Consider the following 144,179-nt stretch of genomic DNA (forward strand, 5'->3'; position numbering starts at 1 on the left):
AGTACACACAGAGCCCTAATAATCCACATATGTTATAGCTGCTGCTGTTCCTCTTTCTGTAAACCATAAAGCATCCTATAAACAACTTTTGTCATATACCTTGGACTGGATTTTTTTTGTAAAGCCCTCGAAAAAGAGAGAACCAAAGAGACATTGTGCCTGAGTGTATGTCCAATGTTGGCAGGTATCTATCACATATTTACAATGAAAAACCTTAATCAAGAGATATGGAAAGAAAGATGGTATATTATGAACATGTATTTACAATGAAATCCCTTTAAATAATGGATATGAAATGATGTAAAGAATATGAACAAAACAAACAAAAATTACTCTTTTGTGATACTAACAAATAATGGACCCTTTTACTGAAGGCACAAAAACACCTGATGCAGAATAAAGAGGGTTGAATGAAGAGGTTTGCTAATGCTAACACTCACCCTCATTTGAACTGTTTGCATTCCATTTAAATCTGGTTTATCTCATTATTTCTAAAATAGATATCTCCACAAATGTGTTTCATCAATAGTAATGTCAAATTAAGTGCCGTTACAAAGTGCTCAGATCTCAGGTCAGAGAGAGGAATAGTTTACCTTTTGAAAACTTTTCTCACGCTCATGTTGTTACAAACCCATGTGCCATTCATTCTTTCTGAATTGTTAAGTTTCTTTTGCGCTTTTGCGCTTTTCCATTATAACGAATGAGAATTGCAGCATTTGTCACATCCTGTGCTCTGCAGAAGACAGAAAATCATATAGTTTTGGAATGACACAAGGGTGAGTAAATGATGACAGAATTTGGGTGAACTAACCCTTTAAGCCATGCATTGGGACGGTTATAGTCATACTTCATTGATTAAACACCATTCATTTTATTTCAGTTGCCTGTTAGATGTCTCACCTGCCATTTCATAGTAAACATGTATATTTTCCTACAGTGCAACTAATACATTTTTTTGGTTTATTGGTCCCTGAAACTGTAGGCTGACTGTGGTTGCTGTGAGAGAGAGAGTGAGGGCGAGAGCGAGAGCGGGAGCGGGAGAGAGAGAGAGAGAGAGAGAGAGAGAGAGAGAGAGAGAGAGAGATATCTCTTTTAATCAAATTGGAGGTCTTGGCTGCTTACCCTCGCAGACTTAAGGATATAGCCCTGGTTAATTGCTAATTAGTTAGTGTAATCCAAATGGGAATTAATCAAATAATCACTGACAGAGGTGCTGAAGTTAATATTATTTGTCATTTTTTCAATAAATACCATTAATAATGTATTATCCTATGAGATCTATATTTGAGATTAAGTGCTTTTGGGAGAGGAGTTTTATTATCAAAGTTGAAACCCAAGGTCAATAAATGATAACAAGAACATAAAACATCTATTCATTTAAAAGATTTTTTACATTTTTTAATTTAATTAAATCTTGCTCCTTTTTTCGGTCTTCCTTTCAAAGTCAGCATAATGGATAATAATTACCCCCAATAAACAAATGAATAAATAAACAAAAAAAAGCCTGGAGAAACATGCCATATAAAGTGTCAGTTTAAAAGTGCCATACCAGGGTATAGGTCACTTTGCCTGTTGAATGACTCAGCTGTCAGCAACAGGCTCCCAAAAGCCAATTAATGGACTAAACAAATTGACCTCAGGGCAGAAGAACAGAATACATAAACCTTTGCTGCCAACAGACACTTTATGCTCTTGCTTTGATACAAGTGACAAGGTAACCTCTGATAAGGAAATGCTATTAATAATTCATCAGAGATGAGAGATGTACAGAACTATGTCTCTTTAATCTCCAACACAGATCTATGCATTTTTCCACAAACCCTGGTAAATCTATTTTCTCTTGCACCCCTTGCACTATTTATGCCATCCTGCTCAGCACAGCAGTACAGCTCAGCAGCTGTCAAACACGGCTGACTATTCCAAGGTTCCCCCGGGAGATTCTTCTGTTTCATTTTTATCTTTTTCTTTCCTCTATTCCTTTATTTTTCACATGAGGAGTGCTATTGAAATGTAAATGTGGTTGCAGTCTCAGTAATATGGAAGAGGGAAACTGCTTTTGACAGGTTTGTAGAAAATCAGCACATTTTATCCTCCTAAAACACACATTCCCACCTAACAAATTAATGCGATGACCAATGATTTGATAATTTGGGAGTACAAACAGAGATTCTCTCTCAGGCTTAATAAGGACTCTAGTTAAGGTTACACTATTGATATGAACGATGAATACACAGAGTATTTCAATTACTGACAAATGATAAGCCCACTGGACCTTTTTCACTGAGAACAACAATGCTCCAAATGATATCTCTTAATGTTATCTTATGTATGTATTGTATTCTCAGGCTCTTTTTACTCTTTCTGGCTCACTGTACAAAAACATTTAAACAGCTTGTCCTCAAACCCTGACAAACTTGGCTCTGTTTTACAAACTGCAGCCATAACCCAACTTGCTCACTAGAGTTGCTCTTCTGGTTTATCAGGCAGTAAAAGAGACCTGTACTGTGTATCCACACAGTCCGATAGATTACAGCTTTTGCTGTGCTGACACACCCTTCCAGTAGTCAAGGATGTCATGCAAGTCCTCCCCCTTGGCAAACTGGACCTTTTTACGCAAGGCGTTTCCAGCTGTTACGTAACACGACTCCTCACGTGGACCCTTTCTGTGGGGACGGAAGCGCTCCCAGATGCGCAAGGTGTTCTCGGTGGAGTACTCTGGACTCGAGGAGTAGCCAGAGTAATTGTGGTGACGTGGAGAGAGCTGAGAGTAGGACGCAGCGTCTCTCTTGGTGCGTGACAGAGGCTTGAGAAAAGAGACCCTTTGGGCCGGGGAGTCATGAGAGCCCTCGTAGTATAGGGCAGGGACTGAGTGACGATGCTCTGCACAGTGGTAGTCTGGGTGCACCTCCAGGTGTTGCTGAAGGCCCATCCCATCTACAGTACCACCGTCAATGCTACAGCCACCTCCTCCACCACTACCTACTAAAGGGAGCCTCTCCTGGGGCTCACCACACCCCAACGGGCTGCCCTTGTCTGAATAATGGCAGGGATCTGGGCTGCGGGGTTCCGGAACATCTAGGCTGTAAACACGACCCCCTTTTCCACTGGAAGGGCGGCAGTGCCTCTTGGAAGAGGAGATGAGGACAGCAGCATCTGCACTCATCTGTCTTTGAATAGGCCTCACTGCAGTAGCTGGGGGTGGTGGACGATATGGTGGGGACACAAAGCCACCACCTGTGATCCCAGGCCTCTCAGACAGAGGAGCAGAGAAGGGAAGAGGAGGTGGGGGAGGGATTTTTGGGGAAGGCAGGACTTGGCATGTATCACTGATACTAGAAGAGATGGGAATCAGTCCTCTGGTCAGGGAGGAGGTAGATGTAGGTGGAGGTGAGGTGGGACCACTTGCTGTGGTGGAAACAGAAGAAGCTGCAATAGAATCCAGCTTGAGGGCATCAATACAGTTGTTAATTATCTGGTTGACCTTGTCAACTTCCATAGCAATGGTTGAAATCTCGGACGCTGATCCCCGGCCATCATCATCTGAATCATCACCCAAGTCACTTCCATCATCCCCCCTGAGGTCTTCCTCCCGAACACCATGCATCATAGCTCCATCTCTCCCCCTTTCATCTCCTCCAATAGAGGTCCTAATATCCATATAGTTGCCCTTACTGGCCATGGCCTCAGAGAAAGCAGTTGCCATCTTCTCTACTTGAGGGATGGAGGAAAGACGTGAGGAACTAGTGTTGGCAGAACCATGGCCAAGCATGGCAGAGCTGGACGAGGAGGACATGGGTAGTTTGCCATGGTGATGCTGATGGTGGCTCTGCTCATGGAGTTTCTGGACAGCTGTGGGGTCATTTGCAACTGCTGCTGCCACCTCTGGTCCATATCGCATTTCCAGAATGGTTTTCTTCACACAGATGGATTTTTCTTTCTCTTCATTTCTGCGACGTCTTCGTAAGCAGTAATAGACAAACCCAAGGACAATGAGCATTCCAAAGAGACAGCCAACAATGGTCATGATGTAGTGGGTGGTCGTGGAGGGTGGAGGCATCAAGTCATCTGGATTTGGTGCTCGGGTAGAAAAGTATAAACAAGTGTGGTTGTAGCGCTGAGAGTTGCGTATAGATGCCACACAGAAGGTATAGTTGGTGTTTGCTTTGAGCTTGTTAAGGGTGATCATTTCCTTTTTTTTCTTCAAGTTCATCACATCTGACACAAAGCTCTGATTGTACTGCACCAGGATGTACATTTTGCTGTATGGCTTTGGAATCTGGATCAGAAGGGATGCAGAGGAAAGAGACACATGTTGTAGTTTGATGCTGGGACTAAATGCATTGTCAGATGAGGAGGAAGTTGTGGGCTGATGGTATGGTCCAATGTGCTCAAACATTTCAGGTCCCGCGCCTGAAGAATCAGGATCAGGTGGCAGAGATGTCATCCCAGGAATCAGCACCCCATCCCGGCACACAGAGGAAAGGATGTTGCGAGCACTCCGTCCATGCCCGGCAACAGGACTCAGCAACGGATAACCAAACAACTCCCGTGGGGTCTCGCACTGAAGTCGATCATAGGTGTGTGTGACATTGTTGAAGACCTCTAACCAGCTGAGGAAACTGTAGAGCTCACATCCGCAGTGGAAAGGGTTTCCTGCAAGCTCACATCCCATGAGCCTGCCCAACCCAGTGAAAGTGGATGGGTCCAGCCGGGCAAGCTTGTTTGATGACAGATCCAGGTTGCTGAGGCTGGGGCACTCCCAGAAAGCATTAGTGGCAATGACTTCTATGAGATTATGCTGCAAGAAAAGACATTGCATCCGTCCCAAACCTCGCAACATGCCTTCTGTCAGGTTAGTTAACTTGTTATATCCAAGTTGCAGGACCTGTAAATTTGCTTGGCTTGCAAAAGCACCATCTTCGATGTACGAGATCTCATTCTTGGTGAGGTTGAGGTCGGTCAGGTTGGTAAAGCGACTCAAGGAAGTGAAAAAAATAGCTTTGATCTTGTTCTCATTAAGCCTCAAGTCATGTACTGTATTGTTGATGTGCTGTGGGATTGTTTCGTATGGTGGCTGGTTCTGGCTGCAGATGGCCAACCACACATAACCTTTATCCCCCTCGATCAGCCAGCAGTCACCTCTGACCAATGCTGGTGGGCATAAGAGAAGGAAAAAGGGAAGGAAGAGAAGAGTGGTACAGGAAGGAAAAAGGGCAGTCAACAAACTCTTCATGATTGGAGTGGAGAGGAAGGGGTGTTTTAAAAAATAAAGGGAAACAAGGTTGAATTCTTCTATAAGTTTGTTATTGAGAGTACAGAAAATATCTTTCACATTTGCAAAAAAAGGATCTCCTTTTGGGCTGTCAAAGCTGTTGGCTTGTCATGGTTTCTAACAGAGTCCCCATATTTGCTCATATCCGGTATAGCTGAGTTAGTGCCTGATACATTTTCAAAATTGATCTTTAGTTGAAGGACAGCTGCTGGAGTCTTCACTGATGAATCTGTCAAATGAAACAAAGACAATACATATGAGCTTAATTTAACAGGAAAATATCAAGGTTTCTCAAAATGTAAAAATAAAAACAATTGATTACAAACAAAGATATGCACACATATTTTATTTAATTTTATGTAAAATATAAAACAAAAATATAAAATTTCACAGATTATACAAACACACATTTTTTTGAAAACAAAATTTTAATTATCACAGCATTATAACAAGCATTTTATAAAATATAACTACATTTTTAATAGAACACATTTGGTTATTAGTCACTATAAAACTGAATATGTAGCCACTACAAACATACGAGTCATAAAACATGACACAATAACATTCCCTAATGGATTCTGCATAATAATGGAAGCCAAATCTATGTATGCCTTAAATCAAACATTTAATTGGTCCATATATTCATGGCTGCCAATGATGAGATGGCACACGAGCTGGTACAAGCTGGCATAAATGAATGAATTTGTGGATGTGCATAGTGGTTGCTGTAAACTCCTGTATAAAATCAGGGGGGAAAAAAACTAAATTAAACCAGGAAAACCCACTGCAATTTGGACTATTTCCAAACAAATCATTCATTAGCTGCAAGAACAAATAGTGCCCTACCCTTGGATTTCATTGTCTTAATCATTAAAATGGTAGTAAATGAGCCATACACTGACTTTCCAGAATAGGGATCATTTATCTCACCCTGCCACCTGTCTTTCAGGCCTCCATATAGACAGCGAGGGGCGACTGTGATATGACAAACATCATTAATCAACAAGCCATACAAGGTTTCCTGTTTCTGAACAGCATTCCAGGGCCACTGTATGCCAGAGAGGAAAATATCTATAGAAATAGGGGATTAAAAGGCTTTTGCATTGTGCCAGGCGCCATCCTCCTCTGAACACAATGGGAAATGGAACACATTTTAAAGCTGCACAGACTCAGATCTGCTGCTCAATACAGATGAGTCTTAGCTTTTATTCTTATGTTCTCGCCTTGAGCATCATCAGTAAACACTCAAGAGACAGTTACAAGAATGTGATTTAATTCTGGGAATTATAACAAAACAACAATCTGACAAAACAACAATCTACAGTGAAATCTAGGTTGTAAAAAAGTTTGCAGCAAATCCTGTAACCATGCTATCACCACTATGAAGACCAAGGTTGTTAAACCAGTCTTTGACACAGATAAAATTCCCACTTTTTTCTCCGACATCTTGCTCTTTCTGTATTTCCTCTTTGTCTTTGCACCCATTGTTTCCCATCATTCTGTTGTATTTATATTCAGTCTCTCAATTAATCATACAAAAGCTTATTTTTAATACAAATATTTGCCAATCTAGAATGAAACGTGTCCTGAGAGTTATTAGAGATGCTACCGTTTTTAGATCACTACCATTTCCCACACTGCAAAATATTTATGAAACAAGAACAATGACAATTTTAATGAAACCTGCAATCAAAAAACAGTCCTAACAAAGGCTCCCAGGCAGCATTTGCAGTCTGATCATGCCTCTATATCTTGATGCCCCTCCACCTTTTCTCACTTGTTCCTCTCTTTCTCACCCTCTATTCCTTCCTCAGCCCACCAGAGATGTGATCTGGTTTGGTGCTCCACATAGTGAGGCCCAAAGGAAGCTTTAATTAGGGCTGGGGCTAAGGAAAGGAGGTGCATCCCAATGAGAGCGCAGTCTGTATGCGTGAAAGAGAGGCTAAAATAAATTAAGAATTATAACACAACCCCAGTTGGATAGAAATTGTTTGTTTATTTTGCTACTCAATACCTTTACACCATGAGATATTGATTGATTGCACACAAAGTGTTTGCTCTCCTGCTTTCATTAATTTTGTACAGTCGTCAGAGCAACAGACAGATTGACACCTGATCTAAAAGTGCTCTCGTTAGAAGTGCCAATTACTGATTAATGTCTCTCCAAAACAATTACCTAATTAGTTATGATGATATCTAAATGACATCTATGCACACAGAGAGGGTCTAAATTTAAACAAAGGTAAGTCAATTTTATATTGACAGTGTTTAAGTTAAATAAGTCAATTTTTTCATCTTAGTCTTTCCATCTGCCAGCCTATTCTTTAAGTAAATCCAAACAGGGCCTGAGTGGGAGGTTTGCTTCATGGAAGTGTAAAAAGTCTCATTTCAGATTGGTGTGTGGTATGTGCCATGGTTTCATGTAATACTGCGAGATATACAAACACACAAGAGCCTTTGATAATATATGTACTGTGTAGGCGCAAAACAACACACACCTTGCCATGGTTTCGCTTTGTGTGGTGGTGAGGGCTAAATCTGAAATCCCCAGAGCATACATAAAGCAAGCATACATTACAGACTCGTATGGAGACAAACTAGCAGTCACGCTATATGTTTCAGCTGTGTTTAACTTTTCCCAAGGATCAGGTGCAAATATCTTCTTTTTGGTATATGAGAAATGTAGGATAAGAAATATGAGGAGGAGAGAAGTAAAGAAAACAAGAGCATATTTAAAGATTTGGCAATGGTTTTAGTGTTGGTGGGAGAATATTTATAGATGACTTCTGAAGGTTCGAGAAGGGGTTTGACACTTGTAACTCTGCTTGAGCCCTGACTAGAACAGCACTGAGACCAGCTGTTATACGGACCAGGACATAACCATGGTCTCATTGTCTCTACTGACAGGTAACTGGGACAGTGTTGACACTGATGCAAAGGAGCAGGCTGGCAATGCTTTCCCTTCCCTCTAGGAGGAAATGTCAGGCAGTGTGAGGTGATGTGAGCTAGTATGAGGCAATGTGAGAAGTTTTGAGAAGTAATATGAGTCGATTTGGAGCAGCGTGTGACATGGTGTGAGGCGGTCTGAAGCAATGTGAGGTGATACAGGTAGTTAATGTGAGGTTGAATATTTACATGCACTTTCAAGAGTTAGTTTTCGGTCAGACTAAAACAATAATTCATCCTGTAATAAAATGTCATGTAAATGTTTAAGTCAGACTTTTGCAGACAAAACAGATCTAGGTAATACATTCGTATCTCAGAATCATACAGAACGTATTGTCATTTAAACTACATTTGGCCTTACTGTAGTGCACTTTTTATAGACAGGTGATGCACAACAAAGAAAAACTGTCCAAACTAGATTTTTAAATATGTGATAAATATGTTCCGACTTATTGTACAACTTTTTTTTTTTAAATGAATTAAATGAAATATATTTCAGTTAAACCTTTATCTATATACATATAAAAATATTACAAAATGTATCTTTTTAAATATTTTTTTGGAAAAATTAATACTTTTAATATACAGCAAGAACAGTGATTTCTATTTCTATCATTAAAGAACCCTGAAAACGTGTCACGGTTTATAAAAATAATAAGCAGCACAACTGTTTTCAACATTGGCAATAATCAGAAATGTTTCTTGAGCTGCAAATCAGCAAATTAGCTTGATTTCTGAAGGATCATGAGACACTGAAAACTGTAGTAATGATGTTGAATAAATTACAAAATTTTAAGATTACAATTGTACTGTTTTCACTGTATTTTTGCACAGCCGTGATGAGTATAAGAGTCTCTTTACAAAAACATTAAAATTTTTGATAACATTTTATTTTACAGTGTCATTGTTACATACAGTATGCAGGCTACTATAGTAATACCAATAAATTATGCATAATTACATGAAACTTACACTAAACCAAACCCTATAGTTACTTAGTATTACTCAGTACTTAAATGTATAATTACAGTGTAATAAAAACCCTTTAAAATAAAGTGTAACCAATTTTAAACGTTTGAATGGAATTGTATGTTCATGAAAATATACTTTTAAAAATATAATCTAAAATCTATATTAGGAATGTATTTTTGCACATAAACATCTGGGGCCCTATCTTGCACCCAGCGCAATTGACTTTGTACACCGACGCATGTATCATTCCTATTTTGCACCCGCGCACAGCGGACTTTTCCCTCCACAGACGCACGTCGGTTAACTAAGAAATACACTTGCGCTCCCGGGGGCGGTTCAGCGCAAAGAGGAGGCGTGTTCCGGTGCAAACGTTCCCTCATGCTATTTTGCAGGTTTAGAAAACAATTCCGCCACTAACCGAAAAAAACTAGTTTAAAATCGCATGTTATTCATATGCTATTTTAAGGGCGCATGCTTGGCCATAATCAATGTAGCGTGTGCTCAACGCGTGTGCTCAACGCTTTGATTCTCTCATCTACACAGAAGCAGCCGTTTTCATTTTTGCAAATCATACATTATTATGATAGATAGATAGATAGATAGATAGATAGATAGATAGATAGATAGATAGATAGATAGATAGATAGATAGACAGTTTATTATAAAAGCATACATCTAGCTTATACATTTACCCAAATTATCATACGCCTGTTTAACCGAAGCTAATTTGGGTGTGTTTCTCCATCCCCAACGTCACTTCTCTGTGTTTTACGGCCCTGACGAGAACGTCGGTCTCCTCGGCTGTGAACCGCTCCTCGCGTGCGTCTGGCAAATCCGCCGTTATAATAGGAATCCGCTTTAGAACAAGCGCGCCTGCTCTTAAAGGGAATGTGAGATGACGCTCTGATTGGTTTATTTCACGTTACGCCCAAACCACACCTATGAATAATGAAGCTACTTCAGACCAACCCATTTTAGATTTACGTTGGGCGCAAGATTCATTTATCCCGCCGGTATAATAGCAACAGCGCCCAAGACCCGCCCACAAAGTTACTTGCGTTTCACGCTTGATTGCGTTTCAGAACGTTAAAATAGGGCCCCTGTTGTGAAACTAATAAAAGGATGTTTGAAGCAATGTGAAGCAATGTGGCTCGATACAAGCCTGTTTGATGCAATGTGAGGTGATGTGAAGCAGTTTGAGCAGTAGTATGAGGCAGTATGAAGCAAGGTGATGTGAAGAGGTCTGAAGCAACGTGAGGCAGAGTACCATGATGTGAGACAGTCTGAATCAATCAATGTGAAGCATGTAAGGTGATCTGAGACTATGTGGCTTGATTCATCAGGTTTGCTTGCCTGTGATGAGGCAGAGCTCAGCCAATATAGTTTAACATCTGCAGCAGGAGCAATGCCAAGCCTCTAACAAACCCACAGGGATCATATGTTTGTGTACCACACACCTGCTGCCGCAGCCTCACACAACATAACTGTACTTATTGCAGGGCTTTAGAGATGTCTATACACATGCACAGACTGTTTAGTAAGTGGGGATGATTAGAAGTCATTATGTTATTGGCACCTGTATGAGAGAGTAACAATATGTATGAAAAAGTGACTAGTCATGAGGATTTAGTTAATGAAAAAGCTATGCGTGTTTGCACGTGTAGAAACGATTATTGTGAGCTGATTATGATTAGTCTGTGCAAGTGTACATGTGTGAGTGGGGTAAGATGTGTCAGTGGGTAGAGACCTGCACTCCTGCGGGATTACTGCGGGACCCGACGTAACAGACTGTGGCGCGGGACAAGATTTGATGGGCGATGTCGGTGCGGGTGGTAAGATACTCATGTGTGTGCAGGTTGCAGGAGAATGAAATGATTCGCAGGACTCACTTAAAATAGAAAATCTAAAAATAAAATATCTAAAAACAAATAAATTGTTATTCATCTTTTCACAAAAGCAACAAGAACAACTAAAAACATTAATTTTGTGGGTGGGAGCAGGGAGAAGGTAACATTTATGTTTGCGGGAGCTGGACAGAATTCCGGTGGAGTGGAAAATCCATAGTGGGTACATTTGAAAATTTATTTGCCAGATGTAAAAATATACAATATGAGATACATTTTGAAATATTTTCTAAAAAATATTTTTAAATAGGTGGAATGAACTACAAAGCCAAGATTTTAAATGATTTGTCAAAAGACTCACTGTGCAGTATTAAATAAAATATTAAAATAAATAAAAACATTTTCCCCAACATATTAGCTGTGGAGTAGTGTGCTAGATGCTGTGGGGAAGGCTGTGCCAGTGGCTCAAATAATGGTAATAATGAGCTTTGCCTTTTAATACAGGAAAAAAAAATGATTACAAATACTATAAAAAATGAAAAACAAAAAAATCAGCAGCACTGTAATGGGATTATGTGTGTGTTTTTTGTGTTTTTTTTGTGTGTTACCCCTTGATATGGGGCAAGTTGTGTCACTGGACGACTTCCAAATTTTCCTATGACTCTTTGTTATAGACCGCTTTCAACTGAAATGAAAGGCAACATCTTGAAACATTATTAGGTGTATTAGTTTTACATCTAATTTCTTCTTGCCTAGAGCACAACTTGAGTAAATGTTTACCCACACTCCCCTAATCTGAGAAAGACAAGATTAGAAGACCCTGAGGCTGACTGCCACCCAGCGACTACAAGTCTTTCAATTAATGCTCGTACTTTTCCCAGAGACAAAATGAAGCACAGATTGAGAAACAGCTGAAGAAAGTGAGACCGAGTGAGAAAAGCTGGCCAGCCTCTGATCTGTAAGTGTGGTTCAGACTGTGTGAATGAACTTCATCCTTCCCATGGGGAGTGTTTTTTTCCGGTCAAGACTTAAAGTGCTAACAGGCAACACTCTGGTAAACACGATCCTTTTCTTCGGCTTTGTCAATGGCACATCTACAACTGCAAATGCTCTCTCTCTCTCTTACACACACACACACACACACACACACACACACACACACACACACACACACACACACACATACAGTATATAGTATACACAAGGCCACCCTGCAGTAAGAAGTGAGGCACGGTGCTGTTCTACCCAGCAGGGAGGTCTGTACTCCCTTCTCTAATTAGAGCAAATTGATAACTATGCATTGTGATTTCGTCCGGTCCACTGCACAATGTTTAATGTTTGGCCCCTAGGTTTTAGTGCGTGTGTGCGTATACATGTGTGTTCATGAAAGCATGAGTAGTTTCTTTTTGAAATCCTGGCCCACACACAGTAGTTTGAAAGGTTTTATCATTTAAATTTAAATTGAGGGTACTCTGTCTGATTCTTTAATTTGAACTTTGCTCAAAAATAAACTAGCTCAAATAGCATAGCATGGTGTTAGCCACATTGAGGCCATGGGTTTGATTCCCAGGTATTAACTGATAAAATGTATACTTTAAATACAACATGAGTTTCTTTGGATAAATTTGTCTGCCACAAACATGTAAATTTGATGCCAAACTATAGGAAAAAAAAATAAATAATAATAATAAAAAATAGATAGATATATTTTTATCTTCTATAATTAAAGTGCAACAGTAACTGCCCACTTTTTCAGCAGTCTTGGTTCTAAGAGTATTTTCCCCTTTCATTTTTCTTCTCCATAGGGATTTAAAAAAAATCTTCAATATACAGTTTCAAGCTATAATCCAACAGGTCTATAAATCACTTATAACAATACATCTTTTATGAGGGAATGAATAACAAGCCCATGAAGGTTTGTGAATGACATGATCAAATAAAAATACGATGGTACAAAATAAAACTACTGATAGAGTTAATACTGGCCAGTAAACTGGATTTATTTTGATGAAATACTATATAATTTTCAAAAAATGACTATATAATACTATATAATTATACTATATAATTATTATAAAAGGTATAGAAATACTAGTATATTAGTAAATAAATACTATATAATTTTCAAAGACTAATAATCAAAAACGCTACCACTATAAATAAGCAATAAACAACACCATTTCTTTGGCCATGTCTCATCTTGCCTAGGGCGCCACGAGAGGCCTCTCTGCCACTGGTGCTTCCTCAAAAGAAAGAAAAAAAGAAAAGAAAATATCACACCCCTAGCTGAAATGAGGTAACACATTCTGCATTTGATCATCTGTGACTGCAGTCGACAACCATGGCTAACCAAGCAGACTGATGCCTAACACACACACAAAAACAGTGCGCACCGCACAGGCAGCGCTGACGCAGCTGAGCAACAAACTATGCCTATCTTCAGCAGAGAGGGGCTGTTCATGGGACGGCTGCCCATTCTGTTGAGACAGCCCCTTCTGTAGAGAGGTTTGGCCTAGCGGGGGAATCCAGACGCCAGGGATCAGACCGGGCCATCACTCACTGCCCCACGGGAGAGAAGGAACTGAGCAGATAACGGAAAGAAATTAGGTCTGCACGTCCCATCATGCCTTGCTAAAGGATGGAGCTGTGTGACCCAGTTCCCAGCGTCTCAGGTGTCCACAGAGAGAGACGAGGAATGTCCCAAATCCGCATTTAACCACACCACAGAGTATTTAACATACATTCCTGCCCTTCACATACACTTGATGACACATATGCTGTTCACTTCTGCCCTGTAACTTCACTGTCTAACACACAGCAAACTGCACTTCACACACTAACTCATGACTGTCAGCTCTTAAACTTTGCATTTTCTGTCCGCAGGGCAGTATTTAACTATTTTCATGGAACTGATATAATCCAGAAACACTGTACTCATATTGAAGTAGTTTGTCTTACATAATTCATCCCGCAGGGTAAGACTGACGGCAATTCTTTTTACATTGCAAAATTCACAAACCTTTTTCCACTGTGAGCTGCTACTGAATAACAGCACACATTTAATGGAGATTTCACTAAAAATCCCTGGCTTGAAAGTCATGGCCTAGGAGTCCGGTGCTAATATGGGTGCTGCGGGTTCAACACACATCATTTGCATACAGTTGACCCCATCATTTCTCTGTTGTATCTATCCATAAAAGTGGAAGAAGAACAAAAATAACATTCAAAAAGCAAGTGTTGTTTAGAGTCTGTGTCTGTGGTCTGCCTCAGCAGTCTAACATCGCTCGTCAACGCCAAAGTAATGGAGATGGTCAATCAAATCAAAGAAGGCAGAGAAGCAGTGGATGAACTCCAGTGCAATGCTTCAGTTTTAACAGTGAAAGAGTGCAAGGTAGAAGTAGGTAAACTTTACATTTTTGACAACTGTTTAACGACAAAAATGTTAAATGAACAACAATAGATTTCAGTCATGGTTCGGAGTGAAAGGATGCATATTTTAAATAAAAATATAATTTGCAAATAGTTTTAAATGCATTACAATAAATTCTGCTTATGTTACGACTACCAGTCCTTTTTTTACTCAAGAATTTTTAAAAAAGAAAAAGAAAAAAAGATGTCCTCCCTAATGCTCAAGACATGGTTATGGCAACAGTAATTACTTTCAAGTGATTTGTTACAAAAGTGCAAATCAAATATGCAAGACCCAGAAGCTCGAACGTATGTGTGATGCGCTAGAACAGGCCTGTTTGGCCCTGCCCCAAATGGCATACTTCATGTGCATTTTAGGTCTTGTAGATTTACAATGGCTGCCATGTGCAAGTGTCCATTAAGTCCACAAGACGGTATGTGTCCCATTTGTCATTTAAGGTTTGAGAAGGGTGCTCGAGAGCGCGCACTTTGCAGCTGAGTTGCGGCCTCAATGCTCACTTTTGCAGAGCCTGCAAGCCCACGAGCTCCGCAGCAAACTCCTATCTGACAGTCAAAGCGGCGTTACGTCACGAAAGTGTGGACTCGAGGATTTTGAGGGCTTAGGGTTCCATTTGGGACCACCACCTCCTGCATGACACCTGCATGCTAGCTGACATAAAATAAAGCAGTGGTTCTCAATTCCAGTCCTCGGGACCCCTTGCTCTGCACATTTTGTATGCCTCTCTTATCTGACACACTCAGTTCAGTTCATGGAGTCTCTCCTAATGAGCTGATGATCTGGTTCAGGTGTGTTAAATAAGGGAGACATACAAAATGTGCAGAGCAGCGGGTCCCGAGGACTGGAATTGAGAACCACTGAAATAAAGGATCGGGCTTAGGATAGCCGATACTGATCATTAAAAAAAAAAAAGCATAATCGGCCCCGATACCAATCCTTGAGATTGGCTCTAGACATACAAAAAATATAATATCGGTTACTTCAATTCTACTTTATTATTCTTGTGAGTTATTTGATCTTTCAGTTATTTACTGTAAGTGGATTTTCATGCTTTTACTGAAGTGATAATTAGGTATACAATGTGAGGAAGGCATTGCTATGACTTGCAATAAATCTAGCTATTGTATCGCAACTGCATTACTTTACGGCCTGATTATCAGTAATGAGACTTATGTTCATTAAATAAAGAATTAACAACAGTTCATATACTCTTCATAAACATACTATTGCTGATGTCAGGCATGGAAATCACAGTCTTCAGTAATCTGACTCCAGGCTTTCATTGTCAATATTGATCGCTCTACTGCGTCAAACTGTGCTCATTCCAGCGAATTCTTCCTGTTAATCACAAAAATAACAGATTATTTTGGCCGCATAACACAGCCTTTTCTGTATAAAGAAAAACAAGAAGCACATGGAGGCGCTGCTCATGCTGGCAAACTCATCTTCTCACTCTCTCTAATTTTATGTTCCAGCATTTCTATTGTCAGTGTTATGGCAACACTGCAGTGATATCACAAAACTCTGACTGAATGTTCATAAATGTGAAGCTGAACAAATGAAAGGGAGAAAGGCAGAAATTATTCCCTCGACAGTGACGATGATAAGGTATTCTTAATAAGCAGCCCTCTACTTCATAAATTGTTTAAATAGTAATTAGGAAAAACGCATAGTAAAACCTTTAAGCAATGAAAAATAGATTAAGAAACATTAGCAGAAAAAAATCATATAGAATATGGACTTTTATTACAACTACCAATATGTTTAGATACATTACAGAGTGCTGTTTAATCTGTTAAAGGGATAGTTCATGCAAAACATTTTTTTATTTTTTTTACTTACCCTCATGTGGTCCCAAAAATGACTTTATTTCTTCCATGGAACACAACAGAGGAAATTTTGTAAGATGTTCAAGCTGCTCTTTTCCATACAATGAAAATGGAGAAAGATCAGGGACAAGAGTGGTTCCAATTCACTTTCATTTGATGGACATGAGCAGCTTGGCCAGTCTTTCCACAGAAGAAATTAAATCATATGGGTTTGGAACAAGTAAATTATGGCATTTAGGTAAACTATCCCTTTAACTTCTGTAGTTAGCAGAAAACCCATGCGTAAAGTCGACACAGTGAGAAGAACAAGAATACTTCCAGGTATAACCGCTGAGAGCAGCTGCCTGTGCGCATATGTACATTCCACAAGAGTGTACGTGGCGTTTTCTCATAGATATGCTTGTGTTTTTCTGAGGTTGCCTACTATCACGATTTTCTATGTGTGTGTGCTGATATCTATAACTGTGTGTACCTGCGTGGTCGTATTGGCTTGTCTTGTTAGCCATGGAGAGGTATGATGGTATGACAGCAGTCTGAGGCTCTGCAACAGGAAAGGAGACTATATGTCACTGTCAGAGAACAGGACAGCCTCGTTGCTCTTCGTGCGGCCCTGCCAGCCAAACAACCTATCGATACCTTTACAAACCTCACGTTAGAGGCTCTTTATCAGACTAAAAGATCGTAGCATGCATGTTAATGTATCGCACCGTAATGCACCAGTGCACAATGCTGATGCTTTTAAATAGTTCCACATACATGGCACTACATGGATAATTACATATCACATTGCCTTTAAAGGGAGGCTTGTCTTGTAAGTGAATATCCTGTAATTAGAAGAACCTATGTAAAATGTTTCACATAAAGCACTTGCATTGATATTAGAACCATGAATTATAAAGCAAAACACAGAGGCCTTGTTCTTTCTCCAAGGCTTATTTTTATAATTTTCTCAGAAGTCTCAGATGTAGCACCATCTATTTATCCTACTATTAAATGTATTGTATATTACTACAATTAGTCAAATTCAATACTGTAACAATGTCAAAACTCAGTGCATAATTAATTTGCATAGTGTTATTTTAATATTATTTATGTACTATTATAGTATTTATTAATATTAATATTTTGAATTTGCTTTTATTTTTGAATTTTCAGTTTTCATTTTGGTTTAAGTTTTAGTCATTTTGTTGTCATTAAAATTTTTGTGATTTGTTTCTATTTCTATTTAGTTTTAATTTATTTTTATTTCAGTTTAATTTCAATTTAAACTTATTTCAGTTAGTTATTTTATATTGCATATAAATCATTTTAAAAGTGTCATCAGAGCTCAGTTGGTGATACTATTTGAACAGAGGAGATCGTTTACAGATTGAGAAGTACTAAAAAGGCACTGATGATAAGGATTTCTGTGTGGCTTCATCCATTTGGGTCATATTGATTCCTAAAAGAGCCCAAAGGCTCATAGCTGATTAAATTCACAGAAAAGTGCTGTGAAAATCTATTATTTTAATAACAGCTCTCTCTCCTGGTGCACTGTTACACATGCTCAAAGTGGACTTAGTCCCTGCAGAAAGGGCCATTTAGACAGACAGGTTAAAAAAGCAATATCTTTTAAAAGTCATAATGTTCGAGAGAATTAATGGAAAGAAGCTGAGAAGTTGTGTGAGAGAGAGAGAGAGAGAGAGAGAGAGAGAGAGAGAGAGAGAGAGATTCCATTATCATTCTTTACGATTATTATTGTTCATTCTTGCTTTTTTCATTATTTACTGTTCTTCAATCTATTGTCTGCAGCTAATCTGTTTCAGCTTCAAAATACAAATTGAATTGTGGGAGGGAGAGAGAGAGAGAAAGAGAGAGAGAGAGAGAGAGAGAGAGAGAGAGAGAGAGAGAGAGAGAGAGAGAGAGAGAGAGAGAGAGAGAGAGAAAAGACTTTGAATGATATGAAAGAAGATAGAATCTCCTCCCATCACCCTTTCCTTCACTAAGTGATTACTGACCAAGAATGCTAATGAGGAATGAAATGGTGAGTCACCACACTCCTCTACTGAAGCACACAAATATGAGACAGCACGCACACTCACTAATACACTCACACACTGGGATTGCTGACAGGTTCCCATACACTGCTGAAACATTGGGAAAGCAATGAGGAAATATGTCATTTGTCATGATTCGAGTCTGTTTGGTCGCTTGTACTGCAGTGCGGCCAAACCAAAATATATACAGTATATGTGATTTGCGATTGCAGTAATATTATACCATTCAAAAGTTCGGGGTTATTTTAAATTGTAATAATATTTCACAATATTACTATTTTCAGTTTTTATATATTTAAAAAAATATATATTTATGTGATGGCAAAGCTGAATTTTCAGTATCATTACTCCAGTCTTCAGTGTCACATGATCCTTCAAAAATCATTCTAATATGATGATTCGCTGCTCAAGTAACATTTATTATTATCAAGGTTGAAAACAGTTGTCCTGCTTAATATTTTTCTCAGCATTCTTTGATGAATATAAAGTTTAAAAGAACTGCATTTATTTGATAAATGTTTTGTAACAATGTAAACGTCCTCTTTGTCACTTTTGATTAATGTATGTAAAATATCCTTGCTGAATAAAAGTAATGATTTCTTTCAGGGCTGCTCGATTATGGCAAAAATCATAATCTTGATTATTTTGGTCAATATTGTACACAATTATTTAACCAATATTATAAATGCAAACACTTTTTTTTTGCCAGCATTTTTCATGAGCTGAACTCAAAGATCTAAGACTTTTTCTATGTACACAAAAGGCCTATTACTCTCAAATATTGTTCACAAATCTGTCTAAATCTGTGTTAGTGAGCACTTCTCCTTTCCCGAGATAATCCATCCACCTCACAGGTGTGGCATATCAAGATGCTGATTAGACAGCATGATTATTGCACAGGTGTGGCTTAGGCTGGCCACAATAAAAGGCCACTCTAAATGTGCAGTCCACTCAAGGGGGTCCCAATACAGTAAAAAAAAACAAAAAACAAAAAGGTTGTTGATTGTGGCCTGTGGAATGTTGGTCCACTCCTCTTCAATGGCCGTGCTAGTTGCGAATATTGCCAGAACCTGGAACAGATGAGCTTCCCTGAGACGGTTTCTGAAAGTTTGACCAGAAATTCTTTGGTTATGCAAACCGATTGTTGCAAGAGTTGTCTGGGGGGCTGGTCTCAGATGATCTTGGAGGTGAAGATGCTGGATGTGGAGGTCCTGGGCTGGTGTGGTTACACGTGGTCTGCAGTTGTGAGGCCGGTTGGATGTACTGCCAAATTCTCAACATTCAATTCACGGGGAACAGCTCTGGTGGACATTCCTGCAGTCAGCATGAATGAATGTGTTTGGGATGCTCTGGATCGGTGTATACGACAGCGTGTTCCAGGTCCTGCCAATGTCCAGCAACTTTGCACAGCCATTGAAAGGAAGTGGACCAACAGTAAAACTGCACATTTTAGAGTGGCCTTTTATTGTGGCCAGCCTAAGGCACACCTGTGCAATAATCATGCTGTCTAATCAGCATCTTGATATGCCACACCTGTGAGGTGGATGGATTATCTCGGCAAAGGAGAAGTGCTCACTAACACAGATTTAGGCAGATTTGTGAACAATATTTGAGAGAAATAGGCCTTTTGTGTACATAGAAAAAGTCTTAGATCTTTGAGTTCAGCTCATGAAAAACGGGTGCAAAAGCAAAAGTGTTGCGTTAATAATTTTGTTCAGTGTGATTAGGAGTGGGCGATATGAATATTTTTTGCTTTAAAATTCCAAAATAGCGCTATGGGCCTATATATAAAGTACATTTTGCTGGAAATAAGGTTGCTATAATATCACAATTTTAAATACCAGTGAAATTCCAACGCATTCTCATTCTTGGCGCTCTCATCCTTGGCGCTCTCTTGGCGGAAGCGTCATAATACTGACGCTTTTGACATTTCGTCTACATCGAACGCACATGGCACCCTTTAGCGTCAATATGAGACGCACAGAGCTTTGTTCGGTTATGGATAGGTTTAGGTCTAGTGTAGGGTTAGGGTTAGACCGCTAGGAGGCGCCTTCTGGCCCATTTCTATCTGCGTCTCATATTGACGCTAAAGGGTGCCATGTGCGTTCGATGTAGACGAAATGTCAAGAGCGTCAATATATGACGCCCTAGGATGAGAACGGGCTGGAAATTCACAATTCTTGATTCCAATTTCAACACCACAGCTAATACTAGACTATCTAATGTATGTAAAAAAAAAACAATTATTAAAGAGAACAAAAGAATAAAAAAATTCAATAAAAACAAAGAAAATAGGACAAATATAGAAAAAAGATACAAATGAAATAAACAATGCTTTAAGTTTTTCATGAAAGTCAATAACAGTGAAGTATTCAGGCACACACCTCAAGTCCAACGTTTACCTCACTTGTTCGTATTTGTGTCCCAAAACCATTATGCACTAATTCTATGCTATATGGTCAACCGTAGTGTATGAACTTTATAAGGTTATTTTGAACTTGAATTTATTGCTTATCATTAATGGCTGCTCTGCTGTAGAAATGAAGCATAATCAAATTATTTGTCTCCGGAACATAATCTAGGTGTAAAATACAGTTTTTAACACCTCCTACATTTCTTTCTCTCTGCGTCTGCATCTTAATAACCCCCTTTCTATTCTTCCCATGTCTTCATCCATTTCCCCTCTTCCATTCTTTCTCTCCTCTCTACCCCTTGAGGCACACGGCATTCTCTTATAATGATGCCTCTTCTTAATTCTCTGTTCCGTGGTGCATCAGAAAGGCACTGTTCCAGAGGGAGAGCTGAGCGATGTGCTCTGACTTTGATAGATCGTCGGCTATTAGTGGGTGGGTCCCAGCATGCTATCCGCCTCCATGACACGCAAACACACACACACACACACACACACACACACACACACACACACACACACACACACACACACACACGCTGCTACCTGCCACGGAGGACCAAGCCAAAAGCACACAAGCACAGTGGGGGAATACCTCACTAATCTGTCTGCCACGCATCCCTATCCAACTGAGTGTGCACTGAGTGAATATACACTGAGACTGATAGCAAAGCACAATGACTAACGGCCTATTGAAATTGTATGATGACATTCACTGATGGAAAAAGAGCATGCCATAACTGAAACCAAACACTCACTTTGCTATGCCAAGTGAGCAATGATGTTTTGACTGATTTATTTGGTTATTTTTGTCCTTCAAATTCAATATTTAAGGGAGTATACACAGACAACATTACTGCAAAAAAAATAAAATAAAAAATTATCAGGACCCTGACGTGAAGCTTATAAATTTCCAAATGGACATGAGTTGAAATTATTATTTTATGATGCATTACATTTTATCATGAGAAGAAACACAGAGTGACATGAGAGACAAGAAACACAGGAAGTCAATTACTTGGGATGACGGTCAGCTATACAGTCATTGTGCAAGAGATTATGTACAGTCAGTCGGTCACTACTGTTCTGTGCACTACTGAAGAATAGCACTACTAAAGAATATATATAAGATATGTATATATATAAGATATATATATATAAGATATATATATATATATATATATATATATATATATATATATATATATATATATATATATATATATACAGTGAGGAAAATAAGTATTTGAACACCCTGCTATTTTGCAAGTTCTCCCACTCGGAAATCATGGAGGGGTCTGAAATTGTCATCGTAGGTGCATGTCCACTGTGAGAGACATAATCTAAAAAAAAAATCCAGAAATCACAATATATGATTTTTTAACTATTTCTTTGTATGATACAGCTGCAAATAAGTATTTGAACACCTGTCTATCAGCTAGAATTCTGACCCTCAAAGACCTGTTAGTCTGCCTTTAAAATGTCCACCTCCACTCCATTTATTATCCTAAATTAGATGCACCTGTTTGAGGTCGTTAGCTGCATAAAGACACCTGTCCACCCCATACAATCAGTAAGAATCCAACTACTAACATGGCCAAGACCAAAGAGCTGTCCAAAGACACTAGAGACAAAATTGTACACCTCCACAAGGCTGGAAAGGGCTACGGGGAAATTGCCAAGCAGCTTGGTGAAAAAAGGTCCACTGTTGGAGCAATCATTAGAAAATGGAAGAAGCTAAACATGACTGTCAATCTCCCTCGGACTGGGGCTCCATGCAAGATCTCACCTCGTGGGGTCTCAATGATCCTAAGAAAGGTGAGAAATCAGCCCAGAACTACACGGGAGGAGCTGGTCAATGACCTGAAAAGAGCTGGGACCACCGTTTCCAAAGTTACTGTTGGTAATACACTAAGACGTCATGGTTTGAAATCATGCATGGCACGGAAGGTTCCCCTGCTTAAACCAGCACATGTCAAGGCCCGTCTTAAGTTTGCCAATGACCATTTGGATGATCCAGAGGAGTCATGGGAGAAAGTCATGTGGTCAGATGAGACCAAAATATAACGTTTTGCTCATAATTCCACTAAACGTGTTTGGAGGAAGAAGAATGATGAGTACCATCCCAAGAACACCATCCCTACTGTGAAGCATGGGGGTGGTAGCATCATGCTTTGGGAGTGTTTTTCTGCACATGGGACAGGGCGACTGCACTGTATTAAGGAGAGGATGACCGGGGCCATGTATTGCGAGATTTTGGGGAACAACCTCCTTCCCTCAGTTAGAGCATTGAAGATGAGTCGAGGCTGGGTCTTCCAACATGACAATGACCCGAAGCACACAGCCAGGATAACCAAGGAGTGGCTCTGTAAGAAGCATATCAAGGTTCTGGTGTGGCCTAGCCAGTCTCCAGACCTAAACCCAATAGAGAATCTTTGGAGGGAGCTCAAACTCCATGTTTCTCAGCGACAGCCCAGAAACCTGACTGATCTAGAGAAGATCTGTGTGGAGGAGTGGGCCAAAATCCCTCCTGCAGTGTGTGCAAACCTGGTGAAAAACTACAGGAAACGTCTGACCTCTGTAATTGCAAACAAAGGCTACTGTACCAAATATTAACATTGATTTTCTCAGGTGTTCAAATACTTATTTGCAGCTGTATCATACAAATAAATAGTTAAAAAATCATACATTGTGGTCTCTCACAGTGGACATGCACCTACGATGACAATTTCAGACCCCTCCATGATTTCTAAGTGGGAGAACTTGCAAAATAGCAGGGTGTTCAAATACTTATTTTCCTCACTGTATATATATATATATATATATATATATATATATATATATATATATATATATATATATATATATATATATATCATATATAATGCTATTCTTTTGAACTTTCTATTCAACAAAGAATCCTGAAAAAAATCCATCACAGGAATAAATTAAAATGTTATATTTAGTTTATTTTAAATTGTAAAATATTTTACTATATTAAAATTTATATTGAATTGAATTTCTGATCAAATCATTTCATCTTTGGTCAGCATAAGAGACCTCTTTGAAAAACAGTAAACAAAAAAACATTCTTACTGACACCAAACTTTTGAACAGAAATGTATTTGAAAAAGTTAAAGTGTCTTGTGAAGGGGTAAAACAACCTCCGGGTTACCAGTCTGATTCTCTAACCATTAGGCCACAACTGCCCCAAAAACTGACAACAAAATGATGTGATTGACCAAAGTGAAATTAAAGTAAAAGACAGAATGAAGATAAGAGTTAAAGGAGAAATAAATCTTTTTGGGGCAGACTGGCCTCTGAAGAAAATGAGAGAGAATGAGGGAGGTTGATTAAAACAGACAGAGTGAGTAAAAACGATGAAAAGAATGATTAAAAGAGAGAGAGGTTGAAATTTGTGAACGTGTGTGGGTGGGAGATGAGAAGTCTGTAAACTGTATTTTCTGTCTGACTGGAGATGACAGAAAGGGAAATGCTCCTCACTACCCTGAGGCCACACTCACCAACCAGAGCAACACAGCCGAGGTCAAACTTATTGACAGCTATATCAGATCAGTGGGAAACCTGAACACTGATATAGGAAAGAGAACAACTTCAGCAGAAGACAGCAAGAAATATATAGGGTTTCTGACTGACTCACACTTTGTCAGGCCAGGTACCCCCATGGACCACAGCAGGGACCCTCTGATCAGAATAGTGTGTGTATTTAAAATAAAAAAAGAAAATAAAAAAATGCATTTAATAAAAAAATAATTTAAAAAAAAAAACAAAAAAAAACTGGGCGTTGTTATATCGATCTGCGTTATTTTGGGATAGATAATAATTTGCAAGATTTTTTTTTGTTTAAAAGAGCATGAGCACAGTCGACACTTTGAATTTGCACTTATAAGGATATTGCGTCAGGAGCTGACTAGCAAAATGCTTAAGTAAAAGTTTGTTTTCAAAGTCAATGAGAAAACACACTGTCCGTATATATTCTAAATTCTGCTTTACTTCACTGTCCTTGAAAGGCATTTTGTTATGTAATAATAATAAAATAAAAAAAAATAAAAAAAATAAAAAAAAATATATATATATATTTTATTATTTTTATATATATATATATATATATATATATATATATATATATATATATATATATATATATATATATATTGCGCCTTTCAATAACCCAAGGACACTTTACATAATATTGACAAATAACACAAATAATACTACAACATAAATTTTGCCTATGGCCTCCAAATGTCTGCAATCAGCCCTGAATTAACACTACTGTTCAAAAATTTGGGGTAATGAATCATTTTATTTAGCAAGGCTGCATTCAATTGAAAAGAGTAACAATATTAAACAAACATTTCTATTTCAAAGAAAGGATGTTCTTTTGAACTTTCTATTCATGAAATAATCCTAATAAATATGTATCACGATTTCCACAAAAAAATATTTAGCAGCACAAAAATATTAAACACAGTTGGCAGACCCCCTGTAGTACAGCTGAGGACCCATAGGGATTTGCGGACCCACTGTTTTAAAGACTGAGTAAACTGCGTTTATTATTCATAACCTTCTTTTTTAGTGGAGAAAGCTTCACGTTTGATTGGGCAGACCTTCTAAACATAGCACACAGAAATACTGTGTGTGTAAATGCGTCTGCAGCAGATCTGAGCCGAAAGCCCAGTGAGCTGAACTTGAGCTTGATTCAGAGTGCATGAAAACAGCTTGCCGTGTGTTTCTGCTTTGCACTCTCATATCATTGAATTGTTTTGTCTCTTTTATTCAGGGGTGATGGTAGAAAACCTGCTAATAAACTAGGGCACTGATTGTCTTCAGGCATAGAGGAGAAAACGAAGAAAAGAGAGCACAGACAGCGGGGAGGAAAGAAAGGGAGACAGAACAGAGAAACTGAAACAAGAGAATATAATGTACAGTTTATTAAAGGGATGCTTTAGTGAGACATCAAACATCAAACTGTTCCTTGCATTTCTACTGACTAAATGTCAGATATTATACTTTAACACAGATTTTTAATTAACCACAATCATCTACAGTCATTCCCAAATCCATCAGTTGCTTTCCTTATTATTAAACATGCCCAAAACAGCACATTTAAAATCACTTTAGTTAAATAACGGTCATCCATTGTTCTTACTGGCTTTGACAGAAAACAAAGCTGTGTTTCCATTTTAATTGTTGCTTATAAGATTGTACAATATGAGTAAAAGCCAAGGCAGAAAAGTGTGCTTAACTGTTTTGAATGTGCACTTGTAGTGTACTTCAAATCCTAAAAGTAGTGTACTTCAAATCAGCATGTTTTACCCAGCATGTTTGACTCTACTTCAAAATGTCATTCCTTCATGTATCTTTGTAATTGTTTGTGAAATTTAATACCAATTTCTAAGTGAAAATTGTATCTACTGTACATCAAATTATTTTCAGTGAAGTTCACTTGTTTTGGTGTGTTGACATGCTAGCACATGTAAATAAATTGATCATAATTTTAACTGTAGCGTGTTACTCAATATTACATTTTGTTAATATATTTTAAATGTATTAAATTTCAACTTCATAACAAATGTGTTATTACAAATATATTTAAATACATGATTTACAAGTTTCAATAGAAGTGACATTAAAATATATTTTAGTTTATCATAAATGCATGTCAGTACATTCTGCAGTTCACTTTAACCATATTTTAAAAACATTAAAATTATGAAATTACATTTAAAGATGCAATGAAGTCCTACTTAAATGGGTCAAAAAGGCAGACTTTAGTTCAAATAAGTGCATTTAATATTGCACAAGGGGTAAGATGTATATCTTATGACTTCATGATTGACAGACTTTTGGGTGTTTTACATCAAAATTGGTGTCATGTTTGTGTGCAATCCTTATTGACATGTGAACCTGAAATGGTATTGGCAAACCCAAGCAAGCCCCTGTGCTAATGATGACAAGTTGTCAGAATGTCTGGAGTCTGTGGCTAGATGGAAAGAGGCAAGTAAGATCAAAACATGAAGTGAACGCTAACTAACAAGATATTTATGTTTCAAATCAAACACGCTAGTATCAACAGTTTAACTGAACATTTTACACACACACACGAAGCTCTGCTCTTATTAGTTCTTTATTAGTCATTTAAGGGTACATTAAGGTAGAAAAGCGATAGATAAGATACACAGGTGTACCTTTGAGAGCTACAATCTTTTAAGGTGTTACACCCCTAAGGGCACAATTTTTGCATATATATATATATATATATATATATATATATATATATATATATGTTGTTATATATATGTTTTTCTGATAGTGTGCAGGACTGTGAACCAAAATGCCTGACACTGTCCAAACTTCAGTGGCCGGTTGCACAAACGGATAAGTCTAGCCTTACAAGTTAGTTTTTTTTTTCCTTTAAGACTGTTCATAAAGTCAGATAGCCTACATAACGTAGATTGGTCTAATTTAATACCAAAAAGTAAGACAGATTACCCCTAACTAACTGCTAGTAGGTCATATTACTAGTTCTCAAGACAGAGTCTTAACAAAATGGCTATGTTTACGCAACTGTCCCGAGGTCAGGTACAGTGCACAAAAAGTTTGAATTTCGGTCTCTCATCAAAGTAGGCCAGTGAAGAATGTGTCAGGAAGAGGACAGGAAAGGAGGACAGTGTAAAAAGGGAACATAAAAAGGAAAAGAAGGGAGACTGTAAGAGTAAGAGCTATAAGAAGAAAAGAGAGCAGATGAGTAATGAGTAACACGACTGATGCCATTCAGCACATGCAATGACAGGCCTCTCTGATCAGGATGTTGGGATTGTGCGCAAACAGTCATGAGCTGAATTACAGAAAATCATGCCTAGATTGGCCTAGAAAAAGATAATTCTCTGAGGTAATTTCTGTAAAGCAAACAGCAATTTTAGTGTTGTCCTGATTTGGCCTGATGAGAGCTATTAGTATTAGATGACACTCTTGTCACTTTTGTAACAAATTCTAGAAGTCACTCTGGTGCCTTAATCAAGTTGTTTCAAGGGATTCCATCACTTCACCCAAGGCTAAACTTTAAAATTTTAAAATGAATGAATCTTCCGTCATCATAAATCATTTAATTTTTTTTGTTTGCCGTGGGACACAAAATATTTTCTTAATATTTAAGCTGCAGCTAAAAGACAAAAGTACTATAAAATGTTATAAAATTATCTATTCTATTTGTGTTCTATATTCCAAATTTTTAGAAGTCATACAAGAATTCTTTGTGAAAAAAACAGCCTTATCTCATGAAATGCATCTCTATAGCACGCATTGTATTTATTGTGCAATTTATTCTTGAAAATTAGTTTTTTATGTGCATATGATACGCACTTTATGGCGTGTAATACGCATGCACCCCACACCACTAATCCTGACCAAGGGGTTTACAGTGCGTATCATATGCACGTAAAAACTACTTTTCGTGTATAAATTGCACGATAAATACAATGCGTGCTATAAAGACACATTTCATGAGATCGGGTTGGAGAAAAAGATCCCCATCTTGCGCCAAGAAGCATTATTATGACAAGTTTGATATCAGTTACTTAAAATGTCTATACAATAGTACATAACAAATGTAGGTTTACAAATATATTTATAATATAAATATAAGCATAACAATATCCAACATGCATAATGATATCCAAAGATTGAAGAATGTGATGAAATCCTCCTAAATGACATAAGAACCATGTGATGGTACAGTGATATTTCTCCAAATAAGACTGCATGAGTGAGCGAATACCCTACTTAACTTCCTGTTCATTGGCTGAGATTTTTACTGTTGTCATTCATGGACATTTTACACGTTGAGTGAAAAGGTCAAGGCTGATTTGTCATCTGCTGAGACAGGCAGCTGCAAAATAATAGCAGGGTCATGTTAGACATCAGGGTCAGCTTAGCAAATATGCTTTCCTGAGAGACAGCCAAACCCCACTCATCTACTCTGTCTGCCCTTATCGTGAGCTGCCATATGAGCCGCACACCCCCATAATCAACAATATCTGCAATAAAACCCGCAGAGCTACTGCCAACTCTCACGCATTCACCGTGAGACTCACGCAATTAACACTTTTCACACGCTCTCACGCCACACATCCATTTTCTCACGCACAGAAAAATCGCGAAGCAAAGACACGGAGACCGACAGACTAGACAGAGCAGGTTAGTTAGGGACTGTTCGTTTTTTATTTAAGGGGCCACCGGAGGAGTTTTGAGATCTGTTGTCAAAAAAGACATGACCCTCCCTTCGCCAGCAATACATTTTTCTATGACCCTCCAAAATGATTGTGAAAAAAGGCATGACCCTCCCCGATAATTTATTGATTAGCCTACTTCTGTACTGGTTTGCGCTTGGCAAAGATGTTCAGATAGCCATTTAAAAAAAAAAATAATTTAAACCATAAACTCTTGCTTTCTCATCTTACTAGGGCTGTAACGATAGACCAAACCTACGATTCGGTTCGTATCACGATTTTTGATTTTAGATTTGAAAAAAATCATGTTTTCGGTGCTGATGCGGTGTGACTCGTTCAACATGTGGGTGGCGCTGCCAACAAAGCATCTAAAAGCTGTCACAAAGAACCGGCAAAAGTAATGATTATGAATATGTCAAATATAGCAAGGAGACATTTTAATTGTTTATTAATAAACAAGTGTTTTCTGTGTCGACTGCAAAGATGAAGTTGACGATGCGTCGCGATCTTCCCAGAACGCGCCAGAGAGAAATGCACATTTCATAAGCAGAAAGCAGTCTGTTTTCCTTCGTTTTGAATTGTTCTGTTTAAAAGTAGACATTTCAAGCTTTCTATATATTTCTCAGGCCTGTGAGGCAAGTAGCATACAGTACCTTACGCTGAGTTTCGGTTCATTTATGAGACAAGAGTCCAGTTCACTCGCCCGCGCCTCCGTGTCATGATTATCTATTTTCTACTATATTTACTTCTTATTTATTAAATCCAGGCAATTGGTTGATGAAACATTGATTAAAATTAAGATACAATTAATAAAAAAACGAAATTCACTTTAAAGAAAGGCTTTATGTTTTCTGTTTGAGGTCTCTGTGAAATTTTTAAAGTCGCTTTCAGAGCAGTCATGTCCGTAATGGAGAACTGTCATGCCAGTAACATTTTTTTTTTTTTTTTTTTTTTACATAAATGCGAACACGAAAAATAAAAATAAAATAATATTTTATGTTCTGTGGAGGCCGGTGGGTATATATCTTTTGGTTTGCACAGTGTAATTCATAGAATTACTAAAAAATATTTTGCCACCTAAAAGTTAAAGATTTTTTGTGATTTTCATGTGTATTTCCCTCATATTAAATATAAAACGCATGTGTAGACTGATATTTTTCTAATGTCTTGACTCCTTTCTTAAGGGAGTATGGATATATTAACAGACGTTTCAAAATATTGGTATTAAATGCATTTTCTGAGAATTTATATTTCAAGTTTTGACTGCAAATGTCACGTCCATAACACTGGAATCGCCCAATTTTAACGAATTTATCCTCAACTAGTTTTTGTGGTGTAGGTCTACGTATTTTATTATGTTAACTTAAATAATACTAATAATAATTTAAAGATGTGGTAGCCCTACATCTTACACATCGTGGAAACAAAATAAGAATGGAAACTAAAATATGGTAGTATCGCGCTACAGCGCACATTCTATCAGCTGCAGTTCTGGCGCCTCAGTCCCAATACTGTAAAACTCGACGTACATTCACATCACACGTTAATGCAGCGGTAGAGTTACACTCACAGGATACTGTGCACTTATTCGCAATCACAAAAGTTCATTATTTGCTCGTGCTTTAAAGCTTTGCCGGGTAAACATTTCATTGGCATTCTGTTCTGACACGATGCACTTTTTCTGAGCGCGAACTGAAGTGCGCGCGCACTGTCAAACAGCGCCAAACTGGATTTTTGTTGGGTCAGACCCATCTGATATCGAAGGGGGGCTGATAACGTGAGATCAACATGGAGCTAAATGGAAAAAAATAGCACCAAACAAGCCACTTTGAAATGCTGCTGTTTTCATGAATATAAAAGTTGGGTGACCCTCCCCCTATAGACTAAAAAAAGTTGGATGACCCTCCCCTCAACAAAGAATAAAAAGACATGACCCTCTCCTATTTTCCTCCGGTGGTCCTTTCCATAAATACCGAACGGCCCCTTATGATATAAAAAAAATCTCAGCTCTCAGATTCTCTCAATTTTATTATGAAATTCAAACAATAAATACCGTTTTGGCGTTTGTAAATGTGACGTGACAGATCCCTAGCACACGTGAACCGATCATCTCTATAGTTAATAGTAAATAAACACGAATGAACAATGTTAAAAGAAACAGTACAGCTTACCGAAATGTATATTCATCATACATAATATCGATCAATCAGTGTTTTTCAACCGCGGAAAGGGTCAATAAAACAGCTGGAGAACAATTATGTCACGTAACATTTACCGAAGCCATGATGACCATAATATAGGCTATAGCATGTTAGTTGGCTAGAAAAAAAGAGCTATAGAGAGTATTTTGCTAAATATGTGTACTATATTACATATTTATTATATTTTTACTTATATCATTAAATAAAGTTGTTATAATAAAAAAAAAAAAAAACGGATCATCATGATCCCTGGAGCGCTGGAGACTCTGTTGCTAAATCAAATCACAAGAATTTAACTGAATTGAAATCCTGAAATTTGTTTCAAGCAATAATAAAAAAACGTAGCTTACCAGAAATTGTACCATATAAACATTGTAACATGTTGTCACTGAACCTAATACAATTCAGTTTAGTTACTAAAATGTTTTGACAATCACAATACACTTATTGTGATGCAAGATTATTTTTTTTACAATGCCCAACATGAGAGTTTAAATGACTTTGTGAGAAGACCATGGCTGGTCATGTGCATTGAGTTTGTCATGATTGAGGTGAGGGATGAAGCGAGACCTTTTCAGAGAGTGCAAATGGCTCCATACTTTCTGTCTTGGATCAGGTCGCAAAACATATAAAGCCTTAGAGGTAATGCATTGTACTGAGATTGCTTTGCTACAGGGTCTGACACTGCGGGTGCGGTTACTCATAAACAAACAAATTAAGCAAACAGACATGCACATGCACTCACTCGGTCACAAACATCTTATTCCACTAGTAACACAGAGTCCATGTTTCTGTGAAAGTTAGTGTACTTGTGCTGCTTTTCAAATGTATAGATTTTATTGCTCTTGTTCCATTTACCAAATAAACAACGGTGTAAATGAAAAGCATGCTTGAGATGAAATATGAGACGTGATCCGTGATGAAAATAAAGAAAATAAAATCAATGTAAATACCACTCGAACAGAATATTTTATTTCCAGCAAGCTGATATTTGATCAAATTCTACAAAAAGTATGAAAATCATTGCATGTGAGAGGTCCTCACTAATACCTATTAAACTGTCTGTGTGTGAGTCAGATGAAAATGCAAAAATGTTTCATTGGGTAGTTGATACAAAATATAATTAAATCAGTAAAAACAATCCAAGTCTATTTTAAAGTCCTCATCATGTTATAAAAGAATATCAAATGTGTATGTGTGTGCATGTATGTGGCAAGGGAATATACCACCCACATGCTACATCTTCAGTCATTAGATAATCTCTCTCTAGTCACAGCAGAGACAAACTGCTCACTAACAAAGCCCCTCCTACTTCTGCTGTTTAACCCCATATTCTCCTTCACATTAACAAACAAACAATACAAATCTTGCTTCCAATGTACCATGAGCACAGTCGATGTGAAATCCACAGCCAGAACAGCATGTTCTTACCAACCAGCTTAATAAACAGTCTTGAGCATGATGCCAGACAGTGAAAATCCATCCTGCAAACACCTCCTACACAACTGCCCATCAAACCCATCCAGTGCCACCATGGAGTTAACCACTGGAGCAGTACCACCGACAGCAGGAATTCACCATCATTTAGACACTGAATTAGGGACCAAGTGACCAATCTGCTAGATTGCGTAGGAAGGGAGGGAGGAGCCGGTGGTGACTGTGTGAACATGATTGGAAACTTAAGTGTAGTATTGAAATGTTCTATATGTGCTACGACGCTACAAAACGGGAAAAAAAGTAATCATTATATAAAAAACACAATTTCTTCATTAACTCTTTCCCCGCCAGCGAAAAAAAAAAAAAAAGAGTTGCTGCCACCGCCAGCGTTTTTTGGTCATTTTCACAAAAATGTCACGGCCCCCAGAATATTTTGTTGTATGAATATCAGAACATGTAATATATCAAAAGAAAGAACAGATCCTTTGCTTTTAAACAAAAATGTTGATAAAATGTTTTATTCTAGCTTCATGCATTCTTTTTTTTTATCAACATTTAAATGTGGGTAAGCTCCATAAAAAAAGCAACATTTTGAGCAAAAAGCTGAGAAAATTGTGTTTTTGTCAAAGACTACTGTATGTCTGGATTGGATTCAGTACAATGATCAAAACAGATGGAGTAGATTGAGTCCATCAACACCCCTAAAGCTTGTACAGCCCTATACCACTTCCTCGGTCGACGTTTCACTCGGTAACATTAGGCTGTTTTGATTTTTATGCTGTTTATTGTTAATGATTGCATTATTTTTCAAATGCATCTGCTTACATATGAGATCGCTCGTTTCTGCTTCTTCTTTGCCTGTGTTTTGATCTGGAGAAACTGTACTCCTTCAGGAGATTCGTAATAGCGCCCCCTACCTTATAACAGTGATAACAAAGCTGTAAAATATCGTCAATGGCAGGGAAGTGTTTTCTCTTAAAAGACGAGATAACTTAATGGCAGAGAAAGAGTTAATCTCTCCTTTTCTCTTTCTCTCACTTAGTAGCAAAACCACTGCCTTCTGGTGCATCATCTGAAGTGTAATAAAAAAATACTTGGGGGTGGCATCTGATTCCCACGCTGCTTGAGGAGAAGAGCTGCAGACTGTGGTGATCCAAATGCTTCAAGAAATACACACACTATGAGGCAGTCAGAATCTTCTAAATCATAACATGAAAAAAAGAAAAAAAAAATAGCCTGAGGTGGTTTACTGGTCTTTTCTGGTTTTCACAGGTCTCCCTGCCAAGCCCAATTTTGCTTGTTTAGCTGGTTTGCCAGCTGGTCTCTGTCCTTTTTTCCTGTATTCTTATCATCTGTCAGCCAAAAACTGTTGCGTAGGAAATAATGCTCTCGCCTGATCACCCACTGAAGCTAAACAGGGTTGAACCTGGTCAGTACCTGGATGGGAAAACTCCTGGGAAAACAAGGTTGCTGCTGGAAGAGCTGTTAGTGAGTCCAGCAGGGGGTTTCACAATATGGTCTTTGTGGGTCCTAATGCCCCAGTATAATGATGGGGACACTATACTATCAAAAAGCACCGTCACCCCGGCATCATGGCCAAACTTGCCCATCGGCCTCTGTCCATTATCATGGCCATCCAATCATCCTACTCATTAGCTATGTTTACATAGACAGCTATTTTTTCAATCTGAATGAAATCATTTTGATTAATGAATCCAAACATGATCAGGTTGATGTGTGTGTTTATATTTCACAAGATTCAAATTGGATTTGATCTTTTCACATGCAGAGTTTTTACCATACAGCCTACAGAGTTTCCCGCTGTTTCAAGATGTGCACACTAGCCATCCTCCTACCATTGCAACAATTTTAGACACAATATTGCCATTTTGATCTACCACCGATACACATTTACAGTCTGCCAGGAACACCGCTCAGCCAATCAAATTGGAGGACTAGAACTAACTGGTATATAATGCTAAATGACATCCTGTCACTCACATGACCTCACAGAAATCGCAAACCACAACCATCCAATGGTCCAAACAATTTCCAATGGACAAAATCAAGTCCCGCCCTACATTTACGTTTCACTCGTATATGTCACAAAAGGGAAGAAAAGACTATTGCAACTTCCCTTTCATGACGACTTTAAAATAACACATTTCAGATTTGAAGTCCACGGACAGGAACTTAAGCCTTACTGATGGGGCGGTGGGGGTACGAAAGACAAATAAGGCATTTTGAATTCAGAGACAACAGTGCTAACAGAGGCTCTTGACTACAAGACTAGCATGACTACAGAGCCAAACAGAGCGAGAGAGAGAGAGCAAGGAGGCAGGAAAGAGGGAGAACAGAAAGGAAAGCAAAAGTTTCCTGTGGATGAGGGTGGAGGAGAGATTGCTGTTTGCTGCTGTACGATAAAACACACACCTCAGAGGGATAAGCCTCGCTTAATCTCCTCGCCTGCCATTTTTCAATTACAGGAGGTTGCAGCCAGGGAGGTTGGGGAGAGGAGAAGGGAGGATTACAAGGATATCTGGGCTCTTATATTGAAGAAAAAAAGAAAAGAAAAAAAAACTACGACCCCCTACATGGGAAGAAGGGGGACTCGGTGGACAAGTGAGTGAGGAAAAGAGATTTGTTGGTCCTGCACATAGACATAGTTGCTTAATTCAGCCTGGAGTTAATGTGAGTCTAGTGTCTCCATCATAGTGCCAGTACTTTGGGGAACGTGCCAGCATGAGCAAAGTAAGACAGGGATAACATATAATACAGTAGCTCACCAAACTAGCTGGCAGGTTTAAGAACCACAGAAGCGGCGAGAGCGCTCAGACCCTTAGATGTGAGGCGTATGGGGTGTCTGGGGCATATGCAAACACACACACACTCACACACACACACACACACACACGCAATTACGAACGGCCTACCGAGGATCGTTTGAGAGCAATCTCCTGTGGAGTCAATTGTTGTACAAGGATATGTGTTTATAGTGGTCATGAATTAAACATTTTATTCCACAATCAGATTGTCCTGCAGAGAGCTGTGTGTGTGGTTTTATTCTATCTGGCTATTTCCACTGGATACAGTCCAACAGCAGAACACACTGTGGATCTGAGCATGCAAGTTTCTGAAAAGTTTAAATGTGGTGCGTGGACACGATTTGCATCCCCCACAAATAGAAAGGCCTGAGTTAAAGAAAGCTGCAAGCTTAAGATATGATTTTGTGTAAGTGAACTAGATGTGTGCTTGTATCTAATCTTTCATATGCATTAATGTAGATTTTGGTACAGATGGTATAGGAACAGTAGCAATTACAGTTATAATGAAATGTAATTTATTGTAGCTACTGAATTCAATATACAATACAGATTTCAAATGCCAATATCCTAAAGAGCATGGTGGTCTGAAAACTGATATATGCTATATCACACTTTTTAAATGTTTATTAGATATTTAAAGACTTGTTTAATTGATATAAATGCTTCTGGATGATGACTGTGTATTAAAAATCTTTGCCTTTCAATTATGAATTGAAAGATAATTTGTGATCATTTAAAAAATGCCAAATGCTGCTTGATTGAAAAAAAAGGGAAAAAATTTGGTTGAAAAAAGAAAAACAAGAAAAGTCAACACTGAGACATTTCTCAAAATGTCTTCTTTTATGATCCACAGAAAAAGAAATTCATACAGGTTTGAAATGACATAAGGGTGATAAAATGACAAATTTTTATTTGTCAGAGAACTGTCCTTTTAAAATGCGAAAGGTGATTGGCTCAACAATGATTATACCTCAATCAAGATTTTACATTGCATATTCCAGTCTTGCACCAACTGAGCAACTGCCGTTAAGATGAATGGAAATGTTAACGGATAGCTTTCTCCAAGTATTACGGACCTAATTTAATGTGACTGGTTCTAAGTTGCTTTTTTTTACAGATGACATTTAGGAGCTTCAAAAGGATGACTTTCACATTTAAATTAATTTTATCTAATCAAATTGATTTATGAAATAAATTATTAGAATGATATTGTGTCTGATTGCTGAGAAATTGAAATTTAGCTAAAAGAGACCGTGACAACCCAAATGGCGAGGAAAAACCTTCAATAAATAAAGATCGCAGGATTTGTACCTATGCATCTGCACAGGGCTGACGATAACCAAACACCCTTGCTCATACGGTGGCTGAGTCAGACAGCGCTGTGCACACCTCTGCGGGTACATGTGTGTTCATGAGGCACTGCTCAGTGTGAGAGGGCACAGAGCACCTATCTGGAGGGCTTCCATGAGCAGGGTTGGATATTAAAGAGCACTCAATCCTCTGGTCACATTCACAAGAGCAACTATTTGATTTATCACTGAGAATAACTCCCCATATCTCCCTCTAGTGCTCTTTCTCTCTTATTCTAGCTCTCCCTTTCAGTCAGCTCCAGGACCTCGCATTCCCTCTACGTGTTGACTACTCTGACTGCACTTTTTTTGTTTAGCACGGATCTCTCTCTCTCTCTCTCTCTCTCTCTCTCTCTCTCTCTCTCTCTCTCTCTGGACTCCTGTGCTGGAAGGTTTCGAGACTGTCTCAAAAAAGGCCATGCACAATATTTGCGTGAATGTGTCCCATTATAACGTGCTCAAGGATTGTAAGGAGAAAAAGTGGTCAGATTTGTCCGGGCCAGACTCGTCCCCTAGAGGATGCTGGAGGTCCCTATACAAACCTCCTATAGAGAAACGCACGGCGGATTTCCAATGGAGGGTTCTTCACTCGGTGGTAGCTACAAACAGGCACGTGGCACACACCCCACTGTGGGGAAAGAATGTCCTTTTTGTGGCACTGAGGAGTCAATCGATCATTTGTTTTTAAATTGTTTAAGGTTAAGAGGATTGTTTCAGATCTTAGATGGGTGGGTCAGAGATTTTGGGGTAGGGTTCAATAATGAATTTTTCATTTTTGGACCAAAATATGTTGCATCAGACAGGAAAAAAAATCTCGTTAATTAACTTTGTGGTTGGAGGAGCCAAGATGGCAATATGGTTAACAAGAAAAAGGAAACTGAAAGGAGATGGGGAAGTAGGTCCTGAGGTTTAAAGGCACTTATAGCAAATAGAATCAAGGCAGAGTTTGCATATTTGAAACTAATGAATAATATGGACAGATTTGTTGAAATATGGGCTTTGAATGATGTTTTGTGCTCAGTGGATTTTGAAAATGAGCTGGTGTTAAATTGTTTAAAAAATATATATATATTGTTTAAATGAGGATTGTAAAATTGTATCCAATACTTTGCAATGTTTATGAGAATGTTTGAGTTTTGAGTGGGTATATATGTGTATTTATCAATGTACATAGTAAAAAATAGTGTAAGTAGAAATAAAGGTGTGTTAAAGGTCAAAGGTCTCTCTCTCTCTCTCTCTCTCTCTCTCTCTCTCTCTCTCTCTCTCTCTCTCTCTCTCACTCACATTCACACAAAATCCCTGGGTTTCTCCTATTTTTTTATAATAAGCTAATGATATTTCTTAAAGAGACAGTTCACCCAAAAATGAAAATTCTGTCATTATTTATTCACCCTCATGTTGTTCCAAACCTGTATGAATATCTTTCTTCTGTAGAACACAAAAGAAGATATTGTGAAGAATACTTGTAACCAAACAGTACTGGTGCACATTGACTTTCATAATATGAAAAAATAAAAATAATTAATAAATAATACATTAAAAAATAAAAAATGTAAAAAATAAATAAAAAAACCCTGACATTTCTCAACACATCTTTTGTTTCCCACAGTTCTGGAACATGAGGATTAGTGCTGCTATTGTTCCCTAAAACTAAATTAAGAATTAGTAATTAAAATAAAGCTAAAATGAAATAAACATTAAAATCAGGTACAAAAACTTGATAGAGCTAAAAGAAATATTGAAAAAAATAATTACACATACAATTACTATTAAATCAAAATTAAAAATTAATAAATAAAAGCTAATTCATAATATTATTAAAAACTAATTAATGAATAAATTGTTTATAAATACATAGTGAATAATACTAAAATAACACTGATAAGGATTAATAATTGATGACATTAACATTTTTTGGGGCGGACTATCCCTTGCATCTAAACTTCACACCACCTTTTCATCATTTCCAGTAAGACATTATTTTGTATGTTTTGAAGCTGTTGTCTTTGTGACCATTGTACCCATAGTAGAATTAAACTGAATTGTCTGGTGTGGACTGAACTAAACTAATTTCACCTAACAAGCGGTTGACAATGCTAACAAGGATAAGAGAATATTGCTGTTCATCTTCAATACATGTATGGTTAAGGATAGTGAATGATAAACTGGGGACCAAAGAATAGGCCTCAAACAGAGAATAAATGCAGAGTTGTGTAAGAATAATTATTCGTATCATTGGGACAGTGGCTTCTCTGCTTCCCCAAAAGGGCCAGATGGTGTGGTGACCTGGGTGCTTTAAATGGATATTATTCTCTGTCTACTACCCAGCTGCAACCATTATGGGTGAGTGGGGCGCCTCAGGGGACAGGGTCATCAGGCTCACCTGGGACTGATTGTCCCAAGTACATCCTCCATAACACCTCAGCTGACAGGAAAAAAGAGCTAATGTCCACTAGAGCAGCACATCTCCTTCACAAATCTAACATACAGTTGAACTTATTGTAGGAAGGGAGCTATATGCTATATTGAGCTAAAAGGTGGGAATTTTTCAGTGAGTCTTTTTCCAGATTACATCGTTATGCCAATAGGTGATGACAATTAAATGTATATGTCAACGCTAATTCATTCAGGCATTCAGGCACACACACGTCTGGGGGGGGGGGCATGTTTACACGTGGTTTGGCACTGCAAGGACGATTAACTATCCTTCCTGTGTCCCTGTAGCATTGTCTTAGGCGTCTTACATTACGGACATTGCAGTTTATTGCTCTGTTCACATCTGTAGTCCTCAACCCTCCCTGCAGCAGGACTTTGGCATGTTCACAGCTGTGATCAGGGACCCTGAGCATCTTTCTCCTGGTGTTTTTCAGAGTCTGTAGAAAGATCTCTTTAGGGTAGTTATAGAGTTTCTTACTGCAAATTAACTGTTAGGGCTATCTTACATCCGGCGCAATGCGGCCCCATGCACGACGCAAGTGTTTTTTGTTAGTTTCAGCCTGACGCAGTTATCATTTTCACGTCCTGCACCACGTTGTTTAAATAGCAAATGCATTTGCGCCCATTTGTTCGCCCATGGGCGTGCTGGTCTGAAAACGAGGTGTGTTCAGCCGTATTGTTGGTGTTACTATTTTGAGGTGACTGAAATGGACTGCGCCATTGACCAACTGAAACCTGGTCTCTATTTTTTTTTGTTATTTAAAGAGCGCGTTAGTAATATGTGCCTATAGGTGGGTCCACACTTTGTCCCGTAGATGGTCTGCTCGTGTGCGAGGTTAAATCCGTTTCCTCGCTAGAGAAGCGTTCAGTTTTTCTGCTGGCAAATTCCGCCATGTAAATAGCGAATCCGCCCTGACGCGAGCGCAACTGGCTTTTAAATGGAATGGGAGATGAGACTCTGATTGGTTTAAAACTTGAAAAGGGACAACCCTTTTAGACCTTTTTAGACACATTCAATGGCCGTGCCTGCTCTTACGATAAAAATAAGGTGGATAGCTACTAACATCTGAACATGGCTGGAGAGCCCCACTCCTAACATCTACAAGAAGTCTGTCTTCCACTCCTTTATACCAAATTTCTATATAACTCTGTCGTTCAGTCTCAGTAGTTGTCAGATTCTTTATTAATTGCATTTCACTGTTTTACTAAAGTTTCTCTACCACAAGATTGCATTTCCAAACAGGCACCCGAACACAAGATAACATGACAGCATTTATTGCATTTTGTCTGCACGTCCTGAAACTCAAGTCATTTATGATGTAGGAAAAATGAGCCACAGTGGCATCCCCGATTGCAGCAACTTCCATTTTTATTACAGATATTTTCTGCCAATTTCTCAGGAAGTGACGATTTTGTTCTCTTGAACACATGGGATGGAAATGCTGTTTTATTTGCAATTTTTTTATTTGAGATTTCAATTTTGCGCTTGAAACTTTGGATGGAAACATTGCTATTGACTGGTTATATGCGGAGAGAAGCTTAGTCAATAGATATAGCTCAGGTCCCTCCTTCAATGTCTGATAGTCTGGCAGACATCCATAACAACATACAATATTAATATCTATTCAAATCCCCAACCCTAATAATGAGAAATGCTGCCTTAGCAAACATCACTAATAAGATTTCCACAGAACAAGGTCCGCAAAATATAAACATGTAAGGAGAATAAGAGCAAGAGGGAGGAGACTGAAAGATTGTGACTTGCTGAAATAATGATCATAAACCAGTCATGTTCCTAAGATGTTTCAGGAGCTGAGTAAAGGCATTGCTTTGGAAATAAATTATAGATCAAAATGTTTTGCTTTTTACTCTTCTCTGTGGCTCGGTCTCTTTCTTTCTCTTGCTCCCGATCCTCACTGCTGACCAAGAGCGCTGTGGCAGTAATGAGGCCAGAGACAGCAGATGAAAAGATGATCATCTTCGGAGTTTGTTTCTGACGTGTGAGGAATCATTAAAGTGTCGGCGAGGGAGTCTTTGACAAGCTGCCTCTGATCACAAACAAGAGACTCTTTCTTTCTGGCTTTCTCCCTCCATTCCCCTTTTCTTCTCCTCTGTTCTTCCTCCCCCATTTCTTTCTTCTGTGTACTCCATGTGTAAGGGGTGCAGATTTCATAACACCATATTAATTAATTGTAGTCCGTTTATGTTGACAGAAACATTTTAGTCAATGAAAAGATTATGCTAGTAACAAATAACGGGTAATACAAAGCAAAATGACAAATGTGTCAAACTGTAAACTTACACCTGAACATTAATGTAAATGTATCAAATGTAAAAGATTTTTCAAATCAACCAAAATAATATATATATATATATATATATTTTTTTTTTTTGTGTGTGGGTTCCACAGGAGAGAGAAAATAATAAAGGTTTGCAATGACATGAGAGCATGATTAAATGATGACTACTAATAGCATAGTTTGTTAACAGTTACTGCAGACTCAAATTATTCTGTACATGTAACTGGAAACCCAAGCTTATTGAAAACAGTCTGTATGAACAAGTAACCCCCTTTCCAATTCTTGAGATAGCCAGGAATAACATCTGTAACCATAGTGATGGTCACTAAAGTAAATATTAAATATGGCAACCTCCGTAACACCAGAAAGTCTTATCACTATTCCGCACACAGCAGTTTTTAATAAACGAGCCCAATCGAGTTAAGAGTTCATGCGTCAAATCTTAATTAACTGACAGTGGCTATGAATGCTCAGATAACAAATCTGGTGTGGATAGACAGCAACAAGATCTAAAACCTTCATACACACAGTTCATATCTCCCTCTCTGAGTTTCCAGATGTGGGCTTTTTGGGGGCCAGAAGAACTGCGGAGGGGGAGGGGGAACGCGATTTCAACCGAGGGGGCCTTTAGACAGATCCGTGACACAACCTCGCCAAAATCCATCCCTGAAATTAGCCCTCCAAAAAGGACTGACTCTAGTATTCTGAAGCTGAAAGAAAATAGAGACACTTATAAATAGGAAGAAAAGATAATAGATACTAAAAAAATGATATGATTTGAGAGAGAAAACAGTTCACTTAAGACTTGAGAGAAGACTGAGAAAACAGCTGGGAAAGCAGGCCCTCTGTTTGTGATTTTGCCATCTGTTTAATTTTCTGCCTCAGAAATCTCTGGAAACTCTCGCTACATTTCAAACAGTCCCAGCCGCAGCCTCTCAAGTGCGTCTCTGTGAACTGATGTTTTAGTATGCGGCTGAAGATGCGGCCGTCCTCCGCCCTTCAGAAGTGGAGCGTGTTGAGCACTTTTCTTTAAATAATGGTGCTGAGACCCTGCTGGGTTCTGCACCGCATGAGGCACAAGATCAGAGCAAAGAGGAAGTCATATTAGACGTTTGTGCTGCCTAAACCCTTATGCATTTCTCTATCTATATCTCTCACAATATATTCCTTTGCTTCCCTCTTTTGACCTTTTAATTGCCACATCTCTCTTTCTCTTTCTCTCCCTCTCCTCATTCCCTCATTCCTCTGCTCTTTGATATGTTAATTCTGTCATCAGGTCTCTTGCCTAATTGGCTGCCTCCTTGTTTTAATTAGGTATGTATAACTTGAACTAAGACGTCCCCAGAATGCTGCGTGTGTGCGTGTGTGTGTGTGTGTGTGTGTGTGTGAGAGAGAGAGAGAGAACGAGTGTGTGCGCAAGCTCAAACGGGTCATGAGTGACATGATGAATTTCCTGCTTTCAGGTCTCTGTGTTGTGTGTCAGGCCCTTGCGTAAGGTACATCTCTCGTGTTGTCGTAGTGACGGCACGAGCTCCCTGCAGCTGTGCTGTTGTTCCCAGAGAAGCTAATCTGACTGTATGACTGAGCTGACGGTCATGAGGTCATGTTTGTCCAATTATGGCTGCATTTGGCCTCCACCTCTGTAAAAAGCTGGACTGAGGAGGACCGGGATGATGCAGTGTCCCTGTCTTACTAAAACATGAGGACCAAGCTAAATTTGAGCCTATATCATTGTGAAAAAAATGTACACTTTAGCATACTTTTAAAAACTTATTGCAGAATGTGTAGCTTTAAAGCATATACTTAAGTGAAAACTGTATGGTTTTAGACATTTAATTGCATTTTAACAGCAATTACATTAAATTGAGATCAATGCAATTAGCTGAACATGAGAGTGCTTTTTCAAACACTTAAATACTTAAATACATCCTATATAGGCTATGTAATTTCAAAATTACTATTGTCTTTGAAATATGGTTAAAGTGTACTGTTGAATACTGACAAGAAATTATGGTAAACTAAAATATACTTTAATGTAATTTCTATTAAAACTTGTATGTCATGTATTTAAATATACTTGTAATTATAAGAGTATACAGATAAGTGTACTTCTTTAGGGCACAACATTATTTCAATTTAACTATAATGTAAGACTTTTAATTTGACCTTTTAAATGTGAACTTAAATAAAACTTTCAGTCATGAAAATTAACTCTCTTAAAGTACACTTAAGTGGCCTTTTATTTCATTAATGTTATATTGTTTGCAAGTACAGATTTTCAAAAGAAAATATTTTAAGATTTGAAGTACACTACAAGCACACACTTGTGGGTATATAGTAGATGCTTTTATTTTTCAAAAGCTGCACGCATATAGTTTTATGTTTATGTTAAAATGTATTTCAAATGACAGCGTAATTGGGTGACATTTCATATTTCTATGGACTGCAAATGACTTTTGTTAAATGTCCCATCTGGATTAGATGTATAAATAAATTCGCCTTTAGGTCTTTCTCAGAGAAATGTTTTCTGCATGGTTGCCCCCAAGAAATGTCAAAACTTGAACGCTCAGACAAATAAGATCTGGTGTCTTATTAAACAGACAAAGCTATATTCACCTAAAATATAGATTGTTTGAAAGCAAAATAATAACCACTATTAATGAAAATGCTAAATGATATCTAGTATATTATTTGTTTAAAGCATGGACCTCACTGATGGGGCTTACAGGAGTACAAAGAAAAAGTAAAAGAGACGAAGACGGAGAGAATACAAAACCAAAAGTGAGCCAATATCAGCCTTATTTCCATTATTGACATGGCAGGATAGAGAAACGGAGCTATTTCTTCTGAAGAAACAAAGACAGATCGAGTGAATAGTTGTGGAATGACAGGAATTGAGTGATCTGGAGGGTGTGAGCGAGAGATCAGCAGGGGGTCTCTCGCATGCATCTGACTGCAAGAACATGGCACATATATGCCAGAGAAAAGACAAATCTGAGAGAGTGGGGGAGTGAGAGATCACAGAAAGACTGTCAGCTTTACGACTTCTAACGCATTAAGTGGTTCTGAATCTGGAGTGACCATATACGTCTAGTTTTCAAAGGAGATTTATGAAGATCATACATTAGTGGATTATTCAAATCAAATGCTATGTTTGCTATCTGTCACATCAGACAGGAAATACGAACAGTCTTTATTATGGACGTGTATAGTGTAAGCTGTATGTTGTGTGAGTGATACGTGGAGGAGAGGTTTTTTTATGTAGCGAACTGTGCGATTATGTAAGCTGACCTATCTTTGCTATAATCAGATCAGAGCATGTACAAAATAATCCAGAAACAACTGAAAAACAATGCCGAATTCACTCAGCCAAAAAGGAGGAAAAAAGCAGGAAAGTCACCAAACCCGTTCGTGGAAATGTGCTGAAGATGAGAGGATACTAAAGTTCATGCCTTAGGATGTCTATGTTCATCTGGGATGAATATTTCATGCTTTGTCAAGCTGTTTATGGCTGCTTGTGGCTCAATTTTCTTTCCATCTCTGTCTTTATCTCTCTCTCTCTCTCTCTCTCTCTCTCTCTCTCTCTCTCTCGATTCTCATGAAATCAGCCTTATTCTTCTTTAATGAGGGCATGAGGGACAAATGTACATTACAATATCTATAGCTTTTATTGCATCGCAGTTTACAGAAACATATCAACCACAACACACCACAAAAATATTTAAGCAGTACTACAAACTGTGAGGTTCTGTGACGAACAAATTACATTTGTTGACTGTATTAAATTGTGCTGCATAAAGCACTGAAAATGAGCTGACAGCTGAGAGTATTTGCAGATACACAGGAAAGACAGAGGATGTGGAGGTGTACCATGACCTGAAAAGCTTGTGTGTGTGTGTGTGTGTGAGAGAGAGTGTGAGTGAGTGTGTCTGTGTATGAATCAGAGGATGCAGAGTAATGAGATCCCTATTTAAATCTTCTTAGTTGGAAATGTATGACTTGGCAAACCTGTTTAGATTTTGTAGGATTCATCAGGGTTCTTTTAGGTTATCTTCCTCTCACTCAAGGTCGGCCTGTGGGCCGCTAGGTGAGATTGTGAAAATGGACTCCTTTGGTGTAAAAATGAATCATAATCACAATGACAATTAGAATTTAAAAACATTCATGATTCATTTCTGAATGCAGCACAGCCCTGATTTTCAAAACTATGCTTATAAATGATGTTTTATTGCAACAGACTTTGCAAAGAAAAAGGCAAATTATGTTTTCACTCTTCAAGTCAGTGTACATTTAAATTTGTGGTGTTGATTTATTATAGTGTTATAGATCTAGTAACGGCACAACACTTCTGGTGTTCAAATGGTGCTAAGTGACTTTACATTGAATGTTGTGATCTACTTATTTGTTATAGGCCATCTCACAGGATTCAGCTATGCACCTGTTGCCTTCCATTTAACAAAAAAGACTGGCATAATGATTATACTATCCAAATAAAAACGTACTACACATACAGTATCCACAAACCTCCATAACGTAAAGTGCTTTGAATCACAGCGTGAGGCTGTCACAGCAGGCAGGGTTTCGTACAGTATGACTCATGCTGTTTGATGTAATACATCATTGTAAAAGTGAGTGTGAAAAGGGCAGAGGTCAAATTATGAGTCTTAGCCACAAATCTTTTTAAGTGATAGTCATTGGTGTACATCATGATCAACAACAGAAACATTTCATGTGAATTAGAGTGATTGAATGATCTGTGAATTAATGACAATTTTTAGTATCCTAAAAAAAACTCAATTCTCTTATTCACATCATGCTTGATAAAGTCAATTCCACATTTACTGACTCATCAGTGCACTTGTGTTTTGACTCAAGGGTTCACAGGTCCACCGAAGCCATTAGTCAGCACAGTCATTTGTCGAGCGTTGAGGTCATGCAAAATAAGCTGTTTCACGAGAGCTATGGGGAGCACAGAAATGCTCTCCTGTGTAGTGCAGTCCTCTCGGAAACAACAGCTCAACACAGCCACCAACCTCCTTCAAGCCCTAGATCCTCTCTATTAATAAGCAGAAAAGCTCTCTGCTCCTTCACTTCATAAAGGGACCTTAAATCAGAGAGGGCAGCCAGAAATCGTGACAGAGTTTGGAGCTCTTAATGAAACACCAGAACACACTTCCCAGACCCTGATATTAATTACCACCTCAGCTATGGGAAGACAGTCTGTTTCTCCATCTCACAAGTGCTCTCACCTCAGTATCAGTCTCAGTGTGCAGCTACAGCTCTGCCAACTCGGAGTGCTCACTACGATCTCAGCTCACCTGACTCGCTCTGGCTTCATCATGAGAGATTATATTCTCATCCAGAGACTAGAGTCTGTCATATTTCACTTTTAAAGTAGTTTCTTTTGACATGTAGGACATGCTGTAGTAGATTATATTGTAATGTATGGTGATAGACACCATATTATTTACAGATCAAGTTGACATTTGGTCCCATTAAGAGCACCGAAATGTTGGCTATATAAGAAATTACTATTTTATTCAGTAAGGATATATTAAATGAAATTAAAGTGACAGATATTTTTTGTAATGTAAAAAGGTTAACTATTTCAAATAAATGCTGTTCTTTTGAACATCAAAGAATAATAAAACAAACTTGGTTTCCACAAAAATATTAAGCAGCACAACTGTTTTCACATCTTACCGACCCATAACTTTTGAACGGTATTCTATGTTTTTAGCATATATATGCATTTAATACATTCATTTTCTCCCTGGAAAACAGAACATGATTATTGATTATGTTGATCTCACATTTTAGTTCAATTAATGTATTTAAAAAGTGAAAGGGTCTGGTGACAAGAGGGTTACAGAGAAAGAAAGAAAAAAACTACTGAGGTTACCTTTAAAACATGTTATTGCCCCAACTTTAGGCCTTAAATGTTGAACCAAGTTAAAATGGCTGGCTCCCACTCTGCCTATCTAGCATGGGGTGCTCATTTAATATGTTTGGAGAGAATAAACAGTGTGTGTGTGTGTGTGTGTGTGTGTGTTTGTGTGTGTTTGTGTGTGTTTGTGTGTGTGTGTGTGTGTGTGTGTGTGTGTGTGTGTGTGTGTGTGTGTGTGTGTGTGTGTGTGTGTGTGTGTGTAAATAAGCCGCTGTAAAATGAACTATACAGCACTAATGGAGAACGTTAGACTGTAGGGCTTAGTAAACACATGCCTATTTTTAAAACACGGGCTCTGGATCAGCAACTATGGCAGACAACTTCTCATAGCGCTGCATAAAATACACATCGTTCATTATGCGCTCCATTACAAGAAAGCGCATAGCTGTTTTAGGCTATGCTCATATAGCAGCACAATATGGTTGTCAGTCCAATTTGAAATATAATCATACACAGTTAAGTTATGTAAAAATTGACAAACGCATTCTGTAACAGAAGTTACTTACCTTGTGATAAATCAAAACTGCATTTTAAGAGTGAATTTAGTTAAATGTGTGCCGTATGAATACCTACAGGTGACAACTATGTACAAATGACAAAAGCCCAAAAACTATTTTCATACATTCACACTATCATTATATACCATTTACAACATGGCAGAAAAAAATGGGTGTTTTTTGACCACAAACTGTTCATGAGTGGAACAAATGCTAGACAGTTTAGAAAAAAAAAAAAAAAACCTTAACGATACGAATTCAGAGTCTTGATATTTACGATCATTATCTGTGACTATGATTACAACCATTACTGGAGGCTATGGAGAGATGAGGATTGACTTTGGTTACCCATTCATACAGACTGCGTTCGATCTGCGCCAATCTGCTATTGTATATGTGCAGGGCAATTTCAGAGACACACCTGTTAGTAAATACGACCGTCAATCTCAAACACTGACACATCCTTTCAAAACTCTTCTCTCACAATCATTTACTCCAGAACCTTATACAGGCTTTTGGGTCCTTTCGACCTTCTCTTCTCCAGCAATCTGTCATTTCAATTCAATTACAAAACCCTCCCTCTTTGGCAGCCTGTCACCTACCATGAGGAACAGCTGAGAGTGTGAACAGCTCAGTTTAGATGCGCCTCAAAAGATACAGTATGTGTGTGTTTGCACATTTTATTTGTCATACAGTCTCTAAGGACTTGTTGATTTACAAAATAAGTGTCTATAAGCACATGTTCAGTGACTTTTGGCCCTACAATCTACAACGTTTATCAGTGTGTCTAACATCTTTCACAACAGCGTCAATCACAGCAGAAACTGCTGTTTACCGTGTCTGTCACACAGATTCGCGATCTATTCACTACTCTCGGGAGAGCTTTTACACTAGTATTCCCGTCACTGAGCCATGTGTATAATAACGTCCTCCCCCCACCATCAAAATCTTTCTTAAATGCAAGGCCATCTGCTTGTGGATTCAATATAGGAACAAAGGGTACACATGTGAAGGATAAAGAATTAATGTTATTTTTCTGACAGTTCTTTGTAGCTCAAACCAAAGCCTCGGATTAAGTCTCGACACAGAGAGACAGCACATGCTGCAACACTTCACATCAGGGGATGGAGATGAACACACATCAAAGCAACACACATGCACCACATCAGAATTTAACAAAATGATGTTTTAGTACTTTTAATGAATATATACACACTGCTAAGCAAAAGTTTGGGGTAGGTTCGATTTTTTTATATTTATTTAAAAAGTATTTTATGCAAGCTGCATATATTTGATAAAATACAGTAAAAACAGTTTTCTATTTTAATATATTTTGAAATGTAATTTATTCCTGCTATCAAAGCTGAATATTCAGCATCATTACTCCAGTCTTCAGTGTCACATGATCCTTCAAAAATCATTCTGATATGATGATTTGCTGCTCAAGAAACATTTCTTATTAAAATCGACGTTGAAAACAGTTGTGCTGCTTCATATTCTTGTTGAAACTGTAGGCAGTATACATTTCTTTGATAAATACAAATTTTAAAAGAGGAGCATTTATTTGAAATATAAATCTTTTGTAATGCTATAAATGTTATTTTTGATCAATTGAATGTATCCTTGGTGAATAAAAGTATTGATTTCTTTCAAAACAAATCTGACCGTGAACTATTAAAAAATGTAAAAAAAAAAATGTTTTGCCAAATCATGAGATGATTTAAAAAAGTAAAATGTATAACAAATAACAATTAGCCTATTGTCCTTAACTACAGCAAATAACACCACACGGACTCACGGTTCAACAACATACACTTTAATGTCATCACCCCAACAGTAACAGCAGCTAAAACCACCCTCACTCACACTTATATATGAATGGCACACAGTATCACACATATACATTGGGAGTCACCCCAGGCTGTTACCAGACTAAACAGCTACAAGAAGTTAAACCAACCAAAAATGTGATAAGATATTTTATTCATTAACATTTCTAAAATACTACTGACAAAATGCATAATGTGTATTTTTAATTACACTAATGAGTTACACTAGTGAGTTGTACACAACTACACTGATTGGCTTCATCACGGTCTCCTCTCCACCAGTAAGCTGGTGTGTGGTGGGCGTTCTGGCGCAATATGGCTGCCGTCGCATCATCCAGGTGGATGCTGCACATTGGTGGTGGTTGAGGAGATTCCCCCTTCCATATGTAAAGCGCTTTGAGTGCAGAGATGTAAATGTAACAAATTATTATTATCATCATTAGTTGTGTCTAATAAGAACTAGCTTTTTAGATTCATTCAGGAACTGAACTACACTTGTCGCGCTGTATGTTTCGCTGTAAATTCAGTTGCATTATTCTAAGGGGCTGTTGAATGCTTGAATTTGATTGGTTGACAAACGTTCTAAGATGTGTAATTATTTTCAGGGAAACGCACGGCTAAAGTAGTTCCAGGCAGGTCTTTACCGCATTAAAGTTCCATATCACTTCACCAAATGATTTCAGTTATTTCAAAGTCTCCTCTGATGAGACACTTAACAGAGCGACTCAAGTCTTGCTTTCAGTACTCACAGCTCATTTCTGTGTGACCGGTTGGCCATTATGGCACCAGGAGAAGATTCTCTGGGTACGATCTAGCTCAGTCACACATGTCGAATAGCCACAGACGGCCACACATCGACAGTCTGACTGTGACTGATTCTGTGACAGAGTGTAAGAAAGCTATATTCTCACACATCCAACTGGCTCTAGCTAGCTAGCAAACTGGTCTGTATCTTCTTTATTACATAAACTGCTTTCATTTGACTGGTGACCCACATTCAATTTTTTAATTGTATGCGACATAAACCTGAATATATCTGAGCAGTGTGAACACAAAAAACCAATCTTTTCAAATCCAATTTCCAGTCCACTTTCATATATGGCCCTTCAACTAATATCTGATCCATGGTCATGTGACCAGAGTGTAAACCGCCAGACTGACACATCTCAATAAGTTTTTGACAGTACACTTTCCGCACAAGCACAAAGTAAAAACTATTACATATTTTTTTCCAGCATTTGAAGCTTTTTTATCTACAGATATTCAAAAAATGGGTAACACTTTAGTTTAACGTCCAATTCTCACGATTAAAGTTGCTTGTTATTAGCATGCATATTACTACAACCCCAAATTAGAAAAAGTTGGGACACTGTACAAATTGTGAGTAAAAAAGGAATGAAATAATTTACAAATCTCATAAACTTATATTTTATTCACAATAGAATATAGATAACATATCAAATGTTGAAAGTGAGACATTTTGAAATGTCATGTCAAATATTGGCTCATTTTGGATTTCATGAGAGCTACACATTCCAAAAAAGTTGGGACAGGTAGCAATAAGAGGGTGGAAAAGTTAAATGTACATATAAGGAACAGCTGGAGGACAAATTTGCAACTTATTAGGTCAATTGGCAACATGATTGGGTATAAAAAGAGCCTCTCAGAGTGGCAGTGTCTCTCAGAAGTCAAGATGGGCAGAGGATCACCAATTCCCCCAATGCTGCGGCGAAAAATAGTGGAGCAATATCAGAAAGGAGTTTCTCAGAGAAAAATTGTATCAAAAAAAGTTATCATCATCTACAGTGCATAATATCATCCAAAGATTCAGAGAATCTGGAACAATCTCTGTGCGTAAGGGTCATGGCCGGAAAACCATACTGGATGCCTGTGATCTTCGGGTCCTTAGACGGCACTGCATCACATACAGGAATGCTACTATAATGGAAATCACAACATGGGCTCAGGAATACTTCCAGAAAACATTGTTGGTGAACACAATCCACCGTGCCATTCGCCGTTGCCAGCTAAAACTCTATAGGTCAAAAAAGAAGCCATATCTAAACAGGATCTAGAAGCGCAGGCATTTTCTCTGGGCCAAGGCTCATTAAAAATGTACTGTGGCAAAGTGGAAAACTGTTCTGTGGTCAGACGAATCAAAATTTGAAGTTCTTTTTGGAAAACTGGGACGCCATGTCATCCAGACTAAAGAGGACAAGGACAACCCAAGTTGTTATCAGCACTCAGTTCAGAAGCCTGCATCTCTGATGGTATGGGGTTGCATGAGTGTGTGTGGCATGGGCAGCTTACACATCTGGAAAGGCACCATCAATGCTGAAAGGTATATCCAAGTTCTAGAACGACATATTCTCCCATCCAGACGTCGTCTCTTTCAGGGAAGACCTTGCATTTTCCAACATGACAATGTCAGACCATATACTGCATCAATTACAATATCATGGTTGCGTAGAAGAAGGATCCGGGTACTGAAATGGCCAGCCTGCAGTCCAGATCTTTCACCCATAGAAAACATTTGGTGCATCATAAAGAGGAAGATGCAACAAAGAAGACCTAAGACAGTTGAGCACTAGAAGCCTGTATTAGACAAGAATGGGACATCATTCCTATTCCTAAACTTGAGCAACTTGTCTCCTCAGTCCCCAGATGTTTGCAGACTGTTATAAAAAGAAGAGGGGATGCCACACAGTGGTAAACATGGCATTGTCCCAACTTTTTTGAGATGTGTTGATGCCATGAAATTTAAAATCAACTTATTTTTCCCTTAAAATTATACATTTTCTCAGTTTAAACATTTGATATGTCATCTATGTTGTATTCTGAATAAAATATTGAAATTTGAAACTTCCACATCATTGCATTCTGTTTTTATTCACAATTTGTACAGTGTCCCAACTTTTTCTGATTTGGGGTTGTAGGATATTGGCTGTTTATTAGTACTTATAAAGCACATATTAATGGCTTATTCTGCATGACTATATTCGACATTCCTTAATCCTAGCCAATTCCTAAACTTAACAACTACCTTATTAACTATTTATAAGCAGAAATTAGGAGTTTATTGAGGCAAAAGTCATAGTTAATAGTTAGTTAATAGTGAGAATTGGACCTTAATCTAAAGTGTGTCCCAAAAATGTGAATCACTTTGAATCTACATTAAAATACACAATTTTAAAGCAACATTTCCAATGCTGTCCCAACTAACCTGAATGAACTGTCTGAATGTTTTTTAATGTTTGCCTTGTTTTATTTCTCACCAATAATTATTATTATTATTTATTTTTTTTACAGTTAATTAACAGCAGGCAAGGGAAATGAACAATAGACAGAAATATTGAAAATAGATTAATATGAACTAGCCTGAAATGAACTGACAGCAGACAGATGCATAGACTGATGTAACTTGAAAGTTGCCAGATACAGAACGAGTACCGATATCAGCCGAGAACAATCATGGGTCTGTTTTCAACATGACTACAGAATGTGGAGCCATTACGACAGTCTGAAACGAAAAACCAAGAGCTGCAACTAAGTACCAAACAAACTCCATTTACCTCAATGGCTTGAGATAGGCCTCTGATCAATACTTTCAATAGAACTCTCTATTTCTGTCTTTTAAGAGAGAGCACAGAATGACTCAAATTGGTTCATTCTTCCTCTAGAAATCTTTAAATACATCTTATAAAAACAGAAAGCAATTTGACTAAAACTAATACAATATAAGTTGCACTTGCATTTCATTTATTTTATTGTAAGGCATCTTCCAATCAAAGCAACTTACCAGAATGAGGTTAAATGTTGTTTCTAAAGCATTGTGTAATTAAATAATTAACTGTAAATCATGAACGAGAACGATTCATTGAAAATGTGTCTTTGAGAGTCGTGCAACACAATAGATTGTTCTGTTATGCCAGAGCTGATTGACTTCTCAATTATTTTAGAGCAGGTTGGACACCCACACACACCCACACACACACACAGGTTTGCCATCATTGTGGGGACTCTCCATAGACGTAATGACTGTACAAACTGCAAATTCTATCTATCCCCTTACACTAACCCTACCCCTAAACCTACTCATTACAGAAAACATTTACATTTTCAAAAAAACTCATTCAGTATGAAGTCCCCACCAGGATTTTTAAAAAAGCACACACACACACACACGCACGCACGCACGCACGCACACACACACACACACACACATCAGACTTTACAGAGAATATCCTGTACAGCAGAAGGATCAAACAAATATTAGTGATGGTCAAAGTGCACCATAATGTTCTGTTCTACAATAATAGAGCCCACCAGATCAGGTCGCAGAGAGAGACATAATATGATTTAGCAGACACCGTTTCACCATACACAGTGTCACTCATTAACCCCCACTGAGAGACAATATCACAGATGTTGCTCATGTCCACATCTAAATGACTCATCTACACACATGCGTATAGCCTCTTGGATAAATAAAAAGTCATGCTGTCCGACATCAAAATCCTCTTAAATACTCATTGCGCTCAGGCAACCGATTTGAAGTCCATAGAGAGACAAGACAAAGAGAAACACAGAAGGTCAGGTTTACTACATTCAACAGCTGCCTCACTGATTCAGTTCAGTGCAAATAACCTGTTTTTTTCACTAACCAACCATTAACCAGTTTAATAGGGTGCTGCTTGTGCTGAAATAGTGCTGCCCTGAGTATTTCAATTAAATAATTATTCTTTTCAACACAAACAGGCCTCCTTATCTCTATACAAATTATTATTATAATGTATTATATACAACTGTCAGTTCTGATCCAAAAAGCACTGGGACTTTTCTGCAGGTTACATCATTATGCAAGTGACTCTTATGTCACTTAATGACTGAGTCAGTGAATCATTAAATCAATTCATTCAAAAACACTGATTCATTCAGAAACAAATCAAGTGATCTAGTGAATAATTTTTTCAAATAATTCTTTCAAAAACTGATTCATTCAGGAATGAAACACCACTTCCTTTCTGCTTATTTTCTTTGGCAGAGCAAAACAGACTGGCAATATTGGCCGTTTACATCTGGTTTTAAAATGAGTTTTGGTCGATCAGATCACAAAGTAGACGAGGGAGACAAATCCTGGTTTACACCTGGTGTTTTAATCCGTCTCTTTTGTCCACTTTCAACCACTTCTGTCCTGATTTCTTTGAGGAGACGGCCTATGGGCGAGTAAATGTATGGGCTTTTTCAGATCATTTGATCTAATGGACAAACTAACCTCATTCAATTTACATATGAACGCAACCGGAGACAACGGAAAAACACATTTCTGCTCTGATAGCCTCAAGACGCCACCGAAAGTGGCGTGTGTGTGAATCAGAAATGGTGAGAGAACATTGTGCTTGGTACGTTTTTTGTCTTCAAACCAAACTTGGGTCTCCAGCTGACAAAGTTTAAATCCCGTCTGGCTAGCGCGCTTCCCATAATCCCATAATGTAGGCAGAGAGTATGTGATCTTTTGTGGCTGTTTAAACGCATTCGACCACATGAGCGTTTACACTCCGAAAGCAATCCGGACAAATGAGTTTTTGACTACCTCTGGAAGTGGTCTAAAGGGGACCAGCTCAAAACGTTTTAGACCCCGTTTACACCTGTAGCGTCATCCACTTGTGTTCGGATCAACCAAAACACATCTTAATACCAGGTGTAAACAGGGCCATTGTGTCTAAAAAGTAATATACACAATTTTGTTTATTAAACTGTTGAATACAAGAGAAATCAATTCACAGATAGAATTCTATTTTACTATTTTATTAAAAATAAGAGGTTTGTGTAAAACAGCACTTATACTTTAAATGATGATGATAGATATATACACACACTACTGTTTCAAAGTTTGGGGTCAGAAAGTTTTTTTATTTTTTATTAATAATTTTATTCAGCAAGCATTACATTGATGCAAAGTGACAAAATACATTTATAATGTCACAAAATATATCTATTTCAAATAAATGCTGTTCTTCTGAACTCTCTATTCACCAAAGAATCCTGAAGAAAAGTGTTATAGTTTGCACAAAAATCAGCATATTAGAGCGATCATTTAACATTGAAGGCTGGAGTAACGGTGCTGAAATTTCAGTTTTGCCACAGTTATTCTAAATTGTAATAATATTTCACAACTTTACTGTTTTACTGTATTTTTGATCAAATTAAGTATTTCTGAGCATAAGAGACTTTCATAAACACCTTGCTGACTCTAAATGGTATATGCAAATAAAGCTTGCTGTCTGAATTCCCCCTGATGGATGGATAGAGGGATGTAATGGTAGCTCTTGTCCTTGTGAGAAGAGTCGGGCAGGGCAGGAAACAGCACACTTAAGCACTGTTGTCAGGCAGTAATAACAGAGTTCCTGTGTTAATCACTGTGGGAGGAGAGGCAGCCATTATGTTCTTCTCAACAGTACAGTCGCTACTCGCATGACACACATAACCACACACACACACTCCTTCTCACCCACTGTGTGTTTCTGTGCCTTTCCTAAAGGTCCTGGCTTAATGTGCTCTACATGACCGACCTTTACTGTCAACAGAGTGCCACAGCAGTCATTACAGAATAGCCATTTCACACATACATACACACATTCACCTCTCATGTGCCAAGCATGGAGAGACACCTCACACAATATGGGTTTTCCCCCTGCAGTGATCCAGCCAGAGGGAAGATCAGCAGATGAGCCCTCACAGCCCCTTAAAAAACATAAAAGGTCACCTGTGTCTCTAAACACACACCATACACCAGGGGTGCCCAATCCTGCTCCTGCCCATCGACTGCCCTGCACAGTTCATCTCCAACCCTAATCAAAGGATCTACACACTAACCACACAACCTCACTATCTGTCTACCTTTCAGTGATTGCCTTGTGCTTTCTGTAGGGATGCACTGAAATGAAAATTCTGGGCCAAATTCAGGATGCACTTGGCAGGAAACCTGAACTTTTTTTGATTTTTTTTACGTAAGGTTTATTTTACATCACAAACTAACCAATCACATCAACGTGCGGGTGGGCTTTAGCATATCAACTATTCTCTGAAGCAGTGGAGTGTCAAGAGAAGCCGGGTTATCCCGGTATATTTTTTTGTTGATATGAAAAATCACGTACATTTAGCAAATAAATATAGCTGGTGAATTATCTATATTAAATATATTTTAATGTTTTGATGAACTATATGACTTTTTTCACTGACGTTCTGAGTTGTTCAAAGCGTTTGTAAGGATGCTGATTTTTAGAAGGCAGCTGTCTGACTCTGAAACGGTTAATGGGAACATGGTTTGTGTAACACTATAACACATTATTATTATTATTATTATTATTATTATCAACTGTTTGATAATGTAGTCAAGCAAAATGATAATCATATTAATTACCGTTATGTGTCCAGCATTGTAGAGAGCAATACATTAAACGCGTTTCCATTCAGATACATCGACCTGTAGACAACCCTGTATGAGTGAGTGGAGGCAGGACTAATTTGCATATTCATAGAACCGCATATACTAAATGAAGCATGGGTGTAGAGTAACATTGAATTATTGACTTCAGGGGGACTTTAAAAGTAACAAAGCTTTTTTGTGATTATTTGATGGCAGGTGCACTACAAATGTTTAGTGACGTTTTGTTCACGCTGCACATCAACAGAAAACAGCACAGACTAAAATAAGTTAGATTTAAGAAACCATATCATTTCCGATTAAAATCGAGATATTAATATTGTCAATCCAGAGCTATAGTGTCCACACAGCTGACATGTTTAACTGTTGTAGCTTATCCACATTGTGTGCAAGAAATAGACACAGAACACAGTCAAAACATGCCGTTGAAGAAGCGCTAATTAAACGTGTTTCGGTCACTGATTTTGGACCTCCAAAACCATTTCGGTATTTTCGGTAGCCAAAATGTCGGTGCATGCACTCTATGGCTTTCAGAAAACTTTCCCTCAACTTATTATGAAATAAAACCTAAATGAGGAAAAAAGTAAAAGATATACATTATGGGCCCTATCTTGCACCCAGCGCAATTGACTTTGTACACCGACGCATGTTTCATTCCTATTTTGCACCCGCGCAAAGCGCGCTTTTCCCTCCACAGAAGCACATCGCTAAACTAGGGAATGAACTTGCGCTCCCTGGGCGGTTCAGCGCAAAAAAGGAGGCGTGTTCCGGCGCAAACGTTCCTTCATGCTATTTTGCAGGTTTAGAAAACAATTGCGCCACTAACCAGGAAAAAATAGTTTAAAGTCAGTGGCGCGTTGCGCATGTTATTCATATGCTATTTTAAGGGCGCATGCTTGGCCATAATCAATGTAGCGTGTGCACAACGCGCATACACTTTGATTCTCTCATCTACACAGAAGCAGCAGTTTTCATTTTTGCAAATCATATATTATTACGATAGATAGATAGATAGATAGATAGATAGATAGATAGATAGATAGATAGATATACAATTTATTATAAAAGCATACATCTAGCTTACACATTTACCCAAATTATCATACGCCTTTTTAACCGAAGTTAATTTGGGTGGGTTTCTCCATCCCCAACATCCCTGACGAGAGCGTTGCTATCCTTGGCTGTGAACCGCTCCTGGCGCGCGCCTGGCAAATCCGCCGTTATAATAGGAATTCGCTTTAGAACAAAGCGCGCCTGCTCTTAAAGGGAATGTGAGATGTCGCTCTGATTGGTTTATTTCACGATACGCCCAAACCACACCTATGAATAATGAAGCTACTTCAGACCAACCCATTTTAGATTTGCGCCTGGCGCAAGAGTCATTTATCCCGCTGGGAAAATAGCAACAGCGCCAAAACCCGCCCACAAAGTTACTTGCGCTTTGCGCTTTGACACTTGCGTTTCAGATCGTTAAAATAGGGCCCTGAATTTATATTTGTTAAGAAGGACATGAAAAAGCACAGTGCGTGATTTGGGGACTTGAGCACATAATGATCTGTCTTCATTAGGACTGAGGGGTTAAAGAGGGTCAAAGGTGAGCTCCAGTGGTCCAGACTCATTAAAGCCTCTCAGTGCTATAAGCTGACTGCCGTAAGCATGAGTGAGCAGGACCATTCGAGGGAGCAAGGCCATTTTAGCCATTTCATTTTACCGTTAAAGGGGTCATGAACTGCATTTTTCTTTTCTTTTACAATGTTCTCTGAGGTTCACTTATAATGTTAAGATTTTTACATAAAAAAAAACATCCTAATTTAGTTGTGATAGGCTATTTACACTGCTATTTCTGCTATCATTTGCCAACAATATAAAACATTTAAGAGTATTATATATGGTTTATAAGACTTGGTTGTGGCAAAGGATGATAAAGGTTGACTTGTGTGTTTCGTGTAAACAGAATTACGAATGAGTGTAACGTCGTTTGTCAGACTGTCGTTTTTATAGGCTATTCATCGTTCATCCTTTTCGCTAAAGTGAAAAACATATAGGCCTACATTGTCATTTGCAGTGTTGTGTTTTAAAATAAAATGAAACGTGTTGTAATGTCTTCCTGATGACAAAACAGATGATGTCGCTCTACTGAAGCTTTTATTCAGGATTACAGCGAATGGCTTAGATTAAAACAACAAAAGTGGCGTTCTCTACTTGCTTCCGATAATCCAACGCATTAACCCCATAAATACCAAAGCAAAGGAAAGAACAGCAATTCACAATTATAGTTTTGTGTTGCGACATTACTGTCAGATCCAATATAGTCGGCAATGCATCTTTTATTTTCAGCGTCTCTAAAAAAAGCCTGCGTCGAACTGTGTCTTGTTTAAAAACTAATCCGCCGTATAAAAAAAAGTGAACAAATGAACAGTTTAACTTATGCGATCCGACTGGAACTTAAAAATAAAGTTAATCCATGCTTCCCTGTTAAGGGCAATTTATACTTCTGCGTTGAGTGTACGCCGTAGTGTATGTCGTAGGCTACGCACGTAGGCGACGCCGTCGTGAGCATTTATACTTCTGCGTTATGTCTGTGTTGATCTGCAGTTACACCGCCGAAACGCTAGTTAAACGCGGGTTTTAATGTTCCACTGTGTTTAGATTCCTCGCGGCTGTTTTGAGTTTAGGCTACTAAGCGACTGAAAGAGAGCGGATCATGTTGGAGTTGGAGCTTATCGAGGTGGAAAAACAGTTCATTTTAGTGAAATTACTAAAACTAAAAGGCAGAAACGAGAGAAGGCGTCAGAGGAGATGGTACGTGCGACCCGTGAACCTGTTGACGGTTGAACCGAATTTAAAAATGACGGGCGGTGCAGAAGAACACGCCGGAAATGCGTAGGAGGAAATGCGATGCTACCAAGCCGACCAATCAGAGATCTTGCGGTCCGCGTCGTCGCGACGTGTAGTTACATTTTTGAGGAGGTGCGCATCAGGGTACGGCGAAGGGTACGACGTATGATACACGTACCTACTGAGCGCACCCGATCCTAAATTGGCCTTTAGGATCATTAGGATGGCAATTTAAAGACTGTTTTTCCACAACTTGGCACTTCAAAACTTCTTGTAATCCTCAGAGGCATCTCTATCATTTTGTTGCTGGAGAAATCCTGTGTTTGCGTCTCTCTCGTTTTTACTACTACATGACAAGAACGAATCGGTGGAGGTAATGATGTAGAAGTAGGCGTTGATCTTCTTCTGCAGAGGTGATCTTTCGTCACACTATGACGTAAAATCTGAAACGATTTGTTTTCTGAGCTTGGTTTCAATAAAAGCTTTTGGACTAACAAGGACGTTTTAAGTTCTGAAACTTACAGGATACTTCTTATATGTCAAAAAAAAAAAAAAGATTTCTCAATTCATGACCCCTTTAAAGAGAGCAGAAATCATATGTGGGACTCTTAAAGCCACTGTATACTTCCTAGACCAAGTCAAATGAAAAAAAAAATATTTCTTGTGTGCCTGTATTTAAAACAGAAGAGGGCAGATATCTCTCTAAATACTGAAGTGTGTATGGTGTGTATGGTGTGTATGTGTGTAAGAGAGTGGAAATGACATGACAGGTCCATCATCATTTACAAAAACACAAACTACAGTGCCTGTCAGCCTGGGGCAGGTCTGATGCTTGTTGAAAAAAAAGCAAACGGATGGAACAAATGCTTTTGCAGTGAATTTGTACAGATAGTTTTTCATATACACCATTTCAGAAATTTATCTGGAGCCTGTTAAACAATCAATACACAAAAAAGGGCCTAAAACAGTACCAATGTAGAGTGACTATGCCAGTTAGCACTCACCTGCTTTCTCTACACAGTTTATCTTCTATAAAATGAGACTGTGGCAGTGTCTTCCTCTAGTGCAGCAGATCAGGCGTGATCGCAGTACCAGGTCTGTGGCTGCAGACACCAAGAATAAGCGGTCCTGATGCTGCAGTATTTAAGCCTTGGTTGAAATCCACTTGTCGCAGGGAACAGGGGATGGGAAACGATGCGCTCTGAGCTGTAGATAAGAGATGATGGGAGAAAGAGAGACAGTTAAACAGCTGGTGCAACTTCTGAATAATGTTGTTTGCAGTGCTGCAAAACCCACTTGGTTTTCTTAATTAGCCTGAATATAAAAAAGGTGCCAGACTTGGCATTAAGGAGCTGCTGACAGGCAAATCTGGAACTGCATTGTGTACTATATCGGGGTTCTTGCTCTGAGTACTCGAAAAATACCTTAAAAACAATAAAATGTGGTACAAAACCAGTATGTTCTCAATCCCAACTTGTCATATACTGATACTTGATCAAGACCCCCTCTGCGTCACTTTTTAACGCAAGTGCTATTCTCAATCAACGCTTCTTCGGGCAGCAATTTTTGAATGTAATGACGGATGGAGACGTGATCACTTTGGGGTCTTTTCCTCACACAAATCAATCGCTTGGCCTCGGAACACAGAATATTTGTATTTAATGAATAAATTGTGACTGTAGTGATATCTGTGTTTATTTTATATTATACACAAATGGGTTTAGGGGTAGAGGTTGGGTTATATGCTCAAACATGGCAATGGCAAATTGGTGGCAAAATGGCAAATGGTCACAATGGCAAAATTACATCTAATTTCATTCTGACATCAAAATTCCCTTGCCCATCGCTTGTGAATAATGTACCCTGCATGTCGAAAAAATACAATAAAGTGGTACCCTGTGCTCTAAAAAGCGTCAACGTGACAAGCTGAGAGTTAGAATGTGTTGACAAAACAGAACCAAGTAACACAATCAACATAATACAGTTACAAATCAACAAATCTCCAGACTCATTCCAGAAAGGCGAGAGAGATAAGAGACAGAGGAGTATTGGTATATTTTGCAGAGACAGAATGAGGGATAAGAGTGGTGGAATGAGCCTGAGGATATCAGTGCATTGGCTGACTGGTAGATGCTGTAATTTAACAAGCAAAAGTTCTGGTATTGGTATTGGAGAGGGAAGGTGGGAGAGAGAGGAATGATGGGGCAGATCTTTCCATCAATCACACACCCAAATCAATGAGTCAGGCAACCGTGAGCAGAGTCAGAGGAGATGTAAAGATTCAGAGGAGAGAGACCGGAGATGGATGTGGAATGAGAAAAGAAAGAAAGACAGAGACTTATCTGTGTATATCTTGAGTACTTCTTTATGGTCATTGACTTCATCCAAGTAATGTTCATTCACATCCTGTTTAAGTTTAGTTTTATTTTAGTCCTATGTGAAAGGGTAAAGATTTTGCGAACAAATTCAAAACACATCACTTTTCCAAAAAATGGTTTCCAGATTTACCCACACTGACAGATAATTACTAAAATAAATACATTAGACATACATAGGTCAGAGTATTGAAGGAAATTCAATGCTCTGATAAGCCATTTAATTTAGTTCTATATGCTATATTTTGTTTTTAATTTAATTTATTTATTTATCTGTAGACATTTTTTATGTATTTCCTATGCTGTCTTGGGTTGGGTATAATTTGAATTTTAACGATTCCGATTCTGCTTATCGATTTTGATTCCCAAATTCAATATCAATAAGGTAATAAAAAACCTTAGATGTCCACATTTATTCTAATTCTTATTGCAAAACATTTCATTTTAGCTGAAAACCATGAACCAAAATCAACAGGCTAAGGAACACTTACAACTTTTGTCTTTGGTTTAAAAATACCATATAGCAAAAACAACTAGCCTAACTAATATACATTTGAAGCATTATTAAAGACAAGTAAATACTCAGTAATAAAAAAATGAACAAAGAAACAAATTAGCAATCGCACAAATAAATACAACTGAACAAAGACACGATTGAAATGAACAGTGTTTCAAGATTTTCAGGTACAGAAACTGTAATCAAATGTAAAATAACACTGCACTTTATGAATAAAATATACATATTCATACAAAAGTAACTATACGGACTCATGGACTTAATGAACACGTGCACATGGCAGCTATTGTAAGTCCACAAGACTGTAAGTGCATATGAAGTGTGCCATTTGGGACAGGGCCAGTATCGCACACTATTCAGTATGAGAGGCGGCTGTCTGTGCGCACGTTTTGGATGTGTGTGCAGCACAGAAAACAGCGTGTGAGTCTTCTTGCTCTTGAATGATTTAAAATCACTTTTCTGAGCACACGCTTTGGATGTGTGCGCAGCACAGAAATCAGCGCTTGGGTCTTCTTGCGCTTGAATGGTTTCAAGTCATTAAAATGCACACAAAGTAATTGATAAGAGGAATATAAATTTTAATTTTATAACAATATTTTATAATTTCCGATTCCTGAACAGAATTGGAATCGATTGCCAACCTTAATGTTGTCTACACCTTTACTATAAGCACTAAGTACTTGTGCAGTTAAGTGCACTTAAAGAGAGTACACTTTCATGACTATATTATTTAACACAATTAAGTAAACTATTAAAAAGTGCACTTTGTAATAATGTCAAATTAAAAAAAAAAATAAATACTTTAAAGTACATTTTAAATCATATTGTAATATTTTTTGATGCATTAAAGCACACTTATTTTGATGTCTTGAGCACATGTAAAGTATTTAGCATAATTTAACTGTAGTGCGTTATGTGATAAAGTGAATATATTTTAAAAGTACTAAATTACAAAATGTGTATTTACAGATATATTTAAATATATGACAATTTTCAATAGAAATGACTTTAAAGTATATCTTATTTTTCCATAAATGCTGGTCAGTACATTCAGCAGAAATAAAATTAATAATTTAACCATAACCACTTTAACCATATATTTCAAAGACAATAATTACGAAATTACATACAAAACGCATTCTGAAGTTCATCAAATTGCATTTAATAGAAATTTAAACTAATGCATTTTCATGTTTTTGCAATTAACATGCATTTAAGTGTCATTACATTCAGTCCATGCTTAAGCATGTTCTTTTAAAGTATATTATTGCTGTAATAAATACTCTTTCTAAAAGTATGCTAAAGTGTACATCTTTTTCACAAGGTCTCTTAGTTTTGTTTGAACAGCTCTCAAATCTCATATTCAAATATGGTAAATCAATACACAACAACGCCAAGAATCGAGGAATAAACTTTTTTTTTTATAATACTTTACAGTGCTTTTTTTATATATATATATATATATATAGAACTTGACTGTCACTGGTCACCATTACTTTTCATTGAATGGAAAAGAGAAGCACGATCATCCTGCCTAACATGTTTTGTGTTTAACAAAAGAGAGAACATCATGTCTACAACAACAAAATGATGATGAGTAATTGACAGCTATATTTTGGGTGAGCTGTCCCTTTAACAATGACGCCAATCAAGCATTGTTGACTCTGACAAGGTCCACGGCAGACATGACTTGAGGCAGGTAAACGCAGGGAGAGAGAATCAATCCACAGTGGAGGAGGAGTAAAATAAGGCAGAGGTTGTGTAGGAGGATCGCTCTCTATTATGCTGTTGTCCCTGGCAACAGCCACTTTCTCTGTCTCTCTCGCTCCTTTCTTCATCCTTCTCTTCCACACCTCCTCTTCCTCCAGCCTCTGCTGTTCACCGTTAGCCTTTTCTGTTTTTGGCCTCAACCCGCCTCACTCTCTCTGCCTCTATCGCTCACGGCCTTGCTGCTAATACGCCATATTTGCTTTTTCTATTTCTACGCCATCATGTTCATTTTTGTCTCAATTCACTCTCTCTCTCACTCTCGGTCCGTGAGTGCAGTGAGGTAATGAGTTCTCAGTTGTCTCACAGTGGCACTGAAGGGAGGAGAGATTGTCAGTCAGTCTGTGCATCTCTAACACACTAATCCCTGAATTTATCTGCGCAGACATGTGCACTGGCACAGCATACCATGCTCTCGCTCTCTCTCTCTCTCACACTCATACACACGCATATTCAACCTGCACACCCACTATACTGCCGCTGACACTCTGTATCACGGTAAATAAACCGTGCAAGATGCCTCTCAGCCAAGGTCTCAGTGAGAAACAATAATATACTTGGTAAAATGTTGACAATAACAGCCAGGCAAGAGCTCTAGGAATCCATCGCAGTGCTAAAGGTGTCTGTTATTACAGGGATCTGACTTCTTGTCTGAGTCCTGATCTGTATTTTGGCCCTCTGCTAGCCACAAGCAAAATAACTTCAGTCGCACTGTGATTTCCAGACAAATCAAACCTCGGACCGCTGCATAGGTATGTTTATTTCCAACGTTGTGAACTTTGTTTTTGCTTCTGACTTCTGTCTGGTACCCTGCGGCCCCCTTCAGTCTATGCGTTCTTTATTTGGTTCTCTCTGTCCTCTTTGAGAGTGAAATGTTGAATTTTCAGCAACAGTGCATATATTTCAACCACAGCTCACTGTGCTTTAAAGGGTCTTTGTGTTAAAATGACCACAGAGAGTTCATATGCGGTGCTGTGTTAGATATGGCTGTTGGGCGATGAACAGATCAAAGAGCTCTTTATACAAATGGTCAGGTTGAGAATGTACATTGTGCTCTTTGTGACCCTGAAGCTGTGATTTTACACATGCTCCTTTAGATGAGAGATATATAGACCTAAGTGTGTGTGGACCTTTTGTCAGGGTCTCAGAAGAAACATGACCTGCATGTTGAAAGACTCAGAAGGTCCAAATTCCCTCGAAGGCAACTCGTTATTCATATTAATTATGTCATTAATCTAATCAGCCTCAATTTTTCCATCTCAGATCAGTGACTATCGATAAGGTCTCAGTCTGCCCAAGGCGTCAGTATCATTACACCACCTTCTGCTGTCTCAAACGAGGCTGTTAAGTCTTAATGTTACTCATGTGACTTCGACTCAATTTTAAATGAACCTCCTGTTGATGTTTCTGCTATTCAACCAAAACAATTTACAGTTTTTCTCGATTGCTTAAACACTATAACCAGGCTTTTGAACTAAAATTTCAAAACCATAACGCCATTTATCAAAAAGCACACCCATTTCACTAAACTATAAACACTATTCCCTGTTTTGACACATGAGTCAGATTTGTTGAACTGTCACTGCAAAACTCTACACACAAATCCCTTCATTTCTCATTGCTTAGACCATGTTGTCATTTAGAAAGCACTAGCATTCAAAATTGTTCACTCAAGTCAGCACAGCTTCAGCTCAGTTAGCACACAATTACCCAAGTGGAAACACTAAGAGTCAAAATTTAACACACATCAATCAGAACCTTCAATAGATATATAAAAGGGCCCAAATCAGTTTATTGCGTTTTGGAACAATGGATCCAGAAAGACATGAAGGAAGAGGGATAAGAATGAGGAGGAGGAAGGGCAAGGACAAGAAGACAAGCAGTCTCAGATGAAATTCAAGCCACTCTAGTTGCCCATGTGTTAGTCAATGGTATGACTATGAGGGAGGCTGGGCTACGAGTAAGGCCAAATTTGAGTCACTTTACCGTCGCCTCGAGAACCTTCAGGGAGGTGTGGTGGCAAACAAAATTGTATCACTGAATAAGAGACAAACATTTCCAATAGTCTTTGATGAGGTGTATTTTCTTGCAAGAAAAGGCCAGCAGTCGTACAGTCACACAGAGTGGCTGCAGAGTATGACAGTGAAGGGAGGGCATCCTTTCTCCTTTATAGTCTTGACTCCCAGAATGTTCTGGACGTATCTTAGACGTATCCATCATATTGTATCCTTGAGTGGAGGCCCTCCTGTCATGTCCCAACACTCTTTACCATTCCAATATAATTCAAATTCCATATTAGAATATGGTTTGTGTGTGCTCTTTTACTGTCATATGTTGGTCACACAAATCTTACTGTAAGTTAATATAAAAAAAGAATTAGAGGAGAGAGTAAAAAAAAAAGAGTAAAAAAAAGAAAAAGAGTAAAACAGGAAAAAAAATATATTTTTGTGTGTGTGTGTTTTCTGTGTATGAATAAAAATGTGCCAATGTATCCACTGGTTGTGTCTTTTGTGTTCATCATGTGAAAAGGTTTGTGATGGGGGGAACCACAAGCAACATAACTTACCAGTTTTGGAAATGTTGTTTTGAATTTATTGCACCAGTGTCTTAGACTATGTTGTAGTGTGTGTGATTTTGAGTGCTTGTGTGTCCAGTCTGAGGTCAAAGTTTGGTTTTTCAACAAGAGTGAATGGTTTTGAGTGTAGAGCTTCATTTTGACCTGAAAATAGGATGTTTGGGGAATTGGGTGAGACGTTATGGATTTGTGTTTATAGTTTTGAGAATACGAGGCATAGTTTCAAGAAATGTGTTTAAGCAATCGAGAAAAACTGTAATTCCTAGATTAATAAATGGGATAACTTTCCTTTATTTTTTAGGATACATTTTGAAGTGATTACCGTAGGTGGGCGAATGAGAATTATTACAAACTTGATTATACAGTCATACAGGTTTGGAACATTTTTGGGTGGACTATCTCTTTCAATATCCAATACTTGTTAATTTTAGTGCAAAAAATATAGCCTAATACTCACCACTTCTATGTACGGTGAAACAGGACTAATGGTGGTTGATCACACAGAATAGCTTCTCAGTGGTTTCCTATCAATTTCTCTTTCTTGGTAAAATGAGGAACAGAGTTTCTGACTCAGAAGACCCAATGTTAATTGGCTATTATTGTCCAAATTCTCAGCAGAACAAAACGAAATTGCAATAAGTCACTATGTTCATACTTCAGCTAATGACTACTGCCTCCTGTTAGCATCGCTCGCAGCTGCAGTTAAAGTGATTGATGTGCCCTCTGTGTATTTAGACGAGTAACAACACAGCTGTTATTATAACTTGTTCACCCTGCTCACAAACACAAAAACCAGCAGGCTGCGGCAAACGATTCAGCAACCAGACACAATGTTGAAGTAAGCAGCGACTGTAAAATACTATGAGCTATAAATGACAAATGGCCTGTTATTTGGCCCAAACAAGCATCAAAAACGAACATTGTAATGTATTTAAATATTTAGGGTGATAGTGATATGAAACGGAAATGTGTAGTGTAAATTCTATTGAGAACGATTTTAGCAGGATGCAAATTGCTGATGGGCAACAGCAGCATCAACTGAAGGTTTGTTAAATCTGATATAATCACGAGCTGCTTCAATTCCTGAATGCAAATGTTTCTTCTCAACACATCGGCATATTAAATCATCTCAGATTAGACCAGGTCCCTGCTGTTTACCTCCTCTCAACTTTCACTGTTTAATAAGGGGATAGAATCACATTGGCAATATTTAGCTTAGTGCTTAGGTTTTTTTTTTGTTTTTTGATTTAACATTTGAACTTTTACATTCATTTTATTATTCATGAACACTTATTTCATGACCAATATAAATAATTGAAAAAATATTTTGAAAAGGATTTACTGTAAAATGTGCAAACAACAACTGAAGCACAGAGGTTTAAATGGACAGGTTAACAAGGGGCTGACGAGGGACAGGTGTTGGTGATTAGATGTCTTGAGAACTAATGAGGGTGACTAATATGGCAACAAACAAGGTACAAGGCAAAACAGGAACCAAACACAGGAAATAAACACAGAAACAATGGACACTAAGAATACACTTCAACATAAAAGTCCTACAAAAGACAAGACAGTACAGGGATCGTGACAGATACAAGATACATGGAAATTGCACCTATATGTTTGGACAATGGTCAATTATTCAGTTTAGTATCATTGTATTTGACTGCTCAGTGCTGACCAATGTGAATCAAGTGTAATAAAACAACAGTTTAAATTATGCCTGTTTGATTATTATGTAGTCATTATGGGCCTGTATAGCTGTTTCGCAGTAGGTGAGGATAGACTGCAGTTAAAAGAAAGAGAGAGAAAGTGAAAGTGCTGAAATGCTTCGGGAAAGCAGCAGGGTGTTTTTTTAGCAGCAGTCGAACTGAGGCCTGCAGAGAAAAGCGGTATTTTTCCATCTGCTAGTTGAGCGCATGGAGCACCCGAGTCATCAGGTGTCTTAAAAACACACACATAGGCTACGTACCCTCACTAAATACACACATCACATTTGAAACTGTTCCAATATACAGGCTGATGTCCCAAATGTTTATAGTCATTGTTTATTCATCCAGCTTTGCACCCCGGACTCAAGCCTTCTGCTCTGATGGTGACTCATTAACTACCTGCAGAATTAACCCTGCATTTGCCCTGCACATTACAAGGTGCAGGGGGAGACGTACAGAAAAACAATGAGAACAGAGTAAGTGAGAGAAAAAGTGAAAGACAGAGTGACTCCCTAGGAATGTACTCCCTTTTTGACCACAAGGAGGTGCATCACACTGGACAATCGAAACCACAAAGAAGGTGTGCACATCCCACACGCACCCTAACTGGGCAACGTTTCGACCGTCAGGTCTTCATCAGGCGCATTCGGGTGCCTGATGAAGACCTGATGGTCAAAACATTGCGCTTTCAATAAAAAGTTGTTTGTTGTTCTATAAAAAATTTCAGTTGTATTGACAATTGAACATTTAAGATGACTTTGGGAAATCAGTAGATGCAAACAGAGAAAAATAACTGCAGAAGTGGAGGAAAGAATTGCCCCGCCTCAAATTTTTATTCATTTTTATTTTTCCTTGACTGCATTTAACTGGTCACGAGAAATAGATTTCGTTCCCTTATATGAAGTCGTGGCCACAAGAAAAATATGTTGTTCTCTCAGCATAGGATCTCGAGGCCACGACTTTACATCGCGTGGCCACAACATAAGGATGTTGGGTAACGCTTTAGATTACAGCCCGGAAAGGCTTTCGGGATTTATAGTGTACCTATAAAGTACTTACATGTAAGTATAAGGGAACAATATGTATAGTTTGGGGAATAAAGGGGTAACAACCAGGAGAATAAAAAAAATGATTTATACTGTAAGTATTATAGAACTAAGGGGTACTTATTCTACTATTATGATACAACAATCTTACATTTGGGAGCAATTTAGCAAGAGCATACACTGTTGTTTTTGTAATAATGGTGTACCAATACAAACTGTAAAGATTACAGGGTAGATATCTATGTATTTATACAGTAATCTTTTTAACAAAAGTGCACTGAAAACTAAAACTATATACTTTTGCTTTCAAGTTGTTTCAAGTAGTGGTGCTTGTTACCCTCTTGTTCCATGTAGTTACAGGGTAAGTGTGACATTGCGGGCCGTAAATTAAAGTGGTGCTTGTTACTGTCACGTACTGCTCTGAGACAAGAAGGTTGAGGATCCAAATGCAGTTTTATTGAAAGGGTAATCCACAGTCGTAGTCGAAAACAGGCAAGAGGTCAAAGCACAGTAAATCCAGAGGGTGAGACAGGAACAGGAAAACCAGGACACAGGCAGATTTCAAGAACCAGGAACAGAGAAATAGTGGAATTACTCAGAAATGCAGTATAAACACTAAACAAGACTTCGCAGATAATGAAAGAGAAAACCAGGCTTATATGGGGTGAGCTAAACAAGGTAGTAACATACAGGTGGATGGGATGAGTCCAGGCAGAGAATTATGGGAGATGTAGTTTGTGAGGGAATGACAAAAGTCTGATGTGGAGTGCCCTCTGGTGGCTCTCAAGGGCACTCCAGCTGGTGACCGTTACAGTTACCCTCTTGTTCCATGTAGTTACAGGGCAAGTGCAATAAAAATACATACACACAATCTAATATCACTGACACTGATATTTTAAACTGTAGACTATCGCTTCAGACCAACTGTAGTAAGTTGTTTTTCAAATAAAGGTTTCCGAGTCAGTGATATTAGATTGTGTATGTATTTTTATTGTACTTACCCTGTAACTACATGTAACAAGAGGGTAACAAGCACCACTTACCACTTACCTGTAACTACATGGAACAAGAGTATATTTCCCAATATATAAAAAATGGAAATAGTTTTAGCTTTATTTGCCTTGAAACATGTAAGCCCAAACTTAAACATCTGCACTTTATACAGTTTGTATTGGTACACCATTATTACAAAAAGGTACACAGAGTATGTTCTCGCTAAACTGCTCCCAAATGTAAGATTGTTGTATCATAATAGTAGAATAAGTACCCCTTAAATTCTATAATCCTTACAGTATAAATCATTTTTAAATTCTTCTTTGTTACCCCTTTATTTTGATTTTTTGTCAAACTTTACATATTGTTCCCTTATACTTACATGTAAGTACTTTATAGGTACACTATAATTACCTAAAGTTACGCTGTAAATTTGTCTTAATTACGCAGTACTTTCCGGGCTGTAATCTAAAGCGTTACCAGATGTTGTTACCTCCAAAAAATGTACACAACTTATTATCATGTTCCCAAGAGTTTATATGTTATGGCCACGACAAAACTAAATTAACTGAGCATGTCCCTTCATGGTCACTGTAGTTTTGTATTATAAAAGACTGTACTTCTTTTCAGATGAATACATGATTAAACCTCACAGAGAATAACATCCATAAGTCTGAATCAACAGATACTCAAGAAGTGCATGGTTGCCTCAATGTTCTGAACTTCTTTTCCGGGTTTTACATTGTTTACTTATATTTAAGGCCCTCTAGAGGTTAAAAAACAAAACTGCATGCATTTTGCGAATGAACATTGTTTTGGTTGTGCTTCGGCTCTGCGTGACTGTGTGGATGAATAGGTTCTTTCTCATAGCTAAAAAAAGCGAGATTATCCTACTGCTCATGAAACATTCCCTAGGCTTGAGAGATATAACCACTTTAGATGGAAAGGATCTCCATCTGACTAGCTGAAGCCGTTACTATAGCTTTACCCATTAATAGACATGGTACTTCATTGAAAATAAATTGCTCAAATCACAATAGATAATGTTTTACAATGAACTCTGTTAGAGAGCTATATGGCAGTTTATCTGTTCAATAAAATACCTTTCCACCTATTGAGTAATAAAATCTTTGAAAAGCCATGCCAGTGTTGATTCTTGTTTTATTACGAGCTCTGTCGCGTTCTCTTTTTGCCAACAAACTCTCCTCTGGTTCAGCGTTTAAACCCCCCCCGAAAAAAACCCAAAAAGACTTCGGTTCATCTTTGGAACACAAATTAAGATATTTTTGATGAAATCCGAGAGGTTTCTGACCCCCCATAGACAGCAACGTAATTGGTAACTGGCCACTTTCAAGGCACAAAAAGGTAGTAAGGATTCTGTAAAGTTCACGTAGAAAACATAGTGCGGCGCTTCCGGGTTCTACATCAGAACGCCGTCTCATTACTGCCACCTACGGGTTTGGAACAACATGAGGGTGAGTAATTAATGAGACAATTTTTTGTGTGAACTAACCCGTTAAGACAAAACAAACACGTTTTGGAAGATGGATTGGTGTTGTATTGAATCATTATTTAAATGTTGTTAATTTTGAACAAAAAAAATTACATAGTGTACCTTTAAATTAAAATATTTAATTAGTTAAAAAGTGATAAGCATCTCTATATTGGAAGATTCAAATATATGCAGAAAATGGTGCAAAGGCATGTATGAATTTGAGTATCCTGCGTGTGAGCAAATCATTGCACTGGATTACTCTGGGAAGATGACTCAACACCCTGGCCAGTGAATAAATAGAAGCACATGGCACGCAAGTGAAGCGAGGAAAATTGCCACTCAGATATTCTCAATACTGAGACGGGGACCTCATGATCCCATACATCCTCTTTGGCATTAAAAAATTGCCCAGAAATCCATCAGTTTGACCCCATTCAAATTACTCTATGGGCACAGGCAGCTTTCAGGATTCCCCGCCAAGGAGGTTTGGGAACAATAATCATCTCCCCGCCACTCCATCATGTAAACCACAAGGAAACAGATTAGCTCGATCATGCACCATATGCTGGAAGTCCAGCATGTGAGTTTCACCCTGACTGCAGAGTATTTATAATGCACTTTTTACAGTATTTGTGTCAAAGTCTACATTTCTGGCTTTCTTCAATGTCTTTGGCCTGTGCAGTGAAGGGCTCATGACATAAAGCTTGGAGATGGGTTCACCATCCCCATCGGCCGGAGAAATGTGTAGCAGCAATTCCAACTTGTTTTTTTAAAGTGGATAAAGCCAGATTCCCACTCTGCGGAGGACTCATGTCACCATGAAGATGTGTGACCAACTAGTGTCAAGACTCTTCAACACTCCAAGACAGACCGTAATATGAATGTACATTATTAGTAGATGTCCTCATTCCCTCATACAAAGTGTAGACAAAGCATCAAATGGCTGGACACACTGACAAACTTTGCATGAACCCAATGGATGTGTCAAACTCGTGATTGAATGCTGGTTGTTCTTAAATTTTCAATGACAAGAGAGCATCAAAATAAAGTGTTACCTAACTCTCATCTTTTAAAAAGTGTCACTGCATAGACAAATTATGCGAAGTTTTATTTTATTTAAGTTTTATTACCTGGGTCTTTCCTGCAATCAGTGCCTTTGGGGCTGTGAAACTTAATGCTCTAACATTAAGAGACATTTTAAAGTTTTCAGAAGTCTTACAACTTGATGACAAATCGCTCTATTTACATAAATATTTTAAATATATCACGGACATAAAATGTACACCCTAAACAGCAAAGTAGCCTAGCAGATATCTGATATAAAGTGTAACTTGTTTAAAATACACAATCGTTCATAAGTTTAGGGTCAGTAAGATGTTTTTGAAACAAGATTTTTATGTTCACCAAGGCTGCATTTATATTTGTATTTAATACAGGGAAAAAAGTAAGATTGTAAAATAATTATACAAATTTTAAATACAATTATTCTGTGATGTCGAAGCTTAATTTTTTAGTATCATTACTCCAGTCTTCAGAGTCACATGATCCTTCAGAAATCATTCTAATATGATTTGCTGATTCTATGTGATCATGCTGCTCAAGAAACATTTCTTATTATTATCGTCAATATTGAAAACAGTGCATAATATTTTTGTGGTAACTGGTAACCCGAAGGTTGTGAGTTTGATTCTCAATACCAGGAGAAAATGACTGAGACACCGAACACCCATTCGTTCCCCGGGCGCAACAGCAAAAAAAATTGCCCACTGCTCCAGGTGTGTGTGCACTAACTTGGATGCATTAATTCTGAGTATGGGTTAACATACTTGGCCTTCACATTTCACTTTCACTTTCAAAATATCTGCACAGATCTTCAAACAAAGGTGAGGCGAGTCACGTGCTGGTGATGCTGCACCACATGTCTCATGGGCAGAGTGGGGAAACTGCCATCCAGCTGTTTTCAAACTCATGTCAACAGCAGTGGAGTGACCGTGCAAGTTTTAGTGGGTTGAAATCAACGGGTCAAGGTGGCAGTCGCTTTAGAGATGAATGGAAATGCTAATGGATAGATTTCTCCAAGAAACATATGGTTCATTTTTTAAAGTGATTGGTTAGATTCCCTGTTGGTTTTCATGCTGATTTGTTAATTTTAATATATGCAAAGGAAACTAAACTTCATTCTTTTCTTGTCCTATCTCCACTCTGTCTTTCCCTCACTTTCATTGTCCCCAGGCGCTCTGACGCCTCCATGCATGTGGTCATGTGGCACTCTGGGGTGTTAGTGAGTCAGTAGGGCGTGAACTGCTTTGAACAGGCTGCCTCTCTCTCTCTCCCACCCTCCATCCCTCTTTCCTGATGATTTCACTCAACTCTGAAACTGTGCGCATCTCCCTCCATCTCAGTTAATCTCTTTCTCTCCCTTCCTTGTCCATTTCTGCCATCTGTTTTTAAAGCCTCACGCTAACCATCCATTAGGAATTAATGAGCTTTACATAACCAGGCCATACTTGCTAATTAGACTACTGTACACCAGTTGTAACATTTACAAACCATCATTTCAATCTAAAGCTTCTTGACTTAACAGCTTGGTATGCTAGCCTTTCAGAAAATACATTCAATATAGAAACATTACTAAAAACAAATGCTGTATTTACATGCTTCCTCATCTTTCATAAACCTAAAAAAAGGTAAGCCAGATCAATGTATCATATAGGGTGCACATTGAACGGCAGCACCAAGCATATCAATCCGTGCACTGCCTCCTCCTCCTCCCTCCTTCTGCATTTGTATTGTTTAGGACCACAGTGTGTTACAATCTCAACACTGCAATAATTTCATTTTGCACAGTCATCACAACTGTTGCCATTCTAACCCCCGTGAGCAGCAGAGCATGACAGCATGCACTTATAAACACCGTTCAACACTCAATCTCCCTCTACCAGCCTGAATACGGCTGCGGGCCAAGAGTCGACTCGTCTGTCCAAATCAAGCGGCGCAGAGAGGTCATGTGGGAGTGAGGAAGGATGACCAGACTGTGAACGGGGTGAGAAGAGAGTGAGGTGTGTGGCTCTATGTAGCTATTAAAAAGGAAATCAGTCTTTTCTTTGAACATTTAATTTACAGCTTGGCAATAGCCTACACAAAGTTTGGTGTTTTGGCAAAGGTTTTTGGTAGTGAAAAAATATATATAAAAAAACTGGCCAGATTTAGTTTGGGCAAAGTTATTTAATATTAATTATGTATCGTCCCACACAGACACACAACACTCGTATTTGCACTGCTTGCTTCGCTTGTCAGTCTGTTTGTAAGTAGGAATTTTTCAGTGACTCTTTCTGCAGTTACATTGTTACGCCAGTAGGAGGCAAAATGTGAGTGTCTTTATGAGTGAATCAATAAATGATTCATTCAGCTGATTCATTCAAATGCACTGATTAATTTGTGGAACTCAACAAGTGGCTCTCTTTAAGAGTGAGTCATTGAATCACACAAGCAATTTGTTCAGAAACACTTAGGTCTTAGCACTGTATTCAAAAGAAAAACTACTGATACGGCTTTATAATAGTCAGTGGTACTGGAATTTTAGTCATGAGCATTTGTGTTGGACCTTCAGTATCAAAAGGATGAAGGTTGAACATCACTGATGTGTGCATGGAAACGCACACAAAAAAGCAGTAATTCAAGTCAACAGACATGTCAGGGTGACATGACTCACTCAGAGCACATTAGACATGCATGTTGCACAAGTAGCATAAAGCATTATGATTGGTTGTCAGGCAGAGATATGAAATTTGTGTGCGTGAGAAGGGGAATCAAGTCCCCCTGCTTTGGAATGGAAATCAACATTTACCCTAAAATACAAACGCTGTTGAGATTTGTGGGAAATGCTTAAGTAAAGAAAACAGACACGGGTTGACCTGATTCCTTATCCTCTGACCCAATCACATGCGAGAGGGAATCCCATTGGGCAATGCATCATTACTAATCCACTAATGCTGAATCACGGAATAGATCAGATTTAGAGATCGCACAAAGAGCAGCTTATTGAGGGGCTGGCTACTGACAGAGAAACTGTGCAAAATCAGTAAAACACTTAAGGTTTGTGCTAATCCTGGTTAACAGTTTTGCATGAGCGCACAGTAAAGCGATATGGAAAGTGAATCATAACGAATCACATTGTTCACCCCTTACTGTGAATAAAAAAAATCTTCAATAGGATTCTAATAACTCCGGCCCTTTCCATTATCAAGATTATTTCATAAAAAATTTAAAGGGAACATTAGGGTTCGAAAGGAAATAAAAGTCTGCTAATTTATTATAGGCTATGTCTTGTAAGACATTTGGCTCAACGGGAAGCCTAAATGTTACATTCTGCAGTAAAATAGTAAGTAAAGTGAACTCTTCTGGCACTAGAATACGTGTTCACCACTATCTTTTAAAATGCATGTGTTTGGTTTTCTAGTTACCTAGATTTGATTTAAAATAAGAACTCAAGCTGGCACGGCACAAAGCATCAATGAATTTTAGTCAATTTATTTTTCAACATTTGAATATGAATTATGCAATATGAATTGCAATAGAGTATATTCATCCTACCATATCAGCTCTGTCCTGTTATAAATTTTGATATGAATTAACGGTGTTTTGATATTAATTATAATATATTTGATATTATCATATCAAAGATGTGGAAACAGAGCAAATTCCATGGTTAGTGAAATCTGTAAAAATTCCACAACAGTAAACAATGTAACTGTAATCTAACATTTGTTAATTGTTAACCCCTTCTCTTGCACCCCCCTCCCCCCATTCTGGCAGTATATGTATACTTGAATGATATTTAATGATATACTGTATCAAATGTAAGTAATTTATTTTATATTTATTCACACATAGTATGTCATCATACTCAAAGCCCCTAATCTGCAGAATTCAAGTGTGAAGTGAATGAATTCTGCAAAGTGAAGTGAACGTCTACATGTATGCCCTGCTCATTGTGAGCAGTGAAAGCTGCACAAGGAACCCTGTGAATGGGAATGCAGCTCATATCTGCGTGATGGGAGAATGTCTGCAGCATGTGATGTTTTCATGATTGGGCACATAAGCAACTGAGCAGTCCATGGTTCAGAAAATAGAAGTCAGTCATGACTCACAGACAGAGAAATAGTGGCAGAGAATTACTAGGAGTTAATAGATGAGTATATAATTTGGAGTTTAGAAAACGAGCAAACGTCAGTTTTCCTCATTGTGCCCTCACCCAGCATGTAAAAAACAAACAAACAAACAAACAAAACATATGTTGCCCCCCTTGGTAGTTGTTGTCATATGCAGACCGCATGCACCACAATATACAAGTCATAAAATAAGGAATCAAGACTTTTTGATGACTCAATGGTAACTTTCTTTGCACTTACTAAAGTAGATTTGTATTGTTATACTATTTACAGCCATTTACAATTTCTAGCTCGATTTGTGTGAGCATTGCACCAATTTATAAACAACTAAGGATGAAATATTAATACAATTTAAAAAAATTTTTTTTTTTTTTTTGTGTGGAAACTGTGAACATTGAAAATGTCTTTACTGTCATTTGTTTTAAACAAATTTAATGCATCCTTTCTGAATAAAATGTTTTTTTTTTTGTTTTGGTTTTTTTTTTTCAAAAAAAAGAATCGTACTGACCCGAAACTTTTGAACGTTATAATATAACAAGTATATAATATTTGTAATTTTGTTTGAATTTAAAAAGAGCCAGAAGAGAAGAGTCCTGTTAAGTCTCAGCGGACACATTTTGCCCTGGTCTAACGGCTGTGTCTCGGTTTATCTGCCTCAGTAGCTGTATAATAGTAGTGTGGGTCCACAGGGAGAAAGAGTTAGAAATGTAAGTCCCATTGGTCACTGCTGACCTTGCAAACATGTTGTGCTTGAGTGGACATGTCAGTCTGATGAAGGCCTGAGTCCAGACCCGTAAAGTGACCTCTTCTGTATACACACATTCACACACTCAGTGTTGTGTCCTGCCCACTAAACACCATCACTCATGAAGTCACACTTCAAAATGAACACTTTTACAGATATATAAGGGTAGCCTACTTGTAAAAAAAAAAAAAAAAAAAAAAATCACCCAGTCAAAATATGAGAAAATGTTTAAGTTATATTCACAAAACAACATAAATTAAGATTACGATACAGTACATAAATAAAAAAAAAATATTTACTGAGCATCACATCAGGTAAATGCACATTTAAACACTGTAATTGTTCAGGAAAATATTGACGCAATTTAACATTCATAAGAAGTGTCCCAAAATAGGAATGTGGGTTTTATAAATCACTACATAATTTAACTAATATAGTTGTATTCAGTTTATTATAATTACTGTACACAGTCAACTTCTTAATAAAAAAAAAAAAACTATATTTGCTGAGCAACAGTGGGTATAAAAAAATCGAACACTTATTCACTCTTCAGTGAAGCCAAATGAACGAGTCCCTGTAAAGACTTTTCAGTGTGCTGTAGCTCAACTTGTGGTCACATGTTCGAAACATGATTACATGAACATGAAATTATGTGTTTGAATAAAAGCACACCCTTTTATCCAAAGCAACTTGGATTGCATTCAAGACAAACATTTTCAGTTCATGCATTCCAGGGAATCAAACCCTTGACCATGGCGTTGCTTGCACCATGTTCACCTCTGCACCACTGAAGTGTATTAATTTAGAGAAGACTATAATGATAATGAAAAGCCAGTTTGGTAGTCTTACTCGTAACACAGATTCGTAACACAGATTTGGATCTTTTTTTGCAGCACACGTGTCAATTATCTTTTACTGGCTTCAGCTCTGAACAGGACTAGAAAGTCTGGATCTGGTTTGTCTCAACTTTTCAAACCCTTACAGAGGAATTCATTGGAAAAAGTACACACATAGCGAAAACCATTCATGCAGAGTCGTTGCGCTAACGAAAGACTGAAAAGACTGAAAAGAAGCAACAAATCCAGTGGGAGTTGTGGAATCCTCACAGTTTCACGGATTATGTGCTTTAGAAGGTTATCAACATTGAAGTTGCTCTCTGGAGGAATGTTCTAAAAATGAGACCTTTCCTAAGTGTGTTTTCAGTTATTGTTCACACTATTAAAAATAAAAGGACATAACTCCCATTACCATTTTCAACAACAATCAAATTCAATCAAAACCAGCGTTATAACCATTTGCATTCTCATTCAACACACTAAAAACGTTACTCCAGCACGCCTTGACGTGCACAAACAGTATGTATGGGGAAGAATCACATCAAACCAGAAAGCACAAAACAAGCTCAACGATTCCTCAACCAAAAAAGGCAGTGAACTGGGTGGCAAATTAATTCTCACTTCACGATACTCGGTTTATTAAAGGGTCCATTACCAATTCAGGGCCATCCTGTGCACAAATCCAGGGCTGGGCTTGGAAATTCATTATGGTAATGAAAACACTACTGTGCAGAGCAGGAAGCTGCATATCCCCATTTTTTGTCTGTTTCTTGCTTCTACCTTATTAAAGCATTATTAAATTTTAAAGACAGAAAATGTCCAGTTAGTTCAATGAAAGTGCCCCTTGTCAGAGAATGGATTTAAATGACCTGGGAAGGGTTGCATGAGCCGTATGTAAGGTCTTAGCAAGACAGAATTCACACTAGGAGGCTACAATCTAAAAATTAGTCTGTCACTAACTCAATTAATTGAATTGGATTCCCTAGGGAAAAATAAATACACCCAAATCTATTTGAAATACATTTATTTCATGCTAAGTATACTACAAATACATTTACATATTTGTGTACTTAATAAAAAGACCTTGCAACTGTACTTTTGGATTACTAAATTGATATACTTAAAGTCTGCTAAACTGGAACTAATTTTGCACTTAAAGGTGCAATGGGTGATTCTCTACAGAATTTTTTTTTTTGTTATGCTGGTTGAAAGTGTGATGGATTTTTAATAGATAAGATAGTAAACTATCTTTTAGACTAACCATGTTTCTAACATCTAAATATTACTTCCCCTGTTGGGCGTAACATTCTAACACTTTGAAACACAATGAATTAAGAAGTTCTGTTCTTTGCTTATTTGTGTCATGGAAAATTCTGAAGTGCTGACGATAACAATATCAAAAATATGACACATTGAGTAATCAACTGAGCTCTTAACCCTTTACTTGTGTTTTTTCTTATGTTTCGAGATATTTTTGCTTATGCCAGTAACAGAGGGTAAAAGGGGGCTTGCTTTACCAAGTGAACCAATCATATTGATAGAAGGTGACATGTTAGTCACGATGATCTTATTTTGTTGTGTCTGTCTTTATCCTATAAAACCTGGTGTATTCTTCTTTTTTGGTGGGATTCTCTCTGAAATTTGTCTGAGATCCTCCGGCCGTGATTAATTATTCTTCTTTGGGTGAGATTCTCTGAGAATTGCTTAAGTACTCTCCCAGCCGTGATTAAAGCATTTAAAGGACATTTGCTGAAGTCTGTCTGTTTATTATTGCTGAGCAGCAAGTTAGAGTTAGGATTAGACCACTCAGCCGACGTCAATGTGTAGACGCGCTGAGTATAAATATTATAGGAAACGTCTCGGTTACTAATGTAACCCTCATTGGTTCAGTGAGGGTTACTAATGTAACCCTCACCGAACTGAGCTAGTAGGTCATAAGCTCTCCATGAAGTAATATGTACTGTAGTAGCAGAATATGACATATTGTTTTATTTTTTATTTTTATTTATTTATTTATTTGATAGGGACAATGCACATTAATGAACATCTGCATTGAAACAACAAAAACAGACGTAAACATGCCGGATTATAGCCACAGGGCTAATTTACATCCGTAGTCCCTAGGCAAATTACAGAAATACAGAAATTATAACATACAAAATGATAAAAATGAACAAGTACAAGCAAAGTAAAAGAAGAGTCACTTAATGGTCACAAGACTGGTTTGCTTTAAGCCACACTTTGAGTTTGGTTTTAAATATAGGAAATGTGGGACATTCCCTGACAGTGATAGGGACACTGTTCCATAACTTACAGGCCTTCACAGACAGAGCATTTTGTCCAAAGGCTGTTCTTCTGAAAGGCACCTCACAGTCACCTCTAGCGGAGGCCCGTGTCCTGGCACCACTGTGAGTCTTTGGTTTAAAGAAGTCTGACATGGGAGGTGGGGCTAATCCATTTAACACTTTGTAAACAAAACAGGCATATTTAAAATGTTTAAAATGTAACCTATAGAGCATTGTAAATGATTCACATGACACAGGTTATTGTTAACTATTGCATTTTGTTTAAGAAATGCTCAAACCACAACAGAATGGCACAGCATATATTCGCCTCCATCATTCTCCCCACCAATGCAAGGCTCAGGGAAACCCCAAACATGGGTCTTAAAGTAACAAACACCCAGACCATTACAATATCAGCTGTACACATTAGTTTGTCTTACATAACTGTCAAGAGTAATAAATTCAATTTCCATCAAAATATGATACATAAATAATCATGAAATCTGTTATAGTTATATAATTTATATAAATAATTTATTGTTTTATTAAACTATCAATGTTAATTTTTTAGAAACTCTATCTAAGATGAAGAAATAAAGATAGCCTACATAGCCTAATAAAAAATCCTAATACACCAAATTGTATTCGTTTTTTTTTTTTTTTTTTGTGTGTGATGAAACCCTGCATAAAAGTGACATCAGGTGACACAAAGGAAAGTGTGTAGTTTAGTGTAGAGCCACTTACAAGTCATTTATTAATTTAATGTTTAATCCCTCCAAAAGGTAAACGAGTGTAAATGTCGTTGTATATGTCTAAAGGATTTAAGTCTGTCACACAGAACATGATCTCATTCATGTAATCCAATCACCTTGCCATTTTGTTCCAGCCATCACTCCTGGTATAGGAGGATTCTGTATTTAAATTATATGTAGTGTTGCGATTTACTCGAGTTTAATAGTGCAACGCTCAGATATTTACGACTGCACAAGTTGTAGCTTAGCGCTCATTTAATTTCCAACCAGACAAAGTTACAACTTATGCACAGCTGGTGGAATCGGCCCCTGGAAGTCTGAGTTTTCTGCCGAAACCTGCTCTTACCTCGAACACCATTAAATGAAAATAAGAGTACAACTATACATCAGATTAACCAGCAAAACACAGAGAGCTTGGCATTCACAATACTGAGAGAGAGAGAGAGAGAGAGAGAGAGAGAGAGAGAGAGAGAGAGAGAGAGAGAGAGAGAGAGAGAGAGAGAGAGAGAGAGAGAGAGAGAGAGATGGTGGGAGTTGAGAAGTGGGCAGAGAGTCAGAAGAATGTTATTGCCAAAACACTGAATTGGGACAGGCAGAAAAAAACACTAGTATCTGTGATACGGAGCTCCTCTCTGAACAGCGGTTCTTCTATCTAAAGCAGGAAAGAGAGAAGAAAGGATCACCAAGACATTCTTGGTTACTTATTGCTACAAATCCTCCTATTTCTCAGCCTCTCTTTCTCTGTCTCCCAGGTTTGTATGCTTCACACTCACTAGTAGTGGATGATAGGGGGTAACGGGTCTGGAGTGCTGCAGATGGCAGATGGTACCACACACACACACACACACACACACACGCACACACAAAAGTCTCTAACCACGTATGCCTTCTCTTCCTCATATATGAACATACGTGAACGCTAACCCCTTCTGTGTGCATGTCTCTCACAAATATGGACATGATCAAGGTCTCTGCAGACACTGAGTCAATCAGCTGAACAGCTGTACCTATCCAGGCACTGATAAACAGATCTGTCATATTGCAAAACAAAAGCAAGATATATAGAAATAGAACAATTATGATGAACTAAATGCAATGCAAAAATCAAACTTAGCTTATAGGTGATTAAAGATCAGTAAGCATGATGAAAATGCTTTTGGCAATAATTGGGATATTGGTTTCCACAAAATCTTTCCTTTATTGCAAATGCACTGTATCACTGAAGCTAAAAAGGTAAATAATTATCTCTTTCAGAAGTATACATAAGCAGAAATGATATACTGCTCTTACACAACAAAACAATTCAGCTAGTTTCAGGTCAAATCACTAATATCTCTTCAAAAACATTCTAGTGCTCATAAACAAAGCATAAAATGCAAGTTTGTTACGGCAAGAGAGTTTTAAAAATAGCCAGCAACATCACAAAATATTTCAACCAAATGCTTGAACAGGGGCAAACTGCAGTAACCTTAAATTGAATGTGCATTTGACACATTTGCATATTTGACACATTGGAATATCTATGGTAATTCCCATGATCTCTTTCTCTCCCTCTCTGTCCCTGGTTTTCTTATCAGGGTTGTGTGATAATGTTGCTGCCTGTGTAGAACAACTGTTCTTCGGACATTATCTCCACAATGATTGTCAATTTGAGGCTGAGAGAGTGATGGACCAATTTTTTTTCTCTCTCTTTTTTCTTTCTTGAGATGGAGTACTCTATAATATAAAATCCTGATCTTATACAAACATGTGTACTGTATTATGTAAGGGATAATGTACAGTCAAACAGTCATTATCACAAAATAACCCCCTTGGGTGATACAAGGTCACTATAAAGATTACTATATTTGCGTCCACAGTGCACGATATCGTTCTATTCTAAACAAGTGCTTCTCTGCCGCTTTAAATGCTCAAGGTCGTTACAGCAGGATGGATGCTGATTGGCTGTGTGATGGATTTTTTAATTAATAAAATAGTAAACTGTATATCAAACTAATCATAACTTTAACATCTAACATTCTAACTTTGAACAAAATGTACTGTTCGAAACCAAGGGAAAATTTGTGACTTTGAGTGTGTGTGTGTGTGTGTGTATAAATAACAAATAGGGGAAATTAAACTGGACAGATGACTAGGTTTGAAACAACAGAATTTGCTCCTACCTAGTAACAGAAGGGTTTGTCTATGAAGAACCAATCAAATTGTGGGAAATTATGTAATGTATCAAGTCATTTTTGTCATACCCCTATTCTATAAAAACTGTTGTATTTGTGTTCGCTGGTGGGATTCTCAATGGAATTTGTCTGAGATCCTCCGGCCTAGCTTCTTCTTGGGAGATTCTCTGGAGAACTGCTCTGAGATCCCACGGCCATGATTAAAGCATTTAAAGGACATTTGTTGAGGTCTGTCTGTTATTATTGCTGCAGCAAGGTAGTTAGGGGAACAAGTATTAGCATCCAGCCGATGTCAACTAGGGTATAGGAATAGCACCCAGCCGATGTCGATGTGTAGACGTGCTAGGGTATAGGGTTAGACTCAGCCGACGTCGACTGTAGACGCGCTAGAGTATAAATATTATAGGACGTAGTTAGGTTTAAGGAAAAATCTAACACAGCTGTCAATGTTTTTATCGTTCGCCATCTGGATAAAATCGTTCTGAAAGTGATTCCAATGATATTGTTTCTATGTCCAATTATCGTTATCGTTATGGTGGCGACTCTGCTATTTTTTTACAATTAGAATTTTTTTTTTGCGTTATCGATATCTTAAAAGCCCATCCACAACAGGGACGATAAATATAATGATAACAATAAAGATATCGATAACGATAAAAAAATCTTTCGAACTGTAAAAGAATAGCAGAGTCGCCACCACACCTATACAGATAACGGCACAGAGGAATGATACTATCATTGGAATCACTTCCAGAATTTTTTTCAGCTGATGAAAGATAAAAACCTTGATAGCCAATCAGAATCCTCGGATGACATAGACGACCAATCACAATTGACCAATCAGAATCAAGTATTCCAGAGCACTATAAATAACTAAAATAATGTCAAATCTTTGCTAAATGTCCGCTTTTAAGTGCCGTTCTGAGTGAAAGAAATGTCATGTTCTCTGAGTTGGTAAAGTACAAAGATGGACATTGTAAACATCACTCTTTTAAATGTCAGATGTGCAAATGTATGGGTGAAGGAATAAGACCGAGAAAGAGAATGAGAGGTCTGGTCTCAGGATATGAGTTTACTTAAATGCAGAGAGAATGTTAATCATTTTTTTTTCTTCACACTCTAACTCACACTGTTTGTAGTTTGAACATGGCATTTTTTTCATGAAAAACATGAAAAAAGAGAGGTGTGCTATTACTTTTAAAAGTACTTAATTTTTTCACCAATCAGACTTACATTTTAAGTCGACATGAAATCAAAATTGACCCTATTTACTTTGTTAGTGCATACTAGTTTTGTGGTGAACAATTAATCCATGCAAGTTAATACACAGAAACAAATTTTATCAAAATCTGAAAAGTTATTTCCGGTCTGGAATGGCGTTCCTTTTCTGATGACGTCAGTTTGACGGCTTGGGCTGAAAACGCTTAACCACTCCCCTCAAACCGTTAGACTGCTATGAGCGAGACGGAGAGGAGGAGCGCTAGAGTAAAACCCTGCCCTCTGTTCAATATTCCGTTTCACTAGGAAATACGTCACAACACTGGAGAAAAGTCGTTTGCAACTTCCGGTTCACAGGGACTTTCAAATGTTGCAGACTTACACTGAAAAGAGGACTCAGTCACACATATCACGGTGGCTTGAGGGTGGACTCTTTTTGTCTTGGTCTTGTAAACAACAATCTAACAACCACTCACAACACCCTAGTAACCACATAGCAACAAACAAACAAACAACTGCATAGCAAAAACCTGGCAACCACCCATCATACTGGAGAGTTTTACACAGGTTAGTGCCACTCTTGGAAAATATAAAAAATGAATGCTATCACTTTCACATGACAACTTTAGGCAACATTTCATATGTAGTAGGCCTACTGTTTAATGTATTAATTTGAATATATGAACTTACACAGACACAACAAACATGTACGCAGACTGTCAGCATACACGGTCTAACAGATCCACGTTGTAATAGCAGTGCTTAAAGGTAATTTAGGGCCCCCCTCCCATAGTACTGGGAGTGTAATTAGCCCCCTGAGCCAGCCAATAGGAAGTGACAGTAAGGTAAACAGACAAGCCTCATTAACCCATCATCATGAGACTCGTAATGAGGAGACACACACCACAATTACAATCAGCACATCATCATAACACACACTGGCAGGAAGTTGTATATCATCTGGAGAGACGAGTTTGCGGTTTGCTGGGCAAACGTGTGAAGATGATGAGCATGTTTAGGTAGGCAACACATTCACTAGAAATATATCAGCTTTCACACACTCAAGTGCAAATTCATACAAATGAATGCATACTATGTGTGAATCTGTGTGGGTCTAACGTCTAGATTGACACATAGACAATACCTGTGAGACAGCTGCATGTGTTTCAGTGTATAAGTGTAGTGTGCCCAAAAAGCATTTAAGCATTTCTGTCTCTTAACATCTAACTACATTTACTGCATGAGGAGTGTTGTCACATGATTTGAGTTGTAACACAGCAATTAAGCCCATTACAAATGAACAACAGGAATGAAATGATGCATAAGGGCACATCCTCCTGAGGTGACAGTAGAAGTTGTATTACATTTAATATCTCAAGGATTTACATCGTCATGTCTGGTTTATACATTGATTTGGGATCATGTTAAATGACAAAACTGGTATCATTCGAATGAACATTCTTATTGTAAAAGTACAAATAACATCCATATAAGCATTTTATGTTAAAAGCAGTAGCAATATATCATGACAAAATTAAGCCCCAAACCACGCTCACGCTGTCCATTATTATTTATTTATCGTAATTTGTATAAGGTCTACACTATTATTCAAAAGTTCGGGGTCAGTACGTTTTCTTTTAAGATATTATTTTATTCAGCAAAGATGCATTAAATTGATCAAAAGTGACACTAAAGACTATAACGATGTTACAAAAAAATATATATTTCCAATAATTCTATTTCAATTCTACTTCAAATAAATGCTGTTATTTTGAACTATGTAAAAATCCTGGAAAAAAAGTTTTACAAAAATATTAAGCAGCACAACTGAAAATTCTTGAAAATTAAATCAGCATAATGATTTCTGAAGGATCATGTGACTCTGAAGACTGGAGGAATGAGTTACTTTTAATCTTTGTTACAGACAATTATAGAGTCTAAAATACTATGTAAAGATGTAAGAATATGTGAAGTATAAGCTAAGCAAAAATGTTGACACAATGTTGTGCAGTTACAACAGACATGAGCATGGTCACTCATTCAGTTTAATCTAAAAAAAAAAAAAAAATTAAAAAAGAGGCTAGTATTACATAAACCAAATTACTTATTAATTACCCAGAGCCTCATTACTACAACAACATTTGCTTAAATGCAAGACAGACTGACTAGATGAAACGGGTCCCTCATTTGCCAAAGGGCAAACACACTTCTTTCTTTCCAAGGAGTTAACAAAAACAATTTAACAAATGCATAGACGCAGAGTTGCACTGATATTATCTCTCATCGATTCTGTTACCGTAATAATAAGTGATCACATCTCAACTCTTTTATTGATTATGTGGCTTGCTTAGGCAGCATGACATATGATTACTTAATAGCACAGGTCAGCACTTCTCTACTTTCACACTAACAACATGATTAAAAATGTGTGATTGATGTGATTAAAATTATCTATTGCCCTACAAAACAGGAACAGTTCTGACTTCACACACAACATTCTTGTGGTCCAATAGCCACAGTCTTCATTACTAAATCAAAGCGATTATTCATTAATGGGAAGCAGAATATAAGACTCCCCTCCCCCTTAACACACATACTTTCTCCCTCAGTCTCTGTCTCTCTTATATCATTATAAGGCTCTAATTAAAAGGCACATTGAAAGCCTGCAGGGTTTCGATCTTTAGGGACGTATTTGGAACAAAGGGACAGTTGAGCTTGGCATCATAATTACTGCCTCTCCGTGCAGTGAGGAGAAAGATGCATTAAGTGCAGAAGAACAACATCATCTATAAGTGCCTATTTCCTTCCTTACGCTGGTTTCACCTCACACCAAGCAGCATCAACCACATTTAAACATTTAAAGACCAGATTGTGCACCCTCAAACCATGAAGCTTGCGGGGTGATGTTGAAAATGTCCTCCACTTCACTACGCTGGTGGCTTGACCTTTGTGTCCATAGCTGTTGGACAGTCTGTGAAAACACAGCGCTCCTGTGGCTGAGGAACTGAGCTAATTACTCTGAGTATGAATGACTGATAGAAGAAGATCGAACACTGTGGCACCCACCTGTGCAAACCAATGGGATTGTAATCCTGCTAAACTCTGCTATAAACACTTCCACAAGTCATTTATTGCCATTGATTAGCAATTTTAAAACTTGTTTCACTATTGAGAAGGAAGACACTGTGATATGAATTGACTTCACTGTAAAAATGATTACATGCATGCAGCTCCAGACCGGATTACAACTTGTGCATTGCTTAGTGACCCGTATCTTTATTGCATAAATATGGTTTGTATCTAATGCACGCACGCACGCACACACACACACACGTTGTGTTTTCATGCTTTATGGGGACTTTCCATAGACATAATGATTTTATACTGTACAAACTGTACATTCTATCCCCTTACCCTAAACCTACCCATCACAGAAAACTTTCTGTATTTTTTAATTTTCAAAAAACATCACTTATTATGATTTATAAGCTGTTTTCCTCATGGGGACCAAAACAAAAATCCCCAAAAGGACAAGGATTTTGGATATTGCCATCTTTGTGTCTTTACCAGGCCACACACGCATTATATAAACGCACTGCACGACTATATAAAATGTAAGTGCATTTATGTTGAATGTTATATAGCCTGTATTTATAATAGAATACATTTAGAAAAGGAAACAATAGGGGACAAATATAAACGTAAAACGTAAAAAAAAATGTCCAACAGGTTTTTTTCAGGGAATTTAGGCTACTGAAACTTCATAGAGACAAATCACAGGCAGTGCCTCACCGTTACTTGTCAATGCATATTAAAATAAACCTTAATCATTGTTCAATAGCTATATTTTAATCTCTCACCCTTACAAACACGCACATCCTCTGAGCTGTGAATGTAATTCCACCACACAGTTCATGGAGACGCAATGCTTTCTGACATTCTTTCATACATACTAATGAATAATACATGAGATGAAAAGAATCATGCCAAAGTTATGAAATACTAAAGGAACTGAACATGCCCCTTCCATCGTCTTAATGCTGCTGTGAACGGAAACCGTGTCACGCAGTTCGCCAACAAAACCCAGCCATGGTATATTAATACCAAATCCCCTCTGCACATCTGTTAGTGGCGATCTAACGGTGCGCCCTAAGTGCACCTCCTGCAGTCGCTCTCCATGTTTTTTACATGGCTATAGATTAAGACCAGCTCCCAGTGAACTACATCCTATGTGAGGAGACACAGGATAATTCATATGGCACAAGTAACACTCACGAGAAAAATCTCCAAACCTACATATTTGCGGTTCAACGACTGCCTTGAAATACACGCTTTGAGGCGCATAGATTCTGACAGAAAACGCGCTGCGCCAAAACGCGTGAATGCGTTGACGGGTTCTACATGGTTTCTGAATAAAGCGTGTGAGTCGCGGCGCGTGCAGGTGGCTTCTCATCAGAGCAATGCGCAGTCTGGGCAACTACGATGCCTGCTCTCCGATACAGTGTGAAGAGGTGGTCCATATTTTACGCCCAGGCATGCCTGCCATCGACTATTGCAGATTTGGGTGATATAAATACAGAAAAGTTTCTTACCTCTGTCAGTGTCTTCTCTGAAAAGATTCCGCTGTTTGTTTAGCTGCCTATCCGCTTTACTACACTGTGGGATCAGGGAGAGATACAGAATGAGGATGGGAGGGGGAGTGAGAGAGTGAAGATCGGGGTAGACCTCTCTACACTGGGATGATGCCACTCCTGCGTGATCCCAACCGCAATATGCAGCCACCCGATATGTTAGACGAAGATGCCATCACTTTTTATTTAAAGATCATCTGCCCCCACCTCCCTACTATCCACCTTCTCACCTAATGTGTTTTACAGTATATCATCTTCTAGGAGCTGCTCTAAATTGTCTTTTGATATGTGCTAATATTGTTTTTTTCTTTCTTAAATTGCTTGAGGCACCATTTGAGGTTCCTCAAACTCCATGACTGGTGAAAACCTCTGAAGAAATTCCAGGTAGCCCTTCAAAATGGTCAGTTCTCGCAGGAACTTACAAAATAGATCGCTTATATGGTTAGTTCATCCAAAAAAAAAAAAAAAAAAACTGTTTTCAAATACTCACCATCACATCGTTCCAAACCGTAAGTCTTTCGTTTATCTTCAAAACTCAGAGATCTTTTAGATGAAATCTGACAGATTTCTGTCCTTCAATTGACAGTCCACACAACTACCACTTTGTCGCTTCAAGAAGATCACAAAGAGATCCATATGAATCGAGCGGTTTAGTTCAAATTTTCTGAAGAAATTCGATAGCTTTATACAATGATGAACAGTTTAAATTTAGGCTTTTATTCAAATATAAAAAGCTGAACCGTACATGCTTGACGCAAAAGAACAAATCTCATTGGTTCTTGCGGAAGCTCAAACGTGCTGCGTAGCAAGAGAATGAACCTCGTTGATTCTCGCATGTCAAGCGAACATGCTCGACAGGGCCGTGCACAGGGGGGTGGCCCGGTGGCTAGAGCCACTGCCCTTCTGCCCTCATCAGCTGAGGTGCCCCTCTCGCCCCCCTCCCTAACCCTCCAGAAGATTCCCATAAAAACGTTCTGTTATCGCTCCACTAAAGATCCACTGATTCCGCTAATCCGCTCCGTGTTTTCCTGCTCGCTCCGCAGCGTCACTCGTAGACAAGCATGTGTCTCTCCGACGACAGTTTCAGAATAGAATTTCGTCCCATTCACAGGTCGATTACAAATTACAATCCACATTACAGACAGTAGTCGATCCACAAAATTAGTATTTTGGTAATATGTTTTTGTATTTCTGTCGCAAAATGTTTTGCTCCTGGTCTTCAAATAGTGCTAACAAGTTACAACTCGTGCAACATCCATGTTCTTGGAAGAAAAGCAAATATATGTTTTGTGCCGTTAGCCACCTTGTAACCTACTATATTAAAGTACTATTCATTTAGATTAGAACACATTTAGATAATATATAGTATATTACCTTTTTATTATGTATAATGTTAATATGGTCTCATTAAAATATTATAAATATGATGTATGTTATAGATAGATACTATATCAACTAAGGCAACTGATTATAATGGGAAATATATTTACAGGAGTTAATGTGTGAAAAACTGTCTGCTAAATATTCTATACATAATGATTTACCCTCTGGCTTTCTAGAACTTTGATTCAATTTTTGCAATGTTGAATAGGCTTTGTCTTTGCTCTTTCTCACTCTGTTCTTCTAATTTTGTGAAGGCATTGTTTTTTTGTCTACAAAATCTGCAAACAACAGAAAATGTTATTTATTTATTTGTGATTTATTTATTAGTGTTATTTATATTAGATTAGATCAGGTTAAATAATTTGATTGAATAAGAATTCAAATTTTCACTACTCCCAGTGTATGATTGCAGAACAATATATGTTTGAAAATTTATGGAGCAACAGATTTTGTGTGAAAATAAATCAGAAAGGTGGTTTGTTTAAAAATCGTATTAATGTATGAGGTGGCAAGGAGGTACACACGGCGTAAAACCAGCATGGTAAGACACACAGTATTGATAAAAATACTTAAGCTAAATTAATATGCTTTTAATAATGTCTAAGTTGATACTTGTTCAAACCAATCACTTTAGTAAAGTTTATAACAATTTGAGTTATTTTGATCAATTAAATAATAAATGTTTGTTCAATAAATATAGGCTATCTGTCATAATTTTCATTTTAAAAATACAGAAACAAGATTCTTGAGATCTTTGTATTTAAATTGCTACATAAGTCTAAAACATTAAAAATATATACATAAAATAGTAGATTAAATTAGCACAGAATCAACTTTGATCAAGTCAATGATCAGCCAAATTTCCAAGTCCATCATCAAAAGCGTTTATGAAAAAAAGTGCTGAGCAGAATTTGTGCCATTGAGTGGTAAAAAGAGAATTAAGTCAAATGCGCATTTTACCCCGGTGTGACTTTATAACTGTTGTAACCTGTATATCATTTCAATTTATACTTTAAGTGTATAATATTAAATTAAATGTCTATACTACTTCCATAGGATGAGGCAGCTCAGAGAGTGAGAACCCTGAGCATCAGACAGTTAAACTGGCATTGACATTGAATTATTTATTTGGAAGAGTAATTATAACAACATAACTTGATTTTGCACTAAATCCTAATTGTAATCGTATTGCCCATATAAAAGAGTTGTTTTTAATTTTCTGTATTAAGATGATACTGCCTCATTCAAACTCCTTATAGTGCCCCCTTTTTTGGTTTAAGCCACTGCCCCTCAAAATGTCTGTGCATGGCCCTGATGCTCGAGCTTCCGTTTATCATATATATTTATTACATGGCTTGGTTGAATTCTAATGCAGAATGCGCTCTGTTATTTCTTGATAACAGACCGCTGCTAAGTATAACACACCGTTGCCATGAAAAACAGAGCGTTGCTATGGACGCGGGATTCTAACCGTAGAGACGGAACGGACTATTTTCTTTAGCGGAAGCAATACAAATCAATAAAAAGTTTTTAAATCAATAAACTCCTTTTTAAATCAATATTTTGTGTCAGATTATTGATTTATTTGGTAGGTAGCATAAGCGGGATAATGTAGAGCGAGGCAGTTGTTATAGCGAATACAAGGCTGAAACCTGATCAGCCTGTGTCGGGGTTGTATTCGCTATAACAACCGCCTCGCTCTACATTATCCCTTATATGTATATATATATGTATATATATATATATATATATATATATATATATATATATATATATATATATATACCCACTCTTAATATCAAACGCTTATATGCTTATTTTGAGCATAGCTGAGCCTTTCAGCATTCTTTTATTTTATTTATCATTACAGCTTCAAAAATGGTTGACAAAATATTCTGGTAGAAAATATACGCATTATACCATGTGCAATGTGTAACAGGTCTGCTGAGGGCTGGACTCAAAAAAACACACTCAAAAAAAGGTTCCTTTTCTTTTTCCCTAAAGAACCTTTTAGTGAACACAGATAACCATTTTTTTGCCCCAATTTACAGTCTGGACAAGGTGACGCTAGTTGCCGAAAGTCAGAGCCAGTCTGCAGATTTGAGTTTACAGATTTCACAGAAAATTGTGCGTGTAATGGTCACAGACTCCAATTATTTAGCTTCAAAGTTTGATTCCATCAAACTGGTTTGACATTTTGAGCCGATTTTAGAACTTATTGTTTTATTTGTCACGAGTCTCCTAGCAACAAGGCGATGGTTTCTACATTTTGTTGAAAGTCTGGTAGTGTTATTTCCTCAGTCATTTAGTGTATAATGCCCAGGTTTTCCTCTGTAACTATTTAAAAGGTCGGCAAGTGTATGATGCCTAGTGTTTTAAAATCTTTTCAGATTTTAAAAGTTGTGTAGAGTGTTCCAGCCTTTAGAAAACATTTTAATAACCTCAAGGACCTCTTTTTCACTTTAAAGAACCTTTTGTGCAATGCAGGATGTAAGGGTTTCATGGATGTTAAATGTCTTTCAGTGAACCAATAATGAACAAACTTTATTTTTAAATAAGGAAAATTCTGTGATCACTTCTTATTCCCAACCTGTATTACTTTCTTCTGAGTTACTTTCTTCCGTGAAACACAAAATATAACTGAATATGTCCAAACAATAAAACAAACCAAACCAAAAAAATAAATAAAATCGTACAAGTTTTGACCGACATGAGGGTGAGGAAATGATTCTTGGGTGAACTATCCCTTTAAAAATTGTGCCTTGAGTCTGTGTAAGAAATGTTAAAAGTAGGATAAGCAATTTTCAGAGTCGCTAGCAATAGCGAGCTAGCTTTGAAAGCATGAGATCCCACCCTCCCTTCAGAGTGTCTTCAAAGCCAAGTCTCCTTCAAACACATGAACGCGTGCATCAGGGAGCAATCAAAAGCGCCACGAGAGACGGCATTAAACCTCATGTCTCAAAGCACATACAATAATAACGAACATAAACAACTTAAAAAGAACTGACCTGTAGCACCTGACTGCTGCAGTTTCGGCGTTGATAGTGTTGCCATTGAAATGCATAAATTCGAATCACAAACCACTCAGAGTATAACTTCACAGATTTCAATTTCTTCCAAATTAGTTGGCGTGAACGCAGCATAAGCTCATTGTTTTGGTTTAGGAGGAACTGTTAAAGGTGGCTGCTATTTGTTTGCGGTGCTCGGTGACTGGCTTCTGTGTAACTCTGCATAGAATGAAACGTGCTGATAAAGTGTGATGTCTGCACAGGTGCGCGGAGGTATGGAATTACATACACTGACAGGCCTTCCACTGACGATACATATAAATGCATTTAGACCACTTAACTTAGTGATTGGATGGATGTGTATCAGGATGTGAAGAGACTTTTAACCAGCATAAAAAAAAGAGAAAAATAATTCTGTAACAAATCGCCCACCCTGCCTTTAACATGTTGGTGCATAAGAAGAATAGAAAAAGATACAGAGTTGGATGCACTATAAAGTGATCATTGTGAGAGCTGACTTGTAAAACCATCCAAGATGAGAATAACACATTTGCTCACACCGTTGGCAGAGCTATGACTGTAGGTTCTGTATAAGCCACATTTTTTTTCCCCATCCAACTCGCTAAATCCAATGAAGAAATGTGAACGTGTTTACTAAATAGCAACCCCCAGCCTCCCCAACTCACGACTCAAGTGCTGCAGCTGTGTTCCCATGGCAACGTGCCGCAGAAGTGAGACAAGCAATGAGCCAAGGTAACAAAAAGATACAGTGTGTGACACTGCTTAAAAAAGGCAGATCTTTCCTCTTATCTCACGCTCACGCTCCCGTTCCATCCCTTCATTACTGTCGCTCTCTAGTCTCTCACGTCCATCTGTCGGAGCAACGGAGGCTCAGACACCGTGTTTTCATAGCTGGCGGTCAAACTATGTTTAAAACGGGCTCACAAAGTAGCTACTAAAAAACGTACGATACTGACGTTATGTATGGAGGTTTTATTTGTGTTGAGCGAGAAGTGACGAGAGGACTCTCTAGGAGAAAGAGCATCATGTTTCTGTCTCTCACAGAGGAACTTTGAAATTCACTTTGAAAATAGAGACCAGGGTAGAGGAGAAAAGATGAATAAATTATGGCGTGAATAAATGAACACATGAGTGGAAATGGATCTATAGTTAGCAGATTTCTAGAGGTTATCAGAGTCTGATAAGGTTAACCCATACGTTTCATTTGTTCCTCATTCCACTGCATGTTTCTTCAAGCAGCTTTAGCGTCACCAAGTTTCAATGTACACGTGCTGCCATCAAGTGGTGAGCAGAAGTAATCAATCAATCAGTCTTTACGTTGTGATATGGTTTCCCTAAACTGAAGCGATTTCCATCTTTGCCCCTGCCATCTGTCAGTGGACGACTCTTTTCTCCAGACAATCTGTGCTCAAGCTGTGAATTAACTATGGATGTCATTTTCAGCAGGCAAACATAGCCACACGGCAGCTGCCGTCAGTGGTGACAAATCTAAGTGTTTTCTGCAGATGCTGAACACATCGAAATGTTGTAGGTTGCTTCTCACATGCAAATGTAGCAGACGCATAGCATATACAAGTAATTAATGGGTGAAATATTAGTAGTAACATAAATACACAAAACTAAAATAGTGAGCAGCCTAGCCTAAATCAAGTGTGCTATCATACATTAACACATTTTATGCAACAAACACGTCCATGTTGCTCAGCAAGTATTTATTATAGTACATAATTAGGATATAATACAATGGCTAAATGCAATAGGATGCAGTCTGAAATAAATAACAACTTGAGTTAGACACGTATGGCCTTTAGATAGCCTACACGAGGCTTTAGATAGCCTACACAACATCTAGTAAACGAAAAGTAAAAATTAGACTCTTAAATTGTCAAATATTGGAATGCAGAAGATTCAGAGACTAATATAAATGTGGTTAGTTAGATTTTCTCAAAGGAGAAAATAAAACGTTCTGCACCCTGAGATACTGTAATAATGCCACTAGAGGGCAGTGCTCCTTTTTGTTTGAATATTCCAATGTATACATTTCACACCGGGACTTTCCACATAAGGTACAACATGGGGCCTGAAACTCTTAAAAAAAATATTTAAAAAACAAAAAACAAATTGTCAGATAAATTTTGAACATGGCTATATGTCCAAAAAGGCCAGGCCAGTTTGATTAAATTGAACAGGACATATTAATCTAAATTAAATTAAGATGTCACTTAGTATGAGCTAGCTAGTTTGCGACCAAATGTTGGTTTAAGTTATTGATACATTCAACAACTCATAAAAGCTAAATATTATTATTTATTTAATTGGCAATAAAAATGTGCTCATATTTTAAAATAGTTCTTATTATAATGAATTTAATATCAATTCAACACGTTTATTCTGCTTATGTGCCAGCCAGTAATGTTTTTTTTTTTTATGTACCAGTAATGAAATTTAGACGTGGATAATGCGTAAATATTTGAATTATTGTTAATCATTCTGGGCCTGGTTTAGTGCTCATGTTGAGATGGACAAAAAGTTATAAACAAAAAAGATTTGCAGTGTTGTAATAATAATAATAAACATAAACAAACCAATCTGGCAACCCAGTGTTTTCACTTTCAATAATTCGTGACTACGGAAGCCCGTGCGCACGTTTCCAGACACAAAAATGCAATTGGAAATGTAGCTCACCGGGGTAATGTAAGGACATCTATAGGGTCAGCATGTGACGTCACGCGTTCGTATAGTTTTCCCTGTAGTTTAAAACACATAGATGTAGGCTATATGATTTGCAGACGGTGCGGGCAATTTTACATGGATTATTCGAGCCAACAGTGAGTATTTCATGCTTCCCATATACAATTTCTTGATGAGTATTTCCAATCAATAATCGCCCACAAACCTCATTTGAATATGTTTAGGGATTCTTTTATATCGGGCTGTTAAAATGAAACGTACAGGAATTTTGGATCTTCTTACTCTAATTGAATATGCTAGAAATATTAAAAAGCAAATGCACCGAACTTAAAAGTCACCCATTTCAGGACGCAGTAAAACTCCCCAACACTAAACGTTGCTTCAATATAAGCAAACTTTATTCGATGTTAACGTTCCCTCGCGGTGTGCTGTTCTGAGCTCATGGCGTTCTCTACATTGGAGATCTGTGTGTGGCGAGACGTAGAGGCATGGCCTACTTTTTGCGCACGTATGGAAACGAGGCGGTGGCTCTTTTCGCTGTTGCTGTGCCAGCCTATGCGCAAATACATCTCGACGCTGGATAGGTCTCTTGGCATTGAGGCTGCGCCTGTGATGATCATGCGATTGAGTGACGATGGGGAGTCATGTCTAGTCTATGCATGATCAGTGGCTCTGCGCTCCGGATCCCGCTGGAAAAAGAGTTCGCGTTCGATGGCTCTGCGATCGACTTCGCGCCTATGCCCACAATGAATGGCTGTTTCCAGCGCGAGACAGACGAGGCGAGAGAGTGAAGGAGAGCGAGCGCGTCGGACTCCATTGAAACACTTTGAAACGGCCTCCAGCTAGGGGTGAGTATCCCGCCTTCGAATCCCCGCAGCAGGTCATGTGAGGCTGCGTGACACGCGAGGACGGCGCGCGAGCGGCTGTCCTGGCATTTTGGCTGAAATCCGATGGCGCTGAGATGTTTGGGGGGCATTGTTTTGGGGAAGGTGTGCGGTGGGGGATGGGCACAGACTAATGGTACCAACAAAAAGTTTAACCACTTCACCGACCTCACTGACATGGCTGAACGCTCGTGCTGGCAGATGTTCCGGAGTCAGATCTGGCTAATTTAAAAACCTGATTTCCGGGATCTCTTTAATCTGTTAACCGAAAGGCTCGTATTTGTGCATTTAGTTTGAAGATACCACTTTGAGCGTGATTGATGTTGTTGTGGCGACGACGAGTTGTTCAATCATTTTCTTATTGGCGGAGTCTAGCTGACCCCCCCTGCTGTCAGCGCTGGTTCAGTCTGGCTCGCCCCCAGTTCGTGCATTTGTCCCGGGATGACCTGTTGATGTCTGTGAAATAAGATAAGGTGGGGTATCCGAACTAGCGCGCAAATCGCCATGGAACATTTACTTTGAAATTCCGTGGACTGAAAAGTATGCACTTGGGTATTTAAGGATGCTAACAGCCGGCTGCTCATTCAGTCGTTAGAGATTGTTGAGTGTTGCCGTTGTAATTGAGTGGGGTGGAGAACGGGGCGAACCCTCATTTCAGCGGTGCCGCGCACGAGACGGACCCGTCTAGGCCCGAGGATGTAGGCACGCTCGCTCTCGGTGCGGTGCATTGGCAAAGACGGGACAAGAGCGGCAAACTTGCTCGTTTCGCGCGGCCCTCTGTGCGTCGCGGCGTTTCCCCCCACTGCGTTATTGCTCGCTCGCATGTAGGTGCTGCATTTCTCACAGAGTGGCTCATAGTGGGCGCCTTTGCCATCTTTCTTCACCCCCCTTCACGGCCCGTGCCAGTGGAGAACTCCGGACGGACGGGCAGATTGACTGACACACGGTTAGCCTGCCGCCGACACAGCCTCATAACACTGCTGTACTGGCAGGGCTGTTTGCAAAGGTTTGCTCATTATTTACTTATATTCTACTTAATTGTTCAGCATTGTTGAATTAGTGTTAGTTTATGCACCGTCGTATGTTCAGTGGCTGCGTCTGCACTTCCATCACACAGGCTTGACATCACAGTATTAGACTGGATTCTGAAGCTGTGCTGTTTTTTTTTCTCGTAATGTATCAGTGGTTCTCGACTGGGGTCCCGGGTCCCACTAGGGCACTTGGTAAACTTGCTAAGGGGCCCCCAATCATATTATTTTAACAATAAAAATAAATAGTGTAACATGCATCAAATTACTGTAATGGAAAATCAGGCACTTCACATTTTGCTGAGCTGTCACTCAGTCATGTTTCGTGTGTGTGCAGCATACAACCTTGGTGAACAAAATGTACTTTTATTATTTGACCCTTTCAACAATTGCATTTCAAATGTCGCTAGTGGCATTTTTTTCACTCTTTGGTGATGTTTGTCTGTTATGTTTCATTTCAAAAAGTTGTAGGCTAGTTGAGCAGAGAAGTTCTTCAGCACCAAAGAAACAGCTATTTGTATTTATTTATTCTTTCTTTAAAGAAGGCACAATGTGTTAACATGTTATCTACAAAATCTTCTGATTACTGGTTAAGTAAAGATAATAATAATAATAATCACAGTTAATTATTTTAATATATTTACAGCCACAGTTTCTGTTAACAAAAAGGTAACAAGCACCTTTCATTTTAGGAGATCTTGAAGTTACAAGGGTTGAGAACCACTGACATTTAGTTTGAAATCACTTTTGAAAAAAAGTAAATCACTTTGTTATGCTGACTGCCTAAAAGGGTCTCAGTTGACCCGAATGTACATAATAGTTAAAGTATAGAATTTGTCATTGAGACTAAATGCATGAAATTTAATGAGTATACTTGATTATTCATTACTAAATAAGATTGAAGTTCTAAGATTACTTTATTTTATTTAGGCCTTGGTGTTTTTAGACTCCGAAACTCAATTGGTTGCATGTTGAAAGTTTCATACAGGCAGTTTGAGATGTGAGGACAGTCTTTAAAATGTTGTGCCCCCCTCTCTCACACACCATGATAACTATACCTAAGGTGTCCCTCTCCTCCCCCACCCCCAGGGAAAGCTTCTTAAATAAACCCTGGGCCTCTCAGTGTGTATGTGTGCCACAGCTCTCTGGCCAACTGTAAACAAGCCGTTTTGTCTGATGTCTATGGCTTGTGTGTGTGCATGCAAGGGAGGGGGGACCGAGCCTGAAGTCAGACAAAGAGGGTACTTCTTTTACCACGAACGTCCTGTTAGTTCTGTGTGATCAGATCAGATTCAGTGATTTTTAATGTGATTGCTTGTGTGGGAAACATGTGCCCAGATGTTTTGCCTACCACTGTCTAATCTTAATGTGTGAAGTATATCACATCACGGTGTTATTCTGCCGTGTTGGTTTAGCTGACATGATTTGAGGGCTGTTTATACTTCACCAAATGATTGCTGAACAATAAGCCACCGTTTTTCTTTTGATGGAAAAATGTCAATCTGTACCTTCTCAGAAAGTTCTGCTACTCATTCTGCTGACTCGCAAAAAATATCCCCCCCCCCCCCCAAAAAAAAAAAAATATGTGTATTTGTTGCTTAAAAATGTAACAGACCACAGTTTATAACTCTTCATACTTGTAAAATGTTTGGACAGCCTATTTTAAAGTAGAAAGTTCAGGTACTTATGAATTTCCCCAGCAGCACGGCTGCGAGCTGTAATGATGGCTTTGCTCATGGTGTCACATTTAGCAGTAATAAGACTGACTGCAGTGTCAGTCAAAGCCCATTGTTTTCCACCCTCTTCCTCAACTATGACCTCAATCACTGGTTTAGTATCTCTCGCACTCTCCCCCTCTCTCCCTCCTCTGATGTAGTACTGTAAAGAGTGCCATTTTATCTCTGTCTCAGCTGAATCACCATCTCATTCAGATTAGCAGTCAGACATCCTGCTCACAGGATTTTAGAGGAGGTTCGCCAACCCCCCTATTATTTTTCAGAGTTCGCATGCAAAAGGTGCCTACAAGCTCGTCCCTGGGGTCTTATTCATTTCACCACCTTTTAATGTATCAGTCTGTTGCCGATAACCGTTTGTGTCTCTGCAATAAATTATGTTAGATTTAGTGGATTTTACTGCTTCAAAAGCAAATGACGGTTGCAATGAGTCTTAAGGGATGAACTACTGTGCTGCTGAGAGAATGCTGCTGACAAAGATCTCTTTCTTTCTCTTCCATCTGTCTTTCCCTCCTTCTGTTCCTCTGGTGCCGCTCAGATTTCTCTGGTGGTGCTGGCCATAGCGCCATGGCTCAGACCCTTCAGATGGCGATCCCAAACTTCGGCAACAATGTCCTGGAGTGTTTGAACGAGCAGCGGCTACAGGGCCTGTACTGCGACGTGTCTGTGGTGGTGAAAGGACACACCTTTAAAGCTCACCGCGCCGTACTGGCAGCCAGCAGCTCCTACTTCCGTGACCTTTTCAACAGCAGCGCGGGCAGCAAAACCCCTACGGTGGTGGAGTTGCCCCCGGCCGTACAGCCGCAGAGCTTTCAGCAGATCCTGGCTTTCTGCTACACCGGCCGCCTCAGCATGAACGTCGGAGACCAGTTTCTGCTCATGTACACGGCTGGCTTTCTCCAGATCCAGCAGATCATGGAGAAGGGCACAGAGTTCTTCCTGAAGGTCAGCTCGCCCAGCTGCGACTCACAGGGCCTCCATACCGAAGAAACTCCTCCATCGGAGCCTCAGAGTCCCGTCACCCAGACGGCGGCAGGGGCCTCGGCAAATGGAGGCGGCGCAGCCAGTCGGCCCACTTCCTGCTTGACCCCGCTGCCCCTGGTGTCTCGGGTGAAGACGGAGCAACCGGAGGCTTCGCCCTATTCTGTGGTGTGCGCGCCGGTGGCCAAGCGGCTCTGGGAAGGAAGCAGTCGGGAAGGCGGCGGAGGCTCGGGCACAGCCGGAGGAGGAGGGATGAGGAAGGCGGCCCGCTTTTCCCAAGAGATGGCACGTGGAAGCGCCATCCAGCAGCAAAGTAGCATGGGACTTGGTATGGGTCTAGGAATGGGCCAGGGGGGTCACAGTGGCGGCAGCAGCACCAATGGCAACGGCACGAGCAGTGCCACTCCTGAAGGCACCAGTCCCGGGACATTGAGTGCCTATGCCAGTGATTCCCCCATCTCTTACCATGACGATGAGGAAGAGGAAGAGGCGGTGGATGATGGCACTGAAGAGCAGTACAGGCAGATCTGCAACATGTACACCATGTACAGCATGTTAAACGTGGGAGCTACAGGTGAGTCCACAGCGCTGCTGCATGAAATGAAACGCTTACAATTATTTAGATAATTGACCCAGTCGTTATTTATAATCATTTACTCTACCTCATGTTGTTCCAAACCTGTATGACAACTTTTTCTTCCATGGAAAAGAACAGGTGAAAATTGAATAATGTACTCATGGTCTTTTCCATGCAATTACAATGAATGCGAAATGGAGCTTTCAGACTTAAAAAAAATGCACTATAAAAGTTTTCAATATGCCACACGATAGCTTTGTGTGAGAAATTTTCTGTTAAATAAAATGTGTTTTTTTTATTATTATTTTTTTTTTATCCATGCATATTTCATTTAATATTTACCACCAGTACATTTTTTGCACCTTGACATTTTTAATCAAAATGTCAATTCTTCCTGTGAAACGACAGGCTTGTCTCTGGTGACATATGTAGTTGATTGCAAATCCCACATCTGCGTTCAATTCAATCAACAACCAATGGATAGAACCAAGTTCTTGCCATACATTTCCTTTTTTCGCTAATCTGTTACACTCCGATGTACATCACAATAAGGTTTAAAAGTTGTTGTTTTTTCCGCAACTATTATTTATTCAGACTTTCCTCTCGTGAGCCGTTTACAGTTGAGCTCATTGGGTCAGTCCGATTCATGAATGAATACTAACTTGGATGGGTTAAATGCAGAGGACAAATTCCGAGAATGGGTTACCATACTCGGCCCTCACATGCCACTTTCACTTTTGTTCATTTTAATTCAAGCCGGTTTTGTGAACTGTATCAACCGATTCTTTGAAAAGATCTGACAAAAAAAAAAAAAACATTCACAAATTTAACATCACTCTCATCAACTGATGATTTTCACTGAATAATGACACAAAAAGCCAGCTCCAGTCCCTGTTCATGATTGCACGGAATGAAAACGACCAGAACATGGTTAAAATTTTTGTTTTCTGTGTTCCACTGAAGAAAAAAAGAAGTCATGGAGGTTTGATGATGACAGAATTTTCATTTGAGTTTTAAAATAGCACTTCCCACACCAGCACTTCCTTTGATCCTGTATGTGTTGTAATGTATACAGGCTCCTGCTTTTTTTTTTGGCTTCCATTTTAAAAAGTTAACTATTGTCTACTCTCTTTTGTATTTCTTAAGTAGGAATATCATCATAGATAAATTCACACTTTTTGTTAAAATGCTTCAACTGTTTGGAGCTCATGAATATTTTATCAGAAGGTCTTATCTTCTCTCAGACGGCATGAAAACTGAATGTGTTCTGATGCCTTTGGATTTCACAGGTCTTTTATTAGTCTCGGTCCCAAGAGGTCTGTGTTATCTGTCTGTTTCAAAAGACCTGAGTGCTGGTTTAATCTTCACAACTGTCTAGACAGTGTGTGCCGAGATCACGTTTTTGTCTTCACACTTTCTCTTCTCTCCATAAACTTCCTTTCTCATCATCTTTTTTTCTTGTCTACAGCGGGTGAGCGTGTGGAGGCCCTCCCGGACCACTCAGAGACGCGGCCTAGGATGCGCGGCCGACAGGATCTCGCCTCTCTCCCTGCCGAGCTCATCGCTCAGATCGGCAACCGCTGTCATCCCAAACTTTACGAGGAAGGTGACCCTGCAGAGAAACTGGAGCTAGTTTCAGGTCTGAGTCTGATCATACCTGTTCCTTAAGAAAACGCAACTGATGTATTATAGTGGGATAAATCATTCTTTTGTTGCTCAAGCAGTCGTCATATCACCCTATATGCACTGTAAGAAAACATCTGCCGAGAAAATAATATTAATCTATAGAAGAGACAAATAGGGAGTAAAACCGGCATCACACAAATGATTCATGTTCAATAGCCCATGAAAAGCAAATGATCTCTCGTGGTGATTGATAGGTCAACCGTGTTTGGAGAAGCCGTGTTTTGGTATTGTGGTGTAGAACAGGTTTTGTTGAGTGACTGTAAGGTAATGGAGGCTTTTATGAGTTGTAAAGCGTGGCCTTAAGTGACTGTTCAGTCCACATAACAGAGGAATTCCACTTATCGCTGAAACTTTATTTAAACAGCAGTCGCATATATAAACATGCAGCTCAAAGTGCTTTACAAATACGATAAAAGAAAGCGTTCGAACAAGACCAGACATGAAGCAATATAAAGTGGAAAATGAAATGAGGAATTGAAACAAGACGAGAGGACAAACGATAAAAAGGTCTTTGGGAAAAAATGTCATCAGAAAGTCATTAAATGATGAGCAAATACGAAGCGCTGGAGGAGTGAAAAGGAAAAATGGAAATGAGACAAAAATGTTTAATTAAGAGCATGATGGAAAATAAGCTTTTGAATGATTTTCAAATGTTGTTTTAGTAAAGCCCCCCCCCATCCAATGGAGGCAGGTTTTGCTTTTTGAATTATAATGAATGATGACCGTTTTGGCTTTTCATTTATAGTCCTTGAAAATTGGAAGATCAGACACATATATGTAAGGTCTAGAAACATGATTATGGTATTTATTGGACCTTTAGACCCCACTGTATGTATATGTATATGTATGTATAACCATTCAAAAGTTTTTTTAATGTAAGAAATTAATTCTTATTTTCAGCAAGGACACTTTGAATTGATCAAAAGTGACAATTTACAAAGACATTAAATAATAAATTACATTTAAAAATATATTTAAATAAGTTTTTAAAAAAAATGTAATAATATTTTACAATTGTACTGTTTCATTGTAGTTTTGATCAAATTAATGCAGACTTGGTGAGCATTTAGTTTCAAAAACAAAATCTCCAAAACAGCAGCGTATGTGTATATTATAGCATGAGAGAAATTGTTTCATGCACATGTTTAATATTGCCAATTTACTCTTTATTTGGAGCCGACTGATTATTTAGTTCTTGAGTTATTTGTGTTAAAGTGCTGCTTTAACACAAATTGTTTGACAGTCACTGTAGAAACTATCTAAAAAAATTAGCTGTTTAAGCCCACGATAGATTTTTTTTGAAAACTAGTATCTGGTGACTGGCTGAGTATTGATAAGAATTTAAAAAATGAAGAGATTAATAAATCAAATGCAGCTAGATATGATTTATTTATGTAGTATTCTGTATTTGAAAAGTTGAATTGCATTAGAAATTGCAGTAAAGTCAGAGCTTAAACTTCACAGGTCATAGTCGGTACTAACATATACTAACGCTTATAAGGAGATCTGAATTTCTTTCTGTGCTTTGCATGATTAGTATTCATTCGTTTAGTATTCATTTTTGGGATTTGAATGCATTCATGCAAATCGATGAGTCATAAAGCATTTGTCAGTCTGTATATGTATCTGCTTGTATATCTTGAGTACATTCATATGAATTAAGTTTTACACCTTTTAAGCGAGATTCATGTATTTGGTCCACAGGCACCAGTGTGTACATTTCACGAGCTCAGCTGATGAACTGTCACGTCAGTGCAGGGACCAGGCACAAAGTCCTTCTGAGGAGGCTGCTGGCTGCTTTCTTCGATAGGCAAGTCTGAGAAACATTAAAGATGTCTTCCATAATAGTGAAAGTGTAAGGCCTCTAACTTTCCTGTTTCTGTTTGACACACAGGAGCACTCTGGCCAACAGTTGTGGAACTGGCATCCGTTCCTCCACCAATGACCCCAGCCGTAAGCCGCTGGACAGCCGAGTGTTGCACGCCGTCAAGTGTAAGTTCCTGATCTTTTATTACTCAGAGCACCTCATTTGCCTACCTATGAAGGCATGTTACACAAAGTATGATAACTATAACAATAAAGTTTAACTTTAATTTAAATAAACGTTAAATACCCCCCCCCAATTGAAATATGAACACATTTTTACGTTGAAACCTGATGACCAAAAATTACTTGATCAATCACAAACTTGCTCGTTTGATAAGTAACAGGGATAGTGCAGAACTTTAAATATTTCTGAAGCAATTTTAAATTTTTCAAAATCCAACAAGTAAGTTTGTTTTCAGGTTTAAATTCGACTTTGAATAACAGATTTTCAGTGTGACCCTGCTGAACCCCACTACGTGTGAATGGAGTTGGCACATCACCGTCACTGTGGAAATTTTATCAGGATGTGATGCAAAACGGTCATGCTAATGATTTGTCAGAGTTGTCGGCTTTCACTGACTTGTGCAGTTTAATTCTCACACTTTGTTAGTATTTATAGCTCCTAAAACAAGCTATATTACAATGAAAAATGATTACCTCGGAATGTCGATCAGTAATGCAGGTGCGAGGTGCTGACCAACTAGCAGTTACTTAGGGCTGATCAATCTTACTTTTTGGATTCAAATTAGACCAATCTACCTTTTTATGTAACTGACTTAAAAAAAAGTTTGACCAATCTTGAAGAAAAAAATTAGATGACTAAGTCGTAAGACTAGTTTTAGCAGTTTATGTAACCAGCAACAGTACGTTTTGTTAACCGTTCATCATGTCTTATGCCCAACTTATACTTCTGCGTCGAACTCACGCCGTAGCTACGTCGTAGGCTGTGTGTAGCACACGTATTTCGGCGTACCCTGATGTGCACCTCTCCAAAAATGTAACAACGCGTCAATTCTACGTGGACGCAAGCTCTGTGATTGGTCTGCTTGAACCCCTCCCTCGGGTTTCATATGCTCCTTCTGCATGTGTAATTGCGCGTCAACACGGACAACGACGCAGAAGTAGCCTACAGCGTAGCGGCTCCGGCGTAGGTCCGACGCAGAAGTATAAATATATTTTGGCTTTGTTTAAAATATTGTGAGATCAGTGTTGTGTATTGAACCGAATCACGATACCACTAGAACGTTATCATCTATGGGTGTGGATGCTGATGTAATTGTCGTTTTAGTTATTCTTGGTGTGAACGTGCCTTTAGAAATGACTCCCCCCTCCCCCCCGTATGTCTACAGTTTACTGCCAGAACTTCGCCACCAGCTTTAAAGAGAGCGAGATGAACGCCATTGCGGCGGACATGTGCACTAATGCTCGGCGCGTGGTGAGGAAGAGCTGGATCCCCAAGCTGAAGCTACTGATGGCGGAGGGCGACGCCTATGCCAATTTCCTTCCTGACAGCATCAAGATGGAAGCGGACGGCCTCAGCGGCGAGCCTACCTTTGAGACCGCAAGCCTGGAGGGCGGCGCTTCGGTGGAGACCGGAGGATCCTCGGGCGAGTCTCTGCAGGGTGTGGGCGGAGACAACGGCACTTTGTTTCAGTGAGCGACCTGGCGAGGAAAGCCCTGCCCCATCCCCTCTGCCGCCCCACCTCCTTCCTGCCTCCCACCCCGCTGCGTGACTCTGGGCTCTGCTGCTTTTGCCTGGGATGGGAAAGGGAGAGTCGGGTAGGAGATTGGAGGAGATAGCACGGTCTAGTGTCGGGAGGAACACGGGGGGTTTATACCAGGGGCGCTATTTTCTTTTCAATCATTTTTGTTTTTGCTGAATAACCCTCTTTTGCACAGAAGATCCCCTTTGCCTCCATGCTCGGCAAGTAAATCTAGTCACCGATGCTATAGGAATACATAATTAGGACCAGGAAAAGTTATTGCGACGGGAGGCCCGATGTTTCCTGATCTCACTCTACTGAATTTGAATGTATTAGTTTGTAGCTACCTGGCTATGTCAGAATAGCCGATTGTATTTGGCCCAGGAGAGAGACAGGAAAAATGCTTGTCATAAGATCTAAAGGAACAGCAGATGGAGAAAGTAGTGAGGGAGGAGAGGAGAAGTAGGTGGCATATTCTGTCTCTCGTTCTGTCTAAAATGGAAAGAATCTGATATCCTCCTCTCCTTCCATTCCTCCCAAAATATATGTGGGATCTTAGTCTGCCACATTCTTTGTTTTTTATGTTGCCATTTTCTCCTTTCCCCTTCTACTTGTTCCACTGTGTGTGATTTTATATGAATTCAGAGTTGATGAAAGATGATTAAGGACTGTAAAGGATAAAAATATATTTATCTGCTCACACCTTTTGAGCTCGAGAGAGAGGGATTGTTTTAAAATCTCTATTTTTGTTTTATTTTCCCCTCAAGAGACACCTTTTTATTAGGTTTTAAATGGAAATAGTGAGAATAATGAGGAATATTTTTGCATAAGGATTATCTTACATTTCAAAGAATGGTGCTTGGCTTGTATCTGGATTACCATCGTTTCCGTAGCAGAATTCGATTGGCCGTTTTGACCAGTGACGCAATTAATACGGTAATTTCAACCCCACTGACTTTCAGTGTTTGCACGACAACAGTTGAAGCATTCTTTAAAATATCTTCTTTTGTGTTCCATACAGTTTAAGAACAACATGAGGGTGAGTAAATTATGACAGAATTGGATAAACTATCCCCTGAAAAGAAAATCCCCTTGTGTAGGACATAAAAACGAAGTGTTTTTAGAGTGTAAACCTTTTAGCTTTCTTCCCCCATTATCGCACACAAACATGCTTTTACAGCCCAGGGGGAAAGGAGGTTGTGCTTCTTATTGTTAGTCACTTTACTGTCTTAAGGTTTGGGCCTGACTTTGTGTGTGTTTGGGAGTGGAGGAGGGTTTACATTGCCTGTGTCCCAGGAGAGGAGGAGCAGAGTGATTAAGTCTCTTCATGTTGCCCATGTCCCTGTTTGGGCAGCTGTGTGTGCATTTGTGCGTGCGTGTGTGTCTGTGCTCGCTTAGGCAAGCATGTGTGTGTCCGCACAAGTCACCATCTGTATACATTCCTTGCACATAGTTGGCACTGTGTATTTGCATGTGGGTGATGTGTTGATTCTGGGATTTAGGGTGTTTGTTTCTGTGTTTATTCATCGGATGCTTCGCGTACGGATGCTTCTTCGGCTGTCTGAAGGTGTGCCGTAACCCGTGAACTTTTGCATAATCCCGATTTCCATCAGAATTTGAATGGGATTGCATGTGATGTCTTAATGTGCACTCAGGCATGGGTTTTATATGCACATGCCTCACAAAAACAGAAACGCGATACTTTAGGCGATTTTAATATTTCATGCCCGAATCGGTAGGCCGCGCGTGTTTGTATAAGTGATGTTTTTTTTTGTGTGCATCTGATCTCCTGGGACACATACATTAGCCGCCCCCTTTCTGAAGAAATGGAACTCTTTGCACCTTTTCGTAGACTGAACTAGAGCCTTTTGCACCTTTTTGTAGAGGAGAGTGGTGGATTGTGCACCTTTTTTTGTAGAGCGTAATCGATGGTTTTTGGACTAAACTTCGTGGATGTGGATGTGTATGTGTCGGTATCTGGCCCATAACAGGATGCACCCCTGTGTCTGCGGCCAGCCATGTTGAATACTGATGTAAATATCGAAGAGACTGTTGAACAGATTTTGACCACGTTTTTAACAGGTCGTTCGTCTTTTTAATTGATGGCTTACATTAGGTCTTTCACCCCTCTTGTTTTAGCTCAATTTTTTTTTTTCTCTTTTATTTGCATTATCAAGTCTGGCTTACCTGCTGTTTGTATATCTGGGAATTGTAGTTTTCTTGTTTTGTTTTCAGGCTTTAGAGTCGTAGCAAATAAAGTGAACTCCTGGCAAGTTTACGTCTTAAATGCAGTCTGGTTCTGGACTGACCGGTGACCTATTTCTTTTTCTTTTCTTTTGGACCAGAAGACAATAATGCTCTAGTTTAGAAATGTATTACATCCTGCGAAATCAACATCTGGGAATGTGCATGCGTTCATTTCGTTCTCCATTCTTTTAGCAGACCACGTGTACTGTATTTACTTTTCAACTACTACTAATTCAAGGTGAAAGAGTTGACTTGCCAAGTTTTTTAAGGATACAATATAGAGTTGTTTGACTGATGATAGAGTACCGAGTATTTTTTCATTTCTTTTTATCGACTAAAGTGCTGGGAGGGTGGGGGCACGGTGAGGGATGAACTGGTGCTATGTGTGCTATTCTTTAGATGTTAAAGGCCTGCTGGGTCACTGGTGCCTTTTCAGGAGGACTGCGGGAGACGGACTGCGTGTGTATCTGGGCAGGGCATGGAGTGGCGGCGCTCCTCTCTCTCCTCTCGCCGGCTATGACTGTGCCAGTGTTTATGCGTCCTCCATTTTGATGGCACGGATCACATATGCTGCATGCGTCGCTGGAGAGGAACCGCTGTGTCCATGCGCCACCTGCTGTGTGTTTCTGCGGCTTAAATTTACTACTTACAGTCAACACCAGGGGGTGTCATAACTGAGAAAGGCGACTTTTAGTGGCCACAAAAGATGGCTTTTCTCCTTCTGGGAAGTTGAAGGTGATGTGTGTAATTTTTTTTCAATGTTAAAATGCTAAAAGTAAGCCATTCGATGGTTGATTTTTCCCGAAAGGTGTAACACTGTGGCGCTATCAAAAAGTTGCTCTGTTTGTTTGAGCATCACAACCAGCCCGAAAGAGGCTGAAATCATTATTTTTGTGAATTAGTTTCAAGTTACACACTTCACCTTTAAATTATTATTTTTATTTAGGAAAAAACGTATGAAAGGTTTCTTAAGGCAAGTATATAGTGGGAATGAAGGGACCAGTGTTAATCAAAAAAGGCCAGGATGTCCATATCACGTTGCCTATCTGTCTGCTCGTGTGCCCGAGTAAAGCACCTTTTTCTGGGGTTAGCGTTCATAGACGTGCTCCCCGGCACCTTGCAATTCAGTCTGACTGTGTCACGGAGCACAGAGCAGTTAGATGGCAGACGCCTGTGAGGGTGGAGAAAGAGTGTGAGAGTTTAACTGCCCATACGTCTTGTCATTCTTCCTTGTAACACAGTTTGTTGGGGTACTGTGCATTGTAGATCATTGTGAATTTGTAACCTGGTGGATCGCTGACAGCTTGCAAGAGAGAGTATGGAGCGGTGTATTAAAAATGGAACTCTTTAATAAGTAGTGACTGTCTCTCCTCTCTGCAAAGGCAGAAACCGGACCCGTCTGTTTTGAAGCAACGGACTCGCTGCATTTTGCAGGTTTTCCTTTAGCTTGCAGTTTTTTTTTGTTGTTTTTTTGTCCGTCTAAGCCTTTTTACCCAGAATGCAGCATTGCTATTCCACTCTAAATAACAGACATACCACATAAAGATACTCTCACCTCTTTCTCTGCGTGTTGCGTTCTCTTCCAGCACACCCCAACACTCTGCTTTCAGTCTTTTCCCTGAAATGAGATGGATTATAACCCAACTTTGCAAATGTTTTGGTAAAGTAACGTGTGACAGCTCAGCTCGACAAATTGATGTCCGGACATGGTATCACGAATTACAGAGAAATACAGACAGGATGGGTGATGACATCAGCTCGCTTGAACACTCAAAACAACAAACAGGTTGTGAACTTTTTTTTACGATGCAGTGTCTCACTTTCTATGACTACATCCCTATACAAATCTATATACTGTATATTACATAGAAGCACTAATGAAGTTTGATTGTTAGTCGTGCACTCTCAGCATGAGTTGTAACCCATACCCAGCTGTGCTCATGCACTGACCCTGTAACGCCAGTGCTCATCCACTCCATTCTGTCTGTGTTCAAAGTGCCAATAACTTTGTGAATCCCTAACTGTGACCCAATATTATCAAAAGTAATTGCACATTAACTACTGTAAAAAATGAGTAAGAGAAAAGTCAAAGGATACAGCTGAATATCTTAATAAAAGTTTGTAACAAAGATTTTTGTGTCTTTGGCGCCTTATTTTTATTTATTCAATAAAAAAAAATATTTTTCTTACCCATTGGCAGATCTTCCAGTTTTAAACAAAAACTCTTTTTATTTTTCTTCTTAAAGAAAACAAGACCTAATATATTATCTTAATATATTTGCTTCACAAATACTTGTAATTTGATTAAAGATTTATAGATATTTATATTGGAGAAAGATAAATGTACCGAGTTAGATTTTTTTTTTTTTTTTAAGTGTTTTAATTATATACTAAAAGTAATCTTGCAGCCCCTCTGGAACTCTGGTGAGGCTACCTGGTTGAAAACCACTGTTGATATGTACACAGTAGTATGTTTAATACGCAATCTAATTGCAGGAGTGAATACACCTTGACTAAACATGGAGGTCTTCACTGAAAGCAGCCAATTCTTTGATTGTCTTTAAGGCACACAACTTTTATAGGTTTACTTTAGCCAACTACAGTTATATTAAGTGGAATACTTTAGTGGATGTATAGATTTCAATTAAGTCTTACTTCGAAATAACTTTATCTACTATTTTCTTCTATCAGGCTATACAGTATTGTCATGTAGAAGGTTGTCATCATGAGAGGTTATTAATGCCTAAACTGTAGCTTGACCTGATCACAGAGAAATACTTGGAGTTTGTGCAACCTTTCTTAACACAACCTGATCATGTCTGCAACCCAGAGATTGAGTTTGAGAGTGCACTTTAACATTTCATTATTATTATTATTATTATTGTTATCCCATTGACTAGATCAACTGCCTCTTTGATAGCCAAAAAATATTTCAGCAGGTTTTACCATGTATGAATAAAGGAAGTCTAGTAGCATATCTGTAATTTTACAGTTTCTCCGTCCAAAAACCAATTTGAATGTAGACTGAATTTAGAAAATTAATATTTGGTTTAACAACATACGTGGATCTAACGTTTGATAAAATGGTGACGTTATAGGCTACGTTTTACGCGAAAACAGCTGGATCCACCCGTAAATGGGCAGAGGAAGCTTGATGCTCGTGTCGTGTGAGGTTATTGGCTATGACGAAATCTCTTGAAGCAAATAAGGCAACAGGAAGTAGCCTGAACGAGCCCACGCATCATGGGTTTTCCATAGAGCCGACCGACAAGCGGAAGTTCCTTTTATGGGCATAAGAGAATGAGGAAGCTAACAATATCCATGGGAATAAAAGTAGCCTATCTGTTAACCCAGGCTAGAAAAATGGCACAAACTTCTTATGCGTTTGTCATTGTGTTGTATTGTCGAGTAATTATATAATATAATATATCATTTTAGTTAAAAATGCAATTATTTGGGTACAATAAAACAACCAGAAGGTGATTCATCGACGTTTACTTTTTTTTAAAAGGTCATTGATAGTCTAGCGGTATTGATGATTAATTTAGTACTTGGCTGTCAAAGAAATCTTCCGACTGATTACATCAGAAGCAGAATGATACACGTTCTGACTTATTTCCTCAAAGAGAGCCGCAGTTCATGGGAGGAGCCCGAGTGTCAATCACAAGCGAACACGTCACCAAAACTATATAAAGCCCGCTGTCTTAACGCTGAGGTTTACTTCGGTGAATGAAACGACAGTGAAAGTAAACTGAGCTCAGAGGAAATTGCCTAAATATTGTTTGTATATTTGAAAAGAGGATAGAAGTTACTTAAGAACGATGGATGTCACAACAGAGGCCAAGCAGATTATGGTCCATGCGTTGAGCAAAATCTACAGCTCGCGCACCCAGCGTGGTGGACTCCGACTCCACCGGAGCCTGTTGCTGACGCTCGTCATGAAATCTGCAAGGGACATATACCACTCTGCTCGACTGACAAGCGAGAAAATGGGGCAATCCGACACACTCAGTGTCACAGAGAACACATCGCAAACAGAAGAGCCCATTGACACAACGAGCTCCACGACAACACCACTGCGCGCGATAGCGACACAGTCCAACGAGGATGAGCAAAGGTCCGGACTCGAGGGTCATGCACATCTGCACAACCCCGCAGGACTCACGGTGGACAAAGAAAACTGCAACCCAACCAGACCGGACCGTCACTCCAGAAAGCGACGGAGCAAAACAGCCACGGATCCTGACTTCCTACCGTGCAAAAAAGCCAAACTGGAGTTTGTGGAGGCCAGAGGAATTCTTCAGAATAATTCCGCCAACTGCGGTAGAGCGCTAGACTCACTGTCACTTGTACCTATGCCAAGAACAATTGTGACATTTTGAAAAGACAAACCGCAATGGCACAACACAATGACAGTGAAGTGAACTTTGCGCACTACAGAGGGAAGCGTATTATGTGACGCATAACTGCTGTGATAGTGAGGGCAATTGACTACCGTGGAGAAGTCAGTGGGAGATTACTCACAGTGGAACAATGTGACGGCTCATCGGAGAGCGGGTTGTTTTGGGAAAAAGGTGTGATGGTTCTTGTTCAAACTGTCGCGTTTCTCTTGATTCAGGAATCAGGACATGACGCGGCGGTATCATGACTTCTACAAGAAGTGTTACTGAGAGAACTTCCACGGACATTCACATGAACTTTATCTATTTATTTATTTATTGGCCATCTGGCTATACCATGTTGTTCAGACTGTATTTGTCTATGGTGCTGTCAGGATTGTCCAGTTATGACACTGACTGGGATTTCTGTGGTCTCCTTGCTGGAAAACCCACATTAAGCTGTGTTTTGGAACATTGTATCTGGTTTCTTGCTGGTCCAAGCAGTAACCAGTTGAAACATTGTAGCCAGGGATTTTCCAGCAGGTCAACATGACATAAGCTACTACAAACAGACAATTGTGATGTTATGATCTATCTACCTCAGTTTTGTACAATAAAAGATTCTCTGACATATAATTTTTGTGTGTGACGCATTATCTTGAGACCTGTTCATCCAGGAAATGATCTGACGGAGTCAGCTAGGCTTGTATGTAGTTGCATGCGCTCTGCTGAAAGTATTCCGCGGTCACGTGACCGGAGGTGCGGATGGCTCGCGGGCAGGAGCTGTATGTTCGCGGAAGGCAGGAAGCGGTGAGGCCGTGATCACATCAGGCCGGATAATCGCTGCTGTCGTCTCTTTTCACACTCCCACTTCTTTTCAACCCCCATAACCGGCTCAGGATATGGGGAACAAAAGACGAGAAGCTGTAAAACGTTTAAGTCGTCTACTGATATAATTAATGGCCCATTAGCAAGTGTTGTTAAACCCAAACTTAACACTTCTTTTTATTAGCCATTGTCCTTATTCTGAATTCTATACTTAAAGTCTACGTTAAAGCTATACTAGCTGGTTGAACACATACATTCACACATAGCCTGCCTCATTGCATCACAATGCTACTGTCCAAACTGCAATATGCGAACAAGACCTTTTAAGGAATACTTTTCGGCGACAATCTGTTAAAGGTCTTTTGGCGCCTTTATCAGCCTACAGTTAACCAACTCACAAATCGCCTATTATTTCTATGTAATTTATATCTAAGAGAGTCATAATGGCCATTTTTGATACAGCGCTCGAGTGACATTGCTGTGGTAGCCTACCTTCGTACGATTTCTATTGTTTTTAGCACTCGCCGACTTGTTGAAACGTTACTTATACACTTATTTGAATCAATGTAATAAAATAGTAGTTTATAACAGATACAGATAGTCTACACTAAAATAATGTAGGCTATTTGTATAAAAACCTGATTCACTTTGTGACCATGTTATATTAACAAACACGGACTTAAATTCTATGTGTAATATATAGGCTAAATAGGTGTAAAAGATAGATACATCTGCATGTGAGCCATGTGTAGGCTATATTTGTTGACCCAGCAAAATCATACCCCATGTTGGATCATGATCATGGGGTAAAGGGAGCAGGAAGTGGGGCAGGCGCGAGAGAGGAATGTGCTAGTGAGCGGAAGGAGGTATTAATAGACTAGAGGAAGGACAGCACCCTTCACACATCCGCACATCTGGCCGACATATACAGCAGGCAGCCGGGGGAGGGGGAGCTGCTGAATGCCTGTGTGGCCCATCGATTGTCCTGCTAATGGAACGAGCCGTCCCCTCCCTTCCCTCTCGAGTCTGAAACCTGATCCTCCAGTATCTGAAATCTCACAGGAATGCACTGTTAGCTCCCACAATCTCCTGACCAAACGACTTTACAACACTCGGATCAGCAGAACTACATATAGCCTACACAAAGACATGTAGAATCAGAAAAGGACAGAGCAAGGGTAAAAACAAAAGAAACAAGCTAATAATGTAGCCACATGCCACCCAAATGAGATACTGCAGCCCCATAGGCGGAGGGTGAATCAACTGTAAGGCTAGATGTGAAAAACACATTGAAATATTATCTCATGAAATAGTTACGTGTTGCCTATCAACAACCTATCACAGCATAAACGCTCTTGTTATTAAAGTGGTTATGTTCGCAAACCACTATAATTTGAACAGGCAAACCTGATAGCACACGCACATCCAGAGATGGGCATACACAGGGTACATGGAAATGTATTTAAAATAAAAATACAAAATACTGTGTGGAAAAAAAATGTATTTAAATACAAATACAAAATACTGTGTGAAAAACTGTATTTAAATACAAATACTGTATTTTGAAAATACACAAAATACATGTGAAATTGGCCATCCAGTGGAGGTATAGGTCACAGTGAATCAAGAAACTACATAGGCTTATTGGCTTTTAATTCCTAACCTCATCTCTGCCCTATCTGTCATTCTTTCTTTCTGGCAATTACAAATACACTTATGCAAAATAGCAGCCATTTATATACTTATTTCTGACTAGCTTACAATGTAGTCTATTACTTGTGGTGAACACTATTTAAAAATTCATACTGTATGTAAAACTGTGGGAACCTTTTCCGCTAGCAAAGAATATGGATGGGCGATATGACCAAAATCTCAATTTTACTTCACAGTAACAATATATGGTTTCACGATTCTCAATATCAGTTTTGAAATCACAAAAACTGAATTTCAAACTCTTTTGAGCTTTTTTTTTTTCTTCTTTTTTTTTCTTCACAGGTAGTCCAATGCTTTTTAAGTAATTTTGTATTTATTTTATGTAAAGTTTATTTGTTTCTATAAGTTTATTAAAATTAGAAAGTTTATCTAAAATTAGAATTAATTTAGATTCATTTGACACTATTTACCCCTTTATTATTATTTTTATGAACAATTAAACTAAAAGCTGAAGATTTTTGTGGTGTATCATTCATCAGTGCTTCTTTTTCCACTCCAACGTTCCAGTAATTCCTGCCCACTAAAAGCTGCACGGATAAATTTGCTTACCCCACAAATAGGCCCATCTAAACGGTTTAGAAAAAGTTCCATCGATTCACACTTTATATCATCGCTATGATATGTAGTGCCATGTCACCCATCCCTAACATGCAGTAATGCTTTGACAAGCTAGTTGATGAAAATCAACAAAATATTTTCCCACTTGTCTGCTCTTTTATTCTTTCATGTTAACTCAAGGCAAATCTAAATAATGCAGTATTTTAACTTTAATCAACAAGTAGATTTGATCATGATATCCTCACCTTATTCCAAAAAATAAATAAAAAAATTGCTGATCCAATGCCAGGTTGTACTGCAGCTCACATGCATGAATGTTGGGGGTTGGGGGGAGGGGGCGTGTCTGAACTAGTTGATGCATGAAATCAGTATCTTGATAAAGAGGTTGACTGGCAAAAAGTATTTTATGTATTTTGAAAATTTGTTTGAAATGTAAATTTGAAAAATACTCATCTTAAATGTAAATTACATTAGATTTTTTTCCAAAGGCTTTAAAATACAAAAATCCCTCCGTATATCACAGAGACATCTATTTGATGTGCGTTTTTACATCTGGAAGACGTATTTTTTAGAGTGTTTGCTCATCTGCAGTACATCTAGGACATTCCCTGTCAGATGTCAAATAGACGTTTAGAAAATGTCTTTAAGATGTTTATGATTTAGAATGTAAAACTGACATGTTAAAGACGTCTATGAGATGTTGGTAAACAGCAGATGCTTTCAAGATTAAGTGATCTTTAACAGAAATCTTGCAGACTACATGTGCTATCTGGCGTGGTTTAGCATGGCAGCCAGTTCGAAAATAGCCTATTGCTTTACCTAATGCAGCAATACATACGTTTTCTTCAAATTCTGAATGGATCATCGCCCAGAAAGCATGCATAAAAGCGCTCCCTTTAGCCTATAATCATGTCATTCATCTTAATTCATCGCGATTTCACAAAGTTCTGCTAATCGATTAAGCTGACTGTACAGTCTTATTTAGCCTGCATAATGTCTACACTTTTTTTTGTTACTAGTTCCAACTTAAACACGGCCATTGCATTCAAGAAATCATCAGATATGTTTGTGACTGGCTACATTGCTCAACGCTGCAAATATACGTTGTAAATAGAAAAACCTCTTTATCGTTCGTGTGCTTGGTTATAATGCACAACGCTGTAAAACGCGTACAAAGTATGATGAAACATGAGCAGATCTAAATTTAAAGGTGCACTGTGTAATTTTTAGCGGAATTGGAACCAACAGAAGTTATGGTGGCCGACAGGAGAAGATGTCGTCGTCTGAGACAGCAGAGAGTAGCCAGTTAAGCAATGAGGTTTCTATACAAAGATAAATTAAGAAATTAGGTTTACTCAATTATTTAATAAAACGATTATGTTATTGCGAATATTATTGTTACTTGTTCATCATTGTGTCAGTGTTTTATTCGCTGACTTCAGCTAGCTTCTTTGCACGAAGTACAGCATAGTGACGAAACGTTTGTCCGTTTAGGGCTACTGTAGAAACATGTCGGCGCATTTCAATGTAAGGGGACCCGCCGTGTATGTAGATAGAAATGGCTCATTCTAAGGAAATAAAAACATAACGGTTCATTATGTAAGGTCTTTATACCACTGAAAACGTTATGTATGATATTGCATTTCTGTCAACAGATCCTCCTAAATATTACACAATGCACCTTTCAATGCCGCAATCGACACTTTTAATTAAATTTTGATTTTAACTTTATTATTATAGATTTAGTTTAAATGTGCAGGTGCATTTTTGGCCAAAGCCCCAGTTAATTTTATGACCCGTGGCCAACACGCTATGTGCAGCTAACACTATGTGCAGCCTCATAATTTATATGTGGGATAGTCGGCGATCAAATAAAAAATCTATGATTTTTAAAATTATTATTTAGCCTTGGAAATACACTAACCCCCAGTTTCACAGATTAAAATCCATGTTTGAGCTATTTTAATGGAAAGCAACTTGCACTGACACATCTTAAAATATATCAGTGCCATTGTTTTGTCTCAAGACGCACACCAGTAATGTTTTTATAAGGCATATATAAAAGCTACTTAAAAAAAAAAAAAAGCTACTCTGGTTTAACCTAAGCCCTGTCTGTGAAACCAGGCCTAAAACTAAGAATTTAGAATAGGAAAAAAAATAAATAAAAAATAACTCAGCTATTTAACTTATAACATTGACCATTTAAAAGGGATAGTTCTCCCTCATGCCGTTCCAATCAAAAATATTTTTAAACTGTTAGTAATCAAACAATTTTGGTTACCATTGACATACAGTGAAAAAACCTGACTGAAACATTTCTCAAATTATCTTCTTTTATATTCCACAGAATAAAGTCATACAGGTTTGAGTTTTTTCCCCCTTTAACTCTTTGTATTTGATTTTCATATTACCACTGAAGCTCACAAGATGCTTTTAAAAACATGCTGGATAACATGATCATCATGCTTGTGGCTCAAACGGCGCTGCCATTAAAGCACAAGTGGGACAAAATGAGGACCATAATTTGTAATAAAAATTGGGAAACGGAGAGAAAAATACGAAAAGAAAGAAATAAATGTGTAAGATTGTTAAACATTTGTCAGCAGCGTGAGTGGGGTACTGATAACAGCACCAAGAATGGAAAGTGTTAAATCCTGCTCAGAGCACTTTCTCCTGACCATACTCAATTTAAGCAAGGCACTTCACCTCTGAAGCCCTGGAGGTCTTATGACTACTCCTGTGGTCTGATCCCTCTATGTGTCAGATAAGGCTAAACCTTAAATTCTGTGAATAAGAGGATGCATTCAGTTCTGTGTAACCTCACTCATGTACTCACAATCATGACCCGGTTTGCCAAATGCACATTCCTTTGGAATTGTGTAAGAGTCAGAAACTCAAACCAGTAGTGAAAACAGAGGAAGTTGAACATGTGGGATTTCAGAACTAAAAAGAGTTTTGCGCACAACAGCAAGGATTTTCTTCTTGACTCTTTTATTTCGTTCTTTTTTTTGTGTGTGTGACAGTAGTCATATTGACGTGCCCTGAACATAGTGTTGAAGTGTCTCTCCTTCTAGTTGGCAGAAAAGGAAAAGAAAAACAGCTAGAAACAGAAAGAAATTAACAACCTGAAGTTGCATCAAAGTGATTTTCCTCCCCAGAATATGCCATTTTTTTGTTTGTTTTAAAAAATAGAGCATAAAGGAATATATTACTTTAAAAAAGATTTATCTGTACTCGTGTTTTTTCTACAAAACATATCATTTTTTGAATTCCTGCAGATGACTTTTTATCAAACGCTGTGGCATGCACATTGCACATGCAGTTCTCGAGGTAAATGCTTTTCTACATTTTTTTTTCTGACAAAAACTTGCGTTTTTAGTTTCTTCTTTTTACAGTGTGACTCCCACATCGGCATTGTATTTTTAAGCGTCACTTGTTTTGCCAAACGTGAGGTTGTTAGTAACGATGAATTATGACAGACGATGAGAAATGTCGATGTCCTATCCAGACAATCGCTTGTCTTTTACCTCACAGCCACACACACAGCAAGACGCTGAGAGAACATCATGCATGCAAATTAGGATGACTGAAAATCATTCACGTGTTGATTTTTGTCAAACACATCCTCATGGACCTGATCACAAACGTATACGAACACACATTGCTCACAAACATACAGACACATGGTTTCCTTATACGCTTGTTGCAACTCAAAACGGGTTTGTATTGCATATACTCTCCATATAAAAACTCAAGTCACTCAAGCTAAATGCCTGTTGTGGATCAAATAAATCAAGACTGTTTTTCAATGCAAACCAACACACTGCAGCTGTATAAATGTGTAAAGAGACGTGCAGTCTAAATAATGCTGAATAAGGCACTGATTAATCTCAGTAATAAGAATGCAGTTCTCAAAGAAACAATGACCACAGAATCTAGTAATGCTCAACTAGCAAGGGGAGACATGAAACTTGGATTCTGTATCTTGTGTTTACATCCTCTAAGACAATACTCACCAGTTGTGGGCACACTTATACATAGAGTCTTAAAGGAGAGCCACAATTTCATCAGTAGTGCTACATACAGGACTCACTCAAGTGGGACTGTACGTGAAAATGTGGTAGTAAATGCTACATACATCGTCTAATTTGCACATGCTGCAAAGTTGGACTCGATCGGCAGCGTGTCTGTGTATGCGGAGTCATTCCACAGAGGTTTCTGCCTCGTAAAGAATACTGAGATGGCAATGGTAATGTGTGCCGAAGAGACACAAAGATCAGTGGGACACAAGAGACAAGTTTTGGCAGAAAAGGCCCGGTCATTGTTTCACCCATGCAGTTTGATTGGCTGTGTTACATGTTCCTGTGCAGTTTGACTGGCTGTGTTACATTTCCTGAACACAGAACGGTGCACCATCGGTGACAGACACATATTACGACTCTCAATGTACAGGTCATTGACAAACATGGAACAGAAAAAGGTGAGACTGACAGAGCCAGAACCTCTGGCTGCCGAACAATGTGGATCACAGCGCCATCTGCTGATTGAGTAGAGGTAGTGGAGCTCAGTTACCTTCTCACATTTAGCCTACCTACACATTGAAATGTCTTAGGGATTTTTTTTTTATTTTTTTTTTTAGGTCAGTTTAAAGCAATGGTTCTCAAGCTTTTTGATTTGAAGGCCCCCCATTTCTGGTATGTCTTTTATAATCATGACAAAGCTGCTTGTTTTGTATCTTTTTGGGGGGAGTTTTAATTAACTACAATTTATTATGCGATTAGATTATTTGAATATATTAAAACTAATTGATTTAATAATTGAAGTCATTGTTTACTTCTGGCCCCCTGGTTGAAAACAACTGGTATAAAAGAAATAATTATTAATAAATAATTATAAAAAAATAAATAAAAATCAGCATTTAAAAGGAAGATTATGACAGTAAAGATTTTTATAAAATATAAGATTTTTACACCAACCTAATTAATTCTTGTTAACTAACATCTAAACGCTTCTAAGACGTTTATATCATGTTTCTATCAAAATGGTTGATAACTAGTCAGCTCTTCCTCTACTTTCTTTTTCATTTTTTTTTCCTTCTTGATAAAAAGTGTTCACAGTTACAGAGACTTGAGATCAGATGCATGCTTCAAACTGTCATTAACGCTCACTGATATGGCTGAGAAAGTGTTTCCATAGAAACAGTCCAAGTCGTCGAGCTACCGAGGACGTCAGCTGAAGGTCAGATGGGTTTCTGTCATGGCCCATAATGGATCACTATCACAGAGCTCCACACACCATCTACACAAAACTCACATGAAAACAAGTATGGCAATACAAAGAGTGGCAGTCAAATACAAAAACAGGTAGAAAATGAAATTAAAAGCATCATCATCATCATCATTATCTTCATCATCACTTATCATTACTTATTTATGTGATCATCTTTATACACACATTGTCATTATCAACATGAAATCATATGTAAAGATGGAGAGGTTCTCTCTATCTCTTCTCCCCCATATCTCTCTCTCTCTGTGTGTGTACCCTGGAAGACTGGAAGAGCATGTTTATTCATCCTTTGCCTGTTATATGTTTGTATATTTTATGTGCTACTATATCTGCATTTTTGTGCAAGTGAGCAAATTATCTATACAGTGATAGAGGAATGTAAATAAAATGTTATCAAATGTCTCAAGCTTAAAAAGTAATTGTGCTATCTGTTCATTTTGGATTCACGATCTTTATTGTATGTGGTATTTGGCACCAAATCTGGTACAACAAAATTGCGAACATCTCTCTGGTCACCCTTTTACTAGTAGTTTGAACGTTAGCAATGGCTTCATCTCCCCTATCCTTCAGGAGAGAGGGATCTCAGAGAGTCGAGAGAGAGAGAGAGAGAGAGAGACGGGGGGCGTCGACGGGAGAGAGAAAGAACGTCACGGACATGACAAAGGAGCCAAAGAATTTATCCCCCCTTCCCCCTTTTATCCAAAGTTTCTGTGTATTTTTTAACTTGTTTTTTTTTTTCAATCATGCAGGATTTCCAAAGGATTCATTTTTTAGGAGTTCAAACAAAGCTGGGCAGTGAAACAGAAGATTCAAACTCCAGTGTTTCCAATGAGAAGCAGAAGACGAAGCTGAAGAAGAAGAAATAGTGAGGAGCTTTGCGTTTTTCTCTCCTGTTTTGTCTGTTTGTTTATGATTCTTCTTTCTTGCATTTGGGGGGCTGAAGTGCAGGGTGGGCTTTCCTATTTTAGTTCAGGTGAGTTCACCTCCATCTCCCACCCACAACTTACCCGCACGCCTCCCCCTCAACTGGGATAATTATTAACAGTAAACATAGATGATAAAACTCATCGATATTTCCCAGCATCTGGACTGATTTTTGCAATAAACGAATCTCCAGTCAAGTTCTGTGAAATAAAAAGTGATCCACCTTTTTTTTTAAACGAGTGCTAAAGAGTTTGTAGCGTCTCATTTCCGGAGGGACTGCATGAAATGTCCTGGGGGAAAAAAGTTCAGACATTCCTCCTCCTTATCAAAACATTTTTTTTGTATTCTTCAGAAAAAGGCTAGGAACAGGATTTCATATTCGTTAGTCTTCGTATTCACTGTCAGCGGTCCGTCGCTTTCAGGGAAACACTTGGCAGCAGAGGAAATGGAAAAGAAACAAGAAATAGAAAGAAACGAATCATGCCTTGATTTCCCCTGTGGACATTCAGCGCACTGCCAAGCGTTTCCCCGGACAGATCTGCCAATCCAGCGAGAGTATTGTTTTACTGTGAGCCTACGCTCTGCGTGGTGGCAGTCCGTTCCAGAAAAGTGCGGAAGGACTCGCCCCTCCCCGTCCCAGAGGCTAGCACCAGTCATCCTCATCAGTCTCACTGTAGGGTTCATGGAGGCCCTTCCTGGGCCCTCTGGGATGAGGAGGCTTATGCGTTCCCGGGTGGGTGGGGGCGTGGTGGTGCGGAGAGGGCGAGGACGAACGGTAGCCGTTCGGCATGCGCCGCGGGTGGCCCTGAGAGGGGGTGCTGTGGCGGGAAGTCCTGGGGGAATGTGGGTGAGGGTTGCCCTGCACAGGGCTTTGCTCGTAAGATGGAGGCTCGTTGTGATTGAACTCGTAGTCTTGGTCGTCGTAGAAACCGTCGCCCTCCACACTCTCCGTAGGACCAGGGCCCCAGTGCGCATGACGGGAGGAGCGGGGAGAGCCGTGGTGGGGAGGCGACGGGTGGTGGTGAGGGGGAAGCGGGGGCTCGGGGCCAGGCGGACTGAACCGACGGGAGGTCGGGGTAGGGAGTCGGTTCTGCTGGCCGGGAGGGGGGGTGCCACCGATGGGCTTACGGACCACGGGAGAATAGGTGACGTGGGGCCGGGGCGTTGCAGGGGTTTGGGGTAGCTGACGCCGGCCGCGGCGGGGAGTGCTGGTCCCGGAGGTGGAGGGGACTGGACTGCCGCTTACTGAACTACTGCCCTACATGAAAATGGAACAAGGCAAATAAAACAGAACCACAAAATTAACCACACAACAAGAAGAAAGACAGTAGGAGGTGACACACACACACACACACACACACACACACAAACACACACCGCAGTAAGAGAGGAAAGAGCGCAGTCATAAAAGAGAGAGAGAGAGAGAGAGAGAGAGAAATGCAAGAATGAGAGACATTGCAAAGCAGTAGAGCAAAGCGACCGATGCAAACAGCCATAAAATAAACGACCAAAATTAAGCAACATATCACAGGGAAAAGAGAGGACACAAGGAAGAAAAAACAAACAAAAAACAAAAAGAATTGAATTGAATTCTGTTGCAGCTGTGAAAATAACTTCAGGTTTGTTCTTGACAAACTAGGCTAGTTAATGTCAATTCAAATGAAACTGAAATTTAGACTGATCACATCATTTTTGGGCCTGACTATCAGATATTGTATTATTAATATTATTTAGATAACAAACAGCATAAAATGACTCAACAACAGACCTTTTTTTTTAAAAAATTGATCTTTTACATCCTGTTGTAATACAAGAAACATGGCTTCTCTGCAAAAATCATTAAATCATTTTCCCAATCAGTATTTTTGTCTTGTTTTCCAGTAAAAAAATAAAAACACAGTTTGTTTGAATGTTTTTGAAAGAAGTTTCTTATGCTCAGAGCACAAACCAAGCCACGAAGTCCAAGGAATTGTCTCTAGACCTCTGAGACAGGATTGTATCGAGGCATAGATCGGGGAAAGGGTACAGAACAATTTCTGCAGCACTGAAGGTCCCAATGATCACAGTGGCCTCCATCATCCATAAATGGAAGAAGTTTGGAACCACCAGGACTCTTCCTAGAGCTTGCCGCCCGGCCAAACTGAGCGATCGGGGGAGAAGGGCCTTTGTCAGGGAGGTGACCAAGAACCCGGTGGTCACTCTGACAGAGCTCTAGCATTTCTCTTTGGAGAGAGAAGAACCTTCCAGAAGAACAACCACCTCTGCAGCACTCCACCAATCAGGCCTGTATGGTAGAGTGGCCCAAACGGCAGCCCCGGCTCTCCCCGTAAAAGGCACATGACAGCCCGCCCGGAGGACTCTCAGACCATGAGAAACAAAATTCTCTGGTCTGATGACACACAGCTTGAACTTTTTGGCCTGAATGGCAAGCGTCATGTCAGGATAACACCGCCAATACCATCCCTACATTGAAGCATGGTGGTGGCAGCCTCATGCTGTGGGGATGTTTTTCAGCATTAGGAACTGGGAGACTAGTCAGGATCGAGGGGAAGATGAATGCAGCAATTCCATTTAACCTGATGGAGCTTGAGCGGTTCTGCCAAGAAGAATGGGAGAAACTGCCCAAAAAAAGGTGTGCCAAGCTTGTAGCATCATACTCAAAAAGATTTGAGGCTGTAATTGGTGGCAAAGGTGCTTCAACAAAGTATTGAGCAAAGGCTATGAACACTTATGTACATGTGATTTTTTTTTCATTTTTCATTTTTAAAAAACTCGCAAAGATTTCAAACAAACTTCTCTCACGTTGTCATTACGGGGTATTGTTTGTAGAATTTTTAGGAAAATAATGAATTTAATCCATTTTGGAATAAGGCTGTAACAACAAAATGTGGAAAAAGTGAAGCGCTGTGAATACTTTCCGGATTTTGTGTGTGTGTGTGTGTGTGTGTGTGTGTGTACGTATGTAAAAAATACAGAATAAAAATTTATGTTTTACTGTTGGCAAAATAGTTTTTTTTTTCTTTGTAAATGTACCCCTAAAAAAAAAAAAAGAAAAAAAAAGATGTTTTGATCATTTTACCAGAAAACAGTGAAGGCAAAAATACTGATTAAGAGATTTTTTTTTTTTTTTACTTCAGTGCTGCAGAAATGCTCAACTGTGATAAGATGCATTATGAGCACATGTTCATTATGAATGAATTGCCCACCTGTCTGTGAGTCAGGCACTCTCTGCCCTCACTCGGTGAGCGGGACCAGCGGCGGTCTCCCTCTCTAGACTGTCTGTGGCTGTAGTCCCCTCGTTCTCTCTCATGTCCGTAGTGCTCCTTATCTACAGAACTGTGGTGGTGATGATGATGATGGTGGTGCTTGCGGTCTTTGGCCCGGCCCCGGTCCCTCTCCTTGGATGGCAGGTCTCCTGACTGTGTGGTGGTGCTGAGATCAGTACCAAGACCTGCTAGGCCACAGCCAGAGAGAGAAAAATGGTACTAGTATTAGCTCTCCTATTCTCTTATACACAGAAATATATGGGCCATTCTACAGAATTGGTTCAAAGTCAGAGTTGGAAACGTCTTGCAAAAATGTGTCTTTTTACACAAATTTTGTATGTATGCAAATTGTATAATATCCAAGGTACACATTTCTAGTGCAGTTAATGATCATACTGTATTTTCAGAAAGATTTCAGAAAGATTTTTCCTCTCCCCAAATTTGTCACAACCGAAACACAATAATAAATAATTTAATAAGAAGGATTATGTTGACCAATTAATATTTTGTTTACATCTACCTTGTAAACATATTTTTTGCCATTTTAAAAAAAAGTTTTCACAGGTAAATCAGTAACAATTACAATTTTAACAATATTTCAAGTGTCATTTATAAGATTTGTTGTATTTTGAATGAGTTAATAATACTGATTTCAAAGTTAAAGATTCATTAGTTTGAATATACATTGAACCAAACACTATAATAACATCTTAGTTGATAATTCAATATACTTTATTTTAGACAAAACATCCATGTTTCGGTCGTGACGGCACATTTTCGGTAGTGACAGTAATGTATTGGTACAGAATTTTAACTCACATACTAAAACATACCAAGATACTAACTGTACGAAAGATCTGTTTATTTCCCCCAAATAAATGATTATGCTTTTGTCACTACCAAAACAATGATGACGTTACGGTCTTGACTGTTTCGGTAGTGACAATTTTAGCTATTTTTGAGCCTAATTCAAAGATGCTAATCAGCACATGATTAACTAGCACAGTTCTGAACAGTTATACACACACAAAAACTAAATTTTATCGAATAATACTCAAAAAACCATGATGTCACAACCGAAACTTAACCACGTTTCGGTAGTGACAATTTAAGATACTTATGAGCCTAGTTCAAAGATGATAACCCCGCACATGGTTACCTAGCACAGTTCTGAACAGTTGTACACACATAAAAACAAAATTTTATGGAATAGCACCCAAAAAAGTTTGCTTAATTGCAGAAAAAAGGTGTTTGGTAGTGACGTTCCTTAAAGTTACACACAGATTTTCAGACTTTTGAACACATTTTCCTCAAAATGATGGTACCTATCTACAATGAAAGAGAAGCTATGAGAGAGAGGCACACAGGAATATTTCCTGATCAAAAATGTCGGGGTGTGGTTAAAATCAGTCTCAGCCAATGAACTAAAACATACGCTGTTTCGGTAGTGACTTGAAAATGCGGGAAACATTTTTTTTATTAAAGTTTTAATGATTTAAAAATATATATAAAATAAATGACAATATCATTTTCACAAGCTGAAATTTAGGGGTTAGGGTTCGGGACAGCCACCTCCCAATTGAAAGTACCCAATAAATGATGATTTTATATATATATATATATTAAGCTTACTGATATTTTAAATTATATTGTGGGATTCAAAAGATGATAGAAGGATCTTTGTAAACATCTAAAATTTGAACTCTTAAATGCTTTTTAAATGTGTTTTTTGGTTGTGGGACAGCAGTTTGCACCAATTCTGTAGAATGGCCCATATATGCTTTCGTCTCTGACCTGTATCAGCATCAGTGTAGCGGCTCAGGGACCGCTCTGACGCGCGGTGACTGCGGTCTCGATGGCGATGCCCATGTCTGTGACCCTCTTCTGGGATGACCCTTTCCATGGCATAGTCCTCACCCCGCAATGATCGGCCTGGACGCCCGTGTCCCAGAGATGAAGCTGAGCGCTTCATAGGACTGTTATCGGTGATGGTCTGCTGAAAGAGTCGGCACAGGACAGAGAAAGAGGTAGGGAGAGAAAAGAAAAGGGAGCGAAGGAAGAGAGAGTTTTCTGTTTATTGGAAATAGATGGGTCTGGAAGATTTGAGAAGGGAGCTTCATTTCTGTAGTATTTAGTAACGGCAGGCAGATGGTCGTGCGAATGTACGGCCTTGTTTACACCTGGTATTAACATCCGTCTCGGGTGATCCCGACACAAGCGGTCAGCTGAGACTTATAAGTCTCCTGTGGCCACTTTTGATAATATAATATATTGATAATATAAGGGAAACAGTATACAATTTTGTGAATATACACATCACTTGAATCATCATTCAATAGGTTGGGGTCAGTAAGATAAAAAAAAAAAAAAAAAATTTATATATATTATATGCTATTATATATATTTATATATATATATATATATATATCCAAAAACAACAAGTCATGCTATTTTACATACTTTTGCTTCTCAAGTAAATTGATGTTGTTAGATATTTTTATTGGAAAAAAAGACAAGCACCCTGCTTACGTCTGTAGATAGTGTAAACCATTTGTGATCGTATCTACCCAAACATATCTTAATACCAGGTGTAAATGGGCAATATGATGACTTCAAACTTGTGTTAAATTCTGCAGGTCTGGGAGTTGGTGTGATTTTATTGTGTATGACCTGACGAACACACTCAGACGATACCAGCGAACAAATAAACAAAATCACCATTCACCATGCAGAGACCGAGAAGAGGAGAAAGATAGAAAAAATATGAAAAAAGAGAGAGAAACTGAAAGATAGCTGCAAAAGGTCGTGCCCCGCATGCATCCAGGACTGAATCTATGAAGTCAAAATACTCATTGGTTATGAAAACATTCTACTACAACATTTGAGAGAAGCACATTTCTTCCAGCAGACCCCTCTATCCATCACTCACAGTCATGCACACCGCAAAGAGCGAAGAGAGGGGGCTGTCCAGGCTTTAGAGAGAATGTGTGGGGCAACACCACATATATGGTCCAGGAAGAGGGATGTGCAGAGTGGGGTGGTTTGCAGTGGCTCAAGCCCTGGACCCTTTGCTCTAGTCTGATTAGAGCCTTTCCATCTCAAAAAAAGCATGAATTTGACTGTTTTGGTGCAGCTTCACCATCAAACACCATCAACACTGACACCTAGAGTTGTGGATGGAACATTACATACCATCAAGAGTTTTCAGTTACTGATTCACTTGCAGAAATCTGATACAAATAGAAATCATACACCCATTTGCTGTGTAACCTGGAGCAAATACAGACTAGGAGAGTGCAGCAAGTCAATTTTTATATCTCTTTTTTTGAAAACATAAACAGTGTTGTTTGTTAAACAGGAATGTTACCTTACAGTTTTGCATTTTATAGAAAGCAACCATATGTATTATTTTTTTCTCACCCACTTCCATCACAGTAGCATTAGATTTTTAGGTTTTTTATTTTTTATTTAAAATGAGGACAAGTGGTTGTTCCTTCATCATGTGTTGCATTCAACAACTATATTCCAGTATAGATGTAAGTGTTACTCAATAACACATCCAAACTTTTCTAAAAATAATAAAATAACAAATAAAATGAAAAATAAAAACGCCTTAGAAAGTCCCTCTTTTCTCCCAGTGACACATTGAAAACCTAAACACACATCTCTGCTCAGCAACACAGTCACACGCTCACAGTCATAGCACAGATAATTGCAGACTCACGCACAAAGACTGTGGAGACATATGCATATAACATGTAACATGCACATGAGCACAGCACATAATGAGTGTTGCAAAGCACAAAGATAGCAGATATAAATTAGGAGGAGGCAGACAAGGAGTTTTGTGTGGTTTTATTTGCACACAAATCTAAAAATATGTTTGTGCTGTACAAATAATAATGCTATATATATATATATATATATATATATATATATATATATACATACATACATATGTACATATACACATTCATTATTCAACCCCCATTGCAAATCAGGTTTATTGGCAAAAAATAACTCTCAAAATTATTCAACCCCCTGAATAGAATCCCTCACAATAGCACAAATCTGCAAAACAGGATTTGTCTCAAGCATATGCAACCATATTTCTGAGAAGACAGGTTCAGAAAAACCCTCGAGTGACTGCAAAAGACCTGCAGCAAGACTTGGTGGCAACAGGCTTGCACAGTAAGGCGAGTACTAAACGCATGCGGTTTCCATGCCAGAACTCCAAGACGTACACCACTACTGACCCAAAAGCACAAGAAAAGTGCTCAAACTCATTTAAATAAGCCACAGAAGGGATTCTGTTCTGTGGAGCGATGAAACAAAACTGGATCTTTTCGGCCCTATGGATCAGTGATATGTCTGGAGGAAGAAGAATGAAGCATCTGCTGAAAAGAACAGTCTTTCTACAGTTAAGTATGGTGGCGCTCGATGATGCTCTGGGGCTGCTTTGCAGCGTGTGGAAGGCAAGATCGAAATCAGGAAATCCTAGGAGAAAACGCCATGCCGTCAGTGAGGAAGCTGAAGCTTGGGGGTCATTGGACCTTCCAACAGGACAATGATCCCAAGCATACCTCAAATTCCACCAAGGCTTGTTTGCAGAAGTCCTGGAAGATTCTACAGTGGCCATCACAGTCACCTGACTTGAACCCCATAAGGGCTTTTCATGCTTGAAATAGTTAACCCTGGGTAAACGGAATCCTGGGTTATCTTTATTCACGTTTATCACTGCTCATACTATACCCGGGGTTAACAGTTAATGCTGGGTATTCATAAGCTGAAGTTTCACACTGCACATTCCTAAACCCTGGGTTAAAGTTTCAAAATATTTGCATATTTGCAATGTCAGTGTTACTGACTTGACAAACACAGCATGTGACCTGCTTACATAAAAGCTCTAGCATTGCGCATCCTGTAATATCAAGTTTTTTTCTTCACTCCAATTGCCACTTTTTCCATCGCCGTTTGATATTTTTCCTATCATACGCAGAAACGACTGTTTATATACATCGTACGTTGTTTCAGTGACTGCCCAAAGCGCATGAATATAAGGCACGCGATTGGTTGTTGGTTGCTAGCATCTAGTTGTAACATTCTAACACCACATCGTTTCGCACTGTACAAGTTCGGCACCGCAATGCGGAGATAACACCGCAAAAGAGGTGCTTGCACTGCTCCAGAGCAGGGTTTCAAAACTCCGGTTAAAAAGCGGTGCTAACCCCGCATCTAAATTACAAGTGTGAAACGCTCCTTTTCCCGGGGTTAAAAGCAGTGTTTAGAACAACGGTAACCCAGGGTTAAGCGCAGTGTGAAAAGCCCTATAGAAGATATCTGGTGGGATTTGAAGAAGGCGGTTACTGAATATTATTGAACTGGAGGCCATTGCTCACGAGGAATGGGCTAAGATACCTCAGAAACGCTACCAGAACCTGGTGTCTAGTTATACATCTCGTTTGCAGCAGTTCATAACAGCAAAAGGGTGTTCCACTAAGTACTAAAGATGCTTGCCATGAAGTGGTTGAATAATTTTGAGATTGCAGAAGTCATCAAAAGTTGTATTTTCAGTTGAATTTGGGGAAACCACTTGAAACATTTGTTGTGTTGAGCTATTTCAATTACTTTTATTTGATTTGTTCATTGCAAACAGCTAAAAGTCTGTATTACAGACTGTAAAGTCTGTACATTTTGCCTATAAACCTGATTTGCAAAGGGGGTTGAATAATTTAGATTATAACTGTGTATATATATATATAATTTTCTTTTAAATACATATGTTAAATATTACATATGATTCTTCCTTAATTGCCTTAATTTTTTCAGTTAAATTTGACTATTATTTCATCGAACATTTTGAATTAAGTTTGCTACAATGGCTGAAATAATGGGTCTTTTTTTTTAAATGAATGTCAAAAAACAAAAAAAACAACAACAACAACAGCGTTACAGTATTGAACGTTTTTTCTAGTATTTTCTCATAAAATATTTGGGCACAAATGATGTGATTTCCAGAGAATTGGCCAGAGAGACAGAAAGACAGATGTTAGAGTCAGACAGGGTCAAACTGAGTGATGATGGAGAAAAAAGTAATAATGAACGAGAGAGGTTGCACATACAGTGAGATTATCTCCCCGGTGCCGTCCTTTCCTCCTTGGCTGCTATACAGCCATTTCCATAAAAGCACACGCCAAAAATATGTCCATACAAATACACACATATGAAGCACATAGGGCCGCATTTACACAAGACAAGGCACATTAACAGTGGGTGACCCCAGGCATGAAAGAGAAGGAGAGAGAAACAAAGATTGCACTCAAAAGAAGAAAAAGGTGGAGATGGGGTTCATGCAGTAAATTAGGATGGGGAGGCCAAAAACAGAGCGAAAGAGGGGAGGGAATAAGGAGAGAGAGATATATAAATAAAGAGAGAAAAGAAAGACACAGAGAACCTGGTTAGACACAGAAGCAGTGGAGACGGAAAAAGACACTTACCACAGCAGCACACAAACTGAGGGCCAGAGGCAGTGTTAGAGACACGTCACAGTACACCACACAGAATGATACGGTGAGGAACGGTACAGTGATCATCACAAGACACAGTGGCCATAGAGAGGTATTCTACTACAACACTGCACACATATACAGTACGTATAGCATGAGACCACACCAACAAAACTCTCTTGTACTTGGTTTCTGAAATGTATGTAAATTACTCTCTCACTGTGTACTGTTCAAAAGTTTGGGATCGATAAGATTTAAAAAAAAATTGTTTTTTATTTTTATTTTATGAAGTCTCTTATGCTCCAAGGCTGCATTTATTTGAAATAAAAAATTACAGCTTAACAGTAATATTGTGAAATATTATTACAATTTAAAGAACTGTTTTCTTTTTTAATATATTGTAAAATGTCATTAAATCCTGTGAATCTGTATTTTCAGCTGAATTTTCAGCATCATTACTCCAGTCTTCAGTGTCACATGATCCTTCAGAAATCATTCTAATATGATGATTGACAGTTGTGCTGCTAAATATTTTTTGTGGTTTAACATTATAAATATCTTTACTGTCACTTTTGATCAATATAATCCATCCTTGCTGAATCCAATAATTAATTTCTTAAAAAAAAAAATCTTAGTGACCCCTACCTTTTGAACGGCAGTGTACATACATAAACTTGGGAGATATAAACACACACACATACACATGCTCACACAAATCCACATCTCAGTACCAACTCCCAAGTCACTGTTTGCTTCAGCATCAAATTCCACTGAGCTTTATGACCCTGAATGATGCAGTTCAAACTTGGGCAAAACAGAATTTATATATACACTTTAGCACTTATATAAAGTAATACTGCACTGTAAATACAGTTAATGCAAAGCTTAATTTACAATAGTAAAATACTGTAAAGATACTATACGAACACTGAGTAACTTCTTTACTGAGGGAGGAAGTCAGAGTTAGCTAAACCCAAAAAGGAAAATAAGAATTTAAAGAGAAAAGAAAACGAGAAAGAGAGAAGAAAAGACATATTCTATAATGAGACAGCATGATTAGATGATTAATTCAGGGAGAGAAAAAAACTACTTTTCTAATCTCTCAGCTTCTCAGTTCCCACAGCAACATGGGATAGCAAAGTGTGCTACAAAATCCCAGAGAATGTAGTATGTCATCTGGGTATTGTGTTTTATGATCACAGAGCATTCAGATGTCCTATTTGTGTGACATACTGCTTTTTGTATAAAACTGCTTATTGTGGCAAGGACATGTGTATATTTGGGTCTGTATGAACGAGGAGGCGTTCACTCAAAGGCCAGTGGTGAGAAATATGATAAGGAAAAAAGAAAATAAAAGAAAAACACATACACACAAATTCTACCTGTTCTAGACCTGCATCAAATATGCATCACAAGTAAAGAGGGTGCATGTTGTAATATGCTAGATATCATATATCTAGACAATTATAATAAGAGAGTGTTTGAATGCAAAAAAATATGTATCCTTGAATACATCACATCAAACACATATTCTGATAATTATACTTAAAATGCATATTTATGACAGGTATGCGGATGAAGATCATGGATCTGTTCTGCGCCCAACATGTTTTCCTATTAATTCACAGCATTAAAAGGCAATTTTTTTTCTTTTGAATTTTATCTGTTATGAAGATTGATACACAACATGACACAAAGTATTTGGACAGCTAAACATAAAGCTGCGAATGCTCTGCATACCCAAGCCATTCGTGGACTTGCTACTTAACATTAACATTATACAGTTCTATAAATTTCCTTTTTTGAGGTGAAATGTTGGCAATACGTATGTAACTCTCTGTCATTAATTTATTTATTTGACGAACGACGGAAATTTTCTTCAAATCTGCCAGTTAAGAAGGGTTTCGGGTAAGCGGATCTAGAACAGCTTTGGCGCCTACGCTCTGTTGTTATGTATCGTCATCATTGTCCCGCATTCTCATTGGTTTAAAAACTGCCTTTTTGCAAGTCGCACCTGACTCAACTCAAACACAGCTCAAGCTTTTACGGGTGCATGTGAAGGCATTAACAGGTAAATGTAGGCTACTTTCAATAACAGGTCAAACATATAAGGAATACTTTAGCTGTGTTGCTGTGTGTCATGAGAGCAAGCAACTGAGCAGCTAACACTCTGTCTAGAGCGAACGCGAGCGTCTCGCTTATTATAAGCCCATCCAAAGTTTCTGTACCAGGTGCATTTTTGACAAAACGCGCCACCCAGCATACCTGGTTAAAAAAATGTCACTGCTCGCCACTGGCTGCTATGCCAACTTCCAGTCTTCCACTCAAGAGACTGCATGGCTGTATACTTGATCTGATGCATCTTTCAGCCATTTAAAGTGGTTAGGAATTAGTGACTTAACATAATTCACTTGTTTGTAACTCACCCTCACACTTGCTTGTACAGGACATCAATCCATTGCAGATGCTATAATGGGTTCTCTTTGCTTTATCTGGTCAATGGACACATTTGTTTAATGCAAAGGCAGCAATGGAAAGTGGGTTGTTTGGAGGGCCAGGAAAGGAAAGACAGATGTGAAAAGGGGGTAGAAGAAAAGGAAGGGGGGAAACACAAAGGAATGACAGGATGAGGCGCTCACTTGGTTGTCTGCTGGGAGTCGAGGCATGGAAGCAGCCCTGCCATGGCCTTCCATCGGCAGATAGTGCTCAGTGTCCGAGTAACCGTCCCGCCCCATCTCTCTCATCTCTACTGTCTGCAGAAACAGAGGGAGACCATGCATGACTGCCCAGGGACAGCAGGCAAGAGCGGAATGCCAGGAGCCTGAGAGGCAGGCCTAAGCACAGTGGATGGAAGGAGGACATCTCCACCTTCATCTCTCCCTTCACCCTGTGGGGAGATGCAAGAGTAGCAGGACAGTCCTGCCCCAGCCTCTGTTCTACACGCCACTGCTGTTGGGTTTGCATAAAGTGATCTGATGCTGTTATCAAGTACATGCAGGGATTCAATGACAAGATTATCCAGAGAAGATCAGGAGATGTTGGTATTACAAACAACGCTCTTTCTCTTTCACAAATAGTTTTAAAACAGGATATAGGGCGTCAACTTGAAATATATGGACACACATCTCTTTTGTTGACTCACATATACAGTACATATGCACTTTTGTTAAAGGGTTAGTCGTAACTTTGCTCAAATTGTTGCTCCAATGATGTGTGCACTATAATTCAAAATTATCTAAAAAAAAATATATATAAAAAAATATATATTGTTATTTACCGATTTTTCTTATTCTTCACTGAGTGAATGGAATCACTCATTTATATTTACATTCATTTACAAGAACTGACTCAAACGATTCAAATACAAATCAGACATTGCTGCTTCTCTCATGAACAGATTTGTTTCAGTAAATAGACTTCAATTTCAGTCACTAAACTACCATATGGCTTCAGAAGATTACAGTGCACTAGTTTTATGGACCATGTGTGAATTCTCTTTTTTGTCATTGGGGATTGAATGTCCTCATTCACTGTCATCACGCTTAATATATTCTTCAAAAACTCACTCTTTATGTCCCATAGAAAACAAGTCATATGGGTTTCGATCAATATTAAATTAGGGTATTTTTAATTGTTCAGTTTTAATTTTTGGGTGAACTTTACATTTAAGGTTTTGCTATATATATATATTTTTTTTTTTGTTGTTGTTTTTTTCTCACTGAACTATATTCTCTCACTGTTTGGGGACTTTGTTCTGTAGCTTTTGTTACTTCCTTCTTATGAATCACTTAAGTTGCCTTCCCCATTGATGAGATTATGATAAAAACATCTGCTGTTCCAGTCATGAATTTAATAAATAGTTTAGCTGGGCAGGAGTGTCTCAACTCCTGACAGTACAATGGCACTCAGAACTGCGGAAGGGTTTAAACATCCTTCCCAGACAGCCGAATATTAATGCATATATTCCATGACATGAGCTTCACCGTACAAAGCAGACATGTGAGAGTAATAAAATAAAATAAACGATAACAGATGGACACACAGACTGAGGGGAAATATAAACGAGAATAAGAGAGAGTGTAAGTCTGCTGAATTCAGTTTTTACTCAGCAACAGAGATGGTGCTTTGTTGCTCTCTGCCAATGAGATGCACATGGATGAGGGATAGACAGACCAGCCATTCATGGTTATGAAAAAAAACCCTCAAATAAATACCCTCCACAAAAGACTGAATATCTGATATGCTATCTTATAAAGGCAGAGAAAATATTATCGATCCACTGCGACGTCCAATGGAGTGACACTACATGAACGTCCTGAGCTCTAACAAATAATTATCATGCTGTGAGTGAGTTAGCATGCTGCTGTAGAATTCATAACTAATGAAATAGTGGCACTTACATTTAGAAAACTATTGTTTTATCTCATACAGTAGTGTGTGGGGACAATTTTACTTGTATTTATTGTTGTACCACCATATTAATCTGGTAATGCTTGAGTTTAAGAATGCAGTGATGCACTAACCTAAACTATTATTATTTATTTTTTACCATAATTTCAAGCATTTATATGAATACCCTAATAGTAAATTGTAAATGAGATGGGGCAGGCTCTGTGTACCTGAGATTGTCTGTGGTTATCTGCTGTGTCGTCAGGGTGTTGGCCTTCAGGACTCCAGCTGCCTGCTTTCTGAGACATCTCTTGAGCTCGCGCCGTCACCCATGATTGGCTCTCCGGTATCCTTTCATCAACAGGCCTGACAACACACCCATATTTAGTCAGTTTACAAGCTCTCTTCATTTCTTGAAGGGCTCAAGGCTCTGGTTTGATGCGCATTGTGGTTTAGAGTCAAGGAGAGGGAAGATGATCTTCATTAACATTTGTTGTTTTTGTTTTATTGGTCATGTATTATAAAAAAGAAGAGAATGAAAAGTGGCCAGCAATACAGTTTTTTTATTTTAATCATAGTTTTTATCTTTTGGTGAAAATAACCTTTGAATTCAATATGTCATCATGTCATATTTATTAGTTTAAATAAATGTTACTCTAACTAGAATGAATACTTGTCATTACTGACTGGGATTAGGTTAATTGAAACTCTTTCACTTATATTCTTTCTGGATTTTTCCTCAACAAAAATGGTTGATATTTTGCTATAATTCCTCTAATCCTATAATTTGCTATAAAATAATTTAATTATTGTCATAATGTACACATTAATGTAATTCTTTTTTGTCTCTGTTTCGTCATCATTGACAAAATAATAAAAGAAAAACCCTTTATTAATATTTATGTCAGTAATTTGTTAACACTGAAATTGACACTAAAAACTTTAATACTTGGGGAGAGAGACTGGGAAGGAAATGGAGAGGGTGCTACTCACAGATGATTTGCTGGGTGCGGTTGAGTTTCAGGAAGGCCAGTAAGTCCCTGCCCCACATCCTGGCTTGGAGACGGCGGCTCCACACGCTGAAACATTAATGGCGTTCGATTCTGTGTAAGATACAACATGGCCTACAGCTGGTATCAGGCAAGCTGATGGGAAAATGGGGTTGGGGAAAAACATGGGATGCAAAGCATCCCATGTGCGAATGGGGAGGGGATCCAGCAGCGGTCGGTCAGGAGGCATTCCAGGAGCATTATGGGTAAATGGATTTATCCTGTGAGTTGTACTGCCTGAAAGCTGTCGATGGTACCATGCTGAGAAATCATTTACTTTCATTGTCCCAGTAAATGAAAAGTGTCTGTAACCAACTGACTGCTAAACAGTGGTGATAAATCTTGGTGTCATTCAGCAGACCCCATAATATCAAGATTGGGTTGACTGTTAGCTATGAAGTAACTTATACACAAGTGTACACATATAACGTAGACAGGAATTCACTTTTAGCAGATATGCACTACCATTCAAAAGTTTAGGCTCAGTTAAAAAAATAAATAAACAATATATATATATATATATATATATATATATATATATATATATATATAATTTTATTTCAGCAAGGACACATTAAATTGGTCAAAATGGACAGTAAATACATTTATAATGTTTTTCAAATAAATTCTCTCTATTCATAAAATAATCCTGAAAAAATATATCACACTTTCCACAAAAATATTTAGAAGCACAGCTGTTTTCAACATTAAAGTTAACGTTTGTTGAGCAGCAAATCATCATATTAGAGTGATTTCTGGAGGATCATGTGACACTGAAGACTGAAGTAATGATGCTGGGTAAATGCCATCACTGGAATAAATTTCATTTGAAAATATATGAAAATAAAAAAATAAAAAGTTATTCTAAAATGTTCTAATATTTCATAATAAACTGTTTTACTATATTTTGTCAATGCAGCCCTTTTAAAAAAATCCCACATACCCCAAACTTTTGTAATGGTAGTGTACACATTTAAAACAGATAATATTGATGACTATTCCTGTAAAACACAGATTTATGTCCAATAAAATGTTTTCTAGAAAGAGAATGTCCATGAATACCACCTCCAAAATGAGTAAAACAGGCTATTTGCTCTGTTTCAATAGAAACTGCATCAATCAAGAAAACTAACAGTAAACATACCGTATGACTACTGCTAAAAAAAATCCAAAAAATATATATATATATACAGTATATATATCCAGAGGTGGTAAAACTGTTGCATAATCTTTAAAGGCACTTTTAACACTTGTGTGTATTTGACCCATAAAGCAAATCATTGGTACCACCAGCCAAAAATGACACCTTGAGATTTGGAAAATGAAGGGAAAAAAAATCAACCAATCCAGCGAGAAACACAAAATGCATGTAGAATGTAAAGGCAGGTTTCATATTAAAATATCATGAGAGGAAGTAAGAGTTGAGAACAGAATGAGAGCTGATAAAAGAAATATCAATCATCTGTGAACAACATGCACATTTTACTTAACTCGATCTAATGGATGAGTTAGGAGATAGGCTGTATGAGGAAAAGCTTAGCAAGCTCAATGGTATCTGCAAAAACTGCTACATCCACAAGAAACATCATGGGTTACCACCGAGATTGTATACAGGCCATCGCCATGTTTATGAAACTGTGGTCAACTTTCATGTGGATGTAGAGTTGTAGATCACACAAGAACAAAATAGTTTAAACTGTAGACCAGGCCCATGTTGCATTAAACTTTAATATTCATAATCAATGAAAACACATGTGTAACCATCTTCACATAAACCAACGAGGAAATCAAAGTGTTGTGTTTGACTGCTAAAATAAAAAAAATAACCTAAACAATGATTTTGTACACTCCTTCAGCAAACAAAATCATGGTAACTGCTAATAATCAATAGTCATATAGTAAACTCCTGGGATTCAATTATAGAAGGACACACATTATTCTGTTATTCAGTTGGTAGAATGAATGGACAAAATTAAAAGAACCCATTAGATATTGAAATAATAAACCACCCACTGCAAGTGACTTCATAAAATGAGGAATTATCTATGTCAGTCAGTAAGTTTGGCAATGAATTATCAATCTAGAAGTTTATGTGGAAGAGGGCAATCATCACAACAAATACATTGTGCATTCAACCAAGTTTTTCAACCCACACAGAGCTTAAAGGTGATGTGTGTAATTTTATCAATGTAAAAATACTTTTCTTGTCCCAGCTTGAAGTCGACATAAAACAGAAATTGCGATCGACTTTTCTCCCCTAATATGACATATCTAAGTGCAACTCGAATGAGAGGAGGAAAAATGTGGAGCGGGACTGGATTTTGTCAATGTGGAATTGATTGGATTGTTGAAATTCGCTAATTGCTGTGATCTCATGCGAGTGACAGGTTTCTTGAGGGGAGGCATGATTTTGATTAAAGATTACTAAATTGTGTTTGGGGCAGGTCTACAGATTTTTGTCCATTGTTCCATTTGGTGACACTAGTGGTGCAGAAATTAGACACTTCACCTTTCGTTCCATATCTTATTTTGTGGCAGAGATGCCTTTGTTAATGTAGTGCGTTGTTCTTAGTAACAGTAAAATGTTGAGCTAACATCACGATCAACAGTTTGGATAAAAATAGTCATGATGAAGGTCCAAGCAAAGAAACCAGGTAAATCTATTGAACTACTAAGTACCAAGAAAGTTATCACTCACATTCACGAAATTAGAAAGAGAGAAGAACAGTTTATTCTCAGATTCCACATGAACTGTGGCAAGCAGCAAGGATCCAGCACATTTTCACTGGTTCTCCATCTGAAGGTGGGAGTTTTGGCTGCAGATCTCAATTGGTACCAACTAAGAATGTTTTTTGTTTTTTTTTAAATAGAGGCACATCCACAGAGTTTGGTGAAAATAACAAATTAGCATAGTTGAGGATTGCTTGTCACAGCTCATCGTGGATTGAGGTTTTGACTGAAGGGTGAGACTTAGACGGCATACCTGCTCATCGTGGAGAGCTTGAGTCCGTTTGGCTTTACTTTGCCGATAATACTCCATGATCATCATGGCAGCGTAGATTTTTCCCACTGTCAGGTCTGTCGCTGCTGAGAAATGGACAAGTTACCCTGTACGATTAGACAAGGTGAGATGGACCCTGAGCAAGGTGGATGGGAGTGAGGACAGGACATGCACACGACAAACGCAGATGCACAAACTCACATGCACAAACAAAGAGTGTCAAATCGACACACACACAGAGCCAATGGTCTTTTCACAAGCAGACTGATTAAAATGGCTAAACTGGGCTTTTTATGCACTTCATTTTTATGATCAGTATTTTAAATACTCTTACTGTTTCTACTGTTTTAAGTGTCAAAGTATTGCAAGAACTGACACCAAACTACAGCATAACTCCTAGATACAGTAAACAAGGTAAAACGGTCTTTGCCACTTTATGGAACCGAGTCCACATGGAGAAGTTACTAAGAGTAACTTCAGACTAGGTTTACATGCCATGCTTAGTGGTGTTTAAAGCCATGGTCACCACCTCTGTATAGGATCTGCATAGAACAATGAAGATAAAATTAGCATCAAACAAAATCGTTCTAAATTATTACATGCTGGCTGCAAACTCATCTGAAACGTACTTTTATATTACTAGCATTATGATTTGACCAAAAGCTTTATTGTGTGACAGCAACGCCACCTCATTATTTCATGCTTTTTTGGAGCATCTAGCAAGCATTAGGCTATCTAGTTTTAAGCAAGTCTCATAAGATAGTAAGCATTTAGCATGTCTTACCGGCAAGCTTGCACATACATCTTATTGGTTGCATATTAGTGGTGCAATACAATTTTTTTAATACTGTTTTATGTACATCTTGTCAGGAATCTCATAACCCCTGTAGTGAAAAGACATCTATAGAGGGTTGATCTATAGTAAGGCACCCCCTGATCTCAGGCATAGTGAGCTAGAGCGTACAATTAAGGCTGTTATCACTGTTTTTTGTAGCACTTGAATATACACTCAATATGTTTTTGTGTTAAGTTGCAGTTTCTCTACATAGCGGAAGTGGAGTATATTTCGGGTTTTACGTGTAAAAGGTACAAGGTGGACCAACAATAAAATACTGGTGACGGCAACAACAATATACGTTCCCAGATAACCAAAACTAAATGAGTGCTAATAGTACAGACACTTGATAAGGACGAAACTTTCTAGTCAGTGTTTGTGCACGTTATCACATGGAGTACACTTTGAAAGGCTACGAGTTTGGCTGTTCACAAAAAAAAAAAAAAAAAGTATATTTATGCAAATATTGCCTTGGTTCATTGCATCTATTTATATGTTTGTGCCGTTATCCGATTTGCGTACTACACACTTTCTGCGATTCATTCTGTGATCAGTCTGCCATCTAAAAGTATGTGGTCTATATCTATAAGGTCCTAAAATGACTCTAAACTAAGGGTGCAGGCCTGGACCATCAGGGGGTGCAGAGCAGTGAGTGGGCTGACTGAGAGAAGCTGTCCTCAGGTGGTAAAAGAGAAACGCTGTGGACACACCAACCTCCTGGGTAACTTACACTTGTGTGGCGTCACCAGAAGGTCCAGAGTCTTCTGAGAGAGATTAGGCCATATCGCCATCATCTCCTTCCTTAGTTCAGCATCCATCTGGTGTTTATCTACACCTCCTATTTACACAGCAACAGGTACACAACACGTACACACACATATGCAAACAAATTTCCACAAACACACACAATTTTTGTTATGGTTTGAACAAAGTTGTATCCAATCTTACGTAAAAGTACTGTGCGCAAAATCTTACAAATTATATTTTACGAGTCATTGGGGTTCCTAAGTTTTCTTACAAGGCCTCTTTTTTAGATTTTTTCTTTTTTTCACCAGAAATTTTTAAGGTTTAAATTAAATTTGGATCTCAGACTTTTGACCCCCACTGTAATTAAACCGCTATAGGCAAATATATTAACCAGACAGATTTAGGCACAAACAGAGGAAAAGTCTACAACTACTTAACACAGGAAAGATATAAAGAGGAATGAATGAGGGAAGGAAGAAGAAAGGGGTGGCAAACCTT

General features: G+C 38.5%; 4 protein-coding genes across 8 annotated transcripts in view; 2 read left to right on the top strand and 2 right to left on the bottom strand.

Moving 5' to 3' along the window:
- Positions 1–1,987: 1,987 nt before the first annotated feature.
- On the bottom strand, positions 1,988–90,464 carry elfn2b (extracellular leucine-rich repeat and fibronectin type III domain containing 2b). The gene is made up of 3 exons (XM_084122794.1): positions 90,351–90,464; positions 61,102–61,303; positions 1,988–5,501 (listed from the first exon to the last, which is right to left on the bottom strand). Exon 3 carries the CDS (start codon positions 5,231–5,233, stop codon positions 2,528–2,530), a length of 2,706 nt encoding a protein of 901 aa, XP_083978920.1. The 5' UTR covers positions 5,234–5,501; positions 61,102–61,303; positions 90,351–90,464; the 3' UTR covers positions 1,988–2,527.
- Positions 90,465–97,409: 6,945 nt separating this feature from the next.
- nacc1a (nucleus accumbens associated 1, BEN and BTB (POZ) domain containing a) lies at positions 97,410–112,328 on the top strand. Of its 3 annotated transcripts, none has more exons than XM_084122814.1 (6): positions 97,410–97,629; positions 101,676–102,692; positions 104,164–104,334; positions 106,086–106,191; positions 106,276–106,373; positions 107,597–112,328. In XM_084122814.1, the coding sequence occupies exons 2-6, from the start codon at positions 101,705–101,707 to the stop codon at positions 107,902–107,904; spliced, it is 1,671 nt and encodes a 556-aa protein (XP_083978940.1). In that variant the 5' UTR covers positions 97,410–97,629; positions 101,676–101,704; the 3' UTR covers positions 107,905–112,328. The 3 variants fall into 3 exon arrangements, with proteins under 3 accessions (XP_083978940.1, XP_083978938.1, XP_083978939.1); XM_084122812.1 differs by lacking the exon at positions 97,410–97,629 and adding an exon at positions 98,206–98,340; XM_084122813.1 differs by lacking the exon at positions 97,410–97,629 and adding an exon at positions 98,271–99,382.
- A 1,575-nt stretch (positions 112,329–113,903) lies between these two features.
- On the top strand, positions 113,904–114,717 carry ier2a (immediate early response 2a). The gene has a single exon (XM_084122841.1). The coding sequence runs from the start codon at positions 114,019–114,021 to the stop codon at positions 114,577–114,579; it is 561 nt and encodes a 186-aa protein (XP_083978967.1). The 5' UTR covers positions 113,904–114,018; the 3' UTR covers positions 114,580–114,717.
- Positions 114,718–121,969: 7,252 nt separating this feature from the next.
- Positions 121,970–144,179, bottom strand: part of cacna1aa (calcium channel, voltage-dependent, P/Q type, alpha 1A subunit, a) — a 116,326-nt gene continuing 94,116 nt past the window's right edge. The window contains exons 40-48 of one of the 3 annotated variants that reach the window (XM_084117455.1): positions 144,177–144,179; positions 143,665–143,772; positions 142,082–142,182; positions 139,043–139,152; positions 138,280–138,415; positions 136,300–136,413; positions 128,949–129,150; positions 127,095–127,339; positions 121,970–125,146 (exon numbers count right to left, since the gene is read on the bottom strand). The exon at positions 144,177–144,179 is cut by the window's right edge and continues 112 nt beyond it. In XM_084117455.1, the coding sequence (XP_083973581.1) occupies positions 124,532–125,146; positions 127,095–127,339; positions 128,949–129,150; positions 136,300–136,413; positions 138,280–138,415; positions 139,043–139,152; positions 142,082–142,182; positions 143,665–143,772; positions 144,177–144,179 (1,634 nt within the window). In that variant the 3' untranslated portion in view covers positions 121,970–124,531. Of the gene's footprint in view, positions 125,147–127,094; positions 127,340–128,948; positions 129,151–136,299; positions 136,414–138,279; positions 138,416–139,042; positions 139,153–142,081; positions 142,186–143,664; positions 143,773–144,176 lie in introns of all 3 variants that reach the window. The other 2 variants (XM_084117454.1, XM_084117453.1) reach the window with 2 other exon arrangements.

This window comes from Abramis brama, assembly GCF_963993115.1.
Source record: "Abramis brama genome assembly, chromosome: 1".
Taxonomy (NCBI): domain Eukaryota; kingdom Metazoa; phylum Chordata; class Actinopteri; order Cypriniformes; family Leuciscidae; genus Abramis; species Abramis brama.

Excerpts from the sequence above, each read along its gene's own strand:
- elfn2b (XM_084122794.1), bottom strand. The coding sequence starts at position 5,233 with ATGAAGAGTTTGTTGACTGCCCTTTTTCCTTCCTGTACCACTCTTCTC.
- nacc1a (XM_084122814.1), top strand. The coding sequence starts at position 101,705 with ATGGCTCAGACCCTTCAGATGGCGATCCCAAACTTCGGCAACAATGTC. Across the intron at positions 102,693-104,163 it reads GTTAAACGTGGGAGCTACAG|CGGGTGAGCGTGTGGAGGCC; the intron begins GTGAGTCCACAG and ends TCTTGTCTACAG. Across the intron at positions 106,374-107,596 it reads AGTGTTGCACGCCGTCAAGT|TTTACTGCCAGAACTTCGCC; the intron begins GTAAGTTCCTGA and ends GTATGTCTACAG.
- ier2a (XM_084122841.1), top strand. The coding sequence starts at position 114,019 with ATGGATGTCACAACAGAGGCCAAGCAGATTATGGTCCATGCGTTGAGC.